This window comes from Anas acuta, chromosome 3 (assembly GCF_963932015.1).
Source record: "Anas acuta chromosome 3, bAnaAcu1.1, whole genome shotgun sequence".
NCBI lineage: Eukaryota > Metazoa > Chordata > Aves > Anseriformes > Anatidae > Anas > Anas acuta.
The window spans coordinates 55,366,232-55,508,328 of record NC_088981.1 but is presented as its reverse complement, the minus strand read 5'-3'; the positions used below and the strand labels follow the sequence as shown (position 1 = coordinate 55,508,328).

At 42.1% G+C, this 142,097-nt stretch overlaps 6 protein-coding genes and 1 long non-coding RNA gene across 16 annotated transcripts in view; 4 read left to right on the top strand and 3 right to left on the bottom strand.

Moving 5' to 3' along the window:
- The window catches only part of PHACTR2 (phosphatase and actin regulator 2), a 134,400-nt gene extending 112,837 nt beyond the window's left edge, over nucleotides 1-21,563 (top strand). For all 4 annotated transcript variants that reach the window (XM_068677217.1, XM_068677220.1, XM_068677219.1 and 1 more), the window contains 6 exons: nucleotides 276-432; nucleotides 2,923-2,978; nucleotides 8,714-8,775; nucleotides 9,898-10,035; nucleotides 13,138-13,214; nucleotides 16,260-21,563. In XM_068677217.1, the coding sequence (XP_068533318.1) occupies nucleotides 276-432; nucleotides 2,923-2,978; nucleotides 8,714-8,775; nucleotides 9,898-10,035; nucleotides 13,138-13,214; nucleotides 16,260-16,275 (506 nt within the window). In that variant the 3' untranslated portion in view covers nucleotides 16,276-21,563. The remainder of the gene's footprint in view (nucleotides 1-275; nucleotides 433-2,922; nucleotides 2,979-8,713; nucleotides 8,776-9,897; nucleotides 10,036-13,137; nucleotides 13,215-16,259) is intronic.
- LTV1 (LTV1 ribosome biogenesis factor) overlaps nucleotides 1-32,524 on the top strand; it is a 350,847-nt gene extending 318,323 nt beyond the window's left edge. Inside the window, exons 2-12 of one of the 2 annotated variants that reach the window (XM_068677230.1) lie at nucleotides 23,707-23,741; nucleotides 23,880-24,011; nucleotides 24,752-24,940; nucleotides 25,961-26,048; nucleotides 26,997-27,117; nucleotides 27,890-28,136; nucleotides 28,847-28,974; nucleotides 29,960-30,096; nucleotides 30,362-30,414; nucleotides 31,211-31,411; nucleotides 32,011-32,524. In XM_068677230.1, the coding sequence (XP_068533331.1) occupies nucleotides 23,739-23,741; nucleotides 23,880-24,011; nucleotides 24,752-24,940; nucleotides 25,961-26,048; nucleotides 26,997-27,117; nucleotides 27,890-28,136; nucleotides 28,847-28,974; nucleotides 29,960-30,096; nucleotides 30,362-30,414; nucleotides 31,211-31,411; nucleotides 32,011-32,124 (1,413 nt within the window). In that variant the 5' untranslated portion in view covers nucleotides 23,707-23,738 and the 3' untranslated portion in view covers nucleotides 32,125-32,524. Of the gene's footprint in view, nucleotides 1-23,482; nucleotides 23,742-23,879; nucleotides 24,012-24,751; nucleotides 24,941-25,960; nucleotides 26,049-26,996; nucleotides 27,118-27,889; nucleotides 28,137-28,846; nucleotides 28,975-29,959; nucleotides 30,097-30,361; nucleotides 30,415-31,210; nucleotides 31,412-32,010 lie in introns of those variants that run through there. The other variant, XM_068677229.1, reaches the window with a different exon arrangement.
- Nucleotides 32,525-36,403: 3,879 nt separating this feature from the next.
- Nucleotides 36,404-50,666, top strand: ZC2HC1B (zinc finger C2HC-type containing 1B). Of its 2 annotated transcripts, none has more exons than XM_068677234.1 (6): nucleotides 36,404-37,001; nucleotides 37,784-37,922; nucleotides 39,705-39,829; nucleotides 40,601-40,706; nucleotides 41,422-41,500; nucleotides 50,535-50,666. In XM_068677234.1, exons 1-6 carry the CDS (start codon nucleotides 36,840-36,842, stop codon nucleotides 50,557-50,559), a joined length of 636 nt encoding a protein of 211 aa, XP_068533335.1. In that variant the 5' UTR covers nucleotides 36,404-36,839; the 3' UTR covers nucleotides 50,560-50,666. The 2 variants fall into 2 exon arrangements, with proteins under 2 accessions (XP_068533335.1, XP_068533334.1); XM_068677233.1 differs by lacking the exon at nucleotides 50,535-50,666 and adding an exon at nucleotides 43,652-43,846.
- Nucleotides 48,026-94,330, bottom strand: PLAGL1 (PLAG1 like zinc finger 1). Of its 3 annotated transcripts, none has more exons than XM_068677226.1 (8): nucleotides 94,186-94,330; nucleotides 75,306-75,348; nucleotides 60,311-60,466; nucleotides 59,112-59,224; nucleotides 57,404-57,553; nucleotides 53,206-53,325; nucleotides 50,650-51,146; nucleotides 48,026-50,280 (listed from the first exon to the last, which is right to left on the bottom strand). In XM_068677226.1, exons 2-8 carry the CDS (start codon nucleotides 75,322-75,324, stop codon nucleotides 49,011-49,013), a joined length of 2,325 nt encoding a protein of 774 aa, XP_068533327.1. In that variant the 5' UTR covers nucleotides 75,325-75,348; nucleotides 94,186-94,330; the 3' UTR covers nucleotides 48,026-49,010. The 3 variants fall into 3 exon arrangements, with proteins under 3 accessions (XP_068533327.1, XP_068533328.1, XP_068533329.1); XM_068677227.1 differs by lacking the exon at nucleotides 94,186-94,330 and adding an exon at nucleotides 90,979-90,997; XM_068677228.1 differs by lacking the exons at nucleotides 75,306-75,348; nucleotides 94,186-94,330 and adding an exon at nucleotides 64,421-64,598.
- Nucleotides 94,331-94,483: 153 nt separating this feature from the next.
- On the top strand, nucleotides 94,484-96,774 carry LOC137854162 (uncharacterized). The gene is made up of 2 exons (XR_011094991.1): nucleotides 94,484-94,760; nucleotides 94,843-96,774. It is a non-coding gene; the product is annotated as an uncharacterized lncRNA (long non-coding RNA).
- RSPH3 (radial spoke head 3) lies at nucleotides 95,858-107,239 on the bottom strand. 2 transcript variants are annotated; one of them, XM_068677232.1, is made up of 9 exons: nucleotides 107,018-107,239; nucleotides 106,804-106,891; nucleotides 105,736-105,874; nucleotides 104,216-104,361; nucleotides 103,475-103,678; nucleotides 101,952-102,114; nucleotides 100,819-100,905; nucleotides 98,257-98,526; nucleotides 95,858-96,588 (listed from the first exon to the last, which is right to left on the bottom strand). In XM_068677232.1, exons 1-8 carry the CDS (start codon nucleotides 107,137-107,139, stop codon nucleotides 98,264-98,266), a joined length of 1,212 nt encoding a protein of 403 aa, XP_068533333.1. In that variant the 5' UTR covers nucleotides 107,140-107,239; the 3' UTR covers nucleotides 95,858-96,588; nucleotides 98,257-98,263. The 2 variants fall into 2 exon arrangements, with proteins under 2 accessions (XP_068533333.1, XP_068533332.1); XM_068677231.1 differs by lacking the exon at nucleotides 95,858-96,588 and having other exon boundaries at nucleotides 98,159-98,526; nucleotides 107,018-107,238.
- A 9,543-nt stretch (nucleotides 107,240-116,782) lies between these two features.
- Nucleotides 116,783-125,264, bottom strand: TAGAP (T cell activation RhoGTPase activating protein). 2 transcript variants are annotated; one of them, XM_068677215.1, is made up of 10 exons: nucleotides 125,109-125,264; nucleotides 124,563-124,647; nucleotides 124,400-124,453; nucleotides 123,804-123,870; nucleotides 122,178-122,350; nucleotides 121,210-121,371; nucleotides 120,631-120,740; nucleotides 119,811-120,006; nucleotides 119,236-119,353; nucleotides 116,783-119,029 (listed from the first exon to the last, which is right to left on the bottom strand). In XM_068677215.1, exons 2-10 carry the CDS (start codon nucleotides 124,587-124,589, stop codon nucleotides 117,849-117,851), a joined length of 2,088 nt encoding a protein of 695 aa, XP_068533316.1. In that variant the 5' UTR covers nucleotides 124,590-124,647; nucleotides 125,109-125,264; the 3' UTR covers nucleotides 116,783-117,848. The 2 variants fall into 2 exon arrangements, with proteins under 2 accessions (XP_068533316.1, XP_068533317.1); XM_068677216.1 differs by having other exon boundaries at nucleotides 122,178-122,347.
- Nucleotides 125,265-142,097: the final 16,833 nt, after the last annotated feature.

The window sequence follows — 142,097 nt, the reverse complement described above, 5'->3', positions numbered from 1 at the left end:
CCTGTAACGTATCAGACTTCAAAGACACATAAATGTAAATTTGTCCTTGTAAAGCTCCTCTGTCATTTAGGCTGTTAGCTTTTTCATGCAAGTCTTCCAACTTTTTATTGTTGTGAGCTGAGTTGAAACTATTTCCCTTTTGATGTTAATTAAAATTCTTCTCCTGCATGTTGGAACAAGGCTGCTTTGGGGAGGTATTAAAGTCCTTACTCAGAGTTTGTGTTTGTAACCTAAGCATGAATGAACTAAATTTACCCTCCTCTTCCTTTCCTCAGGCTCTTTGGCAAGTAAAATTCGTCGTAGGGATACTCTTGCTATCAAACTTGGCAACAGACCATCTAAGAAAGAATTAGAAGACAAAAACATCTTGCAGTGCACATCTGAAGAGGAGAGGCAGGAAATCAGACATCAGATTGGAACAAAGCTAGTGAGGTATTAGTTGCAGTGTAAATGTGTTTTTACTGGGTGGAGGTGGAGGAAGATGGTGAATAACAATGGGTTCATATTTTAAATTCAGCCCAATATGCAGTGCAGGATCTTCATGGTAAAACTGTCTGGAGAAATTAAAATTGTATTTTAATTTCTCACAAAACTTTAAAATGTCCACCTTAGATTTTTGTTTTGCAGGAGACAAACCTAGAGCTTCAGGGGCTGAGTTTGTTTGTTTGGTTTTGTTTGTTTTTGTATGTTTTTGTTTGTTTGTTTGTTTTGTATAGGAATAAAAATGACTCCAGAACAATCAGTGCCATGGTTCAAGCGTTTCCTCATGCTGGTTAGCAAGGACTTGAACTTACGTGTCCCCCTCTCAGTCAGAGTTGTAGTTTCAGACACACAAAGTATGCCTGTGCATGTTCTTCCTTATGTTCCTTCCCACCCTTCTCCTGTTCTCTAAATGATTAATTATTCATGTACTGGTTCCAACAAAAGAAATAAATAGAGACCAACTGCAGATCAGTAGTGTGCTCACCTCTGAGCATGTCTTTCTCATGCTCCTAACTGCTGTGGGACATACATTACTTTCTGCTCCTGAACTTGAGAACATTGCATTAAAAATTTTTTCAAGTAAATAAAAAAAAGTTTTCACTTTTATTTTTACAAACCTTAAAAAAAATCATCCAAAGTGTTAATTTTGTTTTTTACAGTCTCTGAGAACAGACTACAATACATCTGAATTTTCCCAGGCCTGTCGTTGTTTCTCTTGTGCTCAGCAATGTAGCTCAGGCAGGCTTGGAGGATGTCCTGTGTTTGTTAGATTTCCAGATACTGGGCAGTGCAGCCAGTGCTACTCCAGTACAGAAGCCCAGCAGCCCAGCCCCAGCACTTAGCACATGTGCTGAGGTGCTCTGTGAATTGCGTGGCTAGCTAAATAATTTATTTCATTCCCTAACTGTGAGAGGCATACATCTTTTTTGTAGAGCCCCAAGGTCATTTTTCTCCTGCTCATAAAGAAGCCTGGTTGTTATCAGTGCTTTCCTAACCAAATTCCAGCTCTGGTAATCACATCCTGCCTATCTGTATTCCCCCTGGGGTTTACAGTGAACAAGCTGCTCTTTGATTCCTGCCCTCAGCTCTCCTGCCTGGCATTGCCAGTTCTGCCAGGCTGGCACCCTCACCACACAGTCATAAAATAGATGTGCAAAGCTTATGGTGCCTGGTACAATGCCAGGTGCAATACCTGTGCTGAGAGGTTTGAAATCACAACTGAGTTTATGGCATCTTCTTTTAAAATTTCCAATGTCGCGGTCAGCACCTAAGAGCAGAGATCTGGTGGAAAAGTGTCTGAAGGCAGTGGAAGTCCTGTTCCCACAGCCCAGTGAGTGCTGGGTCAGGAACTTCCTGCAGCATGGGCTTGGTCACTCCTTTCAAACCTCCTCACAATCCGAAAATCACATGAACACAATGGAGATTTTGTACGTAATGAGACCTGGAGCTGTTAAAAAAAAATAGAAGGTCTGATGCTGAAGCAGTTCATTACCAGAAATGATCACCCCCATAGTGTAACTGGAAACCAGTCTCTTCATAAGTGTTTTTTCTACATTCCTTACCAGAAAGTCCCTGTTTAAATCAAAACTCAGCTCTCCAGTCCCATTTGATGGCCACAAGCACACTCCACACCATCCTCTTTGTCTCCAGGTGTCACAGAAATGCTAAGGGTTGTTGGAATCAGGTGGCTTTCATGAGGCCACAAATGGTCTGTAGTAAGCTAGGAGGATTGCTGGGCAGAGGGGATTTCCAACTGTTAAGACATTTGCAACATCAGTTTTACTGCTGAAATTTTTCTTGCTCCTTTTCTCAAGCAAACATGTGAACTTGTTTATTAAACACAAAGACAACACCCACCACGTTCTGTACTATATAGACCAGAAAATGAATATCTCAGATATTTCTTAAATGGTCATTTTTATATATAAGTAACTAAATAAAATCAAGTGTTGATGGAAACTCCACAATTTCAATGTGCTTGCAAATTGATGAGGAATGCTCCGCTTATGTTTTGTTAAAAAAAACAAAACAAAACACACACAATTTGCATTTAAAACACCTGAGAATAATCTTATGCTTGCACAGCTTATCATAATTGTGATGCCTGGGGACAAAAAAGGTTTATGAACTCTTTCATAAAATTATACCTCTAAATGAGGAATTTAAATTTGCTGGTACAATTTCTGTAATATTGTGCAAGTATCACTTATGTGTTCAAGTGGTGAGAATATATATGTTAAAAGAAATGCCCAGTCAGTAGTGAGGTTACATGCCCAGGTATTATAACTACATGTGGAAATTGTCTATGGTTGAATACCTCAACTGGAAATGAATAGCTTTCTAAGAATGACTATGTAAGACATCTTTTAAGCTGCATTACAAATCATCAGGTGTTATTTAGATCTGGTTTAAAATCAGTAACTTACTTTGTTATTACAGGAGACTTAGCCAGAGGCCTACAACTGAAGAGCTAGAGCAAAGAAATATCCTAAAGCGTAAGTATTTTATTCAGGTTTAAGTTAATACTTAGAAAGTGAACACAGCATATTTTGGATTCATATGGTGGCCTGGTCCTTGTTACTCTAGTGTTAGATCCATAATTGGAGAGTAATTATGTTCTTTAAAATCACAAGTTAACACTAGACTTATATGCTAACCTGTAGCTGTGAAAATTGCATATATTCAAGATGCTGCATTTTTCTTGTCACAATCCCACTTCTTGAAACCAGTCCCAAAGCCCAGAAATGAATTAGATACCCCTTAGAAGTAGTTCAAGGCTGGTTAAACTTCCACCTATTTTTTCTGAGAAGGAAGAGGGAATATCAGTAGGAGTTGGAGGTGGGATACAAGGACAGAGTTTGGAAAGTGAACTAAGAAAAAAGGTGAAGTATTCAGAGGAAAGGGGACAGGCATATGCCAACTGCTTCAGCATGTTGGTCCTTACATCCATTTCTGAAATAAATGTATTTATTTGTCTTGTGTATTGAAACTTGGATAATACATTCCTACTGAATATCTTTCTGATGATTTAATCATTCTTCAGTATCCCTGTAGAAAAATTTAAGTCTATGATTCAAATAGGGGTAGATCTTTGGAAAACTAGATGTTTACATTCTATACTTACTTTCCAGTTTAGTTATGCTGTTTTTGTTTTTAGGCTGGTAAACTCTTTAGAACACACATTCTTTGTCTTTATGAATCTTTTTATAATATAGATATTATCTAATCATGCACTGTAACAATTGCCATGCCCAGCTCCAGCTAGCCCTATATTCTTTCTGCAGGAGTGGCTAGTAGTTGATGAAGAAATAAACAATACAAACATTTACAAGGAAGAAAATGCACTTGGAAGCGTTTCACACATAGCAACAAATCTCAGAACTCATCTATTCTGTGTGTGTATATGTATATATATATATAAATTTCTATACTTGATGTAGCTGAAAGAGCAGTTATAATGCAGTTGTTTCCAACAATTTTTCAAAAACGATGTAGTTTGTCTGTGTAACCCTGTCACACAGCATGCCAAGGCAAGAAAAGCTAATAGGCTGTTTTCCTGACAAAGTCCATAGACTGATCACTGTCACCTGCTCAGGCCAGCAGATCAGGGAGGAATAATAATTACTGGCTTTAGGGCAACTATCTACGCTAATAAAATCCTTTTGCTGCTGTGCAAGCTCTTCAAAGTCAAATAGTGTCATGTCTTATTGAAAAGGGGAAGCTACTGTTTCTGCATTATGGTGCACAAGTTCAAGGGACTCCTGTCCAATCCATAATGTGAATGAGCTTTCTAAGGGCATAATTTCTTAACCTGTACATTGCATAGTCATAATAAAGATAAAATGGGAAATACAGAAGTATTTTACATGACAAGCAGCTCACGCTGAACTAGGTGAGAAAGGTAATTCCAAAACATCTTTGGTGATATGGACACTGAGGTGGGAACAGCAGCTGGGCTTCTTATGCTCTCTGTCTAGCTAATCTCTAGATAACTGATCTACCAACATATTTATAGTGTATTTAGTATCGCTTTTGCCACTGTTTATTCTGGTCACTGATTTTGCAATAAGTAGCTCAAGACTGGAAAGCAGTTAATAGATTTCTACTCCTGTTTCAGCTTGTTTACTTGATGTTTTTGGCAGCAAACCATGCTTTGCACTCAATACCTCTTCACTGCTCCTCTGTAGCCAGCCATCCTTCCCTGCTGCTTCCCTGTGTCTGGCTTAACGGTGCAAGGGAGAGCAAAAATAAGTGCTGAAACACAGACGTATAAGTGGAAAATAAATAAATAAAAGCAGAACCACTGACAAGCAGATGTAGAATACACAACTGCTTTTTGCTCATCACAGAGATATAAAATATTTCAAGTTAATCTCTAAAAAGCAAAGCAAACATAAGAAAAGACAGTGTTTGTGATGACAGTCTGACTCAGAGCCCTTCAAGTGTGCAAGTTTTCTCTCAGCTCTAAAACCTGCATATCATTTATCAAAATTATGGCATTCCCTTCCTGTGGATCATTCAGAAATGTTTACATCTCTTAAATGCCTTTGTTGTTGTAGGCAACTTTTGTGAATAAGTTGGGATTCCTTTCATAAAGCTTCCTTCCTCCTTTTTAAGTATTGCGTGGGGAAAATTATTGCTTGTATGTAAACTGCAACCAAGGAAAAGTATTGTTTTGAGTAATATTTATCAGACTTTGAGGTTACATTAAGTGGTAAAGGTCCAAATGTTTATTTCAGGATTAAGTTCAGCCCAAATCTTTCAAGAGGTTCAGAAAAAGTCTGAATGTTTTCTGTATTTCCATTTAAAATGAGGAAATCTGTGTTGCAAGATTTGTTTTGATAATATTACCAGATAAACCAGTTGCTGAAAATCCTGTAACTGAGTAAAACTGCAAAACATTGCAGGCTGCTTTGTGTAAAAACAATTTGGATAAAACTATCTGAACTTTTGAGTCTTCCCACACTAAAACAGAGTTATGATAGCTCAAGAGTCCACTCAAAGGAATAGATAAAGCCTTGTGGTTTTAGTACAGACAGGTTTCTTGTGTACTGGCTCTGAGCTGGTAGTATTTATAGCATTGTATTATTGAAAAAAAAAAAAAAAAAAAAAAAAAAAAAAAAAAAAAAACAAAACTTTATTCTTCCAGGAATTTTAGATTAAGATAATTGTATTTTTTTCTGTATCTGTAAAGGATAGTGAACTTTTTGTCCGGTGCACCTGCACACTTGCCAGTACTGGCTTTGAGAAAGCAGTGTTTAGCCCCTGGTGCTAGTTAGGGAATATTAATGATTGTCTTTTCTTGTAAAACCGGGAAAAAGAAGCCGCTTTCTGTGTTCCACAGCATTCCAAGAGGGAGGCGCTTTGTTTGTCTTTTCTTTTTCTTTCCTCAGCAAGCCCACAGAGAAGTCTAAACATAGCTAATCCCCACAGGGACACAATGGAAAGTTCAGTTTCATGCTCCTGGAGTGCTTTCTGGTCAAGAGCAGAACAGTCCTCAGGCAGAGCAAATCCTCTCTTCTCTTCTCCCCTTCTGCTGTGAAGCAGATGTCCTGCAGAAACAGAAGTTGACAGGATTTAATGGGGCAGACGTTGCAGGAGCAATAACATACAGAAGCCAGGGAAGCCATTTGCTCTACTTTGACCATTGGGCTTTTTAACCGGAGACCGTGATACTAAATAAAATGGTTTCAGCTGGGAGTCAAGTGCCCATTTGACCTGTGTGCTGCTGTGCCTCCCAGGAGCTGCAGTCAGGGAAGGAGGAAAGCCACAGCTTGCTGGGACCTGACCAGAGAGTGCTGCAAGCAAAGGGCAATTGCTCAGCTGGTCCTTTGCCAGTGCGGCTCTGCGGCAGTCTGAGGAGGGGACTTGGAGCTGGGAACACACTGTTTATGTTTTCCTTCTCCACATCCTACAGATCAGATCTGCTTTTAAGGTGGAATGCAGTCAGAAATGTGTTTCAGTGTGTTAATGTGTTTCTGTTAGGGCAAGTCAGTCAGTTCATACCTGCAGCTGGAACAGCCTCTGGGTGGGATTGTCCATGACACCTGAAGGAGAAGGAGCACAAGGCCCATTATTTTTAGCTCAATGCATCTTCTTAAATCACTGTGGCAACTTTCAAAACTTTAAAAGACAAAAAAAAATGCATTATAGGTGTTATTCTTAGTAAGAATTTGTGTCAGGGCACTGTTTCTGTTGTGCTCAGCAGTCTGGAGAGATGCAATAAGTGCTTTAGGTACGAGGGAGAGTGGTCAGTGCCAGGAACTAGCGGCCTTTGGCCTAACAGCACGTTCAGAATATAAACAGCAGCCGCCAGAGTTCAGTCCCTTTACTTCAGCTCTTGAGTTTTCTTTCTAGAAGTAAGTCAATTTGAATATGTAACTGTGTGTGTATATCCACTGATGTGCATTATCCAGTTGCATCTTTTTTGCTACTGGAGAATTTCTATGAGGTAATACTGAAGTGACTCAGTTCCTGAAGTGACAAAAATTTGTATGTCAAACAAATTCCAGGTAAATGGAACCCCAAATTAATAATTTGTGCTTAAGTACTGTGCATTGTGTTGCTTAAACAAAACCCTACAGATGACTTACCTGTCTTAAAAAAGCTAGAGAGCTTTTGATTTTGTTAGGTGAAGATGTCATAAAAAGAGTTCTTATCTAAAGTCAAATCCTTAAATATACACAACTTATTTATTACTAGGTATGTCAGTAGTAATAATAATAAAGTTTAAGTAAATTTATCTTTAACTCTCAATTTTTTCAGTTTACTCAGTTACAGATCCTTACAGATCCATTTCTTCATGATTTAAGAGAAAAGCTATTAATAGACCATGAATTATGTTCACATTTCAGTATAATAAAAGCGCCATCAACAATAGATCCAACCTAATTCTGGCTGCAAGCCCTTGCAATTGCATCTTGCTAATAGAAATCTGGGGTTGGTGTTGGGATCTTCTCCCAGAACAGTTCTTGGGCTGGTTCTTCTTACTGTCTTTTTTTTTTTTTTTAAGTCACTTGTCCTTCTTTCCACTGTATTATTCTTACATGAGAGCCTTTGAGTCAGCAATGAAATGTGCAAGTGCTGTTAGGTGACGTGTCACAGTGTCACCTCCAGTGTACCAGCCATAACATGGAACCTTTTTCCAGCTAGGTTGCCTGTAGTAACACCACAGGCTGGCTATAGCAGACAGAGTGTTGAACAACACTGGAAGTTAAAAGTGCCTTTTCGCCTATGCAGGTTGGCTACATCCACAATAGACAAATGAGCTTTATAGTTAGCCTTGAACTGCAGCTTGGAATCTACAACTACCAACCTTGAATAAAACAGGATCTGATTTCTGAAAATATTTCTAGGTGGTATATTTCAGCCACATCAAAGTTAAGCTTGCATGTAACTATGAGGTGGATCAATAAAGTAGATAATATTCTTCAGAACACACATCAAATTAAAAAAATGCTGAGTCCATACGAGTGTGCCCTTGTAAGTGTTCTTGTCAGTGGCACTCAAGAAATCAATTTTGGTTTGCTCAGAAATTTATTAATAGCACATTTCAGTTTTGTTCCCAAGTACATTGAGAAAATGCATGTGCAATTTTCTGTTGTACCCATTCAGGGCACGGAAGTTACACATTGCATTTGGTTTAGCTAGTGGTCCTTAACCAAGAATATCCAAGTAATGAATCATATACATTCATTATAAAGTCAGAAAAAAAATGTTAAAGTAACAAAAGCAATTTGCACTAACAGCTGGCAGTAAAAAGAATTGTCGTTGCTTCATTCCCTTCTGTAGCAGTAGAGGACACTTGGCTGATTCAGATACTCAGAGCAAAGTTTTTTCTTTGACCCTTATGGATAATTAGACTCTTAGTCAAGAGATGGCATGTTGGAAGTAAAAGCAATAGTGATTTTAATACTAGGATGAGTAATTGAAACATTAGACAGCTCTTTCAGAGTTCCTCTCTCTTGCTGTTACACGGAAGCCTTCTCTTTGCTATGTTCCCGACCCATCATGGTGACTCAAGGTGTTTACAGAACTGGGGGAGACTGAGGATAGGGAAAACAAAAGAGAGCTCACAAAATCAAAAAGCAGAGTATACGTGTAGAATCACCCCAAAATATGAGCAAACATGAGCCAAGATTTGAAGTCCTGAAGCTTTAAACCAAGAGAATTAAGTATGTGAAGTTATAATACGTAAATATTCACTGCTTTTTATCTCTTCCAAAAACAGAGAAGAATGAAGAAGAGGAACAGGAAGCCAAAAGAGAAATAAAACGTAGACTCAGTAGAAAGGTGATGATGTGTTTTTTGTTTGTTTGTTTGTTTTGTTTTGTATTGTGTATTGGTGCGCATAGGATTATTTTGTTGTAAGATTCAAAAATCCAGTGTATATACATTAATGCAAATATGCATTAGTCAGGTCCCCATATTAGAAATCTGTTTAAAAGGCAGTACCAGCCAAATCCTTCTAGGGAGAAACCCCATTCCTTCCAGTTTCCTCTACCTCAAAAAAAAAAAAAAAGCATACAGTCTGCCCATGCTTAATATTTGTCCATGTAAGCAGGGGGAAGAAATGATCTGGGCGTTTCCTCTGAGCATGACCACCGCTGTCACATACGTTCAAGGGCAGCCACACCTATAGATCCACTCTTCCCTTGGGCAGCAGAGAGGGCAGCAAAGCAGTGTGTGCCCATTCCTTCACCCTTCTCCTGGCCACATCAGCAGGCTTGCCTGCTCCAGATGGGATTGTGCTCATTGTCCCTGCAAAATAAAAATAATAAATAAATAAACAAAACAAAACAGTGATGTGCTATTCTAGCATGGGGGTGTCATTGTGGGAGAGGATGGGAAAGGTTTTTGAATGTCTCCTTTGTCTGTCCTTCTCTGCAAAAATAGTTACAGTATTTTTTTCCTTAATGTGATTGTCTTTAGCTGATTAAAATGAATGTTGTTTGAGGTGACTGGAACCCTGTGGCTGGGCATCGTAATGACTAAAATAGAATGCCTGACCACCAGATGTTATTTTATTTTTTAGTTGGGCAGGTCCCTCCACATCAGGCTTATTTTCTGTATTATAGTTGAACATAGCAGAGAGTGTAATTGTTAATACAGACATACCTATCATCTAGTGGGGTAAACAGAGTGCCAGTTGCAAAGTCACAATTAATATTCCAGGGATAACTGTCAAGATTCTCTGTGACCTGTCTGACAAAGACTATTTTTATAATCGAAGAAATTAGGTTATGTTGCTCCCCCATTCCCATGCAGTGCTCCCAGGGTGGTGCCTTTTTTTAGACACCTGAAAGTGACCCTATTTAGAAACATCATTAAAGTTCTCTAGAGATTACATCATACCCTCGGCTTTTATTTTATTATGTCTTATTAAGCGTACTATTTTCTGTCTCCCGCTTACAGCTCAGCCTGAGGCCTACAGTGGCCGAACTTCAAGCAAGGCGAATCCTGCGGTTTAATGAGTACGTGGAGGTCACAGATTCTCCGGATTATGATCGTCGTGCTGACAAGCCTTGGGCCAGGTTAACTCCCGCAGACAAGGCAAGGGGCAGATTTAGATTATAATAAAATTCTTGCATCTTTCATTTTTGGTTGGTTCATCTGATCTGCGATTTCTTGGTGCAAACATCATGTGTGGCATCTGCTGGAGGCAGCAAAATTGACATGGTGCTGTGCATTTACTGCTTGCAGCTAAGAAAACTCACTCAGGTGCCCATTAAGGGTGTGTTTGCCAGCATTTTTACAACAGATCAGGCCAGAATTTCTTGCACTTTTAACGCCTTGCTAAGCCAAGTACGTGCTGTTGGCAAAGATAGCCATGATCATTGGAGTTCAGACAGAGTTTCTGCATGCAGAAGCCTGCATCAATATCACCAAGAGTTGTTTTTGCCATCCATTTAAGTGTAAAAGGTAGAAGCTGTTCCTTCTTTCTAAGCATTCTTGGCCATAACTATCAAACTTAGATAATTCTACGTAGGCAGCAGTCCTTGGAAAGTTTGCTCCAAACATACTGCAATTAATAGTTCTTCTGCCTAACTACAAGGAATGGGACAAATTATGTTATGATTCCCCTTTTAAAGGATAAATCAGTCAAAGTTTGCCATAAAATACTCATCCTTTTTCCTCCTACACCACTTCATAAAAGGAAAGTTTTATATGTTAGATTTACATTTCAAAAAGTTCTGACCCTTTTAGTACTGGATTTGAAACAGCTTTTATGGAAATCCTATGACATGTGCTTGGTATGAGAAGTTACATGTGCAAGAATCCCTTGTCTTTTAGATGAGGACTGTGAGGCACTGATTTTATTTCAGCTTGTATTTTAGCATTAATGACAGCTCATCTGATACTCAAGGGAGAATTTCATAGCAAGTCAAGGTGGAGACATTAAAAATGTATGTAAATATGTTTCAAGATGTTGGTTCTGGGAAGTACTGAGCTCTCTCTAGTCCTTATATACTCTGTGGGAGGTTAGAGCACCCAGCACCTCCACTTTCACTGAGGTCCACCTTCCCAGAAAACCTGGGTAGCTTCACTAGAACAAGCAGGGGAGTTTCCTGTCTACTCTAGGGTGACGGGTTTTAATCTCAGTTCATTTTGTAAGGAACAGATGTCCATGGCTGCTTCTGATCCCCGTGCTCATTGGCCTCAGCAGAAAGGCAAAGACCCTGGGTTGCCTGGAAACTCCTTTGCCCTTTTCTCCCAAGGAATTCATTTTTCTAATTCCAGTGGGAGCAGAAGATAGTACTGTAACAGTATTATGGAACTGGAGCTCTGGTGGTTTTGCTGCTGATTTGGTGCTCAGAAATGACGCTCTCTTTCCTAGTTATTGCAGCAGCCTCGTGTAAGCATGCTGCTGTGGCTAAACAGAACCATACCCTGCTTAAAATGAAATTTCTCATTTATGAGACCCCAGTCTGGTGATGCTGTAATTTTATCATACTCTGTGTCTGTTCTGCATTGAAAGGCTTGCATGCCAGATGAGATTTCTTTAGGGATTAATGAAATGATACTGTTTTTATTTAAAATGGGGAAAGAAAAGAGGGAGCAAAAATAAACTGGCATTTCATTTAGCAGTGACAGTAGGAAATCATTTGTCATAGAAACAAAGACCTTCCTAATATACATTAGAATTTTTCAGAAATTATATGTATTACCTAATGAAGTAAATTGCTTATTATTCTTCTAATGTAAGCAACAAGAACTGGCATTTGTAAAGCGCACTAAATTTCTGCTGTTCTTTAGTATTTGCCAACTGAAAACACAAGCCTGAAATTTCACAGAATTTCACAGAATTTCACAGAATTTTCTAGGTTGGAAGAGACCTCAAGATCATCGAGTCCAACCTCTGACCTAAAACTAACAGTCCCCACTAAACCATATCCCTAAGCTCTACATCTAAACGTCTTTTGAAGACTTCCAGGGATGGTGACTCCACCACCTCCCTGGGCAGCCCGTTCCAATGCCTCACAACCCTTTCAGTAAAGAAATTCTTCCTAACATCTAACCTAAAACTCCCCTGGCGTAACTTTAGCCCATTCCCCCTCGTCCTGTCACCAGGCACATGGGAGAACAGGCCAACCCCCACCTCGCTACAGCCTCCTTTAATGTACTTATACAGAGCAATAAGGTCACCCCTGAGCCTCCTCTTCTCTAGGCTGAACAAGCCCAGCTCCTTCAGCCGCTCCTCGTAGGACTTGCTCTCCAGGCCCCTCACCAGCTTCGTCGCCCTTCTTTGGACCCGCTCAAGCACCTCGATGTCCTTCTTGTAGCGAGGGGCCCAAAACTGAACACAGTACTCGAGGTGCGGCCTCACCAGAGCCGAGTACAGGGGGACGATCACTTCCCTAGCCCTGCTGGTCACACTGCTTCTTATGCAAGCCAGGATGCCGTTGGCCTTCTTGGCCACCAGAGCACACTGCTGGCTCATATTCAGCCGACTGTCCACCATCACTCCCAGGTCCTTCTCTGCCTGGCAGCTCTCCAACCATTCCTCTCCCAGCCTGTAGTTCTGCTTGGGGTTATTGCGCCCCAGGTGCAGGACCCGGCACTTGGCCTTGTTGAACTTCATACAGTTGACCTCAGCCCATCGGTGCAGCCTATCCAGATGTCCAAATATTTCAAATGTCCAAATATTTCATGCAATTTTTCATAGAATTAATCAAGCCAAGTGGCCAATTCCCACTTAAAAAGTGCTATTCATCTTGCATCCCTGAAGTCCTGTCTCCAGTGGGAGATACAAGGATCCTGCTGTTTGTACAATTGTCATGCAGGAACTGTGACTCACTGGCTCCTCTGGAGCTTTGCATGGAGATTCAATCCCCTTGCAGGTACATACTCAACAGGTGACTGTTAAGGCAACAGAGTCCCTTCTCCTTTTTTTCATCTGTGCCAAGTGCCATATTGCAGTGAGATGTAGGCTTGCCCACTGCAGTAGATTTTGTCTTTCTTTGTTGTTGTTTGATGCTTTGGTTTTCTTTGTAAGGTACTGATAAAACATAATTGTAAGTGGAAAGAAGTCATTCATGTTTATGATCAGAAAGGTGTGAGAGCTACCAGAGTAGGGCTAGCTTCCTCTCAGACTCTGTACTTTCCTTACAGTTCATGTTTCTTATGGTTGAATATATATTTATTGTTTAACAGGCAGCAATAAGGAAAGAACTGAATGAATTTAAAAGCACAGAAATGGAAGTACATGAGGAAAGTCGGCAATTTACCAGGTGGGTGAATCCATCCTTTTGCGTAAGTCGGAGAGATGACAGCTGCCATCTGCCTTTCTACAGGTCCTCTGCTGTTGTCTCATAACTAATTCCATCAACACATTCCTGCCATGAGTCCCCTTGAATTTTCCAGCTGAATTCCACCGCTGATTCTGGTGGGATGCTCAGTATTGCTGATGCAGTCCCTGAAGTTGATAGGGCAGTGAAGGTAACAGCAGTGGATTAGTTGCTAAATGGAGAAAGACTGGGAAACCTACACAATAATAGATTGAAAGGACTCAGCTTTTCTCCCAGATGAATTTATCAATACTCAAGCACAAAAAAAGGGTCTTCCAGAAGTACTGCCTTGGTGATGGAAGTATGCATTTTTGCAGATATGTTTGGTAAATGAAAACTAGATGATGTGTTGAACTTCAGAGAAGTCTAAAATATTATGGGGAGCTTCCTATGAGTAGTAATTAAAAAAAAAATAGACTTCACAAGTGAGAAAAGGAAAATGAGCAGGAATAGAAATCTTTCTATGTGCTGAGAGAGATGAAGTGCAACCTCTTGCTGAAGTTGTTTGATATTCTGAGTTGCACTGCAGTATAGGAGCATAAGTGTGGATATGCATGAGTCACACAAAAAGAATCAGATACTTTTTCACTAGAATTGAAAACAGTTGAGACTGGTTACAGTTGTATTCTTGAAAGCTGAACCAAAAATCTCAGGGATTTTTTTTAAGTGAAAACTTTTTTTGAGGAGGGCCATGAAAAATAGAGTCAAAAATAGGCATGGCCAGATTGTGATAAATACAGGCAATGAATCTGTAGGGTCCTGGAGGAATTTCAGCCTGAGGGAGATCACATTCTCCTTGCTACCTCCCTACCCTTTATTTTCACTGGATGTGTTGTGGAGCCACTGTATAAAACTCTAAATAGAGTCACACTAGGAAAAGCCCATTAAGGTAGTTAAATTAATGTAAATGTTTTAAGTCAGTTGCAGTTTTGAACATACAGAGGTTCAGTTTCCTCCTGGACCTCTCATTAAAAATTATGTAGTTCACAATTATATTTGGATTGATGCAACAATAAAGTGATTCGTTTATGAAAACTGTAGACAAAAGTCTCCAGCCAGAGAAAAAGTCAGTCTTTTTTTTAAAAAAAAAAAAAATGTTTTGAAGGATGATGGCTGAGATAATGCAACCTTGCATGTGCAGCAGGTTAACAAATGTTTATTTGTAAAGTTCTGTGATAGAATGAGACAAAAATAAAGCTTCTTATTAAACAAAAATGTCTTACAACATACAATTAATTAATTGGTATAAGAAGCTCTATTATTATAGTCATTATTCACAGTATCTTTGAATTGTTCAAATTTGATGTTAAACTTGGGAAAGAAAAGCCACTGTTTTTCGTTTTTCATGATTTACTGTAATGACTGTCAGTGGAATGGTTTTCTACTAGTAATTTAGATTGATTCCTTCTGTTATTTTGTAACACAATCCAAGAAACTGAGTTTCTAAAAATACAGGAATAAACAAAAGTTTGGGAAGAGGACATTAGCAGATGCTTATAAAATGCTTCTAATGGAAATACTATATATAGTCCAATATATTGTTGTTCTACACAAATACAAAAACCCTGAGTCTTTTTTGCAATGCACTGTACCCTCACGTAGCAGATGAGCTGCATCCTTGTGAATGTCAGCTTTTGTGTGCATCTCCTGTATTTGGAAACTGCATCTCTGTATTGTGCTGTACCACATCGCTGAGATCATGTGGGGCTTGTTTTCTTTTTTCTGGATCTATTAGGAGAAAACGTGTTAAAAACTTTCATAAAGCCTTTCAAGTAGGCTCCCAACGTATTCTAGAAAAGATTGGTGACACCCTTTGTGCAACCCACGTCTCTCTGTCCTTCATACAGATAATCTGGAGTGATGTACAGGCCTTACCTAAAACTCTTAAAAAAAAAAACAGCAAGGTATGTTTGTTTATCTGCCACAGCTGGCAAAAATAGGAAGAAAGCATCTGCAGTGCTATAAAATCTGTTTCTTCCTTAAAAATAAATAAATAAATAAATAATAAAAAAAATATTTTGTTAGCCTTATTTGGCAGAAGGATTGAAATACTAAAAGTTAAGTTTTATGGCTCAGCAAGGCTTTTTTAGTTTACTGACAGTATCTCCAAATAGTACGTGCAACGTGACTCAGGCTGTGCTGGTAGACAAAGCGGACTGGAAGCTCTTCTCCAGCCCTAAGGCCAGCAGGTTTGGCATGGCTTGAATTCCTGGGGCTAACCTCTTCCCCACCACCACCAGGCAAGTTGTCGTGGTGTCCTCCAATGTCCAGTCTGCCCCTTGGCCTGCGCTCACCCCGCCATGCCGAGGCAGCGTCTGGAAGAGTGGTGGTTAACGCAAGCAAAGCTGTGCTAGGGACCATGGTAACAGGTGAATCACAGAAACACAAGGTTGGAAAGGACCTACAAGACCATCTAGTCCAACTGTCTTCCTATCACCAATACTACCCACTAAGCTACTAAATCATATCTTGTAGCACCTCATCCAGATGCTTCTTGAACACCACGAGGGATGGTGACCCCACCACCTCCCTGGGCAGGCTGTTTCAGTGCCTGACCACTCTGAGAGAAAAAGCTTTTCCTGATATCCAAACTAAACCTTTCCTGGTGCAACTTGTGGCCATTCCCTCTAGTCCTATCATTAGTTATCTGAGAGAAGAGGCTGACCCCCTCCTCGTCACAACCTCCCTTCAGGAAGTTGTAGAGTGTAGTCAGCTCTCCCTTGAGCCTCCTCTTCTCCAGACTAAACACCCCCAGTTCCCTCAGCCGCTCCTCACAGGACTTGTGGTCCAGAACCCTCACCAGTTTTGTTGTCCTTCTCTGGACACACTCCAAGTCCTCGATATCCTTCTTGTAGTGACGGGCCCAAAACTGAAGTACTTGAGGTGCGGCCTTGAGTATGATATGGACAGACATACTCCAGTTCCTGAGCCTCACCATAGCCCTGTGTCAGCTGCAGCAATATAATTCTGAATGGTTTATCATTTCAGGTTCCATCGTCCATAATTGTTCGACCACATCCCATGTTTCATGTAACAATTTTCTTTGGGGAAATCATTGCGTCCTGAAGACCCGAGATTGCACTGGAACTTGACTGAGTGTGAGCATGTCTTGCAGCTTGCCCTGAGGTTAATGAAGGATATGGCCCTTGTCTTTATCAATGAACAAATGATTTGACTAGGAGCAGAACCCATACGAAGTGTTTGTTTCAACAAAGATACATCTTGATGCTAAGACAGAGCGTGGTCCTGTGGCCACCCCACAGAGAGACGTTGATGGCCTTTTTCCTCGGAGCTTGACAAGTCAGGAAGAGCAGAAGACAATCGCTTGAGAGCCTGCGGCCAAGAACTCATCAGAGCTTGTGGCATTGTGACTGAGGGTAACTCAGGGGGGAGTGTGAAAAGGACTGGGAGAGCGGGGGGAGAGACTTCCCTTGTCAGTCAGCAGAGAGCAGCAGGGTGGGTGGCACTGCATAGGGATGCACTTGGCCAGTGGGAGGAATCATTTAAAAGAAAAAAAAAAAAGAAAAAAGGAGAGTATGAGCAGCTGTGCATGTAGTTTTTAGTGGCCACAGCCTGTCTGAGAAAGACAGAAAGCCACAAGTCCTCATGTCATCAGTACTTTAGTGAAGAACTGTAATTTTCTCTGGTGCCAGTAAATACAGTTGCCAGAAATTAGTCCTATTATAACTCAGATGTCTTTTTTAAAATCCTGATGAGCATGCTTCAAGAAAATACATTGAATGTTCATACAGAACAAGTCATATATTTTTCATTTTTTAATGTTGATGTGCTCTGGATCCTCGGAAATACGTAAACAAGATTCGAAGGACAAAGGACTCGCGACACTATGAATGCAATGAAGCGATTCGTGTTTAGAAACACTCCTTTCCACCTGTCATTTGTCATTCAAACCAGAGGGATCGCTATCTTCTGCACCTATGGCAGGCAGTAGTGGCAGCTTCAACATCACGCTAGCGTGAGTCTGAACTTAGAATTGGAACGGGGCACAGAAGTCCTTACTGGCAGGTTTGAGCAGTGGTTGCTGATGTGATGTTTTACATGTAAGAACCTTTGCACTGCTTTTAGGAAGGACTCGCGGGGGAATCTGTGTCCTCAGCCCGCGGTCTCGTGAAAGCTAACCGAAAATCCTTAGAGCGTCTGCGGCCTGTTGTTGCTCAGTGTGAAGAATGCTTCCTAGACCCATAATTTTTTATACTATCTTGAAATTGTGTATGTGAAGACAGTGCTATTCAAATTAAGTGGTATGGAGTGTGAAAGGCAATACATGCTTTTTGTAAGTTGGCACAAAAGCCTATTAAAAAGCCTGTGGCATTGTTTACACTAAGGAATTCTCTGTCATATATTAGCACTTATTTATCCTTTGAATTAATGTACACAACATTTGTGGGGGGGGAGGGTTCCTGGAATTCACATATGCATACATTTAATGCAGTATTACAGTATATATGCTATTTATCCTTTCTAATGTGTGTACATATTACAATTTATTTTTGTCTTTTATGTGCCCTGTTTAGTTTTTTAATTATGAAGTGTAAGTATTTCTTTTTCAGGCAATAAAAGGTCTGTGTAGATGTGATTCTTACCTCAGAACCTGCAGTAGATTCTTGTGGAATGTTTTTACGTTATAGAATTGACGGTTTTGTTGTTTTAGATGTCAGCCTAAAGGCAGGAAGGCAATTTAGTTGCTTTAATTAGATCTCCCTCTTTCCTGATATTTACAGCAAGATCAGGTTTGCATAAATGTGGTGGATTATTTTAGTAAAGAGCACTTGAAGTAACAGGAGAGTGCTTTCCAACAGCTGGCATCCCATTATTTTTAAATGATTTGACAAACCTTTAAAAAAAACACAACAGATTTATATAACTATTAGAATTGCTTCCATCTTAGTAAAAATCCAATGACGTACAACCCAAAAATATCAATAACCAAATAAAATAGCCATCTACATGCTTGTAGCAAAGAAGAGGGATGAGCACCTTCCTTTTTTAATGGAATCAATGAGAGGCATTAGGATTCCATTTGCAGAAAAGAGTTCAGCTTCTGCGTGTCCCATCATTTTATAAATATAGAAACACCACTTTGACATCAAGGAAGCAGTGAAAATGTATTCTTTGGCACTAAATTATACAGAAATGATCAGGGCATTAGAGTGAAGGTTTGTCAGCAATTCTGGTAGAATCCTTATTCTTATTTTTAGAATTTGAAGACCAAACTTAAAAGCTTACACTAGCACTTAATAAATAATTCTCCTGCCTAAGGCTTCTTTTTTTTTGTTGCCAAATTTGGAAGTGTGTGTCCAAAATCCTATAAAGGTCTACTATGTTGACTTTTAAGTATAAAACACAATACTTCAAAGAAAACAAGTTGGAACAATTAAGTAGACATCAGTGCTGCCTTAATCACTTTCAAACATTTGGAAGAAGCCAAGATACACAAGGCAGAAAGATAGCTGGGGCACAGACCAATCACTTTGGCCAAGGTCAGGTCAGACCATATCGGCTTGACAAAAGGTAGCTATTTCACTGACATGCCAGGGTATGCAAGGAGCAGTGCATACAACAGTGAACTAACATTTGTTAGGCTACTAGGATGAAGTGAACCAAGTGACACTGCAAGAAGACATTCCTCCACACCAAACCAGGAACACGGACAGCAAGAAACATGCCGCCTTCTCATTTCAGAACTAAGACACAGCGATGAGGATACAACTTCTGGCACAGGCTTTCTCAAGCTGTGTTTTGCCATAAGGCATGAGGATACATAGGTGAGGCGTCACTTAGGCTATCCTCCTCCTGATTTCTTTTTTTTTTTATTAAAACAACAACAACAAAGTATTCACTACAAGCCATTGCTACAGGCAGGGTACTAGCCTGGCTGGAGATGCTGAGTTATCCTTTATTTCTCATGTAATTTCTTAATACTTCCATGATAAATAATCAGATGCATTCTTTGGCCCATGGTTCAGCCAATTACTTAAGCAAATGTACATGTATGTAACTGGACAAAAAGAGTTGCCTTTATTGGGACCTTTGTAAAAAATGTAGTATATATGCAGAATCAGAACTATAAACTATCCATTGTGTATTGTACTCATGCACAGGCTTAGAATTGTACATATTATTTTTGTATTCTAAATATCAACTGGCAGGACAGCAACAGATGTAAAATGTTACCCGTGCAATAAAAAGTAAGATTTTGGTATGTCACTATGAAGCATTATGAAGTTTGCTTTACCTTATTGATCTACCTAAAGCAGAGCTTCTGCTATATCTTCTGGTCCTCTGAATTGATGATTTTAAACATCTTCAAGTTGCTACAACAGCCTGTTGGAAAGAACATGTAATGTAACTAACTCTCCATGATGCTGCATGCCTGTCAGCAGGGAAAATTCAGGACAAGTTCCGAGAAACTCCTGAGTGAGCAATCCTTGTGGAAAAAAATCAGAAGACGTAGAAAGGGCAAAGAAAAAAACAGCACTTCTCATGCAACAAGTAGTACCATTGAGCTGGCTAAAAGAGATCAACATGTTAATTTTTACGAGGTTGGACGGTTCATTTAAATGTCATCCAAAACCTGTGAGAAATCTTATGCACATACTTATGTTCCACAAAGTCAGATACGAACTCAGATGTCTACACCCACACAAGAGAAAACGAGTGGCCTGAAATTGTGGCTTCTGAACCAACCCCCTGGGTCATGTTTATTGGCGTGATCGTGCATTGCAGCTGTAGGTGTAGGGGAATGGATACTTAGGCGAATCCTAATTTGTTCTTCACAAAACCAGTTGAAATGATTCTAGGATGCCTGTCTGCTTTCAGGTAGTATGAAAGTCCTTATATTTAGTCCTTATAATTGAAATCTATTATTTCAAATGAAAAACGGAGTATTTGAAGTTCCTCAGAATGTGATAGATGTGTAGAGTCAAGAAGTAGGAACAAAACAAAACAAAACAAAACAAAACAAAACAAAAAAAAAAAAAAAAAAAAAGAGCTAAATGCCAGTGATTATTTAAGCTAAAAACCATTTTAAGCCGTGGTTTGAAATGATGTAGGACCAGGAGCTGTGTCTCTTCCAAATCACTGAATGTATTCACAGCCACTTGCCAGTCTGCAAGGCTGCATTTATTTGCTGGATTTATCATTTGCCTACGGCTCTGCCTGCTCCTTGCTGCAGGGCGGTACTTTGGGCAGCTCTCTGCCTGGTTATAAATCTGGCCTGAGCCCCAGTTTTGTATCATAACAGAACAGATGATTAAAACATCATGTCTAATCGGGCCAGGCTGGGATGTGGCAGCCTGGGTGCCCACAGCCCCCACGACCCCCAGCAGCTGAGCACTGCTGGAGTCCAAAGTAGGGATGAGAGCCCTTCTCCTCACGTGCGTGCTAATGCTTTCATTGTAACATAAACCAAGCTCAAAGCCTACATTTGCATTAAGTTGCCAGGTCTACCAGGACTATGACATTTACTGCTTTCACATCATCATTTTTTATTTGTATCTCATGGAGTTAAGACCTGTGCCGCTGCTGTGAACTAAAATAAAGATGTACTCAGGGTGAAAAACAGAATAAACTTGCCTCCTGCCTTTAGGAGCTCTCACATTTAACTCTGTTATTGTTGCTATCTGTATTTTTATTGTACAAAGCTCAGTGCAATACTCACTGCTGGGACCTAGCTTTTGATAGACAACAAAAATAAAAGCAATTCTGAAAGTTTTTATTAGGTTGATACTAAAATATTTCAAGGGTCAAATAAAAAGAAAAGTAAATTCCCCAGAACACATCAAAGTTTCTATTTAACAGGCACCTGGAAAAAATATGGAAGTGTATCTATATAGAAAAAGGGAGGAACAGAGTAAAAACATTTCACTGTAATGTTTTGACAGATTTCTATTTATTAACTTTAATGATTAATGAGGTCTTGTTTCATTTTGTCAGTGTTCCCATCTCGTTTCAGGATTTTAATGGAAATAGAGCTCATACGAACTAGATACGCCATTTCACCAATATTTCATTGTTTTCTAGAAGCTAAATATTGCATTGGATAGGAACAAAGAAATTAATGGTATTCTCTGTATCTCCTTGTTCAATCATTAATTCTTTATATAAAAAGCCTTGCAATACTATGTCAAATTTAACCATATTTGAGCATTGTTATAGTAAAATGTTTCTAAACATATCTTCTCTTCCTTTCACTACTTTGTGTGGTGGTATATTGATTTGTAAACTTGTATAAATTTTGGAATTAAAGAAATACTGTGTTTTGGACAATTATTTTAGCTGTTATGATTTTAAACAAAACTAAAAGATGTCAATGGATTGTCTCAACAGGCATCTGGATGATTTGGGGTGGGAAGGGTGTGGAGGTAGCTCAAGTTTATGTCCCTTTCCAGTTTTTTATAGAGCAATTGCTTGAAGAGAAGAAAGAATAGAATAGAAAATAGAATAGAATAGAATAGAATAGAATAGAATAGAATAGAATAGAATAGAATAGAATAGAATAGAATAGAATAGAATAGAATAGTTGGAAAGGACCTACAAAGACCATCACATCCAACTGCTTTACTCTGTAAAGCAGTATTAATATGCCATGTTTCATAGACCCACACTTACCTTAAAAAAAGAGCTTTCAAGAACCTCCGTTTTCTGTGGCAGAGCTGCAGCTGATGGCCAGGCCCAGGGCACTGCTTGGTACTGAGCACCCTTGATCCCTTGATTTTCACTCCAGCCTGCGAGGGCACCTCTGAGAGGTGATGCCAGTCCAAGGGCTGGGTGACCCATCCACTGCAGGTGCTGGTGGCTCAGCTCCAGCAGGGTCTTTGGAAGGTTCTTACCTTCCAAAAGCCAGGAGGTTCTTACATACTGCAAGGAGGATTGTGGCTACAATTGCCTGAGATGAAATTTTGATCGTACTGCCTTTTCATGGGAAGTCATCAGGACTAATATTTTGCAGCATGTAATGGGGAGTGTCACCTACCAACAGGCATCGGGCCAGTTCTTTAATGTTTTTATTAATATGAATAAAAATAGAAACAAACTGTGCTCAAAGTACTTTGCTTGAGTTTCACCAGGTGCTCCCATTTACAAGTAAAATAAAGCAAACAATATTCCTGGCTTCATTCCCCACTGCTCATCACACTGGATAGTTATTGATGACTATAAAAAATGTACCTGGCCTTTTGAAATGTACTTTCCACATGTTCAATGACTTTCAGAAGATGGGAGGCTATGGAGAATCAATACCCCCAAACGTTTCAGCTTATGCAGAGGGTGTTTTAAATAAGAATTATAAAATTAGTGCATTTACTTGTATTTTAGCTCTTTGACTTAAAGTGATTGAATATGGTAATTCTAAAGAAGTGGCTGGTCTGATACTGTGTTTTAGACAGGTGTGTGGATATTTGTGAATGTAAATAACTGGAAATGCTACAAATCGTAGCTGCTTCTTGGGGTTTTATCTGTACGGTAGTATATACCTATAAACGCACACACACCTACACACAAATATATTCCAATCATGTTACCTGAAAAATAGAATATGTGCTATCTTTTTTTATACATGACATAGACTGTGCTTCTTTTATGGTGGTTTTATTTCACAAGCAAAAAGATGTGTGCTGCCTGGTTGTACAGTACCGTGGGGTACGCTGCTGTGCACAGCTCCAAGTGCCTTAGACAAGCTCTTTGATTTATAGATATATATGGATGAATATCAGTAAATATAAAATGAAGCGAATTGCCTCAATAAACTTGTTCAGAAAATCTTGACAGAAAACATTTCTGTTCTTGAACCTTCTGGCAAGCACATGGGGTATGTGCAATGGGAGTGACATTCAGGGAGCAGCTCCTTGCTGGGAAGCAGTCTCCAGAGACGGAATTAAAAGTTACATGGAAACGAAACGAGATGAAACGAAACGAAATGAAATGAAACGAAATGAAATGAAATGGAAGCTCCGCACCACCCCCCCCCCCCGCTCCGCACCACTCCGAATGGGTGCGGGGGGGCGGGGCCTGAGTGCCAAGCCACGCCCCTTGGCGGGTAGCCACGCCCCCTCGTCGGCCCGCCCCAGCCCCTTCCTTCGCCCCCGCCCTCCCGCGCCTGCGCGTGCGCTCGGCCCCTTGTCCCGCTCCACCTCTTCCGCCATTGCGGCCCGCCCGCGGGCGGAACCATTCCTTGCTAACTGTGGGGGGGGGGAGAGGGGGGAAGATGTGTCTGTGGAGATTTTCCAGGTACCCTTGATGCGTTTAAGGGGCTCGCTCTCCATTTAAATATCAACTTCGTTCAGAAAAAGCTAGTCGGTGTTGTTTCTTGAGGAAAAACGGCTCCTCTGCCGCAGTGGTACCGTGTCGGGTTCCCCCCTGTCGGCCGGTGGTTGCTGCCAAACCGGAGGCCGTGCTGAGGCGGGCTCCGCGTGAGCGTGAGCGTGAGGGGGCCGGGGCCGGGCCAACATGGTGAGTACCGGGGGGGGGGGGGCGCGTGCCGCTCCCTAACGGCCCCCTAACGGCTCCGTAACGGCTCCCTAACGGCCCCCTAACGGCTCCGCGCTTCTGTGGTGTTCTATCGTCGCTTAACCGGCTGTCCTCCCGCAGCCTCACAAGAAGAAGAGGCCGTTCATCGAGAAGAAGAAGGCGGTGACGTTCCACCTGGTGCACAGGAGCCAGCGGGACCCGCTCGCCGCGGATGACACCGCCCCGCAGAGAGTGCTGCTGCCCGCACAGAAAGTAACCGCCCGGCTTCGGCGTCGGGGCTCTCTCAGGCGAAAAGGGCTGCAGGGGGGGAAAGTGCTGCGCCATCGGACAGCTCAGAGCCATAGGCTGAAAGGAGATGGGGTTTAGCCCAGCTTATTAAAAAGAAGGAGATGTGGTAGGGTAGTTGTGAGTCACTGATGGGTTAAGGAGGGGTAACTGGCATGGCTTTGTTTCTTTTTTAAAATACATTCGTATCCGCAAACGTTGACCAGCCCAGCCTGGAAAAAACAGGCTGTGTTAGTTTTGCTGTGTGTAGAAGAAGTTATTTAAGTGCTGAAGCAGATGGTTACAACGTTCTCATTTACAGTGCAGTAGGATAATGAGCAGAGAGGTGACTAAGAGCTGCTGTGGAGTCAGCATACTTGGATCCAAGTTCACTTCCAAGTTCGTTTGGATCCAATTCACAGTACTCTAGTTCTTACTCCTAATACATTTTTTTTCATGTAAGTGAACATAACCAGTGCTGTTTTAATCAGGGGCTTCCTTCTCAATGTACGTATTTTAGCCTAATTTTATTGCTGCTTTTTTTTTCTTTTTTTTTTCTCCAAAATCTGTTTTCAGCAGGGAGGAATTAGGCTGGTTGTTGGTTTTTGTTTTTCTTAATTGGTTGGTCATCGTCAATGGCATTATCAGTGGATGCGTTGCTCTTCTTTTTGCTGATAAGTATTAAATCGACTTGAATAACTAATTGAATTTTTTCTTACAATTCTGAGGGTCAAGATGAGCGGAGGAGAGAAGAGCAGCGGAAGTATGGAGTCTTCTTCGATGATGACTATGACTACTTGCAGCATCTGAAAGAAGCCTCTGGTCCCTCAGAGCTTGTCCCTTCTGTGCGTGGACAGCAAAGCAGAATTATCATCACGAATGAGGGTCACATAGAGGATGAAATTCAACGAATTGCAGTAAGTGGTACTTTGCTACTAATAATTTTGTACTGTTGAGAGTAGCATCCTGCAGACAATCGTATTCAACAGGTGTTATGGTGGCTGTGGCCTATACGTGAAGGATGCTCTTGATCCACAGTCAGACTTTCCTACAAGTAAAAATAAAAGTTGACAAGCCAAGGTCTGTTGATGGTCAGTATTTTGCTACCCTGGTGTTAAAATATCTTATGTGCTCATGATAAGCTTTTCTTGATAGAGTGTTGACCTCTTAGAGAGGTATTTGAGCAAATTATGTTGCTCTGGGGTTGGCATTTGTTCTGAAGAATTTTAAAGCTTTTGAATGCTCTGGGAGTTAGGAATATGGGGTACTGCTAATATAACCTGTTTGTTTGTTTGTTTGTTTTTTAATGGAGTGTATCAAAACCCAGAGAGGATATAAATGAAGCTTCCTATTGCTGGCATAACTGGATCGTGTTGGAGTGGGAAATGTCGTTTTAAGCAATAAAATATGCAGTTGCCATTCAGTTGCTTTTAATTGAGGGAGTGTGGTTTAACAAAATACTGTACTTTTAGTCCCAAGTGATGTTCTTAGTCGGAAGTACCTTTCAGGTATGGTTTGGTGACACTGTGTAAGATTTAAAGTTACTTTAGAGGTGCATGTTAGCAAGCCTTACGATAAAGTGGTATTTTCAAATGTATGTTATTGTTCTCCTAAAGAAAATTAAAAATTTCTCTGTGCTTTCCATTCCTCAAAAATCTTCAGAGATACAAAAATGCTGGCTCAGTACATAGAGAATATTTATATCAGAACGAATACTGCCAATGCTGTACCTAGCTTTCATTGCATAACTTGAAAAATTTAAATAAAAATTTTCAATAACTTGAAAATTTGACACCAATAAAGTAGTGGTTCTTGTAATATTTAAGTAGCACTTGCAGAGTTTCTTTTGGTCACGATTATCTGCATGTTGTTAAGTGAGCTCAACTGAGAACAGGTGCATTGTGGTATGGATTTTTTTGTTTGTTTTTTGTTTTAAGGCTCCATCTATTAAGTTGCCTTCCTCAGTATTTGCCACAGAATTTGAAGAGGATGTGGGCTTGCTAAATAAAGCTGCTCCCGTTTCAGGTATCGTGAAAGTCTTTTACCTTTCTATAGCATGAGTTGCCATCTAGGTACTATTCAGTAATTACGGCTTTGATTGCAGTGCTACTAATTTTGTTTTACAACTGACTCATGAGTAGACATAAAGAATAAACTATAGGAAATCGACGTTTCCATTTGAGACCTATTTCTCTGAGTCAATAGTAATAGCTTTTCAGCATTGCTTATAGGAGAAAAAAGCCATGAGTTATTAGTATTATGTAGCAGATATGAACAGGGAAAAGTTGTCTTACAGTTCTAACATTGCTCTATACATAATGCTATTGATTTATTGTTCAATCTGTTTGAATGCATGTGCAGAACTGGATTTTTCCTCAAAATTCCCCTTTTTAAATTCTGAAAGGTGTTTCCTTTGCTTCATTATTATAATTTCAGTGTTACAGGCTTAAAGCATGCTTTTTATGAATATATGTTTGTACTGAACATTCACTTTTGAGCTATCTTATTTTTTTGTATTTAAATGTGATCGTTCTCTCTGTCTTTCCAGCAGGGTGCTAAGAGACATTTCTGTTAATTGCAGTAGAGAAATACTTTCTGACCTTTCCTAAAGTAAGGGATTTTAGAGGGTAGGAGCCAACTAGGGTTGGCAGTTCAACACTGCTAGTTATCTACTGGTCATACAGTACTCTTAATTTGGATATTTTTTCTTCTATAATATTGTAAGTGACCTCTATTAAAAACACATTTTTGGAAGGTTAAGGCATTTCTGAATGAGGAAAATTGACGAGAAGGGTGGTGATTTGCCTACCAATTTGAATCAAATCTACAAATGTTTTGTTATTTTGACTATTAAGCTTAATCTTTTCCTAGTGCAAATTAACAGTCTAGTTGGATTGCTTTTCATACAGGAAAGTAACTTCATGATATCACAGCAACTTATATACTTACATCTTTTTCTTTTTAACTTTCTAGGACCACGGCTGGATTTTGACCCTGATATTGTTGCAGCTCTTGATGATGATTTTGACTTTGACAATCCAGAAAATATTCTGGAAGATGATTTTGTTCTACAAGCAAATGAACCGAAGAAAAGGTGCAGCTTTGTAAAACTGCTTATGCCACAAGTGAATAGGAATGATACTATTTGGTATTTCTTGTGGTTATGTTGTAGGAAGCAAGAGTGGTTTCAGATTTCAAATAGAATACATGTATGTCAAGGGAATAAAGTATTACCATGTATTGTGTGGGTAGTAGCTTAAAAAAGCAAAATTTCATATGGTAGCCAAGATTAAGAGACCTGGGCACCTTGAGCTCACACACTGAGTAGTTGTTTACATATGTATGTATGATATACATACTGTATGTCATAGGCTTCCTGAACTGCATATAAAAACAACACTATCTGTCACATTTAAAGTACTTCTGTTAGTCTTGATCAATAATACTAGTATTTCCAGGACCTTTAGAAATGTTTCACATTATACCCTGCTGCATATTGTTTCTATTTTGGTATCTTTAACGTTTTATGAGCAGTGATAAATTTTACTAGTTCTAGTATTTTTTTCCACTCTGACAAATTTAGTAGAAAGTAAACATAACCTTACTGTCAATGTACAGATGTGTGATCTAACAGTTACCAGAAACATTTTTGTCTTTCAGGCAAAAGTAGTATGCTGACTGCGGCAACACTTCCATTGCTAGTTTTTTTTTTTCTTTTACTGGCTTGAGAATAATCAGTTTTTTAAATCATTGCCTCTCAAAACTTAAATCTGTAGTTGACGTATTGTATCAGATAACTTAACATTGGGCATTGTTGTGGAAAGGTCCATGTATTGTTCTAAAGCTGTTTCATACTTCTCATTTAGGCGATCAGATGCTGAGGATGACGATGAATGGGAAGATGTGGAGGATGACAGTGATGAAAAGGATAGTTGTAATGATGAAGATTATGATTCAGAAGGTCCTTTATCAGATGATGGGGTTAATGGACAGGGAAAAGAGTTTCTTTTTATGCAAGAAGAAACCAAGAGTCGTTTCACAGAATATTCTATGACATCTTCAGTAATGAGAAGGAACGAGCAGTTAACCCTGTTGGATGACAGATTTGAGAAGGTAAAGCAGCTCAGGAATGTAACTGTTAAACATAAGGGTGCTTAACGCTTCTTTGGGTCATTCATAAGGTGGTGTCCTGTGTGCCTGTGCCAATTCTTCCTGCCTTTGGTAGGTGGGGCTTCAAACAGCCATTACCTGCAAATACTCTCCTTTTAATGTTGTGTGCACTAAGTGGCTTGTATTAAATAGGTTGTGGTGTTAAAGGTCTAACGTTGATAAATTATTCTGGTGACTATAATCAGCATTCACAGTTGTTGTTACACTTCTCTTTGGGAGGCTCCGTTCGGCACAGTAAACTATGTTTGTTTCTGATGCGGATTCACTTCATTCACCCATTTTCCCCACTGTGCCGAGTATACATTCAAGAAGTGATGTCAGAGCAGTGGAAATAGAGTGTAACTTTTCTTTCTGAGCAGTGACAGGCTTTTTAATGTACCAATTGATAATTAATCAAAATAAGAAACATTTTGCGGAAGCTGACTTACATGTTATCTTCCAATAATATATATTATCTAACAGTAACTTTATTACTGCTAAAAAATACAGTCAGTAAGAAGGAAATCCTACGACAGATGTGTTCGATAGGTGTTCAGCAAGTGAGAGAGGAGAGGAAAAAGGGACAAATACAAAGAAACATTTAATTATTTAAGTTACCAACAAGTTGAATGATGAGTGTGGTCTAATTAAAGATATCCACTTCTTTATTTTAGTTTTTTGAACAGTTTGATGAAGATGAAATTGGAGCCTTGGATAATGTGGAATTAGAAGGCTATATTAACACGGACAACGCTCGGTTGCAGGAAGTCTTGAATGATTACTACAAAGAGAAAGCAAAGAAGTATGTAATCCCAGGTGTACTGCTCTGCATACATAGTTATGTAATTGGAGATTTGTGCTGAAAGTTTGGGTATGTTATTTCCTGTGCAGGGACTTGAAGATTGCATACCACAACGAAAACCTTTTCATTTCAGTATTATCCCTTTTTTTGTCACTGAATATCAGTCTGAAGTTAGTAGATGATAAAATTAAGTGGAGACGTCTTGTTGGTTTATATGACGTTATGCTCCTTTTGTATAATTTTATTTCATCTGGTATAAGTAAGGTCTAAAGGCACTCTTCCTTTCCCTTTTTAGTGTAAATTAAAAACAAACTTTACGTTATAAGGTGAAACTTAACAGACTCTATAGCTAAGAATATTCTTTCACTGCTGGTACACAGCTGATTCCACTGTGTACCTACTTAGGTGATTATAAACTCCAAGGTGACTGTTATTCCTGTGCAACTGGAGTGTAGCCAAGCAGCCCCATGCTGATGTACTGAATTTCCACAGTATATTCACTTCCTCTTAAAAACGAGTGATATTATCTCACAGCTAAATGTCTAAATGTTCACATGTTAGCTTTGCGCTCCCTGATTGAGAGTGAAAGGTAATGTGTCCCTTGTAGTGAAGTATGACTGGTCACTAGTGGAGTACATAATCATCTCTAGCACTGCAGTGCTTACAAACTAAAAAGTATATCTTCTTCCTTCTCTCCAGTCACAAATATTCTGTGCCAGATGCTTTTGATATGCAGAAGTAGTTACTTTGTCATCAGTCTCTTGCCTAAAGTTTTTGTTTATATTGAATATGCTTATTTTTGTTGCAAGTTGAATTAGGAATAGCTTGCCTTTGGCTTGGGGTCTTGCTAAGGAAAGACTGGTTTTACATAATCATGCGTTTTCAAGAAAAGGTGAACTTTTTTTTTTCCCTTCCAATGTCAAATTAATTTTGTCACTTTTTTTTATTTTCTTTTGCTTCTGTTTTTCTCTGGAATTCTTCAAAGTTGTGTGAGATTTGACTCTCTTGAACCCTGTGAAGATTTAGACTCTCCTGCAGAAGAAAGTGAGGAAGAAAAAGAAGAAATAGTAACTCTAGTTATTGAAAAACCAAAAGAAAAGTGGGATTGTGAATCCATTTTGAGTAAGTATTTTGGAGCTCTCTTACTTGTTCTTATGATTTCAAAGTAAATGATAGGTGATTTTGTAATTTTTAACAATTTTTGGAGGCAAAATAGTATATGCTTCTGGGGCACAACAGCAAGAATTCTTGCTAAATAAAACTATTGCTTTTACGTAGATTACTGAGTTCTTGCAGCTTTATGCCTTCAAAGTCTGACTAGTACTACAGTTCATAATATGTTTGTCTAATTTTTTCATTGCTACTTTTTTGTGTGTGTGTGACCTAGGTACATATTCAAACTTATATAATCATCCGAAGCTTATTATGGAGCCATCAAAGGTAAAATCATTAAACTTATTCAAAGTAACATTGTGGCTTGGGAAAACTTGAGACAGAAGTGATAGCTTTCTTAGTGGATGTCTCTTTTTAAAAGAAGGTGTGAGCAGAAAAAAGGGTTGGGTAGGTTATTGGCCTATGGTATTAGCTCTTCACTGAAGAAGGGTTTGGCTATATGTATATAAAACACATCAAAGATACAGTAGAGGGAAATTGACTAAGACCTGGTTGATTATATCACTAGAAGTTCAGAATTCCTTTAATAGCTAAGGAGAAACTTAACAAGGAAGTAAGTTGTGTCACTCTCTGTGATACAACTTTATGCAATTTTATTTCTTACAACCACATATTAAGTTTATTTTCTTGAAAATAGGTTTCTATTTCCATTTTACAGTTTGAAACAATGTACTCTTGTTCTTTGGCCTTCCAGAAGCTCCCCATCAGAAGTAGAGCACAGCTTGATGTTCCAGCTGTGTGATTTTTTAAAGGAAACCTTTTTCTTGAAACCCTATGAAGGAAATATTAAATGCCTGCTTAAGTCCATTTTCAGTAATATTTAAATAAAGGGAGAAAACTTTTTGGTTCGGGGGGACAGGTTCTGCTTACAGGTGTGTTTGGTTCCTTACTTCAAGATTAATGTACATCTTTCTGAGGGAAGAACATACAAGGTTCCTCATGCTATGTTTATTACTGTCAAATCTGAATCTAATCTTAACCTGTGCAGATTAAGGCAGTGCAATCTACGCTTCCTGCAGAGAAAACTGGGGGATCATTAATACATATGCACTCTCTATTTTAGCCCAAACCAATAAAGATTTCCCAGAAGACTGGAATTCCTCTACATGTCTTGCCTCAGAAAGGTCTCACTGCTAAGCAGATTGAGCGTATGCAAATGATTAATGACAGTGACCTGCCAAGAGCATCAACACAGCCTCGTTCCAAAAATGAAAGTAAAGAGGAGCGCAAAGCCAGGAAACAGGCAATAAAAGAGGAGCGAAAGGTATGCCCTATTTTAAATGAACCCTATGAAAACGTGTTATACCTTCTGAATTCTGTCTCACAAACCTTAAACCCCCTTTGGTTTTTTGTCTAGAAATTAATGGGCAAAATTTCCTCGTCAGAAGGGCTAATTAGTGCTTCTTCTCAAAAGAAGATCAAAAAAAGAAAAAAAAAAAAAAAAGATGGCAGAATTATAACAATAGCTTTCTAATTTACTATATGGAAATTTGGGGTCTGTTACTGTGGCCACTATTTTCTGGGTAACTTTGGAAGGAGACCTTTTATATCACTTATTTAAGGAAGCAAAGAAAATGGTAGTAATGTTTCATATCACAGAAAATGAAAAATTTCCAAAAGAAACATAAATCTAATCGGCCACATTGATAAACTAGTTGTTTTATCTAGGACCAGAAATTGTAAGCATATTAGAAACTTCAGCAAATTAAAGATGATAGTTCTGGAGGTAAACAGATTAATCTGACTACCAATAAATAATGTCATAAATAAGATTATTGGCCAGGTGGTGGCTGCTCTCATGATCTGGAACCATTAATTACAATGTTTTCTATTTTGTACATTTGTAATCGTTCATATGCACAGGAGCGCAGAATGGAGAAGAAAGCCAACAAGCTAGCCTTCAAAGTGGAGAAAACAAGGCAAGAAAAAGAGTTGCTGAATCTGAAACAAAACATTAAAGGACTGAAGCTGTCTTAATGAAACTGAGGAACTTTCATTGTGGAAACATCTTCAAGTTTGCATCTGTATCAAGAAAGGAACTGCTAACTGATAGAGTTGCCAGTCATGTACAGTGGGGGTTATTCAGATATTACTGTAACGAGAACCAGAAGTCTTGTCATTCTTTCTGAATTTCTGAAATGAATTTATTCCTGAAACAATGCGCTAGTAATGTCTATTTTGTCATGAGTGACACGGCAACTGTTGTGAACTTCCATTACACTAGAAATGTATTTAAATTAAAAAATTGTATTTTTCCTATAAGCTGTCACTGAACAAAAAGTTTCATATATTTTTGAACGTATTCAGCACATCAGCAGAATCCTACAGATTTGATTTGATTGGGTTTTTCTATTAAATTATTTGAGTTTGTACAAAATATATCCATTTCTCTTCTATCCCCTATACTGATGGTTAAATATAGTGCCTTGATATTGTACAGTTTGGTAAATCAAGAATTTTTTGCCCACTCCTTAGTTCTTTCTTAAGGTTGTATATTTATAATTTAGATACTATAATGAAAGAGGTAAAATAACCTTTTATAAACAGATATCTGGAAAGCTGTTGCAATGAGCATTGCAATTGCAGTAGTCAACCCTTAGTGTTGCTTTTGAAAGCAACTTTGCTGCAAGTAGCCAGTCCAAGTAGTGTGGCAAACAAGGTGTAATGAACAGCAAATGTTTAGAAGAATATGTTGCAGATAGCCATTGCCTTGATTTTCCTGAACTACTATTCTTCAAGTCTTGCATTCAGTGTGGTTTCACTGAAACACAAATGTGTGACCCAACACAATTTTTGTAAAAACTTTCTGAAGGTGGGCAGAAGACGAGTATGGTAGATTTGATATGATCTTAAATTTCTTTATAATGCATATGAACTACTGTGGCCGGTGCATACACGTGAATGAAATGAACAAGATTTTTAGTCAATCCCTTGAAATCTGCTGTTGGATGAGCAGTTACCTGTTTTACTGGTACGAAATACAGAAACCAACACATCAGTAGAGCAGGTCAAATACTACTAAATTCAAAGTATCTTAAATATTGTTTTTTCTGAATACTAAATAGGGACTAGGTAATAGAAGGGCTTGGGGGACCTTTAATGTACAGAAAGCATTCAAAGTACTTATATTGGGGAAAAAAGCTTTCTGAAGATAGTTGATAAAGTAATGTGGTTTTACAGAAGGAATAAAGAGGCAACTAAGTCTACAAGTTTCCTCACTGCTCAGAAAACTGAAGTGTCAGTATTAACATCAAAATTAAGCATTTTATAGAGTTGCTGAAGTTCAAACAAGCAGAAATTATCTGCTACATTAAAAGTTTGGGGCTTTCAATTAACTTATATATGTGCTAGTTTTCATATGTTTCACTAACTTTAGCAGGGGCTGCCTATGTCATAATTGTTTATTATGCGCTTGCTGATGCCTGGAACTTGAGCTACTACAAATTCTGAGCTTCTGAGTAACGAAGGCTGGCCACCTAGCACTCATGACTTCCGATAGCAGTGCTGAAGAGTAAATTTGAAAAACTATCACACTAAGATGAGTCAGACACCAGCAAAGGAAATAAACGGAACATGTGAGTAACAGATGCTATTCAGTGGTTTAAGTGGAGTGTAATTTTGTGATTTACTAAAAAGGAAAATCATTTACTGAAGATGGTGCACATGTTCTTTACTAGTCCTTACTTCGTCTCCTACTGAACATGTCTAAGGTCACTGATCATTTGAAGCAGGTTGTCCTTTTTCCTGACTTCTCATTGCTGGTAATGGTGATATTTTGCTTGTACCTAAGTTTGTTTGAAAAAGTAAGTTTTATCAGTCAAAATTTGAGGGGATGAGAGCAGGATAAAACAAATGGGAGAGGTAGAGGAAGACACTTAGAGAATGTAGTCTGGACTACACATAGACACACAGAGATTTCTTGAAAACAAAAGTGGAATGAAATTCAAACAGGTAGTAGAGTCAAAAACGTCATAGAATTGCTTTTGTTCATCTACGCTTCTAATCAGTGAAACACTGCAGTAACCTTACTCTGAGCCTTGGAGTATGGTAACATGAATGAAAAGGTAACAAAAGCAGTCACACATCTGCTCCTGCTCAGCAATACAAAGATTTCTTTTGTTTCAGCAAAAGCAGGTAAAGAACACTTAAATGTAGAAGTCTTTCCCTCTAGATTATAAGTCCTGTGAAAAGGGTTCTTTGTTAAATTCAAGTTTTTCTAAGAGCTATCTGTTTTTGTTTAATACAGGAAACATTCCTGCAGTGAAAAGAGAATATGTAAATAGCAGTAGAGTCATAAAGGTGTAGAACTACTTTGCATACAACTTAGGTTGTGGTTTTTGTTTTCCCCAAAATTACTTAAATTATTATTTAAGAGCATGAAGAAAAAAAAAAAAAAAATGATCTAGAAAGAAAGATCATCTTGGAATGCTGTTAAGTGCCTCACGGAAACATTCTGTCTTCAGAATGAAGGTGGTGTCACACTCGGTGTGACACCTGGTAGCTTCTGGAGTGGTAAATGTTTACTCTGCTGTTACTTGTTACTTAATGACTTCCTAAAAGAAAAAAAAAAAGAAACCTGAGTGCAAATGACCTGCTCTTGATTTTCCTCTTCAATCATCCCTTTTCCCAGTTGTGATGCCACTGGGGAAGGACATGCCTGAGCAGACATTTGGAGAACAAAAAGCTGTCACTCGTAGCAAGGGAAAGCTTGTGTTTCGTGGGAGCAAGATGATAACGTGGTTGTGCAAAAAGGAGCCCTGGCACATGACTGCAGAGGTCCCTTTCTGACTGAGAAACAATCGGTTTCAGCGCCTTAAGGGCTCAGCCAGAACTTCGAATGTACTGTTGATATTATTGCAGTCCTGTACCGTGTAACTGAGACTTTGCTGGTTTGAATTTCATACAGCTGCCGGAAGTCAAGACTTGGTTCCTTGTAGAATCTGTGGAAGACATTTTGCACAAGATGTTCTGGTAAAACAATACTTTTCTTTTAAAGGGGAGCATCAATGCAGTTAGCTGAAGGGGGTGGTGAGCGCTGGGGAAGGAGGAGGTGGCTGATTAGTGGAGAAATAGGTTGAACACATGTTTAAAAGAGCAAATGATCCAGTAGCTGCTTTCATTAGTAAAACTGATTAGAGAATAGGTGAGTGCTCATAAAAATATCATGACTCCATCTGCAATCTTGCGCTATCTTAATTTACCTGCTCTTCCAAAAACTGTTGCTTGCTTCGTGTCACGTTTAAAATACTGCATTATCTCTTGGTAAGACATCAATTGCTAACCTGGAGCTTCCTTTGTGCTCCAGGTTTCCAGACAGTATTTGTTTTTTCAGGCTTCCTGGGAAAAATAGACTAATAAACCATCTGATAAGTAGTCCCTTTGACAACATAATGTAGGCACCAGGCTCTGTTCCAAAGCCTGCTGAAGTGAAAGAAAAGACTCCTACTGACCTCACTGATCCCTGGATTACAGGCTAAATGGGTGGCTTCACAATTTGCCTAAAACAACCCAACTGCAGGATTTTTCTGAAAGGGCTGGCTCTGCATGCACCCCTCCCCCTCTCAGATCAGCTCTGTGATATAACTAAAAACCGAATTAGCAAAAAAAAAAAAAAAAAAGGAAAAAGGGATGGGGAAAAAAAAGCAAAACTGAGTAACGGTGAGCATCAAGGCAAAGGTGGAACCAGTAGTCCCCCATCTGGTACCTTAGATGCACGAAGCATGTGATGGCCTAATCTGGCTAATTTCTTTTAACAGACAGCTTCTCTGTGGTTTTGGGGTGGGGGAAGGGGGCAAGTTTCTTGTCAGTATGAGTAGCCTGAGGTACAAACCCTGCAATGCCTCTGGTGATACAGGAGTGGTGTGCTCATCTGTGAGCAAGACACAGATATCTGCTACCCTGTTTGCCCAGCAGAGGAGTCGTCTTCTTGTTGTTTGTTTTTTTTTTATGAGCACTTTTAGAAACAGATGGTGAGGACTTGAAGCACAAGAGTAGAAAGGTTCAAAGGGAAATGAGTAATTAGAAAGGTATGATATGGTAAAAAGAGGCAATTCTTGGCCCAAGTGAACTGGAACTGAAATGCCTTGCTCAGGCAGAGGCTTAACTCAAATGAGGTAGGGAAGAGACTGGCAGATGAAATTTAAAACTTCTGTATACTTCCAGTTACAGATGACATTCTGAGTTGTCAGGTTACTGCATGCTGTTAAGCAGCTGCTCCCTTTCAGCTTGTGGCTGTCCCTGTTTTAGTGGTGTTGATGGGATGAACAGTGCTGTTGTTTGCCAGAAGATCCCTGAGTCTGGGATACTTATCTAAACTCAAAGAACTAATAATGTAAATATCAGCCCTTTGAACAGGAGCAGTCTGTTCTCCCTCTTAACCAAGAAAGAAAGAAAACTGAGTGTGGCAGGGCCAGGGAGAGAGTCCAATGAGAGTTCCTGTTCACGGTCCCATTCTGGTATTCTCTGCAAATATTTATTTGTGCTCTACTCCAGCATGTCACTGAGCAGAACAAACTGGAAATGGGTTCAATTTCTTTCTTTCTTTTTTTTTTTTTTTAAACTGCAGCTGTACTTGAACATTTTTGTAAGTTTTGGTGAACTCCTTCAGGAGTAAAACTGAACTCGGTAGAAGTACTGCCTCAGCTCCCTGAATACGAGTAATTTTAAAGCCTAAGCAGCACCATTAACAAAGCATGACTTCAGCTCACGAACAATTATTTTTCTTTGCATCCCAGCCAAGACATGAGCCAATATGCAAGAAAGTCTTCAACAAGAAGCGCAAGCCCTTCAATTCTTTTAAACAGAGACTGCAGGGAACAGAAATCGGTACTGTGAAGAGGCAGCCCCCACAAAAGGTATGGTTAAAACCGAAGAGTGTGTGTTATCTCCATATGAAGTCTTTCGTTCAGTGAAACTATTGTTTCCTCCCGGGACAAAGCCTGGATGTTGTGGATGAGTCTCACATATGTGCTTGACTCAGTGCCAAATCCTTTCCTCCCCCTCTCCGTGCTGCTAGTGTTTGAAAACATTTCTTAGTTCAGAAGCCAAAGTAGTAGGTATTGTGACTACTCTGGGAGCGTGTCTTTGCTTTTCTAGGAAAGGAACATTTATGTATTAAAGACTACACAAATCTCTGACATATTCCTCTTCAAGGTTTTCTTCATGTAATGGTGATGATGAGGGAATACACATGTACATATATGTGTATATTTTTACCCTGAAATGCTAAATGATTGCTGATTTGGTGTCCATGCAGGCTGACATTGTAAAATATCCTTTAAAGACAGTTGTGGAAAGAAATAGAAGTGCACACACGTTTAAAGGAAGAAGAATCTGAAAAGTGGGGAAGAAGGGAAGGCACTCGTCACAGAATCTTTTCTATTCCCTTTTAAGCACCCTTTGGTTTGCTGTAAACAGAGCATTTCTGCTGGAAGACATTATTCTTTTATCCATCTGGTGTTGTCAATGGATGGCAAAGGGCTAATTTAGCTTTCCTATGCCTTTCAAAAAATCAGGTTTCTTTTGTTTGCAACATTTTCTCCTTTCTCTTGGAAAGGAAGAACCCTCACTGTAAGACACTTCTCTGCCCCTTGCAGGGAGAAAATATTGTTTGTATCTTTCTTTATTTTCTTTACAGAATCAGCAGGTGAAGAAATCTAACTGGAGACAGAAGCATGAGGATTTTATTAACGCTATTCAATCAGCCAAAGAAGTCACAAAAGCTATGCAAGAAGGCCGTCCTCTTCCACCTCCTCCCCCACCAAGTATCAATCCAGGTTTGTGGTTTGGTTTATCTAATTATTAATCTTGTACTGAATTTTAGCAAAGCAGTCAGCTCTTGTTGTTCACAGCTGGGCTTCTGTTTTGCACCTCCCTGCAGAAAACAATGCGAACATTTATTCCATCCATACTCTCTATTTTTCAGCTGTATTGGCTGAAGTTGAGTGGGAGAGCAATGAAGAGGTGGTGGAAAGGATGAGAAAACTAATTATACCTTTTAAGCTTATGAAGGTGGCAAGTCTGGGGTCTGATAATTCCTGCTGTAGGAATAAAGCTGGGATGCCTGTACTCAAACGCACTAACTGTACCTTTATATAACAAAAGACAACATGTATCCCCTCACCGATCTAACTGCGTGTAGTGTACACAGGCTTCCCCACTCCCATAAGACAGCTTTTCCACTATCACCTCCCCACCCCAACTCCAGTAAGGGAAAGTCATTTAGAAGAATTAAACAGTCTATTTTACTCCTAATAGCAGGTGTGGTCTCTATGCAGTGCTCACTGTATTAGAAATTATGGATCCAGAAATATACAGCCAATATTTCTCATGATGAGTGATTTATGAAATGTGGGAGCAATCTTGGAAAGGATCTCTGTGGGGTCCCTCCTGAGCGATAAAGGCAGAGGGACGGAGGGCTCTCTCGGCTCCCTTACAGAGCAGGAATTCACAACTGATATCAAAACCAGCTGTGAGGACTCCAGTCTTCCTCCTCTTATAGATAACAGCAATGCAGTATAAGCAGCAGGACACATTTTCCTTCCTTGATTGGGGTCATGCTCCCCTCTGAACTTCCACTGTTGAGTTCTTTAATTACTCTGTTATTTCTTGTCTGACTCCGAGAGCAAACCCCTCCCTTTCCTTATCCTTCTTTGAGCAAACTGGAGTTGTGCAAGAGCAGGGGGAGTTGTGGAGAAAGGAGTCAGAGGGTTGCTCTGGTTCTCACTACCACAACCCCAAAGTTAGACAGCTGCCTTGTCTCTCTCCCTCCCCTCCTCTGTTTTCAGAAGCATTTTGCCCACACAGCTGATCTGGGAAAGTAATTTACAAAGACTTTGTACCTAATAATATTAAGATACGGACAACTGAGATACTTTTGTGAAAGGTGTTGGGCAGGTAGGAATAACTTGAGAATGACAAGTGCAAAGCAAGGGCTAAACGTAACTGTGTTGAATTAAAAGGACACTGACCCTGAGCACTGACCATTCATTGAACTGTGTAGGACTGCACCAGTGCTAAATGTAGGTCAACAACTTTCAGCAGAAGCACTGTCAAAAGCAACTCAAAAGCACTGCAGTGTGTTCTTTACAGTACTGCTTCACGCCCAGAAACCTGGCTCTTTGGAGTCTGGAAGGCACAACTTGAGCAGCATTTTGCCAGTGTCCAAAGGAAATGCATTTCTTGAAAAATCTTAATAACCACCCTTAAATAATAGTCTTGAAATATTTTTGACTATCCAAGGAATTTTTAAATATTGCTTTTCCTGCAGACTTTTTAATTATGAGATTTTGAGGGGAGGGGTCTACATCAAAGATAGTAAAATTTGCTCTTATTAATCCCTAGAGATTTATTTCTGGAAGCAATTACTGTTTGCTGTATTAATACTGTAAGCAAGGGTTTTAGGGTCCCAGGTGCTTCTCTTGTAGTTCTAATTTTCCAATTTGGGATACCTGATGGAGCCAGGTTTGAACTGCATCTTGAGTGCTCCAGTAAAGTAAGGCAATTCCTCTGTTGCAGTATATAAGCTGTGACATAAGTTTTTCCTTTCTTATGATCAGACTACATTCAATGTCCATACTGCTCAAGAAGATTTAATGAGGCTGCAGCACAAAGGCACATCAAGTTTTGTGAAGAACAAGCTGCTCGCCATGCCTTTGCTGCAAAGACCACCAGACAGGCTGTGGTAAGCAAACACATTCATACTTGCATTGTCCTGGAGACAGATTTGCCAAAAAGTATTTTATGGTGAGTGAAGACCTGTATTAATATATAACCTAAGGTTAGAGGAAAGTTGGTAAACTCTTAAGACAAGATAAGAGTAGGTAGGTAGGAGTTACCTGAAACTGAAGTCCTTTGTCTAATATAAAAACTGATAGAATATGATAGTATGAAAATGTTAGACAACAATTTCTTCATCCTCCTCTGTGAATGGCTTCTAGGATAACAATTGCAGGGAAATGGAAATCTGGGCAGCTTTTGCAAGATATTGATATATCTTATTATTCATTAGGTTTCCCTGCTGTTTGCAGGTTTGCTGTTTCCTCCAAATGTATAGCTGATTTACTTCCTGATCACTAAGCTCAAGGCCAAAGAGCTAGTCCCCTTTGGGCAACTAGAAAAGTGGAGCTTATTGGCAGTGTTTTGAAGTAAGCTCCTATTTTAGTGTAATTAAAAATATATATGTAGGAATATTTAAGCATTTCCTTTGTGAGGATAGTGATTAAAAATAAAAATAATAATAATAATTATAATAAAAAAGATGTTTGAAAACCTTGTTATCTATTTCAGGCATAAAAACAGCTTCCAAATGGGAGGGGTGCACTTTTTCCTGTTCCTTCCTAGCACTGCTTCATCAACGATTGGTGCTTTGTCAATGATTTAGAGAGTTGTTCTTGGGCTCCATATACTTCCTGCTAGACTTAAGTGTGCATTGTGCATCTTACTCTCTTACTAGGGCAAGCAACCAGTGACTCAGAGAAAAAAACCAACCTTAACAACTGCAGCATTATCACTTCAGAAGAGAGTACAAGAAGCTGCCAATACAGATAAACCTAGTCCAGGTAAGGAGTTCAACCAACCATATTTATATTTGTCTTACAACAAAGTCTACCACTACCAAATGGTAGTTGTTGATATCAAATGGCTTTACAAGTCATTATCCTGGTCCGTTGCACCAATTGTATAGATAGAGGGTATCATGTAGGTTCTAAGAAGGGACTTAGCTTTTTGACTAGAGGTTCTCAAACAGAAGTTTCAACATAAATGTAAAATTTGCAGTCTGGGTGTCCAGTTCCTTCTGTCCCATAAATGATTCCATAAATTTTAATTGTTGATGTTAAGTTTTATTACACATTCTTTATCTTTTAAGTTCATTTAGGTGAAGCACGTCGTTCATTTCATGTTCATGTACATCATTGCATGTCATTCATTTGATAGGACTCTCCCTTGTTGATTCAGTCTTAAAATCTATACCACCACATCCCTAAAATGGTTCCCTTTAAACAGGATTGACAAAATATGCTTGCTAGTATTCACTGCTACCAGTAATCATGACCAGCATTCCGTCTGTTTAGAAGATGATTTATAAAGTAATTTTAGTGGCTATTTGTAATGTAATCCATGAATGATAATATATACTGCTCTTTGTATTACCAATACAAATCAATATCTTTGTATATTGATATCATTTACCCCTGCCTTTCTGGAGTTTATGTTGAATTTATGTATGTTAGAATTTTTTTATGAACAATAATATTTTTACAAAATTATTTGCAGAGACTCCTCATGGAACACTGCAAAAACCCAGAAAACCTTTGGCTGTGTCTCCTGGAAAAAAATCTTCAGGAGAGTTCAGGTAAGAATTTTTTTATTTATATATATATATTTTTTTGTTGTTGTTGTTATTTCAACACAATAACATAATATTATGTCATTTGCTTTTGTGTATATACAATATTCTGGTGCACTGTTTACATTATCAGCTTTTTTTTTTTGTCTTAATCAAAGCAGTTGGTTGCACTGAAATACTTTTGCAGAGCAAATCGTGTCACCAGTGTAGGCTGCTGAGAGTTGTTTTGATATGAAATGTTCTTTGGTTTGTAGCAGCTTCATCTCAAGTAGGCAATGACCATGTTCTGCCTTAACAGCCATCTCGAGGGTGTTTGTTTCTTGACAATGCAGACTTCTCTAGCTGGTCTTGTGCTCTCCTGTTGTGCTTCTGTTGTCTGAGGGAGATGCCATTATCTGTTTCAATTATCATGGTATCAGGATGATGGTGTGGAGGTTCTTCCTTCTCCTCACTGTTTCCTTTCCCAAACCATGATGTTTGGTGCTTCTGCTCTTTAGATCATGCAGTCAGAATTGTTTCCATCTTGGTCCAGGCAGAGCCGCTCCAGATCAGCCACTAGGCCTCACAGACCCTGCCTGAGATGGCAGTGGTACCATTGTACGAGGGGACGGCTCGGATGATCAGCATCTGGCACCCCCACCAGAGCAGAAACCAAGATCTTGGCAGAGAACGTGGCCAAGAAGGATTCCCTGTATCTGGCAAGATATTTTGAGCTTGGGAGATGAGCTTGTTGGAGTGCCTAGGCACTCCTGTTAGAGTGTGGGATGACCAGGAATGTGCACAGAACATTCTGTTGCAAGAACTCAAGTTTGAAGTCTTTGCAGGGCCCATCTATGTGGAGTGTCTATATGGACAGTGCAGTAACTCATGGTTATTCATGCAGGGGTTCACAGACCACCAACAGAGACTTGTTGATACCACCATCATTCTCAGGGTTTAGTCACTGAACACTTACATTCTTGGCTAGATAGCCTCGGGGAGAAGGCTCCTCTTTTCCTAGTGGCACTGATGAAAGAGAATGTGAAATATTTTTCTCTTGCTGTCCGTTGGCACTGTGTGCTTTCCCTCTGGTGTTCCTTTCTGCTTTCCACATCTCAGACATCACCTTTTACCTCCCCGTGCCAGTTACTAGCCAAGCATTCAGCCCCTTCTTCTCTCTCTTCTGAATGGCTATTAGTGACTGTCCCATCCAAACAGCATCTGTGTGGTGTGATGTTCTTGCTAGAAATTGTGCAGGCTGTGGAATGGAATAATGCAGAGAAGGACTTGTCCAGGCTGCTAGCTGCTATGTGCATGGGATATCATGATGGGACAAGCAATGGAAAACACACACCAGAGATGCCATGGTCGTGGACTTGCCTGATGCAGTGTTGGGAAGTCCCCACTCCTGTTCTCCCAGGCATGTTGTGAAGGAGGGACCTGGTTCTGAGTGTCCCGTTTTGTCTGGGACAGAGCTGAGTTGCTGCTGCTCCAAGCCCTGGAGCAGTGGGTGGGAAGTCACAGCCAGAGACACTGGGGATGAATGTGGGCAGTTTCCCCCCAGCCTGGAAATGAAGAGTCACCTTGTGGGCTGCTGGAAACTGCTGTGTTTTCTATAAAACTTGAGCTTTTCCAGGTGCTTTAGAGAGCACTTTGGGCTACTAAGAGCTAAGTTTCAGTGCAAACCAAGAGTGCTTTTTAGCTGAGAAAGCAGACATGAGAAACAATGGCTTTGAGTAGTGCAAATCTCTCTAAGGACTATTCAATCTGAAAGGCAATGACAAAAACAACCAGTTCTTAGACTTGTCTAATTCTCACGGACTGTATTTAAGCTAACAGAAAAAAAAAAAAAGGTTTCATAAAGTTGATTTCACTGACTTAAAAATGTTATGAATTTAACCTTTGTGCAATTATTTGGAGGAGGGAGAAGGCGCAGCAAACATCTGAGAAGGGGCAAGAAGACCGCTAGAAGAAGTAATGTAGGGTAGCCATTAAAAGCTTAAATGCCAAACATTTTTAAAAAATAGTAAATACTTACATTTGCTTGAAAGATATTAACCATTAATATTTAAAAGTAAACCTTTTTATGTATTATTGCTTTGGTTTAATTATCTTATGTAAAATGGAGTTAAATGTGTCTATAGAAGTAACAAGTATATGGCTTGCTGCTACTTTCAGACTGCAAATGCACAACAGAAGATAGAGTGACTGCTTGCCGAGGATGTGTTAAGGCCTTCTACTGAAGCATTACAGACCTTAACAACGCAATCCTCCAGCTCCTCTTCCACTTTGAGTGCTAAAGCTCAATACGTTGCAAGGCGGCTGTAATAACAAAATGGTTGCCACCTTCGATTAAAAAGAAAGCAAACTGAAGTTCACTGTTCTCCTTTGTTTTTTCCTAGGCTAAAAGGGTTATTAGGCTATCCTGTGAGATTACCTGCAGTTGATGACAAAATTTAATTAAATAATCACCTAAAAGGGGATGGATCTTACCGGTATTTCATGCAATAGTTTCAACAAAATGTAGTAAGAGCCAGTGTCATGCATTTTTTTTCCTAAAGCTTTGGTTTGAATATATTGAACAAGATAAATGAACATTTTGAAGTTGTGTATTTATAGAATCTTCCAATAAATGATAAATGGTAATGATAAATAAGTTATATATGGGAACATATGCTGTACATCAGCTTCAAAGCACTTCATGTTCAGCCAAAAACCAAATCTCACCCTTCCATTAAAAAAAAAAAAAAAAGAAAAAAAAAAAGAAAAAAAGTAATTGCTATTAGAAATTGATTAGTAGTAAGCCAGAAATATGGTGGATCACATCACCCTCTAATTTTTGGCCACCTCATTTATTAGCAGCCTTGCATAAACTTTTAGTATGCAGTATGTTGTTTTTTTTTTTTAGCCCAACAGTTCCCAATAAGGCTTTCACTTAAAACCCATAAGGAATTTTTCTTTCCTATTAAATGTTTATAGAGCTAATGAAGATGAAAAGTACTTGGACACAGCAGTAACATATGAGACTTTAGTCTAAGACTAGCTAATAGCAATTAGGTAACTATAAAAAGGATGACACTGAAATCAGTGCAATTCCTATAGCTAGACTGTCTTAGAAATATACAACGGGCATGAAGTTAGCCCAAGCATATTAAAGCAGTGCTTCTATGTCTTTTTTTTAGTCCCCCTGTATATTTAGTATATGTTTAGAACTTCTTGGTGTTGATTCCACAGATCACTTTCCCATGTCTTGCAGAAAACCGAATTCTAGGGGCAGAAATATTTTATTGAACAACAACAGTTAAAAATTCTGCTAGCAGAAAATGTATCACACAGTCATCAATATATGAAGCAATTTCAGACTGATTGTAAAAAAAAAAAAATGCTTGAGAATTAACAGCAAACCACTGGTTAAGAAAAAGGAGAGTCTGACAGGAACAATTCAAAAATAAAACCAAAGAAAAAAAAGAAATGAACATGTTTTCTAATATGGGATGGGAAATAGTTGTGTGCACAGAGGTTGTCAATTCTTTTGTTCCACATAATATAGTGTTATCTCCTTAACATTATTTCAACAGGTCTATGTGGCTTCCATGTTTCCATGTTCTTGTTTAAATGAGTACCTTTTTTTTTTTTCTTTTTGTGAGAGCAAATATTCACCACGATTTCAATTTTTCAGGATTTGATTGTAGTAATTCTGTTGTTTAGCTGCCACAGATCACACTATTTCTACAGATTTCCAAGCAGTGTTCAGATAGATATATAAACTATTTTCATTTTTATTACAATGTGAGGTAAGATAACCAGAGATGTTACAGAAGGTCATTGCCTGACCTGGACCAGGTCTTCCTGTTCTGCAGGTCAGTTATCTACAGAGCCAAATATTTTCCCAACCTTTTTCTTCCAAAAGTGTGCACAGAATGTGGTGCTTTTAAGAGCTCATTTCTTAAAGGAAGGTAATGTTTTTCCAGGAGAGAAATAAAACCAAGATAGTAGAATCACAGAATGATTTGGGTTGGAAGGGACCTTAAAGACCATCTAATTCCAACCCTCCTGCCATGGGACAACTCCCACCAGACCAGGTTGCCCAAAGCCCCATCCAGACTGGCCTTGAACACTTCCAGGGATGGGGCATCAAAGGTGCTACACTCTGTGCGTTGGAGTACAGGAATCTGCTCCTGCTTACATTGACTTCAGCCACAAAACTCTTGCAGAGCTCAGCATGAGCACAACTTGCAGCACGTCTGTGTGTGGAGTATGTGGCACTGACTGTGGTCAAACACGAGGTGACCACTGAACTGTTACAGTTCTCTGTTTGGCCTCTAGGAATTGTGCTCATGGTTACAGCAATAGGGATATTAGGGATACAAGACCTAATGATATCAAGGACACAGATAGTGGTATGGCAAAAACACGGTAACACCATTATATTACGGTACTGTCATTGAGTGTTTATGCTGAGATGGCTTAATGTGATCAGACCATGGTTTTTAATGAATGGAGCCTGAATAGAATAATCTTTTCTGAAGTAGATATGTGATGGTGCTAGGATACTCTTGAAAGACAATTACCTTGGTTTAAGGAAGAGATGTATGCGTAGCATATATGTACCCAAAGCCACAATTGTGCAAAATTAAATACAGATATATCTGACCTGCAATTTGGCTACATGCATTTTTCATGTCAGCCTAGAATAAGCCACATTCTAATGCAGACACAATTTTGTAATGGATAAATAAAAACTTAAAACGAAGTGGTAACAGCTAAACTGCAGGCAAAAATAGGTCCTTTAATTTGCTGCACAGTAGGTATTTCTACCATATGCTGTATACAGAATACTGCTGAGCACCTCCCTTAGTTACAGCGTCGAGAATCTAGGAAAAAAAATTGAATAGACTGAAGAGCTAAACCAACAGGGTCACCTATTTAAGGTCTGCTTCTGTGTTTTACTTGTAGACCCCATTATAGTGCGCTTTTAAAGAGTTTTAATATTACAAGGTGTTTTTTTTCCGTTTTGCTTAACTGAGATTCGGTCTTTAACCCATAGTTACATATGATAAATGCCTCTCATTAACATAACTTTGCACGTTTCAGAACAGCTTGTGACCAGGGACCAACGCGTCTCTTGGCAGCCCAGTGCTCTGGTTCCTGATTGCAGTCGAGCAGCTCACAGAGCGTGGGTGTCAGGCTAGCTTAATGTTTGTGTAATGGTTCCTTCTTAACATCATTTTTTAATTCAAAGACACTTATTTTCATAATTAGTTACACCTCTTATAGAAGCACAAACCAAAAGGACAAATTGTCTACTAATAACATGATCAGACAGTGCTACACAAATGTGTTTTTTTGTTTTTTTTTCACAAGTACATGTTTGAACAAAGGCAACTGAGTACAATTTGCATGAACAAGGCAAACAATGCAGTAAATGAATATAAACACACCTTTCCAAGTCTGGATAAAATTATGAGATGAGTTGTAAATTGTGCATGTTTTAAACTTTTTCACTATTCTGACACTTGCAATTTAAATAACTGCTAGCTGGACATGAATGTGCAGCTACCCACTTTTTCTACTGCTATTCTCATAATTCAAATGATCTTAAAATTCCTTTTTGTTTTGTTCTATGCCAAAAAACATTTGAAATACAAATGGATCTGAAGAACATATTCTTGCACAAACTGCAGTAATACCACCTTTCCATAATCCAAATAATCATAAACTTGTAAAAATATTAATATCTGTCATTGTAGTTCCTTAACAGCAAAATAGCAATCATTTAAAAAAATATTTATTAGAAGTTATCTGGAAATATTTCTGTGATTAATGGGGGCAATGAGAAAAAACTTGTTTCATGGTTTATCTGTAATGATCATTAGGTACAATTAATTACCTTTTAAGTTAATGGAAGAGATTGTGTATTCAGATTCAGAAATTCTGCACCTGTTTCAGCTGTGACAAAATCCACTAATAATGGCATCATACAGTAAAATGGGATTATTTTTTTTTTTTTTAAGTATGGGTCAGGCAAGAAAGTAAATTAAGAAGGCTTTTTATTTATCTATTTATTATTTAATGTCATCTACTGGGAGATGTGATTTTTTTGCAATTTCTGCTAACGTACTGGTCGGGTGATGGGACTGTCACACCACTTTCCAGCTGGAAACTGGAAACATACAAGGACAATTTACCACAGGAAACAAAGAGAAGTCCCTGTGAACCTGCTTTGGAAGAAACACAGGCTGAACGCCCAGCTCTAACTGCCCAAATACTAATGAGCAAAACAAACATGAGTAAGATGGCTTTGACCATTACCATACCCACTAACTTCATACGATGGTTTTGAGGCATAGCCACAACCTGTGGCTATGACCAGGGCACAGCCTGAGGTAACTACCACAAGCCTTCTGCATAGGGACCTACCCCTGACTCAACGGAGGCTAAGCTTGGATGGAGGCAGGCTGCCTTGCCAGGGTTGGCTTTCTGTCAAGGAGTCCATGTCTGATGGCTATGATTAAGAATAATTTCCCATGCTAAACAAAAGCTTTTTTTAAAAAAAAAAAAAATTAACAAAAGGTGAATAAAGGCCCCTTAGGTAGGAAGCATTATTTTTTATTGAGTGTTAAATCAGGCAAGCTGTTGACCCAATGGGATTACACATGCTTAAATATAAGCAAATTCTTAAGTGCTTTGCTAGCGTGAGACCCAGGTTCCTGTATCTTGCTAGATGATCATGTTCTAAGTGAAAATTAATGTTTGCTCTAACCTTTGAGAAATTTCACTTCCCATTCTGAAAAGCACACCCATACAAGACTGCTGCTCTGGCACATTCATGCAGCAGTGGTAGTTACTTCGAGCCACTGGAATAATGCAGGAGATGCACACAGCTGAAGTGTGCTTCAGGAAAAAAAAAAAAAAAAAAAAAAGAAATCTAGTTAAACATAATCACAGCAGTAATTTTCTTCATTTTAAAAGACTGAAACAAGGAGATAAGATTTATTCTTGGAATTATTTGGATTTAAATTAAAGATTCCTAAAATTCAGTAATTAAGTGCTTAACAGAAATCTATATCACACCAATAACTTGTTCATATTAAGGTTTCCATGTGTATACACTTATTGTGATTCTTGGCTCATTAAAATTATTTTTCTGTGATTTCCCCCTTCTTCCCATTCACCCTAAACCTATTTCTCCTACTGCGGCAGCCAAAGTTTCATTGTGCCTGTTATGATGCTTTGCTATTATTGAAGATATTTATTCAGCTGTTTGTTTGAAAGGTAAGAAACAAAAATACAGAGGATGTTGAGGGAAATATGTTAGTCCTACTATTGTCATATGCTAAAAACTAATAGTAGTATGAAAAATAGAGCTTCTTGTTTATTAACATTCTGAATTGAACTACCGTGTTCATAACATGCTTTAAAAAACATTTGGGACAGTTTTTCTTAAAACAAAATGAAAACAAACAAACAAACAAAACCCTCTCCTAACAGATTTAAGTAAACCAGTCTTTTTCTTTTTTTTTTTTTAAAGGCATAGTTATTTGAAGGCATGATGAAAATGAGGCAACGTTACAGAATTTGTAGTGGATGGAAAGGAGCGAGGAAAATGATGCAGCTGGTTTATGGCCATGCCACCAGTTGCTAGCTGTAGACCTTGCTGCTGGCCATTCAGCCTATGTGATGGCTCCTCTGGACCAAATGCCATTGTGATGTCCCCAGTAGTGTTCTGGTTGTCACCTGGTGGGAGTTGCCAGAAACTCATCACATGAGTGAGATCCATGAAAGGCATGCTGGTAGTTTCAGCTGCTGTCTCTGTCTCCTTGTGCACTGCGTACTTGTGAGTATCACCTACAGGCCCTGAGGAAGCTTCTTCCAGACTGATTTTGTGGAGAGACTGAGGTTCTGGTAATGGCAGGTCCTCTAGAAGATGGACATTGTAACCTTTAACATCCACTCTGATTGGAAGATTTTTGAGGGATCCTGCTGCAAATGAGGTAGAACTAAGGTCATATTTATTAGACTGATGAAGGTTCAGGTTGGCAGGAATGGCTGTTGAGCACGGTGTGGGATGGACAGCTGCGAGGCTGTCTGCACAGCCCATCCTTTGCAAATGAGGAGAAGGTTCAAGAGGAAGAGCAGTTTGTAAGCTTGGCTGGGGATGAAGATGTGAACAGTTGTATTCCTCTGGTTCTGGACTATTCAAAATTCCATTCTGCGCGGAGACTCTTTCAGGAAAAGGGGATGGTATGCTGGTGTCTTCCTTCAGTCTGAATGGGAAAAGCTGGTCAAGGAGACCTACTGAGTCACCATTCTGCAACCTGCTCTTCAGCAGTTCTTGTGGATGAGTCTTCCTAGTATGGCGAGTCAAGTGGTCCTTCCGCCCAAACCTTTGAGCACAAAACTGGCATAGAAAGTCTTTGCAACCCGTGTGAACCACCATGTGCCGTCGCACATCTTTACGGGTATAGAAGTGACGCTCACAGTGGTCACACTTATGTTTCTTTTCCTTGGTATTGCCAGTTGGTTTACCTGCATGACTTTTAAGGTGTTCCAACAAAACTTCAGTACCGCCAAACTCCTGGGCACACACCCTGCAGGTAAGGTCCCCACTGGTGGCTGCATGAAGAGCCAAGTGTCTCTTGTAACCTAGCTTGGTGTTGTACTTCTTGCCACACTCTTCACACTTGAAGGCCATCTTGTTAGGGTCATGAGTCTGAAGGTGATTCTTTAGATGGTCTTTTCTATGAAAGGTCTTTTCACAGTAGCCACACTGGTGAGATTTCTGTGGAGAATGAGTGGCTGAGTGCCTAAGACACACACAAAAAAAGTGTTATCGGCATTTACATTTGTTCTAGTACACAGTGCAGCTCAAGACTCAAAAACAGAAAGAAGAAAGGCATTTTTACAAGTTCTTGAATTATTAGTAAAAAGCGTAGCTTTTTTTTTTTATAAAAAAAGTTGTGTTAATCATAAAGCACAGAGAAAGTTCAAATTGCTCAACATAATCTGAGTAGCAACTGCAATTGAGAGAGACTACTTTTCACCAATTCTTCCTACGCAGGAATATGAAAACTGGAACTCTGTGATTAACTGCCACTAAGACACTCAAGAGACAAAAGATGTCCTTGTTTTTCCCCCACACACCCACAAGAAAAGGATTGCCTTCAGAGCTGTACCTGAGCAGTTTATATTTGGAAATGAAGGCTTTTGTGCATCCGTGCTGTGGACACTTGTAGGGGCGCTCCCCTTTGTGCGCGTAAGTGTGGACTGTGAGCTTTTCAATGGAATCAAATATCTTCCCACAAAGTCGGCAAGAGTAACTGTCTGGCTGCTTCACTTCTTTTCCCTTCAACAGTGAAGACCGGCCATTTCTCCATTTAGGTATAAACCTCACAAGAGCATCACAAGTGCTTCCTGAGCTGGCACAGCTAAGCTTTGCAGCAGAGGAACAAGAAATGGTCCCATAGCACTGAGTGATGCTTTTGCCTAATGCCGATCCTCTCAGTTTCCCTTTAAGTTTGCTTTTTGCTTTTACAGGTCCCAATTTATTTGGTGGTCTGAACCTTGTGGTAAGGACTCGGTCTTTATTGATGCACTGGTGAGATTCCAGCAGAGCAAAAGTTGCAAAAGCGCTTCTACAACTGGAGCATATCCAAGGGTCTACAGGCTCTTTCTGCAATGAGAACAGAAGCAGGTCTTTCTTATTAGCCATTCTAAGGAAAGGTCATATTCTTCTCACTGACACTACATCTTCTCCCGGGCTTTCCTAAGACCTGTTGTCCTTAGTGATATTTACTTGATTTTACTACCACACAGCTGTTCAGCTGGAAAAGGATGCTCTCTAGGAGTCTAGCAACTATAAAAAAAAAGAAAATGGTTGGCTGAATACTGATTTTCACATTTTTGTTTAGCATTTACTGCAGTAGTACTGAGTCCTTCACATTTGTTCATCTCTGTGTACTGAATTTCAAAGTCTATTTGTTCCTATTATGGAACTACTTATAAAAGCAATTGAGAATTGTACTTTAACCTTGGACTGACATAATTTATCTGCTATTGCAACCAAACAAAAATCCCAGAGCTGGGACCTGTCTAATTGGATGGGTTTCTGCACACAAATGTAGTTTAGCCACACACGATTTCTTTATGTTTTGGGCTGACTCCATGCTGCTTGCCCCTTTACCAGAAAGCAATTGTCAATGCCCCCAGGAGAGATTTCTTCACTCAGCTTGACATTTGGCATTAGACTTTCTTAAACTAGTAAGTTACAACATTGGGGATATCAAACCTATCCTAGCTTAAAGGCATTAAAACAACTTTTTAAAAATTTATTTTATGCAATGTATTATTTGGAATTATTATTTCTGTAGAAATAAGAGCTCTACTGGATTTGCTTGAATTTACTTTGAATATAGAAATTTTAAAATTTCAAATTAAAAACAATTGTAAAAAGCAATAAAACCAACAGTCACTGATGAAATAGACTTTGAAACAATACACAACTGTGTACTTCCTTAGCTGTCTCTGTATTTCACTCATGCTTCTTATAAAGCGTCTTTGCTTTCCCTTGTTCTTGGGTTAGCTTGCTTTAGAGAATATGGTAACGCTATGCCCACTCTGTCTTTGTTCACAGACAGAGCCTTTCTCTCTCATTTCTGTCTTATGCTATGGCCCTCCCAATCCTTCTTTGCAGACCGTATAAAACCTTCAATGCAAGTGAATTCAATGCAAGTGCATCCTGGAGCACAAGTCCTCTGAGAAGCGGCTGAGGGAACTGGGGGTGTTTAGTCTGGAGAAGAGGAGGCTCAGGGGAGACCTCATTGCTCTCTACAACTGCCTGAAAGGAAAGTGTAGGAGCTGAGGGTCAGCCTCTTCTTGCAGATAACTAGCGACAGGACTAAAGGGAACGTCCTCAAGTTGTTTCAAGGAAGGTTTAGGTTGGAATTTAAGAGAGGTTTCTTCTCAGAAAGAGCAGTCAGGCACTGGAACAGGCTGCCCAGGGAGGTGGTCCCTGGGGGTGTGTAAGGAAAGGTTGGATGTGGTGCTTAAGGACATGGTTTAGTGGGTGACATTGGTGGTAGAGTGATGGTTGGACCAGATGATCTAGGAGGTCTTTTCCAACCTTAATGTTTCTGTGATTCTGTTCTATGCTTCTATGAATCAATGGGGTTACTTTTCTTCCATGGAGCACCTCTGAATTCCTGGTTCAATCATACTCCCTGTTTAGCATTTCCTTCTAGTTTACGTATCAATATTCACAGTCACATTTTCAATACTTAGGTACTTTTTGCGTCAGTTTAGGATTTCTTACTATCATACAAAGGGAAGGTATTGGGATTAAAAGAGTTTTTTAACCCAGGAAAGACTGAAATAACCAATACATTATCTGTCCAACCAATCACAGTGTAACAAAAGGGAACTGGTGAGAGAAGTCTGAGGCTGGACAGCTTGGTTACCTAAAAAACAATGCCAAACTTAAGTCTTTCCAACACATCCCACTGGAATCACTAATTCTGGATACTTCTAATGGCTCCACTGGATAACAAACACAGGAGATGATGAGCAGCCTTTCCACGCATAGCTGTTTGCTTAAAATTGCTCTTGGCTTTGTGTTAGCCACCTATTCTATGACTTGCTCTAACATCACCAGAGTTTCATAATCAGGCTGAGCATGTAAGTAAGCTGTAATTTACTGTCTGTTGATGGCTTGAATGCAGATTAGGGGTACTTACTGCTACTGGAGGCAAAGGACAGACATCAGTTTCTTCTTTAATGAAGACTGCAGAAGCTTCCATAAATTTGGCATAATCGGCAGCATACCATACTTTCAATTCTGTGTGGGGTTCAATTGGCTGTGAATGGAAAACAAATAGTTCACATTTACTTGTGTGAATTTTTCCACTAAAAAATAACACTGTAGTGAAGACTGGGGGGAGGAGAAGGTACAATTTGTTATCATTACCCAAGCTGCATTAATTGAATCTGTTTAAATTATCGATAACTTAGTTACAAGAGTCAAATGCTTTGTGAGCATTACTATCCAGAATCACAGAATCACAGAATTTCTAGGTTGGAAGAGACCTCAAGATAATCGAGTCCAACCTCTGACCTAACACTAACAGTCCCCACTACACCATATCCCTAAGCTCTACATCTAAACGTCTTTTTAAAGACTTCCAGGGATGGTGACTCCACCACCTCCCGGGGCAGCCTGTTCCAATGCCTAACAACCCTTTCGGTAAAGAAGTTCTTCCTAACATCCAACCTAAAACTCCCCTGGTGCAACTTTAGCCATTCCCCCTCGTCCTGTCACCAGGCATGTGGGAGAACAGGCCAACCCCCACCTTGCTACAGCCTCCTTTAAGGTACCTGTAGAGAGCAATAAGGACGCCCCTGAGCCTCCTCTTCTCCAGGCTGAACAAGCCCAGCTCCCTCAGCCGCTCCTCGTAGGACTTGTTCTCCAGGCCCCTCACCAGCTTCGTCGCCCTTCTCTGGACTTGCTCAAGCACCTCCATGTCCTTCTTGTAGCGAGGGGCCCAAAACTGAACACAGTACTCGAGGTGCGGCCTCACCAGAGCTGAGTACAGGGGGACGATCACCTCCCTAGCCCTGCTGGCCACACTGTTTCTTATGCAAGCCCACTGGGGTTTGACACTTTCACAGTTTCTAAAAGCAGATGTGAGTATGTACAGAGATTTTACAGGGAGAAGTAGAAGTAAGGGTGCCTCAGCCTTACTTACTCAGCCTCTCTGACTTTCACTAAGAGAGAAGTATTTGTCTGGGATGTCCAGACATCCAGCAGTCTTTCTAAGCAATATGCCATGCCTGTTCCTTGATATCTTGAAGCCCCCTGGACATAACACTTAACTGTCGGGTACAGGCAAAAGAAAAATGTAGAGTGAATGCACAATAGCTTGGATGCCTCCTGGATGTGTCACACTTACTGAGCATGGGTGCAGAATTAATATGTGAACTACAAGTCAAACTTGCACATTTCTGGCAAGACAGCTAAGGAAGTTCTTCACACTTGCTGGCTCTAATAGGCCAGGCTTGCTATGCACGTGCTAATTGTACCTTTGCTCTTATTTCGCTGAAGCCTTCCTACGCAGGACTAAGGGAGCCCATACTCTGCAGTCTCCCATCCAGTCATGCCTGCACAGATCTTCTTGGGACTGGACTATGACCTCTTACAAATGCTTTCAGCCAATTATACAGCAAACAGAAAAAAAGAAAAGTGAATGGTTATACTCACTGGCTAAAAATCCATTATGTACATAGATGCAAAGGAGAAAGGTTTTATGACTTCCTGGCCCTGTACACTGTTTTACTCATCTATCATCAAAACTAAACCAACCAATCAAACAAACAAAAAAGCAATTGCACAACATTGTAATAGGTGTACAGCCAATCTGCATTGTACTTGTAGTTTTATTTTGAGCTAAACTAAACTTGTGCCACTGAAAAGAACAAACTAGCCTGGAAGGACAGCAGCCAAGTCTTATTTCACATAATGTGACGTCTTGAAGTGCACTTATTATATAACATCAGTATGGCATAAGCATGGCAGGTAAAAGATAACAGGCTGTGAACACTAAACGGTGACAGATAATTGTGCGCATAATGTCCAAAACTGAACTTTTGAACTCCCAGGCACAAGCCTACTTATTAACTACAGCCATTATGGGTTGGCTGTGTCTTCTAAAAACACCTAGTCTAGACTGAAGTGGTCTGTGGTGAATCTTCCAATTAATAAAGGACGTGAAGCAGAACCACCAATTAGGAGGCCAATCACGCATTGAGCTCCTGCATAGTCTTTTTAGATGGAGACAACTAAGCCATCAAGAAGAGAAGCTTGGAAATGGGGGAGATCCACAGAGACACGTGTCTGGAGCTGCCCTGGGCCCTTGGCCAGTGACACCACAAAATGGCTGCACAGCACGGTACCGCCAGGACTTCCTGCCTGACCCTCCTGGACCAGCAGCGATCTCCCCCATGGGAAGCTGAGACCTAGCAAATGTGACTTTGTAGGGGAAGCAAGGGAATGAGTGTGAGAAATAATCAAGTAAGGTGAAAGCCCTAATCTCAGTTTTGAACCTCTAGTGTCCTAATCTTCTACGGGATATCATTTACACTGTTTCACCTGTGGTAATAACAGAAACCTACGACAGCACCCACAGGAGATTCTCCTGTGATCAAACAGACAGCAAGCCTGGATTATTTTTACTTCCTCATAATTAATTCATTGCTTTTAAAAACCACTCATTTCTAGGGACTGCAGTCATTAGATCAGCAAGTACACCAACAGTGCTGTCAGTAGGCCACTTAGACATCTACATACCTGTATGCTTTTGTGCTGTAGTTTCATGTTACTGAAATTTTTCTACCTTTATTCTAAACTGATATCTCTGTAAAAAAAGTGGAGAGAGGAGCCGATACTTCTACTCCAAACTTAACAGAATATTTCAAAATATCTTGAGAAAATATCTTCATAACCAGCCCTAAGGCAGCCTCACAATGTGACCAGCAGGGTGTGCCTAAGTGTAGCAAAAGGCCATCACCTTACTGACCTGGACACTGTCTGCAGGATGTGATGGCACCATGAATGGTACTGGGATTTAGGAGTGAGAAAAGGAGAGTAACTCCCCATGATGCATAGTAAGGGTTCCAAAACACATTGCTCATCCTAAAATACTTTTCATTTTAATATATAGGATGCAACTCTCCATTAATGCCAATGAGCAGTACTGTAGAAAACAGCAGTGAGCTGTTTCAATACAGTATTTAAATTGTAACAGAAACTTTAAGTTATCAATTTGTAACTACAGTTTCTTAGAAAAGCAGCTGTGCATGCTTTCCAAATACAGTATTATTAATCCTATCAGTTTTACATGTACAGCATGCATCTAAAATCACATACTAAATCTGAAAAGGTATTGACTGTATCATAATTTGAAGCACAGCCTAAACATTGTCACAGATTGGTATATACTGCTTTACAGTGATTTTTTAATTGCTTTATTATTCATCAAAAGGCAAATATACCTAACATTGTTATAAAAGGCTTTGAAGATATAGAGTGTTATCACCATTATTTACTCTCACACCATCACTGTGTGATAAATATTCCCACAGTAACCTCTTTTGACTAGTATCCTATACTTACTTTTATGTTCCTCACTATACTATACAGGTATTTACTTAGAATATAAAAGAGGAAATTAAGGAACGTTCAAAATACAGACTTCAGTTTCCTAAATGAAAGAGTTCTGATTTAAAAAAAAAAAAAAAGGCAAAAAAAAAAAAAAAGCTTTGATTAGAAATTCTGTTCTGAATAAAAGTTCAAGTTCTGATTTAAATAAAAATAAAAATAAAAATAAAAATAAAAATAAAAATAAAAATAAAAATAAAAATAAAAATAAAAATAAAAATATGTCTGGAAAATCATACTTAAAGAGGCTATTTAGTATCCTGTTTCTGAGCACCTGGTAATGTGATCAGAATGTACAATGTGTCCAAAAACACATTGTAATACAGGACAATGTAATAAAGGACAGAAGTGTGTGTGTGCTTTCCTAGAAAAAGTACTGTCGAATATAACACTGCTAGATAATCTCTCCATGTGCCTACTAGGAACTGAAGAGTGGTAAGACTTTACAGCATTTATATTTAAACACCTCCACCACAAATGGTATTTCTTTATTTCTCTGCTCAGTTGCTTCACTGCCCACAACAGTATGTACACATTGCCCTTTACTGGAAAACCCCATACATTGCTTGCTTTACTATGGATTAAGTGACATAAAGGGTGGTATGTTGTAAAGCTCCAGTTGAATATAATAAATCTTTCATCTGTAAAAGGGTTGGTCTTTCAGAATCTTTGTTGGTGAACTGCCATGTGAGTGACAGGTGAAGCAATATGGGTTTAAGTACCTTAACAGTCGTGAAGTAGACTTCTCCACAGTGTTGATAAGCCACAAGGGTCTGTTCTTCTTGGTTCCGGGCTAGCCGGACAAACATCATCCAGTTTCCACAGTCTTCATTGGGAGTGTCCAGAAAGTACTTCCCTCCATCTTTCAACACCTGAAATTAAGGTGGAGGATGGGAGAAAGAACAGGATAAAACTCAGTCCTGTACAGAGAAACATTAATTTTCTTTAACTTGGAGTCAGAGCTACTAGTTATTTACCTTCTCTCAGAGATACATTTGCTGAAATCATGGTTGTTTTGAAATAGATCACTTTTGGAGAACACCATGTGCAAAAGGAAGTGAAGAATGAGTACCTTCTGAGGCGCCCAACCACTAAAATAGCTGTAGGCCTTTGTATGTGTTTCCAATTTATATTTCTCATTTTTCTATGTTACATAAAGATAGTATTATAAGAACTAAGTGCAAGCAGGTAGGAAGATAAGCTTTGTGCCTTAATGTACTTCCTGAGTACTTGATAATCTCAAACTTTAGTGATGCATTAATGCTGTGTTTTGCATTGAACAATCATGCAGCTTGTGTAATAAGTCCAAAGAGGCAACATACAATATAATGACTTTTTAACAGTCATCTCATTTTCTCCTTAACAATGTAAAAATAAATACAAATGAACAGTTGTGCTAGAAAGATCCTTCTTTTTGCTTTACTTCATTCCTCCTTTCCTTTGCAAGAGAATGCCTCTACAAGGCAAATGCTTCCGACCTTTTCATACAAGACAGTTGCTTTTTCACACTCTCAGGAACATGCACAGTTGAAGCCGCAACACAGATGTCAGCACTGCATGTATCTGTTCTAATCTGTAACTATACTAATAATTAATTGCAAAACAAGTTTCATTTCCATTGATTCTGGGAACTACTTTACCTAACTTTGTCACGTTTCCAATGAAAATACCTTCCTGATGGTCAGGTCCTGGTTTGATTGCATTCAGAATGCTGCTAGAGAAATGCCAAGGCAGCTACTGCTGTCATGTAGAAAATCTGGGACTGCAGTCTCTTTTTGTGAAGAAACAGCCCTTTCATCAGTCAGAGCTGTGCTTATCAGAGTACACTTTAAAGCAAACTGGGCCGACTGATAGAGCATAGGGTGTGGTTTACAATGGCTTGGTGGAGAGGAAGGAACTGGGTGATTAGCTCATCCACACTCACGAACTCACTAGAGATGTACCTTTTCTGCATTTGTAAGAATTACAGCGTCGTGTAAGGATGGAAGAAATTTAGTTATGGAGAAGAACTGGTATCAACATGCAAGGAAAATCCTACAGCAAAATAGTATTCCTTTCCTGGCAGACCACTCACATGAATTTCATGCGCAAATGAAATCTACAGCAATTACTGAAACTATTGCTTTCGTTCTCAAATGAAATTACAGGAGTATCTGCATCTATGCCTTCCTCCACAGCAGACTGTTTTCCAGTCCCAAGCTTCTGAGGAAGTTCAAAGGAAGACATACAGCATGTCGTGGGACAGCTGCTGCCAGCCTCTCTTGGAGGGTGAAAGGCTATGCTGTGCAATCTAGTAATATGATTTAACTTCATACATGGAGATCAGAAGTACGATTAATTAAATAGATTAGAAGGCAAGTTGCCCGGTTAAAATGAATACAAAATGTTAACATGAAGTACATATGTGTCTTTAAGTCATAGGGCTTTTACCTGCAGGACTAGCCTACTCTCATCATAGCGGGTCAGTTTTGTAGACAGTTGACCAACATAAGGACCAAACTGTGTTCTCTTCTGTATTACTTTCTTCGCAAATACTCCGAGGACTGTGAATGAAAAACAAACAAACAAATAAATAAACAAACAAACAAGACCAGTCTAATATTAATACAGGTGTAATGAGCTATTTCTTGTGTAATTACAGCTATGAAAATGGAGACACACAATAGTGCTGAACATATTAGTTTTTCTTCTAAACTAATAAACCAGGTAAATCATTCAAAGGCTAAGAGTCTGAAAAGGATCCCAGTCTTTAAGGAGGCTTTTTAAAAATGGGATTTACACTGAATACAATTTTCAAAAGTGCATAAAACCCATGACAAGACATTAACATGCAATGCTCAAATGTGCTGATACTCTTCAATGTACAAGCTGATGTTATCATAGTGCTGTACTTCTTGGTATAATTGACCAGGCTGTCTCATCTCCCAATATGAGAGGAGAGGATCTATAAAAACTCAAAATTATCCATCTTGCCCATTCTAATTTAATACCAATGAAGCAACACAACAGGCATCTTGCCATTCTCTTTATGAAATGTTATCTACACAAAACTATGTTACACAGGTATCTGTGCAAGATTTGCACACTGAGCATGTAGTTCCCTTGCTCAAATGTGGGCATTTGAGCTGTCCTGCCATCTAAAGGAAACAAACAACTGTCCTTCAACAATGTGAACAGAAGATGCTGTAAAAGGTACATTAGCACCTTGTGTTCTTTTGAGTCCGCAGGGGGTGGGTGGTGGATGAGGGATGCTATTTACCATTTTGTTTCTGGCCTTTTATTGAATACTCTTTCGCATGCTTGGGGAAAAGAAGAGATAGGTAATATAGTACATGGCTGTTACCATTAGATACAAATTCAACATTCATTAGACGCATATCACCTCACGAGAACCAACTGATTGCTCACGGTTCAATGTCACACCAGCTCTGGCTAATGTCCTGACATCAGTCTATGCATTGAGGTTACTAGCAATCAGTCATAAAAAACAGTAGCTGAGTCTGAGCTTTGGTAACACTCAGCTTCACACAGTTAATACCCAATTAAGTTACTCATGAAAACAAGCAAGTGTTAGTACAGCCAGTGGCCTCCTCTTCCCCAAATGTGGGGAAAAGAGCAACAATACTTACTCTGCTGGTTTCCAGCTCGCAGCTCCAACACTCGCAAAGTAAGGTAATGAGGTAGGGTAAGACGGGCTCGGCTAGGAATAACCCTGTCTTTAGCCTTGATGAGTGGTCCATGGAGTTTGCATTCTCCTATAAGGCTCTTACCGCAATCCTCACACCCTAAAAATCCAGAAAAGAGAACACATTATTTAAAATGCTGTGCTACTCTCCAATTTTGTCTCTTCTAATTTTCTCACCTGAAAACACAGCTTAAATTATCTTTTTTTTTTCTTTTTTTATTTTTTTCTCTTTATACCGCTATTCTACATTAAGTAGCGAAAAGATTATCTGCAAACCAAAAGTGAAATAGGAAGGTTTGAAATAAGACCTCCAGTTTGTGCATTCCCTCCTGTGCGCATTGGTAGGTCCTGACTCCAAAACTTATACAAAGCTCACTCTGAGGTGTTGCAAACAGTCCCTTTGGAGACCAGGATGACAGGAAAACTGGAGCTCGCAGTATGCACACCTTTAAATCAAGGTGTATATGAGAAAGGCAATGTTACTAGTAATAACCAAAGAAACTTGCAGAGGTCCAAGCAGCCCAAGAAAGATCACTGTGACTTTGTGAGCTTACACATACCCTTTTTAGTTGGAGATGAGACCTTTGGTGTAACACAGAAATGAATACGATAGGTGTTTACAGCCACAACTCAGGCAACAGCCACACAAGGTAGCCTTCTTAGCATGGGCAGCCTATGGAAAACACAAGGGCACACCACATTTCCCAGTGATCTTTTCTTAGTAATCACATCTGCAGGACACACAAACCATCCAGAGAAGTCACTAATGAGAAATACATGTCTGCAACCACTGACTTTCTCCCAGCACAGTACAGTATTTTTGGCACAGTGTAGCTCAGACTGGTTGCCAGGGAAACTCGAATTGAGCAGGGACACAACCCAGCAATGATACTCTTCGGCAGAAGTCATCCAGGCAATGGAGTTACACAGGGTGATGGGGAAAATATTGCACAAAGCCTTTTTATAGACAGTAGAAACCAAACCAACAACACTTTATGATTAAAAGGTAAAGATGATGTTGGTCATCCATGACCACCTTGCTTTGTTCTACTTCTGACAACTGTTGAGCAAGTCTGATCAAGTAAGTGGCAGTAAGCAATGGAAGGGGGAAGCCAAGACAGCCAAGAGAGTTCAAGGGAGCCATGGGAAGCTGTAGCAAAGACTGGGCTGGGAGAGATGAGGCTTCACTACAGGTGGGAGCTAGTAGCCAAAGAGGTTCAGGGAAGCATAAGCACTCAGAAGACACCATCTGGAGAGACATTGAAGACAGGCTTAGAGAAAGGATGGTAGTGACACAGATGCAATATTCAGTGTGGCTCCAAAAGGTTTCCATTTGAGAACACAAGAAGGCAGTAGACACACCTCAAGAGTCTGGTCCAAAATCTCCCCAAATAAGTCTGAAGTGTTCCTACTGAGTTCTCTGGCGTCTCCACTAGCTGTAAATGAGGAGGTAGACCTACATATTGGTCAGTCTACAGTGGTAGACAATATGGCAGTAGTCCATATTTTTCAATACTTTGGGGACCATATAATAGTTTTCTTTTGTCATGGCTCACAGGTGGCACACCGGCACTATGAATAACTGAAATCCATGACTTTTTTTTTTCTTTTTACTACTGTTACAGATAAAGAACATGCCACTCTATAGTCATCACTGCGGCATCACCAAATGCCATACTTTCAGTTATCACTGAAAATGCACAAAAAAAACCACCCTAAATACAGCCGCAGGACAGATTTTTCTAATTACACAGCATTTTATGTACCTGAAGGTCCTTTACAGCTAGGCTGCAAGGAAAATAAAATATTTTCATGGTGATTTAACATAATAGGCTTTTAAATAAATTACCAACAATCTATGTCTTCTGAGGGCAACCAAGCTATTAGGGGTCCTCTACCAGCTCCCTAGGCTTACCTAGAATAATAGCGACTTTGTTTCAAGTTACACAGCTCCTGCTTGGAGAGTTGTTGTATGCAAATAGCTGAAAAACATTACCAAAAGCAAAAGGGAGACAAAGAGCCGCTGTTAGAGGGAGGATGTATCTAATCATAAAGTACACGACCTTATCACTCCCTGCCATGCCTCTGTGATTCATCGCCTGAATGCCCAGCTCCTGAGCAAACCTTGCAGCCCTCCCGGGGCAGTGCCACCATGGAGGCCCCAGGGCAGGCAGCGGGTAGGCAAGGAGCAGAAAGCAGGGGAGAACGACACAGCAGGCCTCCCTTCAACCTGCCTCCAAATCTGTTACTGGTATCCTGTCAGTTAAACCCTGCTGCCATGCAAGCAGATGGTATGGTTTGAAGTGGCCTGACTGGGAAGGTTCATGATTAAATACTCCCAGAGATATCAGTAGCAACCACAAGACGAGCTTGGTGAAGGCCCTGCTGATGGGTGGTGACATCCCTGCTCCTGACTGAGGCATTTGCCACCACCTGCAGGTGCCGTCACAACCACAGAGCTGACCTCCCAACCAGCCTCCGTCCACACTGGGGGAGGATTTGGTTTCAAAACAGAAATCTAACACTCTCACATGGAATTTTAAAACACACACATGGAGGGTGCTCCCTGAAACTGAAAATAAGGCTAGCGCAAAGAAATAGTTGCCAGAAAGGTGCCTAGCCAAAACCTGGGACACCAGGGTGCTGGCCTGGAGAACATGACCAAACAGCAGACTCCATAGCTGGAAGCAGCTCAGAGTTAGGACACTGCTATAAGTTAATTAGCTTTCCCACCCACTTCAGCCAGCACCCTGGCAGCTTGGTACATTTGGGTTCATGTACTTGTTAAGCACCTTGCTGGGGGTGAGTCTGGGCTGGTGTCTCTGCAGCACCTCCCAACACCCAGACCTGCCCAACGCTTGCTTTAGGACTGCCTGCGTTTTGATGTGGGATATGGAGGTTACCAGCTAATTTAGCAGTTTAACAGGCATCCTGGAATTACATGTACCGCACAGTACTTCTCACCCCACGCTGGCATGCTGGTAGCCCAACTCTGAATGTATTGCACACTGAAAATTGCTGGGTGTGCCAGAAACATGGGATTGGGCCACTGCAAATATAACTGCTGAGAGCACCCACTGCCTTAAAAAGTTCCCCTGAGGAGTGGGGGTCTTTGCTATTTCTTCCCCAATAACTAACAGTGCAAAACTGTCAAATTCATGATCTTCCTTGGAGGTAGTTAATTAAGGACCAGCTCAGTCAGGATCCCTTGTATTTCAATGATAAATTGCAAGGCAAAAAATGTATCGGCTATTGTAGCTACACTGTGGCACCAGTTTGCAACGCTCACACAGATTTTATGTCCTGTTTTCACTAGGCTGCTTAGGTAAAACGTTATATATATATATTTTTCACACCCTCTAAGGTGTTCTGAACCATGAAGCATCCTGTTACAGGAGCAACACACACCTGGCGGCATTAGCACTAGGTATGAAATGCAGTCTGATAGAAATTCTTCACTCTTAGTGAAGATTTTTTTCTGCTTTTTGTTGGGAACATTCATATATTGCTTGGTGGTTTTACAGTTTCCCTGCTCCCTTAACTTATATTTACACAAACAAGATTGATGGATTCCGTGTCATGTTTACAGAAATACTTGATAATGCACAAGCCTGCAAGGGACTAATAGAACTGCCTCTGTTCCTCTGCTTTGCTGCTACTTAAATGAGTAGGCAACAAAAATAATAGAAACAAATTCACAGGTACTACAAGTTTAAAAAAAAAAAAAAAAACACAGATCATGCCATTTACTGTAACTTCAGAGCAGCAGTGCTATGTTGTCCCCTACAGGGTACTTGTTGTTTCTTTCTCTGTGCCTGTAAAGATTCTTACACAGATCCAAATACTGCCCTTTTTAGCTACCTGCAGATGAAACAGCACAAGCTGCAGATCCCGTACCTGGTAGGATTTTTATTCTGCTGCATGCCATGGGGCCAGCTTCTGCCTTGCTGCTAGGAGGCATTGCCAGCAGCCACAGTGCCCACGGGACAGGCTCCCACCCACCGGCTGACCGCAATGGGCTGACCGCAACACCAACACCATGCCCGTGGCTCACCTGTGCCTTTCCCACCGTGGTGGTGCTTGCCCCTGCTCCAGGTGGAGGTGACAGCTCTCTTCTGCCAGCACTGCAGACCACAGCCCAGCCTGCTTCCCTTTCCCCCCGGATGACTACAGGGCCGCCTGCCCTGCTCGGGGCCGAGCTCCTGCGGGTAGCAGCAGCCAGCTGGGCTCGAGCACGGTTACCAACCTCGTATTTCCAAAACGGCGGCACGGTCCCCGTGCAGTGCCACCCCCACAGGCACAAGCCCGGCCTCAAGGGAGAGCTCATTAGCGTGGGCAAGGCGCCACGGGCCGCGGTTACACAAAGTCCGGTTGCAGAGATAACGGGGCTATACATAGCTATACTAGGAACAGCAATCTCTGCCGGGAGAGCCTGAGCATACCACCAGCTCCTTGGCCAATCAGCCGTAGAGCAAAACTTTTTAAAAATTGGTTTGCTAACAACCAGATCCTTATCAGGGCAGCCTTCCTGCATCTTCTCCAACCTCTGCTGTCAAGTGACATGGTGGTACCTGAATCCTTCAGCGGCTCAGAAGGCGTCTGCAGTGCTACACGTGTGTGCTGTGAGCACGGAGGCAAACCATTCCTCTTACAACACCCATTGCTTGCAACGATGCGCGGCGAGAAGTGACTGTCTGGCCCAGCAGCGCTCCAGATCTGCTGTGCTGTTTTGCAGCATTAAAACTAGCTCCCGTGCACGGAGGGAACAAAGATCAGTGTACACAGCACTCCAAATCCAAGTCTAATTACAGTCATAAGATTTGCATAGCAAACAACAGTAATTTACCCCAAAGTAAAACTGCACTGCTCCATTACCCTCGTGCGGCTTTCATGTAGAGGAACGCCACATAAATACCTTATTGAAATCTTCTAACAAATATTGCATTTGCAATATGCAATTCTTGATTCTTCTTACATAAAAGTATGTGAGGTTTCCCTGCTCCGTGGTCTGTTTTGAGGCACCCATTGCTGGACAAGCTTGAAAAGCTTGTTCCAGAATATTATTTATTTGGCAAAAATTCAAAGTACTCAATTAGCAAACACTTAATCCCAAGTTATTTTCCCATTATTGTGGACCACTGCCACACATTTCCTCTGTAAAAAAAATAAAAACTTTATGAAAGAAGCCTTGCATGTCCTAAGTTTGATGTAGAAAGTGCATTTACAAGGGAGCTGATTATTTATCTTAACTGATAAATAATTCATCCAGTTTATGTTATACTAAAGTAGAACTCCAGTTACAATTACCAGAACTCAGAATATAAGAATTTTATTAAAAAGTTTACCTTCTAATATTTTGTCCTGCTAAATTTTCTACTGACTTTCAGTCTTTAGCTGTAATAACTGATCTCTAGTCCAGCATGAAAATAGGTGAACTTTTCTTCAATTTCTCTTTTTTGTATCACTTCTATCTCATAAAAGAAAACCTTGTGTTAGCAGACAGATGCAAGTGATCAGCTACGCAAAAGAAAAAAAAAAAAAAGGGTCAGGAAACCACAGTCGGGGCTGACTTTGCAATCATAACCGCTCACCTGAGCAAAGACTGCAGACTTGCACATTCATACACATGTGAATTTGTATTATTTGGGAAATTCAGTGGAGGAGCAGTCCTGATCTCTTGCAGAGATGAGCAGCACTGTGAGCATGAGGGCCTCTGCCTTTTTTTAGGGCCCCTACTCCCCAGGGAAGGGAACGGTGGGTGGCTGGCTTGCAAACATCCCAGCAATTGTCCTTAACATTAAGCACATTTATAGTAACATGACCTCATTCTACGAAAATGTAAAACTTAAAAAACGAGTTACTATATTTGGAGATGGAAATAAAACAGAAACGTGCCTTACTGCCGCCCCAGGCCTCAGGTCGGACTGGTAAGCTGTGCCTGCTCCCTGGCACCAGGACCAGCAGCGCTGCAGGTGAGCCCAGGCCTCAGCACCGATACGTGTCTGGAGAGATGTCTTCCCTCCCATCGCCCTTGTCACGCCCCTGTGCCCCTGCCTGTGAAGGAAGACAACTCATATGGAGTGCACACCCTCCATGTACCCCAACAGTGGTGATCAGCCCAGGCTCCCACTCCTGCCTTACCAAGGTATGACCCTGTCCCGCGCGGTTGTTGTGATGAAAGGATGGCTTGAGAAAGGAGCCAGGGGGGCTGAGCACCTCTCTGGCTGTAAGAAAACCTTCCAGTGCAAAGCACGCATGGCATCTTCCTGACAGACATGAGTGCAAGCACGTAAACTTTTCAGAACTCCAAAACTATGTGTTATACAAACACATAAATGATAACAGTGACTGTGATTCATTCCTAGTTCCTAAGAGGGAGTAACCGTAATGACAGTCGAGAACATCTGGGAGCAGTAAGGTTTTTGTCTGGTGATGATGCAGTACTACCACCAGCATGGTCAGGAAGAATTCACCCAGCCTCCCGTAAAAAGCCCGCTTCCCACTGACCCCTGCGAAGCTTTCTACTCTGGTCCTTCCGTCAAGCAAATCTTAGGAGAAAAATAATTGTAGAAGATTCAAGGAGCACAACTGGGCTGTGATATTCACAACGAGACTGCACACAGCAGCTTCGGCAGGGTCTCATGACGGCTGCGCAGCAGCAGGATACCTGTGCTCTGCTGTATATTACAAACTTCATGGGGAGGAGAAACTGAAAGGTACCTTCACTGTTTGAATGCCTGAAAGGGCAGTGCCTTGCAGGACTTTCCTGTAAACTCAGAGAAAAGAAAAAATAAACAGCAGGGAAAGCATGCCGGAGTGTTTATCGAGTTTAACTTCACTCTCCAGTCTGAACAACAAGCTTATCAAAGTTCTTGTTAGCTTCACTCATCTAAAATGACTTCAGATCAAAGCACTGGTTGATTGAAAGCTAAGTTTAAAAAAAAACAAAAACACACACACTTTTTTCTGGTTAGTCTCAGGACTAAAATGTATGTGTCACATTTCTGGTACACCACATTGGTTTGGTTGCTATCAGAATCCATATATTGAATGTACAGTTCAAATGAAGTCACTTCCTGTACTTTACATGTAATAGTTTCTAATCAGCGTGAACAAAGAGACTTCTCTCATTGCTGAAAGCTGAATGCATTTCAAACAATCAAATTGAAAAATGCAGTTCGATTTTTGATTTTTTTTTCCTTCTCTCTTCCCTCCACTGGCTTGGCATAAAGTCATATAAAATTGGATCCAGAAACAGAGAAGGTGGTTAACAGCAAATTCACAGAAACAACTGGCTTTTTTTTTCTTTTTTTTCCTTTTTTTTTTTTTTTTTTTTTTACAAGAAACAGCCTCAGCCCGTGCAGCGTGCTCCCACAAAATGCCAAGCAAAGGCTCCCTGCTGCAGTCCGCCCATCTCCCCCATATCAGCCAGCAGCAGCCGCTGCTGGTGCAGGCAGCGGCCCCTGGCTGCACCACCTCCCTGCTTTAGGTCTTTGCCAGCACCACCCAAACCACACTGCTTCAGTACTGCAGACAGCAGAAATAAAATCCCTCCATCCACAGAAACACAGGCAACCATCAAGAGAAGTCACAGCCAAACTGCTCGTAAGCACCCAGTGGCTCTGGGGGCACATTTTGGACCCCCTGCTCTATGCCCCTCACAGCAGAGGTTTCACCACCCACAGCAGAAGTGGCTTTAATTGGTCTCGAGCACTTTTCTTTGAGGGAGATTTTTGGCAGGCTGGTTGATTTATTTTAGTGTGAGATCATTTAGCGGATAATGCTAATGCTACTGTTGTAATTTAACAGAGACACCAGAAATTTCTATGATTATTTGTTTTATTCTAACAAACAACAACAAAAAAGCATGCATGTCTTCTTGTATGTATGTACGCATGTATAAATACACATGCACACAACCACACACACTGTATCAAGAGCATGAATGCGGCCAACAACTTTATTCACGGCTGGTCAACACCACGGTTTCAGTTCTGATAAATGAAGTGTAGAGATTCTAATGACTAATGCCTCGTATTAATCTGTTGAAATATTTCCAACACTTGCAACACTCCCTTAAAAGGGAACCTTAGACTGGGTCTCTCTCTCCTTTATGTGGAAACACATTGTCATGAAACTTTCCATTGAACTTGGTTGTTACTGGCCACCAAGTTCAGATGTTGCCCGGAGGAGAATGACAGATGGCTTGCTCACATAATCTGTCTCTCCTGGGAGTAAGAATGAAGCAGGTAGACGCAGGTATTTCCTGCAGAAGGAAATACGTGCTTGCTGTGGGACATAATGAGGGCATCAATGTTCCTGGTGGTGTTCAAAGAAAGGTTAGACCTGGTGCTTAGGGACATGGTTTAGTGGGTGACATTGGTGGCAGGGGGATGGTTGGACCAGCTGATCTTGGAGGTCTTTTCCAACCTTAGTGATTCTATGAAGAGTTGCATGACAAAGAAGCTCTACTCATCCTGCAGCTGGAGCACCTGGAGTCTTTAGGGACAGTTTTAACTAAATGAAGCAAGGCACAGCTAGTGGGAATAAAATCAGTCTTAAGACCATGGGACCCAGTTCTGCAGGCAGAAGGCCATATGCTTAGCTCTTCTGCTGTGTGACTGGCCACATTAGGAATAAAGGAAGTTGATGTGGAGAAGTGAATACATGGACACATAGGACAAGTTGTGGCATTGAGACCTTGGAGGGCCAAACCTGAAATAATACTCACTACCTGCACTACATTTAAGAGAAACAGTGTGGATAAAACAGTGGAACCAGTTAATTTTCTCATTCCAAACCTCCTTTGGGAGGTTTCTAATTCATCCAAAAGAACAAATTCTGTTTTGAGCTCATGAATCCTGAAAAACATTTAGAATACTGAAATATAGGTACCTTCTTTAAAAGTTTTGTTATTATAAATGAAGGGTCACTAACTGCTTAGCAGAACATCCTTAACCCTTACTCTGCATCACCTGAATAACAGAGGACATAGCAAACAATTTCTGTTACGGCATGAAGCACCTTAATTTTCTGATTTCCAGAATGCAGAGGATGCTTCAATCCCCATTTTTGGGGAATTAAGTCAGTAGGAGACTCTCAAACCTAGCTTTTATGGTCCCATTATTTTCCTCTTCTAAGGCATGATGTGATTTCTTTAAGAAGTATAGACATTGGGAAGCTCTGCCTCTGAACAAACACAAGACTCTATTGCTGTGAAAAGAACATTCACACATACAACTGTCGTATCTGTGTTTCCGTTTACTTGTTATCTTTTCCTGAGATCTAACACAAACTTATTTTTTTCTACCCTGAAGATTTTCAATAAGAACTAAAGGATAATTATCTAATGTCTCGAGTGATGCTGTACTAAAGAAATTATATCCATCTGAGCTTCTTTAATAGGCTGATTAGGAAAAGGTTTTTAAAAATAGCATCAAATAGACTGGGCAGCAGTATATTTTCCTTACAATAATTCTTCTCAGGCATAAGGACAACCTTGAATCTATTTCTCTGAAATATAGAATTACAGAACACACAATTAGAGTATTATTGGAGAATTACATTTAAAAGTTTCAAAAATTTGTGAGTTTAGAAATGATTACAGATTTTTTTCTGCAGATGAAGCACTCTAAACTCAGATTACAATGTATCTCCATAAAGCCCTACTTATCCTCCTGTTGACAGTCGTCTTAGTTTGTGACCAAATAAAACCCAAGCACTCTATCTACAATTGTTTCTGATTAATTTCTATTTTCTTTAAACTACTTCTAAAAATCAAAAAAATATATATAAAAACAACAGTGTCTATTACTGGAATCTAAGAAGCAATCTGGCAAAGCAAAATTGCCAGCAATTCATTTTTGTATTTTGCTAACTCAAAGAACAAGATCAACAGGTGTTAAAGGCATTATCTCGGGGGAAATGCACCATTCCTCAGATATGTATTCACATAACCCTAACATTTAACATCCATATGTACTTGGAGCTGTATATGGTCACATACTCCACGATGTATTCAGTATACCTTATTCTATTGGTTGGACATAAATTATTTTATATGCCTTGTACTTCAACGTTGCCAATAGATCACAGCAATATTAATATTTCACAAAGATCCCTGAAGTTAGAAGAGGTGAAGATACAACTGTCTTGCCAAAACATCCTCATGCAGTTTCCTTCACACATCTGGCTAAACGCTTTCCAGTCAATTATGTTAGGCATAAGTGGTTCTTCCCTGCCTTATCACCCAATTAACCAAACACAAATGCTAACTTCTGTGTCATATGTGAATGTACTTTCTTTCCCTTATACTCACGAAAAAAAGCTGTGATCAACTAAGCTTTCCAAGACCGTGCTTCTTTTTTATTTACACCATTACAACTACCCAGAAACCAAAACCCTCACTGGCCAATATTTTTATAACATATCTAGATTATGTTATTAAACCAACCAACAAATGTATCTGCTTTCTAATTTAAATGTTAAGCTTTAAATTAGTTTTAGCTCTAAATTTTAGTGCCTTCCAATGCCTTCCAACTACGAATACACTTACATGAGGTCCAAAAAAAAAAAAAAGAAACATTTGTATAACAATAATTGCTATTAGGCAGCTCACAGATATAAATATCATATAAATATCAGGATGCTTCACATCAATGTTTTTTATATCTTTTTCAAAATCGTAAATGAATTTGCTTTTTTGCTTTTTCCTCTGAAAATCTTGGAAGTTTAAAAGCAGAACCCACATGCAAAAATGCTGATGGCTTACAGTTAAACTACATGTTTTCCTTTTCAGGATCAGCAAAAGGATTCTAAAGAAAGCATGTTTGTATATGCAGCCTCGATGCTTCCAAGGAAAACAGATAAGTTATCTGCTGCAGAGAAGAGCAAAATGAGACAAAAATAGTAAGATTAGTAGCTTAAAGTCACTTCAGGGAAAAATGCCATACTGAGGAACACAAGCAACTGCAATAAAACACGAAACTTTCCAAGCACTCCCACTGAAATTATGGGATTACCCAAAAGTTTTCATAGAACAGCACACACAGAGATGCTTTGAATCAGGTTTACAACACAAAAACAGCAATTCCTGCTGCCCTGCAAGAACAAGGCTGCGTGATAGTCAGTACTCCACCCGAAGCTTACCCACAAATGAAGAGATGACATTTCTTAACTTTATTCCTGCAGTCAGAACTTGTCCACACCTGAATGTTGTAGCTACATGAGCTCAGAAACTTTCTTCTTCAGTCACTGCAGAAACTAATATAGAAACTCTGGTGATCTGTTCTCTTGTTTTCAGTAGAAAATTTACATATGAATTACACACCAAATTCCTTTGGTCTGATAAACTGTTCTGGACTTGCATGAAGCAAATACTGCTTCTTCATTACCATCCTCCTCTTGCTATTCTTTGTTGTCTTTATGAAAAACCCATATCCCTAAAATCAGCAAACATAAAGGTAAATCCATCTCTTGCCTTCCAGTCGACGCACAGAAACGGAGGTTTGGAAATACGCACTTACATTTCAAGGGATTTTAGGTTCCCAGATTTTCTGCCAGACAGGGCCACTGGTTACTCAGCTGCTGTGTGCATAAGTGTTAACACAGTGATTTGTACTGGTCAAGAAATCATCTGATGCAATTCAGTTGATTCTCAGACACATAAAGCTCTGTATATAATAGCCTACATAAAAGACTGATGTTAAGGACCCGACTGCAAGACTCAAATACCAAGTTATTTCCTATTACTTTTCATATTCATTAACCACTGTTAATTAAAGAATAAGTGAACATAACACAAAGGCTAAAAACAGCACAAGAGTCACTAAGGTGTTTCCCATGACACAACACAATGCAAACACTGTTTTTGCACTCAAGAATACAAATGCAAATATTTCATAATCATACTACGCGTAGGAATTCAAAACAGCCCTTACCTTAATTTAAATTGCACTTTTAGTAGAAAGTCACACTATTCTAGTAGAAGGTGGCAGGAAACATGCCATCTTCCTTCAGCACAGTTTTCCAAATGCCCCTGCGTTCAACTAAGTCTAGCTCTGCTCTGTTTTGTTTTCACAAGAGGACCCATTCAGCACCATGTGCTCCTTTTCAGCTGTCAATAAACAGAGGCAGTGAATTCCCCAGAGCTTCACAAAGCTAGTTAGGCATAGCCATTCATTTCTCCAGGAAAACAGGGCATTGATTTCAGCAAATTCCCAGGGAGCAGCAACAACAAAGGGATCAAAGACCCACCTCCTTTCCTGCATGGCTCTCAGAGAAGCAGCGACAGGTTTCCTGAAGACAGGGCTGGAGCCCCAGCGACCACCGCATGCTCCATTCACACTCATCGCCTTCCTACACTCCCGGGACAGCCCCAGCGCCAACCGTGACAAACCCCTACATTCAGGCAGCATAATGTACTGCACGCTAGTTCATCCAAGGATAAAAAGAAAAACAAGCTCCAAGGGAAGTCCGCTACTTCCCTGACTGGTCGAGCCTCAATAGCTGCCAGACATTTTATAAACTCCCCTCTCCTTTTTGCCCCTAGCTTCTCCATCTGAAATGAAGAAACATTCACTATCTCCAATTTGTCGTGATGAAACTTCATTGGGATGCTGGCTTTTCTGGATTATTTCCATGGGCTTGAAGAGATAGCTACTGGAATTTCAGGCCTGGCAGCCCTTGCATTGTGTAGCCTTGACATTTTCCATGTGTAATTTGCCCCCACCTGCAGTATTTTTTTCTCTAGGAATCTAAGGGGGGTTGTTCTGGTTTTATATTTTATTAGGTTTTGTATTTTTATTTATACACGTAGTCTTCATTAAAGTGATCTGGAACAAGATTTCTAGTCCTAGAATTTGACCTTGTATTGAACCACGTATTGGTGACAGACTGCGGTTAAGCTTAGGGACCAGTTGTTAAGGCTACATGCCTACTGCTACCAGCAGAGACTGCTTCCTGGTGCCGAGACCACCTGGCACATGGTCCACATGTCTAAACACCTCTCTCTGCCTTCGCTTTCTGCCACAAACAGGTTGGTTACGTCCAAATTCCTTACGTGGAGCAGAGCCTGGCAGACGTTATCCCCAAAATACACCTTGGTGTTGCATCTTACCATAATTACTAAGCTCATGGCCTGACTCTGTGCTATCTATGTAAAAAAAAGCAGGCATAAAAATCTAGAGTCAATTGACATCTGTACATATGTCCTATGTTTCTCTTTAGCATTCTTCTGTGTACTGACATTTTTCCAAGGCACTACCTGGCTGCCACAAATCCCACATGTGTATGTTTTTCCACCAGCTGGAACCTGGAAAGTCCCCTGAGCACTGCTATTCACACACCTTTGAATGACACAAGTGTCTGTCCTAATAGCATGACCGAGTGTCAACTGGCCCTCGCTCCTACGGAAAGCAAGGGACTTAGATTAGAACAACCCAGGGCCTGGTCAAGCCACATCGTGAATATTTCCAGCATGGGAAATTCAACTATTTCCCTGGGCAGTCTATTCTAATGTTTAATTGACCCCATGGCTAAGAATTTTTTTCTTATATCCAGAGGCAATATATGTATTCCCTGAAGCAACTTGTGGCTGCTGCCTCTTGTACCACCATGGTGCATTCTCATGGAGAGTGCTTCCACCTTCTTCTCCATAACTGATGTTTTTATACTGTGGACAAGATCAGCTCCCCCAGGCTTTCACTTCTCCAGTGATCTCAAACCACTGATCATTACGGAAAGCAGGAGAGCAGTGCTGACACTGAGCTGAAGAGGAAAAAAAAGAAATTGCTAGAGCATAAGTTAGCTGAAACGGATGAACTAGCTTATACGACCAAGCAGAGTTGACGAGTCTTAAGCAAATCTGACCAGGACTACTGCACAAGTCCCCCTACCCTACCCTCTCTCCTGTCTTTAACATTACACTCCTGCTGTCTGCCTGTTGTATATAATACAGTCAGGCATATTACTTTCCTTATCCATCTTTTTTAGAGCTCTCTGTATCTAACAGAACCTAAGTACAATCCAGAATTGCCAGCTGGCAAACAAAGTTTAAAAATTCACTTTCTCAAATAACTTGATCTTGAACTATATATATTGCCTCTGCAAACAGGTGCTATCTGCCAGTCAGCTGCTGATGCTTTTATATTTATTAATTGATTACAATTGATTGAAGTTATTGACAAAAAAATATATAATTTTCCTTGTTCCTTCAAGGAAGGATTGAAGACTGATAAAATGGGTTTCCAAAATCCCCCTTCTCTTATACTGTACAGCACGCAGTTGGGCAACACTTGGAGGCAATGTTTAAAAAATGGCAGCTGAGCACTGGAGAGACTCCAAAAGAACGTATTTAGATAGAGCAATAAGCATAGAAAACGTGTTTAATGCTGCAGATAAGCTGTAGTGAGAGTGCAAGTATCAAGGAGACCTGAGAAATAGCTTTTTTGCAGTAGTTATGATGCCTGCATATTATTTACTGTTGAAGAAGAAAAATGGGTAAGAGTGATGTGAGTGAGATTTGGATGACATGGAAAGTGACATGGAAAATGATGCCTTGGAAACACAAGAGTTAAATTCACAAAGCGATTAAAACTTCCCAAGCATATCACTTGGTAGTAATCCCAGATGGCATTTGTGCCAATGATAGATAAAACATTTAAAATAGAATTGTGATTTTTAAAGCCTCAATGAATCAGTCTGTTCTTATACAGGGGACAGATTTTTACAATTTTACTCACATTAAGTCATGCCTTACTCCAAGAATAATCCCATTGATTATGATGGCAATACTGTTCCACAGATGTCTCAGAACAAACGCATATGTAAAAGCAGACTTCATACTTAAGATAAAAGACATCTACCATGAGCACATCTGGGAATTTGATATAAACATATGGTACAAAAAAATTACTGCGGGATGAGAGAAATGTACTTACATAGCAGGTCTGTGGACATGTTTACAGATCAGGCAAAGGAAACCTATGTAAAATAAATGAAAAAGAAAGATCAGTTTTATGAACTAGTGCCATTCATATTCAAATCTCATGCTAGTTATCATATCCATAGTTTTTTGGTTCTTTAGGAAATGTGGAGAACATATCCAGGGAAATCTAGCAAGGAATAATTAAAATTAGAGGAGGAAAAGGGTAAATCCATCTATTAACTCGAGAACAAATGAGTCCATTTCACAATGTGAATTGACGACATTAAAGTAATGCAAAGTAATTAAGTCAGCACAATTCACTACATCCCACTTCCTCATTGATATTTATTATAAAAACAGAATTTTCACTTGCTGCATATTTTACCCCACTGCATGACATCTTATGTTTAAGCCTGCTATTTCTGGTATTCATCTTAAGAGTCCTCACTGCAGCAAAGTCAAAGGGAGCATTAACTACACATAGGATAAGGCATTTTGTTTGCACTCTTGAAAGACTTCTGTAGACTTCCAGCTTCCTGCTGAACTGTTCATCGGGTTCCCTTCTCATTCATCCACTGTTTTTTTTTTTGCCTGAAATTTTACTATAGGCAGAGTTTACCGTAAGAGCAGAGTGCTTTTCTGTAACTGTCTGCAGTCTCAAACACTGTGGGATCTCAATGCGTGGATGAGACTGCTTGGAGCAACAGAAATAATAAAGCAAGTAATAATAAGTAATAATAATAATACTTTCACAAGTAACAGTAAAAATTTCATCAGCATATACCTTTTTGCCTTGCCCTGCACAAGTGTTGAAAATTTCAGGCAGGGACTTAAGGTGTGTGCACATGATTTAGGGTGAAAACAAGGGTATTTTGTTGCTGACTGTAATTGGCCAAAACTACCATGATTTTTAGTCAGATACTTCCAAATGAATTGAAACTAGTTGGGAGAACTGAGGGAAGAGGTGCCTGGAAGAAGTCAATAGAGATGGCAGGAAAAACGCACAGCAAGGAAGAATGAGGAAGTGAGGAGGAAATGGACGCAAGGGGAGTAGAGAAGTGGTGAGATAGGAAGAAGACAGAGCATGATGATGAAGTAGAGAGGAGTCAGAGGTCTGCTGATGAGAATACGCCAAGAAAGAAGCTGTGATCCAGCTATCTGCTGGATGATGACATTATCAAATTAGCAACAGGTGAACATACATATCCTCATCTGTGAGTGTTCACAGGCCAACCCCAAACCATGACACACAAAGCTAGTAAATCAGACTTGCTGTTTTACCATGTCTCTCACCACAACATAACCCACCATGGATTTAAATTGTCAATCGTAGCATAAAGGGCGATACGTAAAGAAAATACATTTTATAGATGCTCCACACTGGAATTTGGAAGAGTTCTGACTTTGAAATATGAACAGCTGCCTAGACTTCGCTTCCCACATGCTTAAACATGTCTTTCAAGCCTATGCTGCCTTCACCAAATAGATGACAAGTACATATTTTGCATTTTAAAGGGGTGGGTGTGAAGGGTAGTTGATGGGTATATTGCAGTCTTTATTCTTGAAAATTCAGATTTTTCAACACAAAACCAAAAAGATTCCTCCCACCTTTGGGCAGCATACATTCCCTAACATCAAAGGGATAAAACTGACGGGGAGCAGATCATCAGAGACCTTCAGCAGGGAAGACATTACAAGGAAAGATGCTTCAGTTGCTCGCACACAAGCATCCAGTGCCCTTTGAGATGTGCTAGGATACCTGAAGCATCCACACGAGGCTGATAGATATCATACTGGTTACGCAGGAAAATGAGTCCCTTCTGGGCCAGGAGCTCGAAGCCAGGCAGGATTGCCCAGGGCAGCTCAGACAGCACTCACTGGAAGCTTATGTTTAAGCAAATGAATCAAGTCCTACAGTATTGCTGTTTCTCATTTTACATGATGCCACGTTGAGAACAGCCAGGCTGCTAGTGCACCATTTCTGAGATCAAGCAGACTGAGGACAGGGCATGAAACAGAAGTGCCTGCACATCAACTTCTCTTCTGTAACCTCTGTCTTCTGCCAAAACAGCTGTCTCCAGTGAATACAGAGCTTGGTACAAACTTGCTTTCGTCTCAGACTAGGACTGTGTGCAGACATGAGAGAGAAGCAGTACAGGGGCCTGGATGCTCAAAGGACGTGAACAAGTCCTCCTTCCCAGATGAAAACAGTAATGCTGTGAGCAGGGTTTCTATTCCCGATTTCCACCAACCAGAAAATACTTTAATTCTGAAAAACAAAACAAAACAAAACTACTCTGCAGTTGGACTCCACTCTGACTGAGTGAGGCCCTTGTCTGTGGTATTAATTTCCATTAATTTAGGTCTTGCAGAAGGAACAGTGGCCTTTAATGGCACCCATATGTGACCATACACATGCCAACCTTTCTCATCCCCAAACACAGCAGACTACATTATCGCTATCAAAGCAGTGCCATCAACTAATAAAGATTTCATTCCCCTACTGAATTATGAGGCAAAATGATTTAATTTTGCTGGCATTCCTTTTGCAGGGCAATTGCCTGGCAAACCATCACAAAACAAGAAGCTATCCCCTTCCATACAGTGTGAGTCAGCAGTTTACCTTCATCCTCCCACATCTGGTCTGCCAACAGTCTCTTGCCAGGAAAAAGCCCAGCCTCGATCCATCCTCTCCCTGCCCCTCACATGCTTGCCACCCAGCCATACTCTAGTGACACTCATAGGATGTGGCCAAAGGTACAAGACTGCTGCGGAAGATTCAGCCCAGGCAATGAGGGCACTATGAAGAAGATAACCATAAATCACCAAAGTGTGTTTCTACATAGGCTCCAAAAGCCTGAGCAACTTCCTCTATTCTCCCGTGTACGGTGCTCTGGTGAGCAAGCATTAACAGCAGCAACCCCACAGTGCCCAAGTCCCTCACTTGGGGAGGGCGTAGAGAGTGCAAACCAAGAGCAAACACCTCCTGAGGGCATCCCAGTCCCAGCAACCCAAGCCACTTGCAGGGCAGTAGAGCAGTGGGTGCACCTGCTCCTCTTCCAGCAGCCGGTCATGTTATCTCTGCTGGTGTGAAGATAAGTACAGCAAGGTGTATTTGCAGAGGCAAGGGAGTGTAACCAGAACTAAAAGCTCCTTCATAAGCTGTGCCAGCCCTTCCCTGCAGTTACTCTCAACACGGACCCAGAAGCTCCTGTCCCAGCCACAGAGAACAGCCACCAAAATCCTGCTCCTGCTTCAAGGCCAGTCCTCTGGTGCACGAGGGCACCTCTTGCCCGCTGTATTGCCCCTTGTCCCAGGGGGCTGCAGCACATGCAGAATGGCACATGCACAACCACGGCAGCCACTTCTGCTGTGCCAGCTAGGCACAGTGCCTGGTGGTTTCTGGCCACGTTGGCTACCCGTCAATCTAAACTTGGGTGGTTGGCCTCTGGCCACCTTGGCCTCAGTTTGACATTCCTGTTGGCCAGTCTTCTGTGGTTTTACTCCTTGTACACCACATTGGCCTGTACATGAGTGCTGCAGGTATATCAGCCAAACTTGCTATGATGCCCACACAACCAAAAGTTGACTGTGGTTGCCCTTAAATACTGTCTTTTTTCATCAGTGGATGGGCAGAAGAGGAGGAGGAACAGAGAGGGGAATGTTTCCCATACCTGGAAACTGCAGCCATGAGAATTAATTTGAGGCAAAGCATTCTGAGGTTCTTGAGGGCTTTCATGTACCAGGAAATCGGCTTATGAATTTAAGATGAGTAGGACTTGATGGTATGATAGATGGTTAGCAACGTTTACAGAGAGCAAAGCACAGACTACAGGCATATTGGATGAGGGAAAGTTCAATGCCTTGTGGTGGTGAACATGGGTTATGCACTGGTAAGAGGAATGCAAGGTGCATTTGGTTCTGCCTACTGAGGAGAAAGACATGTTGTATATTGGTACATTGGTATATGAGCCAGGCAGGATTTCAGGTTTTGTTTTTCTTAGGTTTTCTACTATTGCCAAAAATTTACAGAATATGCATAGCGTATTTTGCAAGTCACTGCAGTGGGTACTCTGCAAGCATGTGTGATTTGGGGTGGGTGTACACTGTGGCAGTTTCCCCACTGGGAAAAGGAGCACCCGTTCCCCTGTTTGTTCTGGTACAGAGGATGCAGGAGAAATTAAATCAGCCAGCCAGTTCCCAGGTATGGTCTATGAGGCCCTGCATGGGGATCAGGGCCCCTGCTGCACCAGAAGGAAGGTGAGATCCACAAGAAAATGGACAGCAAGGCAAACCAGCCCCCACAGGACCTCTGGTGCTGTTCACAGATAAGACATGTGAGGGCTGCCTATAGTGGCCTTGAAAACTGTTGCAGGAAGCACGGCCGAAAGCACGACAGACACCAGTAGAGTCAGATCATGCTCCATTTTATTGCCCGAATAGCCTAACTTTTATAGTGAACTTAACAGGGGCGGACAGTGTTTCACACAAGATTTTTGGTCAAAAGCACTCAGACAAACAACTACAAGAAAACAACCCCACCTGCAAGAAAACAACCCCCTCGTGATTAGCAGCCATATAGACCTTGTCCTTGAAGCCAGCTACTGGCAACAATATTTTTCTGAATTTTTCAATTGGGCGATGTGGGAACACTGTCATGGGAACTTCTCATAGTTGCCCTGGTAGCTTGGTTTGCTCAGCTACAGCAAGCCATGGGATTTTTGCTATTTCAAAAAATCCCTCATCAGAAAACTACCTTGCATACCAGTGGTTGAGAATTGACAGCTCAGCTCAGCAAAAGGGGGAACAGAAGTTCCCCTTTCTAGTCCTGTGCCTGAAAAATACGATGGTGGCACCTGGTTAAGGTTTCTGAGTGCAATTCTCAATGAAAGCTTTCGCTAGAGATGACAAACTCCACTGCAAGGCAGGCCAGGAAACTGCTCTGACTGAGAGGAGCCTTTGCAACATCTGCAGCATAAGCCTAGAGCTCGATGTTCGAGACAGCTGTCCTGCATGCAATGCCACAGCACTGTCACGTGGGCTCATGTGTTAGGGCTCTACCTAGGACCTGACTCTCTCAGAAAATGTACACCTGCCTTCCCTGGCATCATGGTCCAGAAAGTCGGAGGAAAAGCAGGCACAGACATGGACAGAGCTAAGTATCAGCAACAGGAAAAGCTTTCATCTTAACACGCTTATGCTGTGGGTGCTACTCGTATGTCTGCACCGTGATGCCATCTGCAGATGGCAGGAGAACATGCTGTCTGCAGAAGAAACCCATGTCATGAGGAGACAAAGACCTGTATGATACTTTCTGAATTATGAATCCACTGTGCTCAGAAGTCTGGCTGGTCTGAACTAGTCAGCACCTACTACAGAATATACCCCCCCTCCAATCTCCCACCCCCTGAGCCCTCAAAGGTTAGTACAGAGCTCCTTACATTGCTCTCGGCACAATAGTTTGCCTCAAAAACCAATGCTAATTACCAGTGCAGGCACTGCCTAATGATTTGACATTACATGGCTCAAAAATGCACCTCAGTGCTGTGCTGCGTGTCAGAGAGATGCATTAGTTCATCAGTCCCTGGAAGACTTTTCCTGATGCTGTGAAGCCATCTCTCCACCCTTTTCATAGAGATGTGAAGGGGATACTGCTACATTTCAGATACTCCAAAAATTGTGCTGTACAACCTGTTTACAGATTCAAAACAGCCCCATGTAAAAATAGATGGCTTGTAACTGTCCAAGTACCGTTCATGACATTTTAACTGAGCAGAGGTAAAATGCAAGTAAAAGCATTTTCTTTCAAGACACTTAAGCTAAGTAACGCGGTTGCAGATGTCTTTAAAATACACGAGCAAAGACGTGACAGGAAAACCACACTTAACCTACTTACACCAAGATTAAATCAGGAAGGACTCTTTCTTCCCCCTGACAGAAACTGTTTGCCAGGGCTTCACTGTCAGCATACTTTATGCCTCGAGTTGTATCCATTAGAAGAAAGCACACCTTTTGGTGACAAAGCATCTACTGCACCGCATTAGAGTCCCATTAGCGCTGCCCACTTGTTCTTTTTTGGCTGTCTCTAGCTCTCGTGCTGGGCATTTCTGCTGACATAGTTATTCTCTTGAATTCATGAACAGGAAGGAAAATCTCAGTGATACAGAAATGATTCAAGTATTAACAGGGGAGGAAACAATACGAAGGACCAAAATCTCCATTCAGAGAAACCTACACAGACTTTCTGAAGTTAGTATTAGTCCCACATGTGCACCCAAAATCAGGATTTGGCACATGATGATTACAACTCACCAAACACATCACAAAGTAAAATTTTGTGTCATTTCATATCTACCACATATGGAGTCCCTTTCATAAACTTACGTAATTTTTTCACATCATGGAATTATTTTTGTAATTAGAAAACAGTACAACTCTTCTACCATTATAATATTTTTCTTTATTATACGGGATTCTGCATCTTTTCCTGATTAAGAAAATAACTTGGATATAGCAACATATCAACGCTTGTGTCCCGTCTCTAGAAATCTGGCTCATGGACATTGCAGAAGTTCTTCATATGGAAGTTTTATGTGTGAATGTAAAAAATAAAGTCAGGAGTTACATATGGAACATTTCTCTTTTACAAAGGACTAAGCAGAAGTAAAAGAATAAGGAGCAAAATCTTAAGGGAGATGCTGAAGAATAAGTAATGCGCTCAAGGATACAGTTTCTCTAATGCGTTTACTGAGAATACTTTGTATAGCTTCTTAATATCCTTTAAAGCATGTGTGCACACACAGGTACAAATATATAAACTAGGCCTGCTGCTGAAGGATACTTTATAGCATCTCTAAGGATTAAATGCCTCCCTATGCAAGCTACCCAATTTCCAGTGACTTCCAAGAGATCAGGCCAAGAGACATCTAATTGACTTCAACAATTTTTGGATCAGTTGGCTCTTATTTCAACCAACTTATGCTGAGTGTTAAACTTGGACAGAATACCTAAAAAAAGTCCTGTCTTTCCATTCCTTGCACCAACCAATCAATACTCTAACCTGCTTATGATCATCTCAACATGTAGCACTATCAAATATGGTCCATATGTAAACCTAACCTATTCAAGTCTACCTTAACTTAAAAAAAAATATATCTCACAATATTCATTTAAAGCAAATCACTTTATATTCTGTGTCTTAACCCTAGAAACACAAAGACCAAAAATTCCCACGTCTTGTTCCTCAGGAAGTTTTCTCTGTTCTGAAGTACGCCAGTGTCTCTCATTATCATTTTCCTAACATTGTACCACTTGATGTTGGTCTACTCTGGTCAGCAAAAGACCTATGGCAGACAGTGCAACAAGTATAGGTCTTTGCCTATCTCCAGTGCAAGGAAACGCTATGAAATAGTATTTTTTAAAAAAGATAGTAAAAAAGGTAGCCCAAATCCTAGGGAATGACACAAAATAGTATCTCATACCAGTCTTCCATTCTGAGGGCTTCTGTGTTGTTTGGCTTTGCAAAGCACTCAGCACTTTGACTGTGATCCAGCAAAGCATTTCTGCATTTCCCATGTCTTACCACCACTGGCTTACAGGGAACTATTTGTACATGTGAAGACAAACCTACACTTCTGTGTTTTGCTGGGTGAAGTCCTAGGCACCAATCATCTTTCTGGATGCTTGTTTTGTTCTGAGAATCAGTTAAAAAAAGAGCTAAAAAAAATAATCTTTAAAGTGTGAGTTTTAAAAAGCCTCAAGACCCAGGAACATTCCTAAAATAATTTGCATTCCACAGCAGAGGGCAGAAACATTTCCATTTCAATGAGTCTGTGGAGAGGATTCTGGTCTACTAGCTGAAACTCAGGACTGAGCTGACACAAAACAAACACAAAACCCACTTGTATGAAGTCATGTGAAAAAGCACTTTTCCTGTGAGACGTTCTTTCTCAACACACTGGCTAAGCTATTCTCATCATTTTAGACTCAAATTCCAATCTTCCCTTTAGGAACAGGCACCCGCTTTTGGCCAGGGAAGCCACTGACAGTTGGGCAGATTGATAGAGAGATTTTCCCTTCCTTGTCTGCATTCTCTTTATGCAGCCTGCCACAAAAAGTCAACAAGCCTCCTGGAGCTTAAAAAAGGTTTTACGAAAGTCTTGGCTTTAACACTATCTCCTTTCATAAGCTCACTACAAGTAAAACATATTAGAAGCTGCCAGCTTTCCAAAAATGATGAATGAAACCTACAGCAGGCCAACAAGTCAGCGGGCCCACACGTTTCCACTTACAGCCATAATCACACCTGTGACCAGAAAGGGGGTAAATGGATTTGGTAAGTACTTCAGCAACAGAAGTAAATTTCAGGAAAGCTTTAAAATAGATTTATCATCTGGAAGCCAATATTCTACCTTACACATCTTGCTTAGGTTATGGTAATTTAAAATCTCCCAGCTTCAGATATTCATAAACTTTGCACATACCTACATCATCCCAATGTGTCCTATACCACTGTATTTCAATGTAGCATCACTACTAAATTATGTAAATACTCATATACAAATTATTTGATCAAATATCACTTTCAGAATCTTGCTCTTACTCTTAAAACAGCTTTAAATTTCAATCCTGTGAAACTCATTTCATTCAGAAATTACTAAAACTAAGGAACTTTTTATTTGAAAAAGGACTTCAGGTAGAGAATATTGGTATTTATACAGGTATTTTAGATGCAGCATGTGGTCTTAATGGCAAGTCTTACAGGTCTGGAGGTTTTGTCTCTAGCTGCTTTTTAAAAGCTGGACATCCCTATATGTAACTTATGTATCGAACAACAATTAATGCTGTTCCAAAATACGCCCCACTGTTTCTTAACAGCATCTTGTCTACTACAAATGCTATATTCCCTGTTTTCAATCTAGGGACTCAAACTTAAAAAAATAAATAAAAATTGCTTGAAAGCTCTCTGTCATATCCTTACACTACTTGTTGCAACCTGCAAAACCTAAGATTTTAGCAGCAGCTGCTGGATTTGCCAGCAGCAACCTCTGCAGCAAAAAAACCCTCCTTCCTTTCACTCCAATATGCAGGCGTGGAGTGGCAAGAGTGCTTCATGCAAAATGCCATCTATTGCATCCTACGATACAGACGCAAAGTGCAATTATTAAACCTAGTTTGCAAAGCTGGAGTACATTAAATCATCAGGGCTTAATACTCAAAGAGTGATTTCTTTCTTTTATTTTTTCCTCATAAAGAGTATGTTCATTTTAGGGGTTCTGTTTTCATAGTATGCTTGCAATGCCTGCACTGCACAACCTTAAATGCTAAAGAAACACAAATCCTCCAAATATTGCATATGTACTTCACTAATGAAAGCTACACAGGTTCCCAAATATTCTTTATCTGTTTCTTTCATTTTTCATTTGATTCAGAAACCAGATGATGATCCTGAAAATCAGCAAGTTGCAGCTCACAGATTACTGCTAAATAAATGTAGATATGGGCACCAAATCACTACAATGAATCACCGTTGCTATCTAGCATAATAACCTCTATCAGAGGTACAGGAAAGAGAAAAAGCTGGTCCCCACTGTCAGCTACTGATCTGTTGAGCCTCTTGTTTTCCCAGACTGACAGCTTGTAGCACAGAGTTATAATTAGACCTCTTCCTTTCAGAGGTCTGGATTGGAAGCCTTCTTAGTAACTGTATGGTACACAAACCCCCTTGGGTCCTGTGCCACTCCTTGCACGTTACTCAAATAAGAAGCCGAAAAAAGAAAAGTGGCATTAAATGCTTGTTTAAAAATTTAGCCTTGTAATTTCATCCTGCAATGTAGTCCTCATGTCTTCTCTGGCAAAACTGAAACTTAAATGAAAGGAGGCTGGCTCTTGCCTAAACAAGCTTCTTTTTTCAGTGCTGGAGAATGCAAGAGGAATTAGGAAATCAGAATAACAAGGCCAACGCTGAATAGTCTTGTAGAGGCTGGTAAAGGATGAGTTCTCAGCCACTGGCTCCACAGAATGAAGAAAACACTTAAAAATAAGTGACCATTAACTCCTATATCAGTACTAAATCAGTTACATGAAATTTGGTGCACTGTGGAGGAATGCTAAGTACAGGAATACATCATTTCTTTGGTTAAAAGTTGCCCTGATGCAGAAAAGCTTGTAATGATAATCTAGAAAAAATAAATCCTGTGATCTCCAGCCTTTCATTGAAAGTTCACCAAGAGGTCATTTGTCCTTATTTCTTCACTCAGTTGCATGACCTCTTCAACTTTGACATCTGAAACATTCATTCAGCATGGTTCAGTGAGTTAATGAAAACCCAAATCCACTCAGACATTTGACATCTGCACCCCGAGTTACCAAAAGGTCATTTTAGCAATTTATAAAATCTCTATGAACATATTCTGTGAGGTGTTCATATCGGATGAAAGGTCTGCAGGTGGAAGAACTTATGGCTATCTAAGAGTGCCCACTATCCAATACTTAGATGGTTTTAAGTGTACTATACTTGTTGTACCAGTCTTCAACTCCACTAAAATGTTTTAAAAAGCAAACAAACAAACAAACAAAACCAAAAACAAACAAAAAAAAAACCCTACACCACAGGATTTCTGGTACTTGTTCACAGATGATAAGCAAACCAGATTCTCATGTGGAGAATCTTTATGATGTCAGTGCTCTGCAGGCACAAGCTGAAGGCAGAGTTCACATTTTTCACAAAGATAATGCTGTATGTTGCCCTGCAAACTCCACAGATTCAAGTTTTGAAGATTACCCTTGTTGAAATAAAAGATTGAAAAATGACTATTTGTTGCAATTTAAGAGTCTGAAACCAAAATATGTTATTAGACTTGTAACAGCAACATTAGCACCCAAATAGGTCCACAACATCTTTTGCTAACAGACTGGAATTTAGAAAAAGTCATGCTTATAACTTTAAAAATTAAATTAGTTGATTAATAAAATAATCAGTGCAAATTACAGATAATAAAGAAAATTTAGAAACTTATATAGCCCAAAGAATTAATGAATTTCATAAGAAAAAAAAATACCCTCCTAATATTTTTACAGATTAAAAAAATAAATTAAAAAATACATGCTGCATTGTCTTCAAATATCTTGTGAACTGTTCAACTGATATGTGTACAAAATATTTAAAATGACTTAATTTTTATACTGTTTTAAATTAGCTTAGGGAGTCGATAGTCATTTTTGTAATGTCTTATTCTAAAATTCCTTACAATTTTAATCTATTTTAAATGGTAATAAAAGATGTTATGTAAAACTTAGTAAAAGTTTGACAGATTTCTTTTAATAAAAACTAAGTCCCCAAACCCCTTCTTAACTAAGTCACTTTGATGACTTCTTACATACTTGCATGCAGTCTGTAACTCAGGGTTTCATCTTTGTCAGGGGTCCAGAACCTAAAATTTGTTTTTCACAGAGGCCTGTAAATAGTTGCCCATATTGGTGCTGAGGCATGTAAAGACTACACTGTTCTGAGATTCAGGCTTTAGTGTTGACAAATCACCAAAGCTCTAAGCTCAACTTTAGGAGAAAAATCAGTTACAGTCTTCTAATTTCTCATAGAATAAGATAAAGGGGGAGAAATCATTTTACTCTCCTATTTATCCTTCTTTTCTTCTTTGTCCATGTTTGACCAGGGCAGCCTCTCTTCATTTTAGTCAATAAATGCATTAAAACTAGACAACATTTTTCTTAATCAAAAAGCTCCGCGTATCTTAGCAGATGCAGTGAAAAATCTGTAGAGCAAGCTCATGAATTAAAAAGGGAGATGATTCTCTCTATCACTCATGCTCAGAATATTTTAGAGAAGAACAGCATGGAAATGCACACAGGTCAAGTAAAGATGATTTCCAAGCGTGAAAATTATTCTCGTCACTGGCAGCTGTTGTGCGAGAAGTAATAAGGCCCAGAAGCCTTGCTGGGCATGAACAGTGATAAGAATATCATTAAGATCCATCTGCAACCTCCAAAATACTGAAAATTCCTCTGCAAGCTTTTGTTCTGAGCAAAAGTTAAAATCCAAAGCAACAAGTCTCCAAAATAGGACATTGTGAATGAAATTATAGCAGTAAAAAAATTTTCACCATCATCCCTCCTCCTACCCCTGTTGAAATGACAAAAGGGAAAGCAGAGAATACTTTTTAGAGGCACCAAATTTCAAGATTTACAGATTTTAGAGTAAACTTGTGCTAGCTCTGCCTGCTTATTTACTTGTTTTGTGAGGAAAGCAGCGTTAGGTCTGTAAAAACAAATGAGTCATGTACCAGTCAGAATATTTCCAGTAAAGCTTATTTTTGTCTGAACGTGCTCAGATACTGAAACTAAAACGTTTTACAGAAACATATCGGTTTCACTGACTGTGATGAAGCAGTGCTATTGGCTGTGTGACGTTTTGCTGAAATTCTTAGTTTCACCATCCTTCATTGGGGATACAACCACCCCCACCCCTCACCTGGCACTGTTTTTCTTAATGTCATCAGCACCCACCCTGAGGGCTGCGAGAGAACAGCGATCCCTTTTCAGTGCTTGGCACCATCAGAACAAGGAAGGACCATTTTGGCTGCCAGGTCTACAAGAAGCAAGTGATGCATTCACCCTGGATACATCGTGTACTAGTTGTGAAACTTCTCCTCCACGGAAAGGGTTCTGAAAGAATGAAGAGGAGGAGGAGTGCTTTTATTCTACTCCATTTGGATTCATTCTGGCCAGAAACCCAAGGCTTTTCTTGGATGAGCACTGAGCACACAAAAAGGTAGTGTTTCAAAAGGCAAATCACCTGCCTCTCTTTCATTGTGAGAGGTATTGAGTCACCTATTTAATTAGTATCAGTGACCAACAATATAACTAAGAGGAGCTGAAGCAGAAAAGAGTTATGATGGATCTTAGCTCCTTGACTTGATTGCTTTAAAACATTAGTAGTATTGGAAAGGGTTTAATGCATTCTACTTACTCAACGATGCAGGTGAGCCATGACTCCCACTAACAAGGAAGAAAAAAATCAAAGGGCAGAAAGCATCCTGGGCTGCATGTGTAGAGCTTGTCACTTTCTAGAACATTAAAAAAGGCTGCCGGAGACCCCTCCAGACAGAAAGCTGAGCTGGTTGCTCAGACTAACTGAAAACTGAATTCAAGTATAAAACTTCTTACATTGAAAACAGCAGATCTGTTTTTGTTCTGCTCTTCCATCTAAGAGTTTCTCTTTTGATTCTTCAGTCCAACTTCAGTTATGTTTTTAGTAACTGCTTCCTTTCAGCTACTACTTCCTTAGATTTCATTAACTTTCCTTTGCTTCATGCCTACTGTCGCTTTCCAAACCTTTGTTTGTCATCACACTTTCCCCTCCTTTCACATCCACCTTGACTTTCTGCCCCCAGACTCAGCACACCACAAACAGAGTTGGCTCTGGAGGTGATTCTACCTGGCACAAAAGGAACAGCCACCTATACGGGGACAAGGCAAAATTTGAACTAGCTCAAGAATGTTTTTAACGTGGACTTCACTGGTCCCTCAGTTGTTTATTATTGCAGGGTAATATAGCACTTAGATACTTGATGTCTTTGGGTGTCAATCCATCAAGGTACCGGCAAAACAGAATTGTAATGCTTCATAAGTCTCTTGCTTATTGCTCAGCCTTGCTGCACTTTCTTCATTTTAATCTTTAAAAAAGCTGTATTGGTTCTAATGTTACCTACTTGTGTAGGATAGGATAGGACAGGACAGGACAGACAAATGCTGTTCATGTAAGGCTGCAGTGAAATAACATTCTAGCTAGACTATAAGAAGAAAATAGCCATGACGGTTGATGACCAAAAAAGCACGTGGGACTTATGCTGCTGCAGTTGTCTCTGAAATACATCAATGATACTCTTGCAGAAGTTACCCTTGCTTATAGCTCAACAGTCCCTCAGCACCGTTCATAGTAACAGGGACTTGGAATCAAGAGACTGAGCAGAGGAACAAGGCTATGTCACAACACTCGGAGGCAATGCTGTCTGTGTATTGCCTTTGTCTGGTCTAGGCATCAAGTGGACTACAGGGATATTTCCTTGCCTATGTGCAACATAATGGAATTGCTCTATGTGCAACACGGGGGTCTGGACCAGCTTAGCCACCAGCTAAGCTGCCTTACTCATGTGCACAAGTTTCCCAACAGGAGCCCAGTGCCCCACCTAAGGCAAAAAGAATACCACCAAGCCAGACAAGACTGATATATTGCAAGAGAAGGACATTCTCCCATCATATCTCAACATACAAAAGAGACAAATTCCCTGTTCCTCCCCAGGATATACACATAAAACAGGCAATGAAGAAACATCTTGCTAGGGCAGACCCATTCCTAGCTCCCTCAAATTACAGGAGGAGGAGAAAATGACCGGGATGGGGAATTTACCCACATTACATGAAGGATGGAGTCCCAGCAGTTGGGCTGAGATGAATGTCAGCACTTACTCTCTGACCCTGTAGGTCAGGCAGAGCTGGGAGGTCATCTTCTCCAGCACTTAATCATTGGAAAGCCAGGACCAGGTGCTGTTCCTAGCAGCAGACCACAGTGATATGCCTGAGATGCTCCCTACACTTTCTTTTATACTCTAATAGCAGCACCAAAGTTGAGATGAGCAAGATGAAATGCACACAGATCCCACGCTTCACAGCTACTCATCAAGGCTCTTGACACAGACAAGAACTGGAGTTTTCATTTATATTTGCTTAATATCTTCAAAGATTTGTTATCAACTCAAATCCCCAGACCTTTTTTCTGTAGTTGAAAGTTGAGCCTCTCCATAGCAAAAAAAAACAATGATGAAAACCAAAAAATAAGTCAGATGTTGAATTACCAACTCAGCATGACTGAGCTGGGTTGTTTAAAGTAATTTAAACACTTTTACAACTCACCACAAGGACTAGAAATGCATGTTCTGTAGTTCTGCATTTTATTCCCATTGCAGTTTTTAACAGGTTTAGGCAAGGTAACACACAGTGTCAGCAAGTCCGGGGATGTCCCTTGAAAATCTCCTATTATTAGTGGGAGAAAACACTGGGTGGTAATCAGTGTGATCAAGTTCCCCTTCCAAATCATTACAATTGTAAATCAATGCCTTATAAAGCAATCTGTATCATAATTGTATCATAATTCCATTTTGGAATTACAAATAGTTGATGGTATTTGGGAAGTACAGATTTCCCTGTTGCAAGTTGTTTGTGAAACAGCTTCTCCTTAAAATAGTGTTCTAGGCGCAGGAGAAAGATAAAAGCAGATCTTCCCTGTCCTCCAAGACAGAATTAGTTTACCAAGCCATCCTTGATCCTGATTTAGCACTGCAACTCATGCCATTTTACAAGGGGTGCTCTATCTGTATAGTACAGACAGAAAAATCAAGAGAAAGGAGCAAATATCAGGCACACACAGATAAGGCCAAGTGGAAAGGTCTGTCTGTTTTACATCTTCACGTAGAGACATCTGTGACCCGAAACATGCTTTCAGAGTGAAATCCAAATAGCTCACATTGAGAAGAACGCATTAAAGAAAGAGAAACGTCAGCAGCAAAACAGAGCTAAAAGCAAAATATTTGATTATTCTCAGGACGTGTGTGGAGTTAAATTTTACAATCAACTTTCAGGACTTTCCCCATGCAGAATTCAAGGAGACTGACCTTCTGTCTGTCCTAAGCCTTGTCATTTCCTGCTAGTTCTCATAAAATAGCAGTATCCTTGGCAGTGTTCTGAAGAGATTTCCTACCTGTTTCCACACACACACACATGGAAAAAGAACAAACAGTTTCTTCTGGGTTAAGTGACAATTAAATGGTGTGGTCAGTTGTATGGTGGCATGTGCTTAAGTAGGTGTGTGACCGCTGTTCCCTTGGCATTTGGAGCAGTCTCATTTGATTCATGCTTATCTTAGAAAGCGGGAACATCTTAAAATAAAAACTCGGTGGAGCCAGTAGGGAACTAGCTGGCAATGCATGCTTTAAATACGCTCTGGTTCTGCAAACATCTTGTGAGCAGGGTTACTCTTAGTGAAGAGGACTATTTATGTCCATAAAGTCAGGTGTAACGTCAAGTGCTCAAGCAAATGAAACATATAAAACACCAGCACAGGCAGCCTCAAGTGCAGCGTGTGTATTCACTTGTGGGAGGGGTGGAGGTTGATGGGCTTGGTTTTTAATAATCAGCCAAGAAATTAAGTGTTGGAGGGAAAGAGCAGAAGGGGCAGAGGCCCAGGTCCCAGCCCCTGTAACACACTGCAGAATAAGAGTGTCGTGACAGTCAGGGGGGAATTATCTCGTGCTGCTTCCTTGCTGCTCCATCCTGACAGAGGGGCAGGCAGGGAAAGAAGAAACGTGTGTGCTTACAGATCCTCACAACAAGGAGATCCTCACTGCAGAGCGGATTATTGAACTGAGAGGAAACAGAAGTTACTGCCTTGAGTTAGGGAGCATCAATCTGTGACCTGCTGGTTTACGTTACTGCAAAATGAATGCTAAACAAGTGTCTATGTTAAAAAACAGAAAGTCTACCTAGAAGCAATGCACTCAAAGCAATTTAACTCTTCATATTTTAACAACAGAGTAATTTTAATTTATCTTGAAGAAGCCAATCTAAGGCTTCAACCTGGTTAAACATGGAGGTGTACGCATATTATTTAATAGCCCCTTCTGCCTTCAAGAAATTATTATCTTGTTATGCTTATGTGCTTTCCTGCACAGAACTCTCCAAACCTCCCACTGCTGTTCTCACTGTGACGTGTAGGGCCACAGAAACCGGTAGTTCTTCTGATCTTGTTTCTTGTTTTTATTCCCATTCAACCCATATTCTACCTCTTACGTAAATAATCAGTATTTTCCATAAATTCTGAATGACCAGGTCCTGTTCAAATGTCAGAGATGCACCCTGACACCGAGCAAAAATTGAGAACCCTGTGGCAGTCGACCTATTACGCAGTAATACTGCTCCAGGATCTATACGAGCTCCCATTAGGTTTGCAAATGAGATTTTGACTGCTTTGACTTACAATGCAGGACAAGTAAGTGCACACTAATGGCGGAAAATATACCAAATGCGTAGCTGCACCACAGCAGCAAATGCACGCAGTATCAAATAATAATCACACAATTTGTCACTGACCCTGTCACTGTATCCGTACTTCTGTCCAGAGGAATTGCTCATGTTCCATGCAGAGCCACCTGCCTGGCACAGCCCCGTTTTGGGTTTTACAGTGCTACAGCTGGGCGTGCACGGGGGTGGAGCAGTGCTTGATGCACAGCTTTTCCAAAGCCCTTGCTGGGATGGGAAGGACCAGTGAATGGGAATTCCCAAGGACAACACTTGTATTTCTCTCCAGTGAAGGGTCAGGGCACAACGAAGGTGCTGCACACATGGGTCAGCACAATGCAGTGGGCACTGCAAGAAAACAAGATATTGGTGTCTTGCAGGAGAAGTATGCCATGCCCAATGTGAGGGAGGAGAAGGTGCTGCAGTCAACCTGCCCCCTGGACAGCGGTCAGCCCCCCAGAGAAATCACCTGAGGGTGAGGGCTGGTGTTGAGGGAAGAGGAAGCAAAACCTCTTCTTTGAAACCCTACTGGCCTCTGATCCAAAACCTTTAGGGAGTATCACGATACCACTTCGTGCTACCAATGTCAAACAGTGCCACTTCTCCCAAGGGCTCCAGCACACAGAAATTAAGAGAAGTTGCCAAATCCTTGCGGCACCACTTGTCGCTTTGCGTCGCCGCACGTGATTAGGCATCTGAGACTGGACACACATCTTCTGCCAACCACTGGTGGAACGGAGATTCAGGTCCCACAGGCTGACGGCAGTTGTGTGACTGCAGCGCTGGGAGACTTGAGAGCTCTACAGATTTGGAGCTTCTTCCTTCCTCATTCTGCCAGAGCTGGATTTGCTAATCTTTTGGCGGTAACACCATGCACATGCTCTCCTGGCACTTTTCGGAAAAAGGATGTAGGTGGTATTTGTATTTATTACTGAAGACACTGGTCATCAAGGTGATTCATATAGACATGTATATGTACAATATATACACATGTGTATCACGTACCCAAAGCATAACTTGGATTTTGTCCTTCACACATTTAAAGATATCAGCTGCAGGTGGAAGATTATATTTAAGGTCACGTTTTATAGACAGATACTACTTTGTATTCGCATCAAATAATTTAAATGTCTGCTACAGAGGTGGTTAGCCTCTTGTAAGGAGGTCCGTGCACGTTATGCTAAAGTCAAACACGGGAAGCAGCCCCTGGGGAAGCGTTTTGGCTGTCCCGCACTCACCTGTCCACCACAAACCCAAACTGTCATTTGGCTGCGCGACGCAGACTTGTCACAGAACAACGAGAACAAAACAAAACTGAAAGTTAAAAATTAACAAACTTAGACCCTTCAAAAAAAAAAATAACACAACAAACGACCCGTCCGGTGCAGCAAATCCCTCCTCCCCCCTGTGGAAAGCAATCGGGTCTCCCCCGGGGCCCGGCGGCAGCGAGGGACGGGGACCGAGGGGAGGCGGCAGCAGCTCGGGGGGCACGGGCTGAGCCCGCGGCTGCCCCCGGTGCCGACCCCAGCCCCCAGGGCAGCCCGCACCGGGGGAGGCACCGAGAGCTGCCCCCGCCCGATACACCCGGCGTGGGGCAGAGGCAGCCGAGGGGGAGAAGAGTTTTTAAAAAAACAGCAAAAAGCACAAAACCACGCAACCCGGCGGCGGGCTCCCGTGGCGTTATGGCCTCCCCGCGGCCGTGCAGGTGCCCGGGGCCGGTGCTCGCCCCCGGCCCTCCGCCCCTCCCGGCCCCTCCCGGCCCCTCCCGGCCCCTCCTGGCCCGGCCCGGCCCGGCCGCCCCTCACCTCATGGCCCGGCTCTGCGGGCGCCGCCCGCTGCCCCAGCACCGGGCCGGGGAGCGCAGCGGCGGCTCCGGCTCCGGCTCCGGCTCCGGCTCCAGCGGAGGCTCCGGGGCTCGTCCCGGCCCCCGGGAGACGCCTGGCGGCGGGGCGGCGGCGGAGGGGCCGGGACGGGGGGAGCGGAGGGGGCCGGGCGGGACAAGGCGCCTGCCCCCTTCTCCTCCCCCCTCGCCTCTCCCCTCCTCCCGGGGGGGTGGGGGGGTTGCTGGGCCCTGCTCAGTTTGGAAAGTTTTAGGATTTTGTTTTTTTTTAAGTAGGAATATCGCAGGTTTGCGGCCGCGGGGATTGTAGCGGGCAGTGAGCTGTCGGGCCATTTCTGCCTTGTACCAGTGGAGCTACCCCGGCAGTGAGAACCTGCACTGGAGCACAGGATCTCAATGCACTAAGCGCTGTCACAGAGGTGTGAAGGTGTCTCCTGCAGGGCAGGACAGGAATCACAGCCAGTGCTGTCCATTGCTGCATGCTGCTCTCAGAGCAGTGCAGCTCCTGCGGGCCCCCAAGGCTGTGGGCATTACGGACGGGTAAGGCGAGATTCATATTTAGCACATGCATTATTAGCAAGCGTTTTCATGGGTGTATTTTCCATATCCATTCTCTCCTCAGCTCTGAAACCTGTGGGTTCTGTCAGCAGCAAACCAGCCATGAATTTTGGGCTCGAGACTGCTCCCAGCTTGTCACCGTGCTACAGAGAAATGTACAGTCTGCTTCAGTCCGTCAGCATCAAGAGGATTTCAAGAGGATTTCCAAACTGAATCAGAAACAAGCAATCTCAATGTCTTCCCTACTTCTCAAACAATTGCTGAAGTAAACATGAAGCTAAACTGCTGAGCTGGTTGTTGGAGCAATGCTTTGGCTCTGCTTTGCAGAGAAAACAAGAGATGGAAACCATGTGGACACAGTTTTATTGTCACCAGCAGCTTCTGGGAAAGACATGCGGAGACAAGCAGCCTCACTGGGCATGCATGCAGCTGTCTGGGGCTTTTATTGACCCCCAAAGTACCCCAACGGGTACCTGACAGCTACAGCTGGTCCTTTGACCAAAATGAACGGTGTGCCTGGTTTTTGGTGGTTCCCGGGGAGAGCACCCACAGCCTGCATCCTGACCCAATGTGCCACTGATCAAGTTGCTTATTAATTATGAAGCCCAGAATCCCACGATCTCACCAAGGACTCTGCTGGGTGACCACTCTTGGCTCCTCACACTGTAAACATATGTGGGCTTTGCAAAAGGCCAATGCACACCCAGGGCCCAGCACAAAGCCGCTGATGCCACATGAACACCCTGCCACGGGTCAGAGCAGTGCCTGCCTGCACCTTGTCGTGGTGGGGTGGCTGCAGCCTGTCCTGCACTGTAGTGCCAGATGTACTGTCCCCATGTCCCTTGTGTGATGTTGCTAGGCCTGTACCAGGAATGAGGAGCTCCTGCTGAGAACAGGGATCAGGGAGAGTTGCTCTGAGGAGACGGTATCATGAGGAGTTTGATGAAGTTTCTGCTCCATGGCTTTCCGGTTCCGTAAGACATAACCTATTACAGCAAACTTAACCTTGCTACTCCCCAGTCACATTAGGACACCCTTCTGTTCATGTGGAAACCAGCTCATCACTTACCTCAGAGTAGTGACTGTATCCACTGTGTTTGATTTTAATGTAAACACCAAAAGTAAAGCTCCATTCTAGAACTGGAGCTTCTTCCCACCTTCAAATAGCCCTCCTCATTCTGTGGTAAGGCTGTTATTGGTCCAACCCCCCTCACATTCACTTTGTGTGAAGGTTTTTAAATTCTCAGCGCCCCAAAGTTCCCTTCCAGCCTTTACAATTCAAGGCAGAATTCATCACCTAGCCTTTGCCCCTCTTTCCTTTCCTCCAAATGAAGAAACAGGCAATAAATAGTAAATGACACCATCAATTTCCTCTCCAGGATGGTATGCCTAAATGGTATAGAAGTATCATGGCTATACATTAAAATCAGAACAAAGACATAAATAGAGCACATTGCAGTATGGTTCTAGAAACCTGTAAGAAAAGGGAAGTCTGTAAAAACAGAAAAAAAGTATTCTCAACTTTCTTTCAAGGCCACACTGGCTAAGTTATTTCTGTCTAAACTAGGTCTGCACAAATACAACAGAAGGATAGAGCCTCTGCAGCAACCTGAATGGAATAGAGGAGATAATCTTGCTCAAGGATTTTTGCATGATTCAGCTCCTGGTGTTTGATAAAGAATGCGTATAAGTCAGCTACAAGGCTCATGTGTTCTTGGTTCTCATCGGCGATGTCTCCTCTTTTCCTCATCCCCCTCAGCACGAAAGCCAACCAGCAATTACAGCCTCTTGGTAGGCAGAATGGAGGTACCTGTGGAGGATGAGTGAGGTAAGGGAGTTCAAAGATGAAAGAAGAGGTTGAAAGAGATGGGAGAGACAAGAGACAGGTTAGTTGTGGGAATGACAGTAACTGTCACAGTTTTCACTCACTTGTGAATTCTGGGTGAGTACAAATACATGTAGAGATATCCAACATGAAAGGCATTTCTTTTTTATTTTTTTAATTGAAAAGCAGTGAAGTCAAAAAGAGCAGGTGTTAACATCCAAGAACAGAGGCTGGTGAACAAAGTGTCTCATCCTGCCACCAGACTGTTGGTTGTTCTCAAGAAATGGCATCTGAATGAATGGCAATGAATGCCTAACATGTCTGAGAAAAGGAATACAGTAATGACACCTTATTAATGACAACTTACTCTCTCACAAATATCTCATCATCACAAATATCTCATCATCTGTCTTTGGGACCCTTGCCAAGGGATCAAGTGATCACACCTCCCAGCCCTCTGATATAATCTCCAGAGCTTCACACAGCAGGCAGCACACAAACGGGAGGGCACACACGTGTGCATGCACCCACCCTCACCCCGTGGTGTCTGTGAAACTGAAGTGCTGCAGGGTGACCCAGAAAGCCCAAACCCCAGCCCTGGTGGCAGTACACAGGTGGTGCACACCCTCAGCAAGTGCCTTTAGTACAAACTGCAGCACCAGAAGGCTGCAGGACCCTGAACATGGACAAGGATGATAACAGCTGCTCTAAAAACAGAGTTACTCTCCCCAGAAGGGCAGGTGCTTCTGGGTCCTCTTCCCAGCCCCCTCAGAAACCAGGCACAAGGTTCCTGCTGGCATTCAGCTGTGTCTGGTGGGCCCGCTGCAGCACACAGGAATTGGGAACAGCAGCTTGCAGGAGCTGGTGCCTCCCCTACTCATGTTCACATGGGGACTCGGTCACAAAAGCTCCAGGCACAGCGAGCACAGACTGGCAGCCTTCCCCTCTTTATGTTTCTAACCCAAAGTACAGAACTTCAGATCTCCTTGTTCACCAGGAGAATGCCATCAGCCAGTGTTTCACCTTCCACCACCTCTCTGGTGCTGTGAGGTGCAACTTAGAAGGCTTTGGTTTGGGAGAAGTGCTGGAAAGAAAGAGTAAATGGCGTTGCAGCACTGATGCACATTTATGAGCAGGAATGTCCCACTTGTAAAGCTGCCTGGGGAGCAGCCAGGGATGTGTGGCAGTGCAGGCGCCTTCTGTCAGTTGTGTCTGGTACCACTGTGGAGGAGCAGCATGGAAGGGTGGTTAGAAGGAAATCTGAGGCTGGGCTTAGCGCGAGGCTCCAGCCCCTCACCAGTGCTGCATTTCAAAGTAAGCAAAATAAGGACATCTGTTCTGAAAATTTTATCAAAGCACTCGCAGAGGCTGCTAGGATGCTCTCAATACCCTTCTCATGTCCTTGCATGGGTTGCAGGACAGCATTAGTTTTCAATTGTAAATGTCCCAGTTTTTTGATGAGTTGGATTGTGTAGAAGAGGATAGTATTTCACTGCCACTCATTACTCTAGTAACCTCCCTTGATTCTTTCAGACTGAAATCAGCAATGCCAATATTTGGAAAACAACCTTTAATGCTCTACTGTGGCTTAAGCTCATCCTTCAGAATGGATGAGCAGCACGACACTTGTAAATAGGTAGGACGATGACTTGCCTCCTTGTTACTCAGTTTCCAGGTCCTCTGTTTCTGCTTGATCGGGTTCCTCTAACTGGAAAGAGATGCGACGTGAAAGCTGTTCCTCAGCAACAGGTTGGTCGCTCTCTTCACTTGCTGTGACCGGCAGGTCAGCAGCTTCTATCTCATCAGCCTCCTGTGGGGCTGCATCTATGGGCTCAGGCTCTTCAGCAGGGGCCTCGGTCTGACCAGACTGAGGTTCCTGGCTAAAGGCATCCAAGCGTTTTTCAACCACTGTACGAATCAAGGCTGAAACAGAGAAAAATACCATTAACGAACACAGTGTAAAAAACCTATAATTTGAAATTATTTATATGTTACTGACCTATGAATTCTTATGCAGCAAAAGGAAAAAAAGAAAAGAAATAACACTAAAACTAAAGAATACTTGAATAAGAAACATCTTCCCTGTAGCTGTAGCCTAATTGAAACCAAATGAGCAGTTTGCACTGAAAGCAGTGATTTGAAATGGCTCACGTGGATTGCCTTGTTCATTTCCTCACTGTTGTCTGGTCACTTCTCAAGCAGGTCACCCTGCCAGGAAAGTGGACCAGCCAGGTTGCGTACAGTGTGATGTTTTTGGCACAGCGTAATACTGGAACTGTGGGAGTCATCAGAAAGATTTTCTCTTTCTGAAAAGCAGATGTAAAACATCTGCTCTTTATTATTTTTGATACTTAGCCCTTGTAGTTTTTTTTTTAAACATTATACGTCTTCCAAATCAATGAACACAACAATAGCTCAACACTCACTTTGTAATACATAATTTAAATATGGCAAATAACAAGGCCAACAATGAAGGAAGAAGGTGTTAATATAGAAGACAATGTACAGGTGCCAAAAGGAATTCCATTGTTAATTCTTGGGTTGAGTTTTGCAAGTAAAAGAAGGAATGGTCATCAGAGGGCGAACACAGCCACCTTAGACTGTGGGTGCTTCCCTTGTAGTTCTTTTTTTTCTCTTTTTTTTTTTTTTTTAATTGGATGGCGATAAGATAAACCATTTAAGTAGCTTCTACATTCAAATAGGTTAAAAATGTATCCTTAGAGATTTCTCCTACGCTTTTGCATAAGATGGAGAAGAAGCCACAATCTCAGCTGCGGCTGTCTGCCTCTACAAAACTTGTTTGAGAAAGCAATCCACAGTTCCTTTTGCAGAGTTAATGTTTATTCAACAATGCGTGATTGGGTATAAGCCAGGATACACAGAGGATAAGTAGCAAAACAGGGGCTGCTGGTATTACTTATTAGCCTGCTCCAACTGCTCTGTGCTTCTAAGAACTGGTGCAAGACCAGGGTTACTGGCAGTAAAAATTAAACAAAGATTTAACAGAAATATGATGGATGTTCTCATCAAGACTGCATTCTAGAGCAACATTTTCCTTGGGATGTTTATTTAGTGGTCACATACAATACTTCTTACTTAACAGGAGAGAAAATTCCCTCTCTTCTGAAGAGCTGCTTTAAGAATCCTTGAGTAAACATATAAGCACATGTATCATAGGATAAAATACTAACAGGCCAGATGTGATTATCCAAACTGGACCTCAACAAAGGAAATTCGGGGTCCTGGTTAAACTGAAAATTAACCCAGAGGAAATGAACACAATTGTAATTTAAACCCAAAATCACAGCCAGAGGTAAAACCACAAGAATAAAGACAATGCAAGTGTAAGAAGTGGTTTGACCTAGGGCCACCACGGTGGACACACACTCATCATAATTTTGTGCTTCTACACAAGACAGAGTTTATATCGTCCAGGCATTCAAAGCAGCCTCTGAAGACTAACCAATAGACAAACCTGCATACTTAGTTTGAATTAGACTGAAAGACAGCAGAGAGTGATATTTTAAATCTATTTCAAAAGCAAGGACATGATTATTGACTGCTGAAGAAGTAAGCCCTCGTTTTGATGAAAAGTGTCAGTCACCAGACTTCTCTGTCAGTCATGGCCAAAGTTATCCTTCTCTTCTTTCATTTTGGATGAAAGGAGTAGCACATTACTCTGTAGCTCAGGGAGTTCACACAAATGCACTAACAGACTTTCATGTTATACATGTGACTCTAGAAACGGTGGGCTTTTCTGGTCCCATTGGCAAACTCAGGCATCACACAGAAAACAACACAGCAATGATGGCCGTGTAACACACATGAAAAACAAGTTTTTATAGCAGAGAAAAGAACTGGCATGCTTTAACTATTCTTATTCTGCCAGAGGTGTTGTGTCTTCCAGTAGCAACACATCTCTAACAGTATAAAGCCAGTAGTGCAGCATGTCTGACACTTCCAGTATTTCAGCTGAGAATCGATTATCCAGATGGCTGCCACAGTGGTTTTCCCAACTTTAAAAACATATTTAAATGGAGAATAAAAACAACAACAACAAAACAAACAAACAAAATAACACACTTGGCAGCTGGAGTTCTTCCTAATTCCTTCTTTAGTCCACACTGACCCTATAAATGCCATATTTGTTCTGACTGGGGAAAAAACAACCACAAACAAGCAGCCCAGACTATATTCCAGGATTTGGTAACTTACAGTCAAGCATCATCCTTCCCAGAACCTTCTTCTCTAGTGTTTCTTCCACTTCTGTCATCAGCCATGGAAGGAATTCTGTCTCAATATCTGTATGAATTTGGCAGGAGGAAAGCAAGAAAAAGTATCTGTTTATTAAGGATGAACAACAGGATCTCAAGGCTGTTTTTCATTTGCTGTGATCGTTAAGGGATGCACATCCTTGCCAGAAGGCACTTGCTTTGCAAGAGCCAGATGAAACCCTCTCAGGCATTACTGGGTGTCTTATCTCCTCCCTCCTTTACTGAGGTTCCTCCTTATTACGGACCTGAACCAGAGTCTTCTCACCTCCATTGATTTTCAAAGGGGCCTGGCACCCTCGAACGGCAAGCACAAACGAGCAGCACAGTAATGTTCCAGTCAGATGAAAATAACTATCCTGAACAAGTCAGGAGAATAACATTTCCTGCTCCGTTTTCCAACTACATCTGGCTTCTGGTCTGCTGAAAATGTTTGTTCCCTCTGACTAAGGAGCTCTTGCTTCCCCCAGTCACACTCTTTGTATGCAGTGATCCCAAACCCTGCCCTGCTTGAAGAATACACTCATTTCTGCATTTGCTCCATGGCTCCATTCCCAAGCTGTGGTCTGGGCATCTGTGCAGGGACTGGGGAAGTGGGATGCAGCAAGGTAGCCCATAAAAAATGCTGCTGACTCTAAAAGCTTGGAAGTCACAGAGGTACAACTCCAAAATTATTTTCAGAGCCTAATTCTTATTGACTATTTTTCCTTTGCTTTGATAATCATTAACAAAGATTCAGAATGATGTCTGTCCTATCAAAATACATTTAATACAATTTGGACCCCTCTTTCTTTCTCTAACAATCCTAACCACCCATTTATTTCTCTCAAATCAAAAGCACCTCTTCTCATTAAAGCAAAACTGTCAGCTCTTGCTTATTCTTGATAACTTGTACAGGTGAACAATAATGTTTCTTTTTAAAAAACTCTGAGTTTGAAAACTATCTGTGCAGCCACAAATGTAAATGAATGAAATCTTATTATATTATTCTAAATAATAGGACAATAAACTGTATTCTAAGGCTGTTTTGACTTTCATATTACTCACTTCACATAATAATAAAAAAAAAAGACAAACCTCTTTCTATAGGATCATAGAAAAACCCACTCTCACGAAGATTGCTGAAGACTGAAGGAATGAGATCAGTCAAGTAGCGTTTAGCAAATGCCCAAGCTGCAATTTTCTCTGTCGTCTCTTTCTGTTTCTGTAGCATTTGAATGTGCTGGAGTTTGCGACGTTCCTGTCAAGACAGTATGGCATGTAAAACTTTCAGCCCTTTAGCTGCTACTCCTTTGATCCAGATTTTGAAGAATGATCACAGTGTGAAACTCATAAATAGTAAAAATAAACAAGAGTACCAATACTTAAGACTTCTAAGCTAAAGGCCAGTATTTGTGGCCTCCTACTTTCACAAAAACTCCTCATAAAAAAAAGAGTGCTTGAAAGCTGTTGAGGGATTTTTTGAAACAGCAAAAATCCCATGGCTTGCTGTAGCTGAGCAAACCAAGCTACCAGGGCAACTATGAGTAGTTCCCATGACAGTGTTCCCACATCACCCAGTTGAGGAATTCAGAAAAATATTGTTACCAGTAGCTGGCTTCAAGGACAAGGTCTATGTGACTGCTAATCATAAGGGGGTTGTTTTCTTGCAGGTGGGGTTGTTTTCTTGTAGTTGTTTGTCTGAGTGCTTTTGACCAAAAATCTTGTGTGAAACACTGTCCGCCCCTGTTAAGTTCACTATAAAAGTTAGGCTATTCAGGCAATAAAATGGAGCATGATCTGACTCTACTGGTGTCTGTCGTGCTTTCGGCCATGCTTCCTGCAACGGAAAGCAAGCCTGTACTCAATCTATGGAGTACCACAAGGACTAGAGGATTCCTTTGGTGTACCTTTTTAAATTTTGTCAAGTCTGAAAAATAAGGGCCTTGTGGCCTAAATGAAATCTTTCTCTGATACTGTATCATGCACTCATTTCGACTCATTACTTTGTTATTGCAGATAGAGCTGAATGTTGGTCTAGGAATGAGCTGAGGTTGGGTGATTACCTAAACTTTTCACCTTTTCTATTTTATATCCTATTTGTCATAGGAAAAAATTAAAACTTAGATTGGTCCAGGAAAATATTCAGAACCCCAATATATAAGGCTGTTGAAGACTTGCCATTGCTGTTTATTCCTACTTGCTAGATACTACTAATGCAGTTTTGCATTTGGAGATCTTGAGAGGTATGTGAAAAGTGAAAGTCTAGGAGGTGCCTCTTATTTTCAAGCATTCTGACTATCCATTTAGCAGTTATCGTAAGAAAGTCTTGAGTAACAGCTGCACCAGGTACAGAGGAAAATGCTGTCAGGTTTGGCCTCCTGATCAGGTGTCTGAGTACGCCAGGTTGCTTGAGTATGACTGCTCCAAAGGAACAGAACAGCACGGTAGTGCTGGCACATGAAAGCAAACAGTGCAGCTGCTTAGAGGAATATCAAGCTTGACAATACCACCTCACATTCATCCAGCTTACTTCACAACTTGTCTTTCAGTACTGGAAGTGTTTTCCTCTTGCCTGATGGGCACCCAGGCAGGCCTGTTTTGCTCCTCGTAAGCCTTACCTTCTCCTCCCTGTATCGCCTGTCCTGCTCCTCCAGGCGCTGCACCTCTGCCAGCTCAGCATTGCGCAGTTCCGCGTAGGCACGCTGGTGTGCCCACAGCTGGGCCAGCTCTTCTTCCTCCATGACTTCCAGCAAAGCTTGCTCCATGGTCTTCCCAACCAACACTTCCAGGATCGGCTCGACTTCAATGTCAAAGTCAAACAGCTGGGGATGGGGGTCAGCAGGACAGAGATAAATGACCCCTGAGCACAATCCCTCGCAACACCTCAGCAAGGAGCAAAGGAGCATGAACAAAGCACTTGTGCTGAAGGGGGTGCTGAGAAGTGCAGCTGGGGGCCCAGTGTCAGCTAAGGCAGGACGTGTGAATGCCACCCGGGATTAAGTGATGAGTGGGCTGGAGTGAGACACCACACACCCCAAACTGCAGCCACACAGGGCACTGCCAGGGAGAAGCAGAGCTCTCACCTGCACCCTACTGCTGCTCCCTTCTGTCCTTCCAATCCCCTCTCGGGCTATTCTGCTCTATTTCTGCAGGGGAGAGCATTCTCAGCATTGTAGTTCCTAGCTGAAAGCATCAGAACCAGTGCACATGGAGAAGCACTGTCCTTAGTTTTGCATGGTTTCTTTTGCATGTTCTGTGAGGAGAATTTCACTCCTGATTTTGCCTCAATTTTGCCTCAAACTTGTTTCATATAGGAGACATGTTTTGACACTACCTGTGGACTCCACTTTGCTTCATACCTCTCCTTCTTCTATTTGTGTGGCCACATCTCTTCCTGTTTTGGCTGGTATGAAGAGAGGAGTGGGTGGTCTGTCCAAAAATGCATCTGTTTGACATTCCATATCAACCTCTATTATCCGGTCACTAATCTCTTCCAAATACAGCTCTAGAAATAAAAGCATTAAAAAAGAATCCTATTTAGAGCATTCATTATTTTAAGTCTCAACTACTCCTTATTACTGTACAGGGTGAATTATATCCAAATAGTGCAGTAAAATGTCTTCCATAAAGCAAAAAAAAACAAACCAAACCAAACAAACAAAAAAATTGACCTAAAGCATAGATCAGTTTGCTGCACAGGCCATCTGAGGACACATACTTCATAATGTCTCCTGTGCTTCTTGGAAATGAATCCTAGAAACACACTTCTATCACCAGGTTTCAGAGGAGTGTCTAGACCATTTCAGCCCACCTTGCAGAATAAACATTTCTTGGTAGATGTAATGGGATATGGCAATTTCAAACAGGGACAGTGATTATATATCTACTAAACATTAATATTAAAAAAACAAAACAAAAAAAAACAAACACATTTTTCTCCACTGTATGAAAAACACTGTGTCTGTTGGGTTTAAAGAATGATTGTCTACTTCTGGCCCCACCAGCACTGACCTTGAGGTAACCACGTGTTACATCTGTAACAGCATGCACGTAACTTGAATTATACCTGTCCTCTACTACAGAGATAAATAGCCTGGTTCATAAAATGAGGTCTGTGGAGGACTTAAGATTATCAGCATTAGTCAATGGGAAGGATAAGAGACTAAGATACCCACACCAGATGGCTTTCTTCTGCATTTTTCAATGGTGAAAAGCTGCTGCATACATCAGAGGTGGTACAGGAGGTTCAGTGGCACTGGGGGACAGGGAACATTCACAAACCAAAGGCCATATCTGATTAGCACGTGCCACAGCTGTTTGACCATTTGTAAGTCAGCCAAATCTGAAATGCTTTTCAGAGGAATATAGCAATGCATTACACTTACCCCATGATTACTCCATATTTTGGCTTTGCAACAAATAAAATTATTTTCTCACATATAGGGCAGTCTCTTATTCTAAATTAGGGCCACCGCCCATCCTCTTTCTCCTACCCCTTCCCCATTAACTTTCAATAGTGATCTTATTCCTAGATATGACTGCGTTCTTTAGAAAAATAAAAAATAAAAATAATGATTAAAAAAACCCACACCTCTACCTGTGGCATATTCCAAACATCTCTGAAGATAGTAAAAAACAAAAGAATAAATGAAGCAATGTACGCTGAGAACTGAAAAAGAGAACCTCTGCAAAAATGTCACTCTATTTAGCCAAGTTTATAAATAATTAGATAGTACTAAAAACAGGGGGGTTATAGTGGTGAGGCTTAGAGAACCTTAGCTGTCTGTGAATCTACTGATTGCATCATCCACTTAGTAAGTGAATATAGATCAGCAAGTTTTTTAAAAATTTGATCTGAAAACAAAATCCGTCCTTTTACCTGTCTGCACGTGAACATGCTCTCTGCCTTCCACAGGCTCAGGTGTTAGCTGCACTTGCTCTTTTGCTCTCTTCCTAGCCAGTGCTTTTCTCCGTGCTTCTCTCTGCCTTTGAATCTCAAACAGATCAAGATGGGTACACTGGACAGGGATGAACGTAAAAAATACATTACCATACATTTGTACTTGGAAATATTACTAATTTCTCTCTGTTGGTAAATGAACATTGTTGTTTGTTTTTAACACAGGAAGCATAGTATTTCAGATTTGCTTCTCATGGTAACTGACCCTACAGTGTCAGCTCCCTTTAAGACTGTAGGGCATGAAACTAATAAGGTCTGGTGGCTACCTATAGGCACATACTAACGGCATCTCACACCAAGAACAATCAACTGCTATTTGGAAGTGGATATTATATACAGAACTTTGCAAGATAAAGAATATTAAAATGTTATGTTCTTGTTCAGTTGAGAGTATCTAGGTGACCCTTTAAGAAGGTCAAATGGACTTAAGTCCAGTTGTTTGTTAGATAAAAGATCTTTATTGCTGATGAAGGAAAAGAAGCCCATACTCACTTTTAAATTCAGTACTGTGTTTGCCAACTGAAAGGAAAACACCTTTGGAGCTTTGTAAACAGAACATATGTGAAATTCACCATAAGAAACAGCTACCAAACAACACAAAGCTATTTCCTCAAAATCACTTTTTAAAACCAGACTACTTTAAATTCTTATATGATCAAAGCATCCATGTATTGAAAATAAATATCACTGAAACATTTACAATCTGTCAGGAGACATCATAGAATCATGGAATGGCTTGGCCAGGAGGGTCCTTAAAGCTCATCTAGTTCCAGCTGCCATGGGCAGGGACACCTCCCACCAGCCCAGGTTGCCCAAAGCCCCATCCAGCCTGGCCTTGAGCACCTCCAGGGATGGGGCATCCACAGATCCTCTGGGCAGCCTGTGCCAGGGCCTCGCCACCCTCTGAGTGAAGAATGCTGAGTGATGCTCCAGAAGCAGTAGCTTTTAGCTCGTATGACCTACATTAAAAAAAAACAAACAACATACCGCGGGGATGACCTGCAGGGCATACGTGTTGCCGCGCACCACCCTCGGGTCGTGCATGAGGTTGGCATAGCGGACGGGCTCCTTCTCCCTGCAGCAAGGACAACACCACCACACCTGCGGTTACAGAGGCGCACCCGGGTGGGGGGGGAGCTCCGAGATGCCGAAAAACCTCGGCTCCCCGCGGGCAGGGGCCGAGCAGCCCGCTGGCACTCACTGCGGGGCGGCCTCGGGGGGCGGCCGGTACTTGTTGCGGGCGGGCAGGGCGCGGGGCGGGCTGCAGTAGCAGTAGGGGATGGCGGCCGGGGCCGCAGCCCCCCGGCGCGGGGCGGGCAGCATGGCGGCAGCCGTCAGCCTCAAGCCTCGCCCCAACGCAACCGTCTCCAAGGCAGCGGCCCCGAGCCGCCCCTAGCGGCCTCAGGGCTGAGGGAGGGCCGCGGAAATGGCTCAAATGTCGGGGTTTTAGGGCGGGTGTTTGGCAGTGCGGAGCTGAAGCGCCGGGCGGCGCTGTGGGTCCTCTGCCTGTGGGCGAGCTGCTGAGGGGGTGGGAGGTGGCGATATAAAGCTTTGATAACTTTGCTGAGTGTGTGAAATACCCATGGCCTTTGTTTCAGAAATCTTTGGTTCAAACGTAACTCACTGATGAAAAGCTATTTACGTTATCTCAGTTATGTTACTATGGCAGGGGTCTGTGCTGCAATACAACACCCCATGGACAGTCACAGATGAGGACTCCGAGTAGCAGAGAGCACTGCACAGGAAGCCTGCAAGGCACGGGGGAAGAAGCTGTGTAGTAAGAGAGCCATGTAGAAAGTAAATGTATAAGCAGATAAATAAAAACTACCACAAGCAAAGGCAAAGTGTGGGAGGCGAGGGAAAAGAGGAAGGAATGGTTTCGTAATTAGTTAACGGGCAGCTGGCAGTCAGTGCAGGAACGGGAGTCGTGTGAACTGCATGGCTAACAGAGGGGTGGTGGGACAAGAAGACAGGAGGCTGCAGGAACACAGTGCAAGTGTCAAGCAGGCATTGCAGAATCATAAAGCAATCCAGACTGAAAGGGACTCTGTAGGTCTCTAGTGTAAGCCCCTTGCCTAAGAAGGAACAAATTCAAAGGTAGATCAGATTGTTCAGGGCCTTATCCTGCCAAATTTTGCAAATCTTCAGGGTTAGAAGTGCTTGGGGTGGCACTGAAAATCCTGGAAGGCGTCGTGCTGCTGCTAAGCAATGTCCTGAGATGTCTGACAGAAACATAAAAACACAGTATAAGCATGGGAAGCCATCGGTGTGACTGCAAAGATGAAAGAATCACAGAGCCCAGATGAGGGCATGTGTATTGTTTGCCCCAATGCTTTTGGATGTCGATTACTAGAAGTGCACAGAAACCTGCGTTTGTCTTGTTGCAATGACACAATCAAAGGGAATCAGCAATACTGCTCCGGTATCATACGCTCAGTAACTGTCAGCCCTCAGATGTCATCTTTGCTGCTGTTTCTAGGCACTGGGTTTAATGTGTCTGTGATACACAGCCACTACGTACACATAGGCCTAGCCCTAACTGAGGCACTTAGTTTTAAAAAATATGTGCAAGCTTGCAAATTTGGACAAATGAGAGGCATAGAAGAAAAAAAAAAAAAAAAAAAAAAAAAAAAAAAAAGCCACCATCCTACCTGCGTTAAACAACTCGAGTCCCAGTGGTGAGATTACTGTTTTGTTTTTTTTTTTTCAGTCGGGTTGCAAATCTTGATCTGCAATTGTTGATAGGAAAAAAGTGCAGATCCTATCACTCATGTCTTCAAGCCAAAATAGTTGAACTTCCTTGTCTCTGTAATATTACAGCTTTATCTTAACCCCAGTACTGATGGGGCTGGGCAGGGCTGTGAAATTCCCATTCTGAAAGCCTTCATTTCTCCAAAACTAGGCAAAGCAAGTATTTTATTACTGATGATTTCAAGACACCATTATCAATTTTGCTTTCCCCTACCACTTGACCTCTAACTGAGCACCATTTTCCCTCAATTTTCCCCACAAGTATGCCTTTCAGTATGACAAACTTGCTTAAAAGGCTTGCATCCTTGCCCTATTCCACCCTGGGACTTCATACACAGTGACTAGAAAGAATTAGGGAGGAGTGAGAAAGCATTTTAGAGGGTGGAGTGGTGCACACTTAATTTTAAACTATCATTCATTAAACTGCTAATTGGAAAATCAATTGTTGGTGACCTTCCTATTTAAACTCGAGTCAATCATGCACCATTACCCCCTCTCTAGCCTCTTTGAACCCTCCTTGAACAAGGCACTCCAAGTTGTCTTCCTTTTGCCCAGAAAGCTCTGCCTTAATTTCCATCTCCCTGTATTGTGAGTAGTTGTGGGTAGTTGTTCAACTACACTGAACCTGCAGAAGACTGATCTGCTTCTGTTGCCCCATCACTGCATCATCTGTGTTTTTCTGTCTGGAAGTAAATTGCCCTTGGGAGACAGAGCAGTACTATTTTGCTTTACTGGGGTTGAACTGCACACTCCAAGAGAGTGCAGGAGGCATGTGGAAAACGTAGACCCTGATATCAAATAATTGAACAACAAGTCTCCAGCCTTTGTCTCAAGACCAACATTCCCAATCACTTAAAAAGTGACTGCTCTTCTCATTCACACACCCAAAAACTTCTCAAGTGCTGTGTTTTCTGGTGTCTGTAGCTCATAGGAGCTACTTTTATGCAAATTGAAAATATGCATTTGTATACCTTGTCGTGTAATGTTAAGTACTCCTCTGAGTGCAGGGCTCTGCAAAATTTTTGAATGACATTGTGGTTACTTTCTCACCTCGTAGCTGTTTGTGCTGAAGGGAACTGGTTGGTGAATCGCATGCAAAGCTCTCCAGCTGCACTTGAATGAAGTTACAGCTTTATGACAGTGTAGTGGGTTTACACGGCAAGTTTTTGTTAGCGGGGGGCTGCAGGGGTGTCTCCTGTGAGAAGAATCCAGAAGCTGCCCCATGTTAGATAAGGGCCAGTTTCAGACGGCTCCAAAGGGACCCACTGCTGCCTAGAGCTGAACTAATAAGTGATGTTGTTTGTATCTCTATGAGAGGATATCTGAGACAGGGTAAAAAGTGCTGCACAACAGCAGCTGGAAGAGCAAGGAGTGAGAACCAGCTGTGCAGACACCAAGACGAGTGCAGCAGGAGGGCAGGAGGTGCTCCAGGCAGGCAGCAGCAGTTCCCCTGCGGGCTGTGGAGAGGCCCCTGGTGGAGCAGGCTGTCCCCCTGCAGCCCATGGGTCCCACATGGAGCAGATCTCCACGCTGCAGCCTCCCCATGGGTGGAGGAGCCCCTGTGGAGCAGGTGGATGTGGCCTGGAGGAGGCTGCGGCCCATGGAGAGCCCCCGCAGGAGCAGGCCCCGGGCCAGAGCTGCAGCCCGTGGAGAGGAGCCCACGCAGGAGCAGAGGGTCTGGGGGGAGCTGCCGCCCACCCGTGGGGGACCCGTGCTGGAGCAGTTTGCTCCTGGGGGTTGGATGGATGGACCCCGTGGGACGGAGCCGTGTGGGAGCAGTGCTTGGAGAGCTGCTTCCTGTGGGCAGCCCCGCAGGCTCAGTTGGAGAAGGACGGAATCCCGTGGGAGGGACCCTGCATGGAGCAGGGGCAGAGTGACCATGAGGGAGTGGTGGAGGTGAAGCGTCAAGGACTGACCGCAGTCCCCATTCCCCTGATCCCATGTGCCACTTGGGGGGAGGACATAGAAGAGGGTGGATGAGGGGGTGTTTTTAGTTTCTTTCCTTTGTTTCTCACTTCTCTAGCTTGTTAGTAATAGGCAATAAACTTTGCAAATTTCCCTGTGCTGAGTCTGTTTTGCCCATTACAATAGATGCTGAGTGATCTCTCTGTTTTTATCTCAACCCTTGAGACCTTTTCATTAGATTTTCTCCCCTTTCCCTTTGAGGAGAGGGAGTGAGAGAGCGGTTGCGGTGGAGCTCAGATGCCCACCTGAGTAAAACCACCACAGACAGCAAGACAGAATTCACACCTGGAGGAGAAAGGGGAAAGGTGAGTGAAGAAACCTCTTCTTCAGTGGATGGAGGAACATACAGGCCTATTCCCTGTGTATGATGAGGTTGAATTGCATGGCCCAAGACTGTGCAGGAAGCATGAGGAAAAGAAGGCAAATCTCTCATCTTTATCACAGGATTATCCTCTCTGATCACCTGGGTTCTGTTTGGGCTTGGCCTTAAAATTAAATAAAGTAAAACCTAAAAAATAGTGGTTTATAATTTTAAACTTGACCTGTGCAATACTAAAGGTGCAGGGCTGGGATTTGGTCTGTAGCATCTGTCAAGGAAGTTGGTGAGAGGTTTGTGGGTTGTAGGAAGGAAGAGTTTCAAGCAGCCGTTGGATCAGTTCTGTAAAAAGCTGTTTGGCTAAAGAGCAAGTTTTGTTTAGAAAGTGTCAGGTCTTTCATAGAAACCTTTTCTTATTATTACCCAGCAGAGGAAGCAGACCTCAACGAGTCAAACCCCGTTCAGGATTTGTGAGCTGTTTGTTCAGATTCACATACCAGCACCTCAGGTTAGAAGCAGAAAATGGTCTCTGATCTCCTCTCCCCTTGCAGAAGTTTCACTCAGAAGTGAGATTTAAATTTGTATTTTTATCACATCAAATGAAAGAGGTTGATTTAGAATGATAAGTGACACATTTTACAGAAAAAAAAAAAAAAAAAAAAAAAAAAGACAAGATAATTAGCATTTCTAAGTATCAAAGAGACAAAAAAAAAAAATGAAAAAAAAAAATAAAAGAGACTTGCGGTCTCTATATACATGAGAGTCAACTGCCCATATGAAGATTGTATCATTTCTTCAGCAGTGGATGCCCTTCTTCCCTGGATTTTTTTCTGTTATCATTAGGCTTTTATTATTAGTTGCCCTTTTTCCCTGGATTTTTCTTTCTTTTATCATTAGACCATTTGAAAAAGTTGCTTCCCCTTGTGAATTTTTAGCCTTCAGAAGTTCCTCTAAAGTTTTCACTCATTGTTCTGATGACACACACGATAAGAACTGACTGGTAAGAAAATTCAGAGAAAAATGTAACCAGAGCGCCTAACCAAGGTGGGTTTCCTTTTCCTGTAGTCAGAAATTGTCCTTGTGGAGACACATGATAGTCGCAGTAACTGTGATCTGGCTAAAGCTAGCAGTTTAACAGCACGTTATAATCACCTGAATTTTGCAGCTGGATGTGATCAGTTCTGGATATAAAATGCTTGCTGGGTCACACAGTTGACCAAGCAAACTTCAAAGCTAACTTGGTCAATCTCATGGCTGAGTTTCCAAGTTAGATTGATGAATGAGTTTCTATGGTGCTTTCCATCTGAGACAAACATATTCTTCTTTACAGAGGGAATTTGACCAAAAAAGCAGCTTTTCGTGTCTGCTCCATGCAGCTCTTACTGCCCCCTGAGTCTGCAAAGCAATGGAGATGCCGGACTGCTGTCTGGAACATGTTGTAGTAGGGAGGTGAAATAACTCATGCACATTATTGAAAACATGACTTACATTGAACAAAAATACAGAACTGTACGAATGACACCTGAAAACACCCTCTTTTCCTGAGAGAGGGAATAAATTAATGGATTTCAGGGAAGAAAGATCCTGTTATTGTCACAGTTTTGGCAGTGAGCCACTCAGGATTTATTTATTATTTTTTAATGAAGTAGAAGGGGTTCCATTTGCAGGAATCCTGTGGGAAGAAGTGTCTCTGGATACATTCAGATGGTAGGAGATGATTCCTGACACCATAATCATATCTTCTTTTAGGGAACACCTGCCCTTAAGGGTCTTGGAGAAGAGGCACTGGAAATTAGTAGCTCCTTAACTTGATAACTCTCTTATCTGCTGTAGGCTGTCATTCAGGACCCCAAGCTGCTTACCTGTTCATTCAAAGCTCACCCCTCTGCTAATTGAGTGGTGTAATCTCTGGGCCTCAGTATGGCAACGATGTTGTTTCCTGAGTCAAGAGACCTGCCTGGAAGCAAGGGGAAGCTGAAATTGTGACTTGTGGTGTACGGGTGAGGAATGAGTCAACCTGGGAACTAGTAGGGGTGGTGCGGTACTGCAGCAAACCAACCGCTCTCCTGTGATGGATTAGCACCAAAGGCAGAACAGGCAGTAGAGAAACAAGAACTCCTGTTCCCAGACTAAAAATCAGATACCGTTTTTCCTTAGGTGGCTTTTTGTCTCACATGATACTTCTTTTTCTTGTAATTGAAGGCACTTGATAGCAGATTTCAAAAGGGAACATTATGGTGAAAATGGACCACATGGAACTCCCTGCAATATGTCACTGAATTGCAAGGCAGCAATTTTGTGATTAGCTTTTACCATTTTAAAATCATATATAGTCCAGGCAGGAATCCCTAAAGCATTTTGACTTCAGTGCCACAGGAAAATATAAAGATCTATTTCTAGACAAAAGGCTGAAGAGAGAGAATTTTATTACAAAATAAATAAATAAATAAATAAAATAATCTGATGTTCTTGTCTTTATTTTAGATGTCAGCATTTTGGAGCACAGCCACATCCTATAGAGTGGCTTAGTCCTGAAAGAAACAGAGTTCTGGGTGACAAACACAATGCCCTACCTTCCCTAATATTAACTGTTGAACTCCAAGTGATACCGGTCAATGCAGGGAATGCAGTCTTGTCCTCCATTTCCATAAGGAAAAATGTGGAAGAATTGGACATGGAAAACTGAAACTGGCTGACTGAAAAGAGGGGGTCTGAGAATGGAGAGAATGGAAATGGAATTGAGCATTTGGCAGTGAGTCCACAGGAATAGACTGGGTTTGGTTCAATTAAGAGAGAAATAGCATTTGAGAAGGTGAGGAATGCAGGCAGGTAGCGGGGAGGCAATGAACATGAGGCAGAGATGGAGAGTCAGGAGTGGAAAACAAGAAGACTTGAGTCAGGTTTGTCTGGGGTAGGGTGGAACACAGGGACTCAAGCTCTGGTGGGCGGACAGGCAGGAGGGCCTATACCAGCTAGAGAGCACTTCTTTTGAGGACTTAGATGGAGCTTAAAATCCTAAGTTTTACTACTTCTCTGCTGTCAGCAAAGGTAGGTATTAGCCCTAGATTATAGAGACCTATATCTAAGTTCCCATCACAGTTCAAGAAGATTTTAGGGAAGGATTCAGTTGCCTAAGCATCCAGAGCTGCATCCATTTTTGATGTCTTAAAAAATTCCTCGAGGTGCCCTAAAGATACCCAAATGACTGTAGAAACCTACTTTCAGGCAAGAGAATTTCACCTGTGCTCAGTTTAGTCACAGGAATCCAGAGGGATCACCAACTGAAGGCTATGCAGAAGATGAGACATGAGCTCACACAAATGCTTGCACACAGGATAGCTAAATGTAAGGGCCTGCACCCTGCACCTGAGTCCCACTCCAAAAGCTTTTGAAACCTGCAGGCATGGTTTTTCTCACAACCTTCGCTAATGCTTGGCCGCAGAGTTGATGATAATGGACTTCTGCTTTAAGTAGTAGTCCTCATTCAAGTGGCAGAGAACAAGAGTTTACAGCTCACTGGTGCACAACATGGGGAAGGAAGGAGAGCAGTGTGTTGCTCCATGAAGAACTCCTTTGTTCTTCTGTTGGCTCTTTCAAATCCTAGAAATGAGACGTACTTCTATGTCCAAAGCCCTGCTGGGCAAACCATTCTGGGGAATCCCAGGCTGAAAATTTTCTTCTTTGCCGCACAACATTGGTTTCTCCCCGGTGCAGGTTCCTCCCCGGAACAGGTGCATCCTGTGGGGAAGAACAGAGTGCAACATGTGATTAAAAACAGCAGCAGGATGCAAACATGAGAAACTGAACTCAAGCCGCACCATTAAACTTAATTTCATCATCTTTTTTACAATCCAAAGCCCTGGAACTTCTACTTAATATAGTGGGTTTTGTTTTGTTTTGTTTTGTTTTGTTTCTTTCTTCTTTTGGTCTTATACATCTTGTATATTTGAAGTGTCTTCAGGAAACCTATTTAGAAAATTGTATGTGTGAAGCATGTGATGCAATACCGATGATGGAATAATATGTGGAAAATAGGGTCCTTAGTGCTATCACTCATCTCTTGTGTTGAAATCCAGCTCCAGCTGACCCTGCTATAAAGGGGGTCTTAATCCTTCTGACTAGGGAGTCAAAGGTAGCTTTGGCAGAGTCACTTAGATAATTCACTTGTTAGATGTTGCAGTTAAATAGTCCTCTCTTGGATGCCAGGAAGGTTGGGCTGGATCCCTGAACGCAGTAGGGTGGACTGGTAGCAAGATAAAGCTATTTTCTGAGCTGAAGGCAGATGAATAAGTGCTAAAGCAAAGCTCTCTGTTTTGTGTTTCATCCTAGCCTTTTGAGGCCCCCTAAGTGCTTATATAGAGGAGAAACCACTTGTGTGAAGGGACATGACATGAAAATAATGCTGATTGAACAGGCAGGTTTTCAGAGATGGAGGAAGACCAAAGTTGTCTGCTAATGAGGGAATACATTTCTTTTGGGGTCTGTTTACATTCAGATTTTGTTTAATCATATGGTACTTCGTGGACTTGAAGAAATACAAGAGCAAGGTGAGGGGAACTGGGCCAGTCTTTTTATAAAACTCCTTTACTTTACCCTTGTTTGTTAACAAGGTGTAGAGTTCCTCTCTGATATGTTCATCTTCCTTTTTTCCCCTCTGTTGAAGTGCCCTAAAACAAGTTCTGAATGGACTTTCTTAGCCAGAAACTGAAAGACTTAGTCCCGTGTGTATCGAGTGTTTAGAGCCCAGGTAAGCTTTCTGAGTATGATTGTCATGTCTGTCTTAGGGCACCTCCTTGGACCTAAAGGGAGACTTTTCCTCTTCTCTGGTGAAGTGTCTGTACTTATTCTGGGTTTTCTGGTGTGGTTATAGGGCTAGAAAGAAGAAGTTCTTCTTTCTGGGATCCTTAATTTTCTCTGGAATCCTTTCTTCTTCGCAGTCAAAAAGAATGTGTCAGTTACTGAAGAAGTAGCTGGGTTGTTGTTTAAGTATATTTTGAAATTTGTGTTTTCTGTTCAGTGCCTTCTGAGTCTTTCCACTGCATGTGGATTGTTTTCTCACACCCATTCTGCCACAACCACAAAACACTTGTGTATTTTACAAAGCAAAGCTGGCATTTCTGTTTGACACAGGACAAGAGGCAACTGGCACAAATTAAAACACAAGAAATTCCATCTGAAAACAAGGAAATATTCTTTTGCTTTGGGAGCCATGGGAACAGGTTGCCCAGAGAAGTTGTGGAGTCTCCATCCTTAGAGATTTTTAAAAGCCATCTGGACACAGCCCTGGGCAAGCAGCTGTAGGTGGCCCTGCTTGAGCAGGGGTGTTGGACCAGATGGCCTCCAGAAGTGCCTTCCAACCTCAGCCATGCTGTGATTTTGTGAGGCAAGAGCTGTGGATTCCACAAAATGCCAGTGCCTCTTGCAGCTCACAGCAGAGCCCTGTCTTTTGGCTTCCTTGGGAGCAGAGTGCCACTGCTTTCAGGGGCTGAGTGAGGTGGCAAGTTCTCTAGCTGCAGCCTACCCTTATGGGCCTTCTTGCATCATTTTTCCTGTCACACCAGGGACTCCCTTCCCCTTTTCTCTCTGTCTTGTGAACAGCTACACACAGCAAATACCCTGTTTGAGATGCTTGTGCATTGTTTTCCAACCAGCCACTCTCAGAGCGGCATCACCTCATTGTAACTCCCTCTCCTGCTTACTGACAGCTGCTGCTATGTGGCAGTGTAACTTGTTTTCCTGACAGAGTTGTTCCCAAAATCTAGCCTGCAGTCTCCTACAACATCACTAACAGAGATACTGCCTGTCAGTTTCTTTCCTTCCCACTTAGAGATGTCATGTCATTCACACACAACTGCAGTGCCATGAAACAGTATAAAAGTAGGTACAATACCTGCAGTGCCTGAGTGTTTTAAAGAGAGACAATGGACAGTGTGGTGGTCATGCAGAAAAGTGTTTTATTGTAGTGAAGTTACACAGGAGAAAAACAAAAGTCTGCCTGCTCCTGGTTCAAGGCTTTACTGAGCCATAAAGGTAAGTGCTAACCAAAACAAGTTCCTACATGTAAAAACACATTGCACTTCTAGTCATTTTACAAGGTTAAAAGGACAACACCTGGAAATGTTTTTCTTTCTTTATTTCTTTGCTTTCTTTCTTTCTTTTTTTCTTTTTCATTTTACAAATAAACTGTAATTTTGACTAGTTAAAGCTGGAATCTAGAATGTTTCCTTGCAAGATTTCTTTCTTCTCCTTTTTTTCATATAAGAGCAAAACCGAAGATGTTCTCTCAGTCTGACTAGCTGTTGAGTTCATTTCAACTAAAGGCACCTCAGACCACATGAGGCTTACTTGATACATGCCCGTAACGACCCTGTAGGGCTTCGGTGGCTCTAAACCCAGGCTCAGTACACAATACTAATGCTGGTTAGTGGTCAGATCGTTCTCATGACCAGCAAGCAGGAGGAAGGAATGGTGGCAGGTACAAAGGGCTTTAGGGAAGAGTGCAGAAATGGCCTTCATGACAGAAGAGCTCTTCCCCTGCTGGGGTAACTGCCACCCCACTTCTTAATGCAGAAAATCAGCAAAGCACTGTATCAGCCTGACAAACACACATGGCATAGAGCCTGTGACCATACAGAGAAGAAAAGGAAGGTGGGGCAGGTTTTGGACCTGCCTACCTTTTAATTGTCCTTTTATGGGTACAAATACAATGCTGTTTATCAACTATGGACTAGTTTTCAAACACAAAAGGTTATGTACAGCATATTTACTCATATTTTTACATAATAATACACACAGGTCTCCCCCCACCCCACCTTGTATGGTGGATGAATGTGACACGTCAAACCGACAAACAGTTCAGAAGAGCCTCCAAGAAAAAAAAAAGTTCATATGGAGCTAGCTTATTCTTGGTCCCTTGAAAGTAAAATCTTACAAAGGATGAGCAAGATATCTGTTTTTACAATATTTACTCTGCACAGTGCAAAGAGGGGGGATAGGCTCTTTAAACATAGGATTCCTTAGCATACTGGATCTGGTCTACCTCAAAAATTGGCTGGCTGCACCTCCGAGCCACGTACTCATGTTTGTTCTTTTGACAGGATTCAGACATAGCTCTCAGTCGGTACACTCCAGGGGTCACAGGTAAACTCACACGGGAGTTTATTCCAACAGTAACACTGAGAGTTTCAGTTTCTCCATCAGAATCCTTCACCGCAGGAACTCTCTCACTGGGTAGATCCCCTGGAGCTGCACAGGCTGTGCCCTGAGCACAGCTGCTGCACGGGTCAGGCAGCAAAGCGTCCTGGTTTGAAACCTTTAACCTCATAGTTTGAACCGTGAGATTGCAGGAGGGAACATGAGTGGCCAGGCAGTTTCTAGTAGCTTCTTCGTAAGAGGGTGGTCTTCCAGGATTCCTCTGGTCTACCTCTCTGAAGACCTCATCAGCTGACCTGAAACGTGGCCTTTGCTGATATGGCACAGGCAATGGTTTGTCATCCTCAGGGCTGTTTTCCTGGACAATTCTGCAAGAGAATTGATCTTTCTTTGTGAAACTGTCTCTCTGGAAGCCTGTGTTTTTTCCAGGTCCCCAGCTCAGGGGGTTTGTTAGTGTTTTCCTGTGGTTTGCAAAAGAGAATGACATGGAGTGCTTTTTGATCTCTCGCCGAGGTGTGCTGCAGTCTTCATTGGGCTTGGTGCAAAAGGATTGAGGCCTATTTAAAAAAGTTTTTTTGGGACTAGAGGGTGAAACTACTGGGGAACTGGTGAAGACTGAGCCATCAGAGCTCTCCAGGGAGCAACTGGAGGATGTTTTGGGTAGAGAGTCTGTTGATAATTGGGAAGGTAAGATTGCAAGCCGTTTTTCCAGTGCCGCATTCTCCAATCCTTGTTGTTTCTGTTGTACTGGAAAATTGTCCTCACTTTTGTTTAGTTTCTGTTTCCTTATCCTGCTTTCAAAGCGGTTCTGAAAGGACAGGTCTGGCTCTGAGTACCTCCTGTCCATCGTGCTGATGTCAGTTTTACAGCTAGGCAGTGAACTGGCAGACATGCATGTTGGATATCTTCTGCTCACACCAGTGCTTCTCCCTTTGGGATGTCCCACCTCACAGGTACCCGAGCTGCATTCAGCTTCAGGATCTGGGCTGTCATAGGCGGAATCATTCTGATGAGCAGCACATAGGTGTTCTGTGGGGACAAAGCAGCTGTTAGTTTTTACTGGCCATTGGAGAATAAAAGGGAACTATTGGTAAAATATTCATGTGGAAGTGCAGAACAACAGTGTCTTTAAGCCTCTGCAACACTCTGTGTTTCCACAGATGTATTCCCACATAAAATTAAAGAATTAGGAGCAGCAGCACCAGTCTGTCATAATCCCCAGTCCGTTCTCTTACCTGTGGAGCTGTCTGTGTGCTCCGCTGACTCCTCAGTCAAGGCACTGGCAGGCCAGGCAATGTCCTCCCCAAATATTTCTGAGCAGTTGTCTATGAGGAACTCCACCAACACCGTCACCTGCACAACACAGAAAACCATAAATCAGTCAAAGGTGCTGAAAACATATTGCACGGTTTTTCCTGTTCCTGCCTAATGTAAGATGAAAGGCAGCACAGAGAAGGATGGTCAAAAATCCTTGCCTAGTCAGAGGCCGAGCCCACACTACAGTGTGAGGCCTGACACTGCACCCAGCCTGGCCCGTCCCAATACAAGCTGAAGGCCATCAGCCAGGGTGTGTGGGTGGCAATGCCCACAGGGTGCCCTGTGCTCTCTGGGTGCGAGGTGCCCAGGAGCTGTGGTGCAGCACAGGGGGCTGCAGGGCACCCTCTGCTTGTGCTCAGAGGAGGGGAAGCCTGGCCTGTCACGCCGCAGGCACCTGGGGCACCCCCACCTCTCAGTGGTGCGGTTTTGTTTTGTGTGGCTTTGGCACTGGCAGTGGGATCCCTGTGCAGGGCTAGGGTCTGTTCCAGCATACCTTGTCGTTCATCTCCTTCTGCACCTCCAGCGGCAGCGTGCTGTCCGTCCCCGGGCCCAGCATGTTCGGGCCAACGCAGATGGCGAGGTTGTTGGAGTCCATCCTGCTGCTGGCGGCGTTCTGGCTGATGCGGTGCAGCACGGACAGCAAGTGCTTGAGCAAGACGAGGTTTGGTCTGGGCAGTTTGTCGGCCACCCTAAGTGAGCACAAACACAAAGTGATGTTAATCGGTGGTGCGGGGGCCGCTACTTCTTGGTTTGAGCAAGTCTCAGTTAAACTCAGGCAGACGACGCTTCCTCCAGAAAGAGGAAGGCGTGCGCCTCTTCCACTGCTGAGCAGAGGCACCATTCAGAAATCCCCAGCGGCAGCTGCGTGCGGTTAATTACAAGGTCTCGCACTGCACGGTCCCGACCGAAGGGCAGCGTCACAGCGTCCGTGCTGCTGAGCAGCTGAGGTGGCGTCAGGAGGTGTCACCAGAGGCTTCCCGACGGCACGTGAAAGGCCTGCGGTCGTGCCACAGCTCTCAGCCCTCTGGCCAGCCTCCACCTCAGCTCTTTCTGAGGAGCACTACACGGAGGTGGCCCCATGTGCTGACCTCGTGGCCCACATGGTGACCATGCCTGTCCCTCCTGCTGGGCCTCTCGATCCCTAGGGTGAGCCCTAACACCTTCAGGAGGTGCTGCTGCGAGAGGAGCGCCTCCCTGTGCCACTTGGCCTCTAAGCCAGCCCCACAGGGCAGCTGAGCAGCACCACAGGATTTTAAATGAGGCTCGATTCCCAGAGGAGGATGGGCACAAAACATTTTGGTTACAACACTTACTCTCTCAATTCTTCAATTTTTTCCTCCTTGCTTGGCTTCTCCAGCGCTAGCATCCACTTCTCATACAGGTCGGCTGACAGGAGCTTGGAGGGAATGTTTCGGAGGAAGTCCTGCAAGGCCAAGAGATACAGATGAAGCTTTGGACATTTTCCCCTGTGTACACAGACAGCATCACCACAACTTGGGCTCCCTAGGAGCCGGAGCTGTCTGCTCCCTAAGGTGACCATCAGCACTGGGGAGCAGCGGGCTTCATGAGTACATGCTAAGTACACTTGCATCGGTGCACTAAGAGGTCCTGGCTCTTTTCTGCTTTTTGTTCACCCCCTAAATCTGACTATTCCTTGCTGAGGAGAAGAATGAAACGAGTTTCCTGTGGGTGTACAGGAAATCAGTGGCAGAAGAAGTGGAGCTGAAAAGCCAGTAGAAAAGGGAAATGCCGAACTTTCCCATGTCTGAAACTTTTCATTTGGTTTCACTCTGTTTTTTACCCCGGAGCCCCACCTAAGCCAAATTGCAACACTAAACTGTGCCTGTGCAGATTAGCTATGTTACCCACAGCAGAAAGTCAGAGCAACTCACCTTCAAGACCACTGCCAGCAGATGCACAGTTTTGCTTTTCAAATCAACATTCTCGCCTTTGTTTAGGTCCTCTTTCAACTCCTTTCGTGCTTTCTCATTGGCAGCTTTTCTGAATATCCCTTCAGTGGAAGGTCCTTTCATATACAAAATAGTGAGGAGATCCTGCAGGAAAAAAAAACAGGCAGGGATGGGAGAACTGTTACTGTGAATGAAGAAAGGTCCTTTGGCAGGTGAACACTCCTTTAGAAGTAGAAGAAAAAAATTGATTGAAGGTACATTTCGCTTTACACAGTTCAACATCTAGTTCTATCTCCAAACAGATTATACTGGTAATAAACTGTTTTCCCCCTTATCCATACTTCTTTTGTACCAGTGAACTCCACTAACCTCAGTGGAGCCATCCCTGTTACCTTCCAGAAGGAAACAAGAGGTGACTTAAACCTGGGCTCAAATTCCCCCCCTCCCAAGCCAGGCTGAATGCCTAGCAAATATTGCTTAGAAGAGGAAAAAGCATGGAAAATTGGAAAAACCATCTCAGTGGGAGAACTATCACAAGATCATTTTTTAACTAGAAGATAGTTTGTAGTTATTTTTCAGTGGCAGTCCATAGCTGAACAAGTTTTGGGGAAAATATAGAAACCTCTGTATGTTTATAGTGCTGAGAGATTCATTTACATGACTTCTGTAAAATCACAGATGTTTATACCAAGCAGCATATCTGCTTCTCCAATTCCTGGTCCTGGGTTGTCTCCACTCAAAGTTACTTCCAGTGAAAGTTGCACGGGGTGGACAAAACCCACAGACCTAACTCTTTCTACATCTGGGATGGGCCATGAGCTTCCCAGAAGTGTGTACGGAGAGGAAACACCAAAATCACTCATCTCCTGAGCACTGCAGCACAAGTGCTGGGGATCCCTCATCCCACTGAAAGCCAGAAGTATGATAAATGTACCATCAGGATTGCCTACCTGGACTGGCTGGGGCAGCGTGTCATCTTCCCCACAAATAATTGCCAGAGGCTGGCCAAACAGAGCAATCTTGAGGCCAGAGTCCAGCTGCCCTGGGGAATCCCCACTGGCAGAAGTTCGTCTCAGAGCAAATGGCCACGATATCACCTTCTTTCTTTTCTTCATTCCATCTGCTGCAAGCAAAACAAACAAAAAAACCATGTTTTTCTGGGAAAAACAAAACAAAAAAACAACAACACAGAACTATGCAATTGTGCTGCCTTTCATCTGTGTGCAGCGCTGTGTGGTGCAGAATGAAGAGCAGAGATGTGTGTCGAAACAGCAACTCAAATTAAAACAAAAGAAAACCAAGTTGTTGCTAAGGAAACCACTGCTGAAACTGTGGGGCTGTGACCGTCCCTCCAAGGACACCACCTTTCCTGTTGGTTTTTTGCTGATTTTTTTTTCTTTTTTGCTCTCTAGTCACTATTTCCTCTTAGAGAACGGGGACACAAAAGGCACAGCAATAACAGCAAATATTTGATGTTTATAGAGATTTTTGATAGTGCAGAGGTTTCTGTGATAACTATCTAAGGCAGCTATGTCACTTGGGCAGCTTGCAATGGCAACAATTCTCACTATGCAGACATGACCATGCTCAGTCTAAGGGCATGGGTGGAACTCGGGACTCGTGCTTTTCAGCCTCTTCCACAGGCTGCAATGGCAACACGTGGCTCCTGCTCTGCCAGCTCCAGAGTCGCAGTGCTGCGATGAGAGTTGTGCTGATAGAGCTTGCCCCCTGCCAGTCTGCCACTGGATAGTGATACTTGCTCCAGATCATCACTGTTGGGCCTCATTGGCTTCAGGGTCACAAATCTCATAGCGTGGGTTTTGCATCTGCACCTTAAAGAGGAGGGCATGCTAGGACTTTGGAGATGATGGTTGTATTGGTAAGAGCTGTGCTTTTTCCCTATCAGTAGAATCCTTTTGCTAGAAAGTTTTCTAAAAGCATTGCCCTCTGCAAATTTACTCTAAAGGACTTGTCTTCTACTCCAAAATGAAATTATACAAATTCTCAGGACTTGTATTTGTGGCTTAGCACGAGTCCTCGATAGTCGAGGGTTAAAGGCTGTGAGAAAATAACCCAACGTTAGGGTCATGTAAAACCCTTGCTTCTGACTCTCCTGAGAAATGGTGTGGCATGCAAGCCTGTTCCAGACCCACCCTGCTAATGGTCTCCTCCAGATTGTTTTGCAGGTGCTGAGGTTTTGCAGGGTGAGAGAAAACAAGCGCAGGCAGTTGATTGCTGCTGCCGGCGGGGTTTATTTGCTCTGGAGCGTAACCGCTGGTAGCGGCCCTCACTGGCAGGCCCACGCCCCAGCGGCGATGCTGGTGGCAGAAAGCAGCACGTTTCCTTTCTGTCGCTGCCCAACACAATCAGACTTTGCTCTGAGGAGCACGGAATAGGAACAGGCTGGCACCCAGCACTGCCATCTGCTACGGTACATAAGGGAGAGAGGCTGAGCCGCCCCCTGTACGGTGCTGAGCTAGAGCTGTGCCGGGGGAGGTGGAGCGGGCGGTTCTGCAAGAGCACCAGCTTGCAAGCATTTTGTACAAGAAAGCAGTTCCTCTGTTTTTAAAACTCACCAGCCAGGTGGCAAAGTCCATCCTCGGTGTCTGCTGGTCCCAACAGGGGGCATTTCTTGGCATCAGCCTGCAAGAAGCGCACCGGGGTTACACGAGGGCTGTGAGTGAGCTGCTACAGCCACGCAGAAAAACACGAGAGGCTCCAGGGAGCGACCAGAGCAAGCCAGACACCTGCTGAACAACCCCTGGGCCCAGCTGTGCCACTGCCTCACTGCCCAACCGTGGTGGTGGTGGCAAGGGCTTATGCTGCAGCCAGCCACCCCCCGACCTGCCCAGCCACTCACAACCCCAGCGCTCCTTTATGCTGCTGTTTGACCCACAAAAGCTGGAAACAAGCTGGACAGCCCACCCTTCTCCATCCTCCTCCTGCTGCTGGACATTTCCTCCCCAGCTTCTCCAGTGAGGAGGGGGGCTGCTGCCTCACTGGCTTCAGAGCCTGCCAGGATCCTGCCCAAAACTGCCCGGGAGCCTGGGGCTCTTCTGCACACATCCACCTTCGAAGGGCTCTGCCTGCTCTCCTCCCTGCCCCGTACCCACTGCGCTCCCCCAGGGGCCACCCCTTTGGAGGAGACCTGGGGTCTGGAGAGGCTGCTTACCTCTGACGGGCACTCGATCAAACTCTCCATGTTGCCAGCATTTAGTGTCTTTGACTAGGCAAGAAAACAAAGACCGTGCGTGAGTAATTTAATGCTACAGTTTAGAATCAGGGCTTTTCAAAATCACTCTGTTGACAGAGCCAAAAAAAATAAAGACACTCACTGTATTACAGCTGCTTAACACTTTCATTAGGAGTTTAATCGGGGGATCTCTGGATGCTCTGGTTTCCTTAGGTCCTTTTGTTTGCCTGTTTATTGAAAAGGGAATGGACACAGAGCTTTGTAAAACTGCACCCTTTTTTTTTTTTTTCCCTTCAATCCAGGCTGGCAATTCAGTATGATCCCAAACTAGCAAGATATCCCACCCAAGTCAGTCATAAACCAGCGCTCGCTGGAAGCCTGTCTTTGTAAGGCAGCCAGTCCTGTGCTCTGTGCGCCTCTTGATTAAATCAAAAAAAAAAAAAAAAAAAAGTGACTTTCCATTTTTAATCCATGCAAAAAAACGATCAGGCAGTGACAGCTGCCTGAGGTCGTTGCTAATGTGCCAGCACAAGGCTGAGCAAGCCAGGCAGCTCTGCCTACGAGCTGCACTTTGTGGTGGGTGCCTCTGCCCGACCCCCATTTGTGTGTGTGTCTCTGTACAGCTGCTTCTGGAGCACCCCACTGGCTACACCCCGACACCACGCGTTTATCCCCAGGCTTTACTTACCCAAGGAGCGAGTCCTGCCAGAGCTCCTTCACCTCCCGCAAACTGCTGAGGAAAGGAGAGGCAGCATCACTCCCCACTGCTACTAATCCCTTGGACAGACGGAGGCGACTAAACAGTTCTACCCCACGTGTGCTGCCTTATATAGCGCACGACAGCAGGTGGAAATTCACAGGCAGGAAGCAGCATCATGGGGCAGGACTGAGATTCTGTGAAATTTCTGCCTTCCTCTTTCCTTTTAGAGGAGCTACTCTTTTTTCTTTTTTTTTTTTTTTTTCCTTAAAGAAGACGAAGAGAAAAAAAAAAAAAAACAAGCTCGTAGCTGTTATGCATGGAAAAGATGAGACACTTGCCAGGTAAAGGTTCCATCTTGCATCACGACGGCGAGGTGGGATGTGCAGAGGGGGCTGCAGTGTGGGCAGCTGCTCACTGCTAAAGGGCAGCAGGTGCCGTCTGCTCTTTGACTGCCCGGAGACCTGAGATTTGGTAGCATAAAGGCACGCCGACAAATCAACTTATGCTTAGAATATTTAAAAAGAAGGGGGGTGGAATAGCCAAGATTCGGAGAAATGTTTTTGTATATTTTTTTTTTGCAAAACTAATGGCAACGGCTTAATGTCTGAAAGCAAATGTAGGCACACACTTTGCAAGTGCCAGCTAGTTCTTGAGTATCCAAGGACTGGACAGGCTGGAAATGGATTATCTGATAAAGTTACATTGGGTGGTGAGGTTTTCATTGCTGAAGATGAGTGAAGTTTAAAAAATAAACTGACTGAAAAGGAGAACACTCCAATTTTAAAATGCTACTCTATTTTTATAGAAGTGATGTTATGTAATAATACAGTAATGGATAACAGTATGTAATAAAAATTCTCAAATAAAATATTTCTTAGTTATAACTGTGTGTATATATCCAAATAAAAAGAGATTAATTCAGATGAAGAGTTCAAAAAAGTCCAGGAGAAATCCACCTGTGCTCTCCCTGTACTTTTCAGGGTCTGTTACTGACTCCCTCCAGCCTGGGCACTTCACTTCCCTACTGCGGTTTAGCCATCAGGGACAGGGACATAATGACAGCAGGACTTACTTTACAGGGTTATCATGAAAACTCATGATTTGTAAAATGCAGGAGTGAGCTCTGATGATTCCCTGACACAGGCAAGTTGTGATACAGTGTTCTGGGTACCAGTCTTTTCCTCTAATGAAGCAGAAGGGCTAGAGCTGGGCACCAAAGGGCTGGGAATGCTTCAGCAGTGGATTTAGCAGGGAAGGAGGCGTGTGGAACTGTGGTCTCTCTGCTGTTTCCTCCGGAGGATGCTCTGCTTCATATCTGCCGGAGCTGAGGCTGTGTTGTAGCACGTTACGGCTACATCCGCTGCTGAATTCACCCTGCGAGCCACTCTTTGCATAACCACATCAGGTCTGTCCCGTGGACTATTGGCCCAGGGACGTCTCTGTGAAGCAGACAGCTGGTCTCAGCTCGGTTCTGCTTGGCAGAAATCCAGAGTACAAAATTCACTTTTGGTTAGACAGAGATGCATCCAGAAGGGGAAAAGGAAATCTACTCTGGTTTTGTGGAGGTGGTGGGGCTGACCTTTCAAGTCCTCTGGAGAGTCATAATTTCTGTGCTTCTGTAGGTACACAATTCTGTAGTCTTGTTTAGGGATAAAACTGAGTTAGATGAGTCAAAACCAATTACTCTATAGAACTGCGTATTTAATACTGATTGTTTAGTTACTGCTGTACCTGATTTTTTGTTAATTAAGAGCCCCATTAGATGTTAAAGCACATATGTCATTTTCCTACTAAATTCCATGGGCTGATTTACATCCTTAGGAAAATATTGCCATCCTGCACAGGGTCCTCTTGAGCATTTCAAAGAGGCATAGAAAGGTTTCATAGATTTTTTCTGAGGCTTCGTGGCAGCTGTAGCACCCCTGCTGACAGTCCCGGCAGGACTTCTGCGACAAGGAGCACCTATTTTTCAGTACGTGTCTGGTAAGTGTGTGTCTGAATATTTCTGTCTGTTAAGCATCTAGGAGGGATAGGGGACCTCTGTCATTCAGTTCTGCTTTGCCCTCACTTCCAGCAGCACATGCAGACCTGTTTCTGAGCTCAGTCTGTTCCACGGTTAAGACACAGGGTTTGATCTGGAAAACGTGTGACTGGTGAAGAAAATGAGAGTTTAATGGGGGGTGATTAGCTGGGCCAGAAGCTCAGCTTACAAATAGGACACAGCTGTACACAGGGCATAATGCTCTGAATTTCCCAGGAGGAGAGCTACGGTAATGAGGGGTGTATTGATAGCATGTCCTAGACTGCCAGTTAGCACGCTCTGCTGTATCTCTGTCTAATTAGTTCCCATTTATTAACAATCTGGGGGATATAATGGCCACTGTATATGGAAGGCATGTGTATAGGCCTGCCTGTACATATGGAAATTGTTTGTTTTTTCACCCTCATGAATTCATTTATTTTTTATAACTCTCGTATGCCATGTTTCACAAACATACAACTTGTGCCGGAAGGATTTTAAAGCAGATTATTTCATTGCAAACAAGCATGGCCCATCCGAACCGCAGGCATCCTGAAAAGCCATGGAGTAACCCTACGGAGCTGGAGCTGTCTGTGGGTGATGTTTTTCTCCCAAGCAATCCCTAAGTGAATGCACTCCCCCTCAAAGACACAGGCACATTGACATAAGTGTCAGGATGTGGGGCAGGGGGATTTACAGGCATTTGAGGGACTGTCTGTGTATGAGCCAGGACATCAGACTGATGCTTCTGCTTCCCACCACGCTCAGGCAGCCCATTTTCCCTCCCAGGGCATGGCTGCTGTTGTGGCCCACTCCCAAGCACTTTGTCCAGCCAGCTTTTGGAGAGAGGGTTTATACATTACTCGGTGCCAACACAGACCAAACGGTGACTAAATCTTTCTAACTGCAATCAAACCAGACGTTTTCTCTCTCTGCAACAACCCCACGCAGTGGCTTGGTGAAAGAACCCAGCGCTGTAGCAATGAAGAGGCAGCATCAGCTGGGAGAAGGAAGGAATCAAGAGCTGGTGGTAAACAAAAGAACAAAGACACAACTAATCTGCTGCGGCTGGGAAATGTCTGTTTTTCTTCTCTTCTTATCAAACCACAAATGGGAAAATCCCAGCCGTAGCTCACTTTTGTTTGTTTCAGCACCACAGTACAGCATGTTTGACATGACGGCTCTTAGAAAAGGGGGAGTGTGTGAACAAATCCTGAAACCTGCCATTGTCTTGTCATCTCTCCAGCAAGAAAGCAGCAGAAGTATAGCTGTGAGAAGCTCACAACAAGATGCGCCTGGAGCACTGCCTCTTTCAAGCCCGTATATAATCCCACAGAAAGAGCCAAATTCAGCACCAGCGCCTCTCAATACAAAAATCCAATTGTATTCCAGCTTCAGCTTCACTGGCACAATTGCAGTCTCCCAAGGGAACAGTAGGAACATTTACCAAAATAAGGAAAGCAATTATGCCGAAGTCAGAGTTGTTTTTTTTTTTCTTCTTCTCCTTTTTTTTTTTTTCTCTTTTCTTCTGGGGAGGGGAGAGAGGGGGATGAAAGCTCTGCATGATCTGTGCACTGAGTCGAAGAACAAAGTGTGAGGATTGCAGGGCATGGGGCACATTTCTACACATCTTCTGAATGCAGCTGTCATTTCTTACCACTCTCCAGAGTGTGTTACCTACATCCCACAGGCACAGTCCAAGGTTTGATCACTGAAAAGAGCATGGTCTGAGCTCTAATCAGACCAATCCCTACCCTCTACCAGTAATAGTTCAAAGCCAGACCCATGAAGCCGAATGATGCTGAATTCTTACAGTTTTAGTCATGTGGGACCTGGGTTCATGATACCCTTGCTTTTGGAAAGTGAAACCCGCTGTCATTTTTTCCCAGATCTGCTCTGTTATTTTTATCCTTAATCAGATATCAGGGTTAGACTGCAATGTGGGTGCACCACCCTTCTGTATGCTGGCTTACTACTGCACAGGAAGAAGTTACAGAACAAAAATAATGCTGTAGATACAGTCTGGGGAGTATTCTGTGCCCTTCCCGTGACACCCATTTTTTGTTTGCTCTTGTTTTGCAGGATGGTTTGTTTGATCTTTCATGGGTACTCCCTCCTCCCCCAAGAATATTTTGGCAGCTGTAAAGATGTTTGTAAGTTATCAGCTGACTATTTCCACTGGGTGTTTTTTAGATGTGGAGAACTAGTGTATTTATATCATTTTTTAAAGGATTTGTGCCGGTGTTCAGCTTGCTGGTATATCTCAAGAGGCACTTGAGAGCCACTCATTCCTTGGGCTGCCTGAGGTGGCCAGCACAAAGGCTTCCATGAATTTAGGTTGCCCATTATTTCTGACTGAGAAGATGCAGATCTCAGCCCTTGCTCACTTACAATAAACAACAACAAAAGTAAACCATAGAGAATACATGTAATTAGGTTTCAATTCAATTCTCTTCGAGGTTTCTGGTTGAAGGTACTCAAAAAGGATCAAAAGTGGGATGCTACTCATTTTGTTGGTGGTAATGCTATTCCAGTAGGTTTCTCACTTATTTTGATTCTTTCTGTTGTCCATTCATGAATCAGAAACTGTTATGGTGCTATTCTGCTAGGTTCATTTGCTCTCAGGTATAGATCTTACTTCTTACCGAAACCAGAGAGGTGTGAATCTTGATTTTGCATTTCAGGATTAATGCAAGTGTTTCCCTTTAGATTTTGGTTGACATAGGCTTGTATCTCTCCTGCCTCTGCACTTTGTGTTTTGCTTTGAATTTCAGCATCAAAACAATCTCAAACCTCAAAATGGCTATCAGTGGAAATGAGAGAACCTGGATTTCACATTGATTTCTGACTTGCACATGATTTTCAGGTGTAAGTCATCCTACTTTCACACACACATATAAAAAAATTCTGCAGGCTGCCAATGCCCTAGGAACCAGTCCAGAATAAAACCAAGAAAACTTGTTCTGAGTGTAATTTTGGGATTCTTTGTATATGTATCACGCAGATACAAAACTAGAGAAGAAAACCAGGCTCAGGAGCAGCAACAGCTCCCAGATCCAGTGCTAGCACGGGAGCTGTTCCAGGCACAGAAACTGCCCATTTCCTTGAACACAGCTCTCACTGGATGCACCCAGGAGCAATAACCAGAAGTAGCTGGAATTTCATCTCCAGTTGGGTTTCCCTGAGCCCTGGCGTTATGACAGAATATCCCCAAACTCTTCATTGTAACGATGCCCTTGTGAGTGCATTGTTCCTGTGTTGTACCTGCTTCCTAGGTAATGGGCAGAAATGCCAGATCCTCATCAGCACTAAATGAACCATGAATGGAAACATTTACGACCACAGACCTGACTCAATCCTCCAGGCAAATGCGGCATCAGCAAGGTAAATCTTTCCACGCGTATCTCTGCTGGCTGGAATCAATCTCCCCCAAGTACATTTGGTCCTGTACTTGGGAGCCTTATTTGCTGTCGTGCCCTCTGTCCTTGTGTATGCACATCCACACACAGCAAAATAAAATGTTCTTCATGAATTTTTGGCCGCCCATCAAAATCAAGATGATAAATTCGAAGCAAACATCTCCATATTAGCTGGTGATAAATTCAAGGCAAACATCTCCATATTAGCTGGTGACTGCCATTTTGTTGCTACTAGCAACAGCTGCTGTGTTGCTGCTTTTTATAAACACTCCGTTTTTGTATTGCTGTCCCACTTTGAAGCGGGACTACCTTATGAGGATCTCATGAAGCGAGTGCCTCGCCTGGCATGGGCTCTGGCTCCTACCACAGGGCACTGGGAGGTCTCTGGGCAGAGGGGACCTGTTGCTCTGCAGAGGGGACATGGGGAGGATGGAGGTGCCCCACACCACAGCAGGCTGTCCTCAGGCACCAGCACTGACTGGAGCCAGGGCAGCCAGATCCCAGCCTCTGCATCTGCAAAAGCACAGTGGCTCTTTCAGGCTGGGAACAAGAGAGAATTTCCTCTCTTGGAAAGAGAGGATCTTCCCAAGCAGGATCTGGGATTGCCTTCTAGTGACAGCAAAGCAGGGGCTGTCGGAAGGTCTTCTGTGATGAGTTCAGCTGTATTGACTCATTGCTTGAGAGGGTTCAGCCCGACAGCTGTTCTGTTCAGGCCTGCATCCCTTAAAATTGGCTTTTAATTACTGCTGCTGCCACTCAGACCAGGTGCTGTTATGTCTGTATTTGCTTATTCCACTCTGTGTTCCTGCTCTGAACCCTGCCTTCGCTTTCAGATCTGCAGTCCTGCACAGAGATGACAGTAAGGAGTATGAAGAGAAGGCGACTACTTGCCACCTTGTCCATTTGCCAGCTCAGTGGTGGCTGAGATTTGAATGGAAGATTTTTTTTTTTCTCCCTTTCCACTTCCTTTTAAAGGCTTGTTTGACCTTTACCTTTTCACCAGTTTATCAGATTAACATGTTTCTTTGGGATTTTTTACTCTGAAAGCAATCACTGCGTGTGGTCTTACAGTCATGAACTGCCTTATTTAGTATTAGCAAGAAAGTTTTCAATGGGGAGGATATATCTTTTATCAGAGCAACTCATATAGGTACAAGGCCCTTTCCCAGGTCTGAAAAGAAACACCTATTTGTCTTCAATCTAAAGACAAGTTGAGAGTAAATGCTCTGAAATTTACTAGAAACAAGATAGTTACTCCTTTTCCAAAGGGAGACTGAACCCTCTTACCTCTACACACCATCAGATATCGAGATACTAAACCAAAAGATGTGCAGTCCAGCAACAACTGTAATATTTCTGTAGGCCAAACACCATATCATTTCAGTGTTAGTATTCCCTGTGCAACAGATCCTGTCCTTGTGTAGGTTAATAGAATAATATTCAGAAAGTAAAAATGAACACCCACTATTTGATAAGTCATGCCAAACCTAAGATGCTGTTACATTTGTAAGGTGGTCTTACTTCCACTCGGTAGGCAACAAGTCAAAGTGCTATTGCAGTACACACAGATGCCCAGAGTGTATCTTTCAAACATAACACCCTGAAATTATGATAGCTCTGAGTTAGTCATCTCCAATGCTACACTCAGCTAAAACGTTTGCTAAACTCAGGCACTGAAATGCAACCTATCACTGTAATTGACTCCTGTCTGTGCTATTTAAAGAGAGCCAGATGTGCTAGAAGAGGAGTTTCGGAGGCCTGCGTTATGTCCCAGCAGTGGTCCCTCCTCCCTGCAACATTTCTGTTTACTTCCAGAACTGCACATTCCCAGAGTTTTCTTTGGATGAGAGTGTGCTGCAATGTAAACCTGTCGTAACTGTGAGACTGACATGAATAAGCAATGCAGATAATATTTCTGGATTGACCTTAAAGAAAGAGCCTAAAGAATGACACAGGCAAGAAAACAAGTAGTTACTATGATACTTAAACAGGCTTACCCGTGAAACAAATAGTTCAGTAATACCCCAATTACAGATTTTTCAGTCCAGCTAAGAACTGTATTTACATCAGTGCATTGGGGTTCTGTGGTTTAACTCTAGGAGAGGCTTTGTTTTGCCCTTGATTTTTTGCACAACAGAGCTTGCCTTCTTTCTGTCTCAATTTCTCCTAAATAACATGCAGAAAATAAAAGGTCACTGCACAGTGTAGGATGCTTTGGTATCTACCAGTGAAAAGTGGTACATACAGGAGAACCTGGTAAAGAGTTTGGAAGCTGTTGCCTCTTCTGCTTCCTTTGTGCCACATAGCAAAGAGAAGACCTTAATTTTAACCTTATTGAGAAGTCTTTGACAAATGGAAGCATTTTAAATGCATCATCCGTGAGGACAATATGTTACTTTCTAGGCATTACCTGTGTCCCTCAGGGTCTTTGCAGTTCTACTTACCACATCGAAATGTGATGTGAAACCTTCTAGACAGATCAAATGTTCACTTATTTTAAGCATGCAGCTTACTGTCATGAGGAAATACACCAATGTCACAAATAAATGACCATTCAATACGGTAGCAGACCTAACCATTTTATATAGATTCTGCAGGTAACTCCCCTCCCTTTGCCTGCCCTTTGGTTTGGGGCCTGGCACAGGGATACCTGCACAGTCACAGCAGAGGCTATGTCAAAATCTTTATTTTCAGACAAACAAAACTTCTACCAGAGTTAGCTGGATTTTGTCCTTTTTATGTTTTTAATCTCAGGCTCCCAGTTTCACAGGCAACAGTTATGTGACTCCACTTCTTTTCCAGCTGTTCTTTTACCCTCTACCACCCCCAGTAAGTTTTAGTGTCTAGGTTAATTTCAGTCACAACAGGCAAGTGATCTACTCTTCTCCAAAGCAATGAATTTCCTACAAACACTTTGGAAGTTAGTGCCTGGTGTGTAGAAAAAAAGACTGAGAGAATTTTGGCTAGGATTTGGCCAGTATTCTGTGTAGATAAAGTGATTTTAAAGAAACTAAGAAAAAAAGATGTCTGCAGTTTCTGGTTTGGTTTCTAGATGCTGAATTATGTTATATTGATTGAAAAAAAATATCTTCAACTTGGAAATAATTGCTTAAGTTCTTACACAGTGGTAATCCTCTAAAAAGGAAATTACAGTCAGACACTATGTTTTTTTCCTCTTCCTTCTCTTTTTCTTTCTTCTTTATTTTTGCTTAGCAGATCCTAGCTCTAGTTCCCCAAAAGGCAATTTGCTTGGTTCTCTTTTTCTCAAAATGAAAGGTACCACAAGTTGTCTACATTTGGAAATTTTGCAGAATTAATTCTCCCGCCAAAAATGCCTTCCCTCACAGTGGTTTGTGCTGCTGTGTCTGTATTGGTGCAGGTATAACTGAAAAAGTCCTGACTCCTGCAGCCTTGGTCCCCATGCAACCCAGATAAAGAAGTGCCACCATTCTGATGTAGGTAGTGTTCAAAATTAATTTTAAACAGGGAAAAGTGACAGCAAAAATGGGGAAAAATCCCAAAATTTGTTGTCAGGTTGTGCCCTTATGAAAGGACACCCATAAAAACCTTCTGTCTTGAAATATTCTAGTATTTTGACCGTTTTTTTTCTGTCCTCAGAATGGGGGATTTCCATTAGAAACTACTGACTCTTTCACAATGATACACATGAGGGTTCTACCCTATATAGCCAAATATCTGTTCCTTAGAAGAGAAGAGGGGATGGAAACAGTATTTACCCACTTGTGGGATCTTATCTCCCTTGCCATGCCCTCCGCATCATTTCAGCAGGAGGAGGCTGGAGCTGGTTTTGGCAGCCACGGGCCACATCACGCTGGGGAGTTACCCCTGAGGGCTCTGTTGAGGAAGTGGAGCCGAGGACCAGATCCTCAAAATATCTGAGGACATATCTTCTTTTTAATCACTTAAGCACCTCGATTTTAAATAGGAGTTGGGAACTTAATTGTCTTGACATATTTCTTACTTTCGAAACCCTGCCTTAGAACAACATATGGGGGCACAGTGAGATGTTTCCCCTAGCGTTGCTTCCTTTAGCATAAGGGGAGACTGGATCTCTGAGATCTTAGTCATGTTTCTATCATGGTGCCATGCTATATTGACTTTTACCATGTTAATTATCTTGTGCACAAGCAGAAGAAGTCCTTCCTTCTACACAAACCTGACGTAGTAAAGTGATATGCGTGCTAAAAGGAAACTGAGCAACGTACCATTTACTTTAATAAGTAGTGTTGAAATACAAAGAGCAAAATATGAATCCTGCTAAAGATTCACAGGAGTTCAGGAGGTGTTTTGATGTGCCTCTAAAATATACAACAATAACAGAAATGTAGAGAAAAACATGAACCAATATTATCTGATGATGCCTAACAGCACTTGTACAAGTCATAGTTAATTTGTGCTGTAGACTCCCCAGTCATCGCAGGGCCTCACCTCACTGTTACTGGCTAACACGATTACTATTCACCAGCCTGTCCAAATAACAACTAAATGCAGGAACTTTTAAGGCCAAGCTCATGTCAGTACCAATCCAGCAACAGCAGCAGCTGCTGTGCTGAGAATATCTGAGCACATATCTGAGGGATGTCTCAGATCTAAGACATCTGAGATCTGAGAATATCTGAGAGATGTCAAAACAGCCACTACAGATCAGGGAGGAAGGAGATGGCTTGGTTAGCTGAACAGCTTCCACCTGTACTCAGGCACATACATAATGCCATGAGGTGGGGAGGCAGCAACTGACAGAGATGCTGGGTGAGGAGCGGGCTAACTTCTCAGATGCAAATACACATTCTTATTTTTGAGACAGCAGGTTGGTGTGAGCTACCATGACTTGTTTGTTTGTTTGTTTTTGACACAACCCTTACGATGATGAAAGGTTCAAGTGTCTCAGATGGTGCATAGTGGGGGGGCTTGTGACAAGGGCATTTGGATGACATCTTCAGGGAGATGACAAATAATTGTTAGAAAAGAAAAGTAATTCTTCAATACCTAAGAAAATGTGATATTCTTCTCTTTTTCTCTCATCTCTTTTCAGACCATGGTCTGAGGGTAAGTGGAGTAAGAAAATTAGATGCTAGTGAAAGTTAGATATAATGATATGCAGCTTTCAAACACAGGCTCCCAGACATTGAAAGATTATAGAATCATAGAATCATAGAATATCCTGAGTTGGAAGGGACCCTTAAGGATCATCAAGTCCAACTCTTGACACCGCACAGGTCTACCCAAAAGTTCAGACCATGTGACTAAGTGCACAGTCCAATCTCTTCTTAAATTCAGACAGGCTCGGTGCAGTGACCACTTCCCTGGGGAGCCTGTTCCAGTGTGCAACCACCCTCTCTGTGAAGAACCCCCTCCTGATGTCAAGCCTAAATTTCCCCTGCCTCAGCTTAACCCCGTTCCCGCGGGTCCTGTCACTGGTGTTAATGGAGAAAAGGTCTCCTGCCTCTCGACACCCCCTTACGAGGAAGTTGTAGACTGCGATGAGGTCTCCCCTCAGCTTCCTCTTCTCCAGGCTGAACAGGCCCAGTGCCCTCAGCCGTTCCTCGTACGTCTTCCCCTCCAGGCCTTTCACCATCTTCGTAGCCCTCCTCTGGACACTCTCCAACAGTTTCATGTCCTTTTTATACTGTGGTGCCCAGAACTGCACACAGTACTCGAGGTGAGGCCTCACCAGCGCAGAGTAGAGCGGGACAATCACCTCCCTCGACCTACTAGCGATGCCGTGCTTGATGCACCCCAGAACACGGTTGGCCCTCCTGGCTGCCAGGGCACACTGCTGGCTCATATTCAACTGTCTATTGCTGTCTACCACGACCCCCAGATCCCTCTGAAGATGAAGTAAAAGGATGCATGTACCTGCAAAACAAAGTAATAAAGACACCTTTGGTTTCTTACTAGTAAAGACCTGGGAAATTGCATTGAAAACAGAAAGTGATTCTGGCTGTTGAGCCAAACTGGGAAGCGTCCACTTTATGGTTGCCTGGGCAAAACTATGTTAGCTGTCCTGTGTCCATGAGTTCTGATAAAACCTCCAGTTATATGACTGGATATCTCTTTTTTTCATAAGATCCCTGTCACATTCTGTATTTGAAATGAATGTATGAGTTGGCCTAAGATAAATACAAATAATATTTGTACCTTTCTTAGCTCAGAACTTTTGAATACCTCTCATTGCAACCCATGCGATGCTTTCTAACCCATCTTTATTCCTGCTTTGAGACATCACACAGTTTGCTGTGATTAGGTTTCCCTTCCACACTGTTCAACTTCTCTTGTCTGTGGCCCATCCAAACTGATTTTTTTCCTGGAAATGGATTCCCCACTAGACTTACTGTTTCCCTCATGATTTCCTGGAACATGTTTCACAAGAGGGCAGTAAGGCAGTTACTTCCTCAGTTTGTGGAGATATTTATCTCAACAGCCCAATGTAACAAACATCCATTAACCGACATCACAGAAAACAATGTTGCAATTAAAAACACACCCAGTGAATTTAACTTTCGTTTTACTAATTTGAAGCAAAAGATGGGGAAGTGGCCCAATAGTGGTTGTTCTGGGACTGGCATTAAGTTTCTCTCCAGCCTAGTTTTCCCACTGTTGTTTAGTTGAGTGCAGCTCTTAAATATGCGCTTCCTGTTTCTTGGGAAATACCTTGCAAGACTGGAGTTTTGTCCGATCCAAATAGAATTTTCTTCTGAAAAATGTTACAACTCAGAAACTTTTCATGGGGTAGATAAAGTGTTCCTCAGCCAATTCTTCCTCCCATATCTGACAGGATTAGGAATTCCTCACTGAATAGGGGCCAAAAAAGCCATGGAGAATTGGGTTTGGATGCCAGTCACCAAGGGCTAGTGAATCTAAATCCCTTCAGCTCTGAGCACCTGCTGTAAGTTTCTCCTGGAGCAATGCTGGTGCTGGATGTGCCTGCACCAGCCAAGTCCCATTCCAGGATGAAGGAGCACTGCTTTTAGGCAGGAAATACACACAGTCTTTTCCCTTCCATTTCCCCATTCCTACTTCTGCTGAACTTAAGGCTGCTGCTTACCTAGAGCCTCTCTGTATCCATATAATTCTCGCCAGGCCTGCAGTGTAAGGATAGTACCTTAGATCAGTCACAGCAATGTCTGAGTGAGCAACAGCCCATCATCTGGGCTCTGCTCTGACTGCCACAGATCCTTGCGTAGAGAAAGTCTCCTCACCTTGCTGCTGGCTAAAGGGTAGGGGAAGGCCTGTGGTGCGATGTACTCCAAGAGCATACTACTACCTCTCAACTCACAGCACTTTGGAGGAGGGAAAAACCTCGGTTCCTGCATGTATCCCCACATGCAAATGGGGAACAGAGACAGGGGGTCATCTCCCTGATCATACAGAAAGGGAGGCTGGAGACCGGGACCATGGTCACATCTCAGTAGTACCAAAATGTCGTGCCTACAGAGGTGCTCTCCATTGCATGTGGCATTGGACAAAGGAGGTGGGGTAAAAGGCAGACTTGCTTGTCCTTCTTTAGCACATTAACAGCAGCAAATCACAAAATGACTAAAGACTTGGCTGGTGCAAAGGCGCGTAAAGCCAGAAGAAGTCTTTCCAGTCTCTTTCAGTCCTGTATCTCTACAACTTGTATAGATCCCATTTATTGGTGATCTCTGTCGTGTTCTCTAGATTTTATGCAGGGAGTACAGTTCTTCCAGAGCTGTCACAGCCTGAAATTGAAGAAGACTGGATTGCTAAGAGGAATGATGCTGACTGGTACTTAACTGGTTTTAGAAAACTCCTAAGTGAAAGTAACTATGTGGTTTTCTGTGACCAAGACTGACCACTTTCCATCTGGTGTGGAGTAAACAGATGATGCACCCTTGCACATCTGCCTTTCTTGTTCCAGTTGCCTACACATGCACATCTCTTTGCCTATCCCACCTGCAAACTTGGCCTTGTTGTTGTGATGCTTCACACTTGCTGCATGAGCTGTTTACAAAGGGGAGAAGATCAATTCAGAATAATGTGATCACAGTCAAAATAAAAGTTTTGCCTCTCCTTTCACTTCCCATATTCTGACACCAGCCTGAGATAGCCTATGATAGGATGGTAGATAAATGTCATGCTATACAATCCAGTACAATGGTGCAAAATAACTCCAGAATTCACAAGAAAATAACAGTAAAGAAGATGATGAGCCAGGCAAGGATAAGAGAACTGCAACATTTGAAGTTGAATACCCCGTGCTTTTCACATCTGTGCACTGCCATCTCACTGCACAAAACCCGTACCTCAGCAGGACCCAGCATGTGCTTCAGGCAGAAAGTCATGACACATCTGCAGAGAGGAGCAGCAGGGACTTACTTCTAGGTCACCTTCTTAGGGCAGCCTTCTATTGGAGGGTGATTTTATTGAGGCAGAGCCTTGGGAATGGATGCCCAGAGTCTTAGGTGGTGGAAATCAACAACAGTTGGTGCTATGAAGACAGGCTGGCTGGCTCTGCCATGGTTTTTGACCTATGACACATCTCTGTCTTTTTTCTCCAGCCTGCCATTTGTTGGTATCCCAACAGTGAAATCACAGAAGCATGAGACATATACTTCCATTTTGGGACATGATGATTATAATCAATTTTGTGTGTGGCAAAAGTAACTGATGAAGGAAAGAAGACCAAACTTCTACTTGCTCAAGGTGCTGTTCAAACACGAGCACAAAATAACAGCTTTCACCCAAAGAGGATGCAAAGTCTGAGATTGCTTGTGGACACAGCCAATCTCAGCCTTTGACAAAATGGGGTGTGATGAGGATCCAAAGAGACCTGATGTGCCAGTGCAAAAGGTAATGGGCATAACACATATCAGGTATTTCCTCTGTCTAAGCTGATACATCTATATCCAAGTTCATCAGCTAGACTTCCTCCACAGTCCAGAAAAAAAGCAACCCATGTCTCCTAAGGTAGGAACCTATTTCAGATCAGAGGGTTTCTGCAGCTGGAGATGACTTTTTCTTCCCATTTACTACAAAGGGGCTTGCACCATTGGCTCAGATACTGAGTATTTCCCACAGCACCATACATGGGTGGTACACATGTAGTATACTCAGAGTAGCATACACAGCACAGCATGCTTTCTTCAGTCTAAGAGGAAAACTGGAGTAAGCATATCTTTCAGATGAAGAAATAAAGTGGAAGTGAATGAAGTCTTCATCTTGCTTTTCTCTATAGAAAAGCTTCTGTCAGTTCCTGATAAAGGACATTCTCCTTGTGAAGCTCTAGTGAAATAACACAACTGTTTTCCTTCCACCTTAACTTTAACTTCTTAAACTGCTCTCTTCAGCAGTAGTTCTCACTCTTCTTTTATGCACCGAGATACATTTCATTTACTTACCAAGGTTCCCTTCAGTGGAATTGGTCTGTACTGCTCTCATGCCTCCCTTATGACAAAGGAAGCTTTGGATTCCCATGTCTTGTTTAGGTTGAATTTTTGGTTTGGTGATGGTGGCTGGTTTTTTGTTTCTTTGTTTGTTTGTTTGTTTGTTTTTTTCCTGACAGGTTTATAATAGCTGCTTGGGAATAAAATAATGGCAAATCTGCTGTTGCTGTCTGCCTACCTTTTACTCCTGGGAACTGTTGGGGTGGGCCAAGGGAGAATGATGAGTACAATAGTGTGAACTTCCCCTTCTTTGGAAAAGCCTGTTCATACCACTTCATCTGGTCTTGAGATTGTGCTGGTACCTTACAAAGGCCACATCCATAGGTAAGCCACTGTGTTGGGCTTGCAGGTTGAAAGGCCTGGCAGGAGGCATGGACATGCCTCTCAGCAGGTGGGTGTAACATCCAACACTCAGCTCTCCTAAGACGGTCTCTGTAGCTCTGTGGACTCCTTATTTTCTCCAGTGCTCAACCATAGTTGCCTAGCGTCAGTGCCTTTTGCAACTCATTTGTATGAATGCTGAAAAAGATCTGTTGTGCTCCCCCAGTCACTGAAGCAAGAAGGAGAGGAGATGGTATCCTTCTCCTTCTTATCTCTACCCTTTACTACCCACGTTTGGATCCTGGATCCCACCTTAGAGCAGTCTCATCAGGAACCCCTTGGGAATGGTCTTGCAGCTGCAAGCAGCTGGGGGCCCACTCAGCCCTGACCTCTGTCTTCAGTGACAGCTGTAAGAAAGGATCTTTCCTCTCTGATCAAGGTTTGTGTCAAGAGTAATCCCCTTCTTTGGACCTTTGCACATCTCTTTCTTTAACCCTCCCAAGGATACTTGGAAATAGGGGGTTGAGAATACATGATGCTACAAAATGGGGAAGATAACCTTCCACAAGGGCCGTGGCAGCAGGTCTGCTGACTCATGTGCCTGAGAGGAACATCAGAGAGATTTTCTCTGTAATGCTGGTTCATGTGACTGTGAGCATCATGTGATAGATGGCGGCTGGTTGGTGTCTTGCTTCAGTACTTGGTGGCTTATTGTGCAAACATTGAAGTTTGCTACAACTTAGCTATGCCTGGTTTCTTTTAAATGCCTGGTTTCTTTTAAATGACCTCTTCATTTTGTCACCTGTAAAATAACTCAGCTTGGCTTGTGCTATTTGTTTGAAAACAACTTTGCGACTTCTGCTGTTTGAGAAACTTGACGAATCCCTGTCCATTCCCGTGACCAGAATTCTCCATTTGCTTGTACGTGTTGGGCATCATTCATTATCCTCACAGCAGCTGTGGCAGGGTTTACCAGATTTATTCCAGCAAGGGTCAGACTTACTTGCACAGTGTTAGGCCTGGACAAAATTGCAGCCAGAGATTAACTTCCCTGCAACTCATTTGTGCTGAGGAATTTGAGGTATCACTGCCTGAGTCCATGCCCGTGGCTGTCAGCATTCAGGAAAGTCCTGGGGAGCCCTGTGCACACAGACCTAGGGCTGTGTTTTCTACTTGTTGTTCTTCTTGTGCACTCAGGCAAAAGCTGGGGCAGGGTCAGCTGCCAGCTTTACATTGCACGTTGGGGCTGGGAAATACTAGCATGGGTGCAGTTGGAAATATATTCTAGCAGACTGCTTAGTCAAGAATTACAAATCACAGTGATATTTGAAAAAGCCAGAGATGGGTTTTCAGATTAGCTGGGATCTCAGACAAAAATCCACAGTTGCCAAATTCATGCTTCAGTAAATGTCTTTGAGTCAGCCCAAACTGAAGCAAAATCTCTCTCTCTCGTATCCCTGTCAACATCACCCCTGGCTGAATTTTTTCACTCTTGTGGTGTTACTTTCACAAATGACTTTAAGCCTTTGCAGACCTTCAGAAATCAGAATACACATGATAAATTCTGAAAACCTGTATTTGTCAGCCCAGATACAAACAACTCTTCTGCAGATTACTGCTTACACTTGTGCTGACTGCATTTCAAATATGTTGAGTGTGGTTTGTGTTGAGCAAGCCAACTCATTGGGGCACTTCATCCGTCCTGCCATGTTCCTGAGGAGCCTCAGCCTCCCCTTGCTTGACAGACTTGGTTGACTGCAACCTCAGCACAGCAGCACCTCTGCCATCCTCC

Bases quoted from the DNA above. Each gene is read 5' to 3' on its own strand.
- TAGAP (XM_068677215.1), bottom strand. From the start codon at position 124,589: ATGAAAGTGTTAAGCAGCTGTAATACA. The intron at 120,007-120,630 runs GTAAGTGTTGTA...GTGCTCACTTAG, and splicing joins AAAATTGAAGAATTGAGAGA to GGTGGCCGACAAACTGCCCA. The intron at 119,030-119,235 runs GTAAGAGAACGG...TTGTCCCCACAG, and splicing joins GCACACAGACAGCTCCACAG to AACACCTATGTGCTGCTCAT.
- PLAGL1 (XM_068677226.1), bottom strand. The intron at 59,225-60,310 runs GTAAGTATTGTT...TTTCATTCACAG, and splicing joins GCGAGCTGGAAACCAGCAGA to TCCTCGGAGTATTTGCGAAG. The intron at 50,281-50,649 runs GTACAGCTCTGA...TGTGTGTCTTAG, and splicing joins TCCAAATATAAACTGCTCAG to GCACTCAGCCACTCATTCTC.
- RSPH3 (XM_068677232.1), bottom strand. From the start codon at position 107,139: ATGCTGCCCGCCCCGCGCCGGGGGGCTGCGGCCCCGGCCGCCATCCCC. The intron at 104,362-105,735 runs GTAAAAGGACGG...TTTTATTTCTAG, and splicing joins GCATGTTCACGTGCAGACAG to AGCTGTATTTGGAAGAGATT. The intron at 102,115-103,474 runs GTAAGGCTTACG...CTGTCTTGACAG, and splicing joins GGCGATACAGGGAGGAGAAG to GAACGTCGCAAACTCCAGCA.
- ZC2HC1B (XM_068677234.1), top strand. From the start codon at position 36,840: ATGACTTCAGCTCACGAACAATTATTTTTCTTTGCATCCCAGCCAAGA. The intron at 37,923-39,704 runs GTTTGTGGTTTG...TCTTATGATCAG, and splicing joins CCCACCAAGTATCAATCCAG to ACTACATTCAATGTCCATAC. The intron at 40,707-41,421 runs GTAAGGAGTTCA...AATTATTTGCAG, and splicing joins TACAGATAAACCTAGTCCAG to AGACTCCTCATGGAACACTG.